At 48.5% G+C, this 112745-nt stretch overlaps 3 protein-coding genes and 1 pseudogene across 5 annotated transcripts in view; 3 read left to right on the forward strand and 1 right to left on the reverse strand.

Annotated features, from left to right (window-relative positions):
* BLACAT1 (BLACAT1 overlapping LEMD1 locus) overlaps positions 1-16473 on the forward strand; it is a 22379-nt gene extending 5906 nt beyond the window's left edge. The window contains exon 2 of the mRNA XM_070474602.1: positions 9969-16473. Coding sequence (XP_070330703.1) covers positions 10004-10105 — 102 coding nt within the window. The 5' untranslated portion in view covers positions 9969-10003 and the 3' untranslated portion in view covers positions 10106-16473. The remainder of the gene's footprint in view (positions 1-9968) is intronic.
* A 12347-nt stretch (positions 16474-28820) lies between these two features.
* On the forward strand, positions 28821-75440 carry LEMD1 (LEM domain containing 1). Of its 3 annotated transcripts, none has more exons than XM_070473772.1 (7): positions 28821-28897; positions 30258-30377; positions 30945-31067; positions 33871-33941; positions 38040-38110; positions 57938-58014; positions 75412-75440. In XM_070473772.1, the coding sequence occupies exons 2-6, from the start codon at positions 30296-30298 to the stop codon at positions 57972-57974; spliced, it is 384 nt and encodes a 127-aa protein (XP_070329873.1). In that variant the 5' UTR covers positions 28821-28897; positions 30258-30295; the 3' UTR covers positions 57975-58014; positions 75412-75440. The 3 variants fall into 3 exon arrangements, with proteins under 3 accessions (XP_070329873.1, XP_070329872.1, XP_020747366.2); XM_070473771.1 differs by lacking the exon at positions 75412-75440 and adding an exon at positions 58926-59013; XM_020891707.2 differs by lacking the exons at positions 38040-38110; positions 75412-75440 and adding an exon at positions 58926-59412.
* Positions 74665-74785, reverse strand: LOC139037608 (U2 spliceosomal RNA; annotated as a pseudogene).
* Positions 75441-92072: 16632 nt separating the features above from the next.
* On the forward strand, positions 92073-99120 carry KLHDC8A (kelch domain containing 8A). The gene is made up of 5 exons (XM_020891706.2): positions 92073-93289; positions 95919-96083; positions 96313-96528; positions 97111-97212; positions 98078-99120. The coding sequence occupies exons 1-5, from the start codon at positions 92914-92916 to the stop codon at positions 98269-98271; spliced, it is 1053 nt and encodes a 350-aa protein (XP_020747365.2). The 5' UTR covers positions 92073-92913; the 3' UTR covers positions 98272-99120.
* Positions 99121-112745: the final 13625 nt, after the last annotated feature.

Raw genomic sequence — 112745 nt, forward strand, 5'->3', positions numbered from 1 at the left:
AGTGGGAGCCTGCGGCAAGAAGGATGGAGCCTCTGTCCGGGCAGGAGAAGCTTTCCACATCCTCGGCTCGGCTGAATGGGAATACCGGGGGCCCGGAGGGGGGGAGGCCCCCCCCCCAACCCGGGTGTAGACATGGGGGACCTGCAGGGCTCCCCAGCGTTGCTAATGTCTGTTGGCGTTTCAGAGAGAGCTCAGACCTCAGAGGTGACTGTGTCTTTCCCTGGAGGGGCCTGTCCTGGGGAGCAGGACCAAGGAGGCCAGCGGCCTGTGCAGTGGTTTCTGTGTATCTCTCCTTGGGTTGCCTGGGCCCTACCCAGTCATCACCCCCCACAGAGCTTCAGATGGTTCAGAGGCAGCCACAAAGGAGACAGGAATAGAGGGGGTGTGGCCTTAGCTTGAGAGGGTGAATCCCTGGGGTTCTCAGCAAGTGGTGGTCTTTCAGCTGAAAGCAGGTTCTCAAGCCTGGAGGAAGCAGGAAAGGAGGTGAGGCCTGGTGACCTCTTTCCCTTCCTGCACATTCCAAGGAGCTCTGGACTGGCCAGTACCTGAGACTTGATACCTGTTCTTTCCCCTCCCCCTCCCTCCAATCCTCCTGGGCCCAGAAATGCCAGTGGAGAGGGGCTGCCTGCTTCCAGAGCTTACCAGGGGCTTCCCAGGTGGACTGGGGCTGGCAGGCCTGGGGCTGAGCCTGTCCCGTGCCCCAGAGTGGGCAAGCCAGCCCTGGGTCCCAGCTGTGGCTCAGGAACCCAAGGGCAGGACCCACCCTGAGGCGGTCTGAGGATCTCTGAGATAGAAGGCAGGTGGGCAGTGCCAGGCCGGAGGATGTGGAGGGCCCCGGGGCGGAGCGGTGAGCATGGAGAGAAGCTCCGCCGCAGAGACAAGGGAGGGGCAGGCAGGCGGGAGAGGGGGCCCCCAGGGAGCCGCCTCAGGTCTCCTGCCAAAAATTAAACCATAAAAAAGCTGGAGGGGAGCAGCGGGGGGAGGATGGAGAGAAAAGAGGTGGGGAGGGAGGGAGGAGACCAAACAGCCCCTCCACACCAATAGCCCGGCGGGGGGGTGGGGAATGTGAGTAATACATGGCTGGTTCAGAGGCAGTGAGATCAAAAGCCAGCAGATACAAGAGGTTTGTGCTTCACCGACCAGACAGCCAGAGGCTCAATGAGACCTTTGTTACCCAGGCCCGAGTCAGGGTTGAAGGAATACCTGACCTCCTGGTCCTGCCCCCATCCCGCCCCCAGCAGGGGTGGCCAGCCAGGTCCTCACTCACAAGTCAAGTTTAGCTGGGCACCGCTAGGCGGGCCGCGGTGGGCGGGCAGAGGAGCAGGCCTGCCCTGGGGGTTGGGCCTGGAGCTTCTGGGGGTAAGTGGAGACCGAGTGGCTGCCGGAAGGCAGGAAGTGGCTCTGCGGGATGTGAGGGAGACCTCGGGGAGACCTCGCGGACAAGGGGCCCCGCTGGGCCCACCAGGTGAGCAGCCCCTTGGACTCCAGCCCAGGGCCCAGAGTCCCTTGGGAGGGGACTGCGGGCATGACATTTGGTGCCCACAGGTGTTTACAGGTCCTGAGTCTGGGGTTTGGGGACCCATGGGAAAGGAAGGGCAGGGAAACCAAAGGCTTTTGGGGTTGGGGGTCGATGACCCAAGTTCAGGTGAGAGGTTGGCCCCAAGTTTGGGCAAGGCTGGGGTGCACTGTGTGGGGTTGCTGGGCATGTGGGTGGCCCAGCTGAAGGAGGCCTCGCTGCCAGGGTCCTGCAGAGAGAGCCAGGGAGCCGGCCCTGAGGCTGGGTGAGGGGCTGCTGCGGGGGTGCTGCTGCTCCCTGCAGACACAGGGCTGGATCTGGTCCTGAAGTCTCTGCCCGTCCTGTTGGGGGTCCCTGAACGAGGTCAAGGCCAGCTCAGGGATCTGAATCCCTTGGGGCTTCCCTGCAGTCATGCCCTCCAAGGCTGATGCAGGCCCACAACTGACCTATCACAGGAAAGGGAGTGAAGAGACAGTACTTGGACTTCGAGAGCATCTTTTCTGGGGTCCCGAGACCTTGGTTCATCTCAGCTGAGCTCTTCACCCTAGTTCTAGAGGTGCCTGGTCAACCACACATCCTTCCAGGGAGAGAGGCAGAGCACCAGGAGCCCTCTCCCCCAGCACCTCCCAGGGATGGCCCCAAAGCTAGCTGCCCTCGGCTGCAGTGATTTCGAGGTCAGGCCTTTTCCTGCCTCCACTGAGCTCTGAAGACAGATCCCTCTCCCCAACTCTGGGGCCACCCAAGAATGGATGCAGTTGCTAGCCACCTGCACTAGTCTAGGAAGTGTGGGCTGGCCCCCAGCCGTGGGGTTGCTAGAGAAACTTGCTCACCCCTGTAAACCCAGGCCCTCCTCTGTCTTCTCCGCTTCCCACGGCTGGACTAGAAAGGGTTAAGCTTTGTAAGGCGAGAGCCCAGTATGGGACTGGTCCTGAGCGCTGAGCAGTGGCGCTGAAAGATCCGGCCTTATTCTCCAGAGGAGGAGGTAGTTAAGGACCCTGGGCAGGGGGCTGGAGGCTCATTAAGGACATTTGAGGAGGCCCTTTATGGCCAGGAAGCCACCCCTCCTCATACCCCAGAGTGAGACCCATTGTGTGGGGCCTTTGTAGGGCGAGAACTGGAAACTCATTACTGGGATGGCTTTAAAGCCGCTGAGGCCCCGGCAGGTGGTGAGGGATGGTGAGAGAATGTAACTTGGGGGGCCCCTGTGCGTCCGGGGAGGCGGTGTGGGAGGGTCGGTGGGAAGATGAGTGAGCACTCCCTAGAAACCTCCATCTCCCTTTTGAGATTCCTGCCGCTGGACCGCCCCCTCCCCTCCAGCTCTGCTGTGGCCTATGGCTTTTCATTCCTATGTGATTACTGTTCCAAACTCATGTAGGGCTAAAAGCCATGGGCTACAGTGAGGGGCGCGCGCCTACTCCCACACCATCCGCATCCCCCCACCAGGACCAGGCTGGGGGGGGCAGCCACAAAGCAGGTACCGAGGGGGCTCCCCGAGGGGGCAGTGCATGTGGGGGTCTGGTAACCTGGGATCCGGAGGCTGTGTGACCTTGGCCAAGTCACTTCCCCTCTCTGGACCTGGTCTCTCACTCAGATAAGAAGAGGCTGGACGAGCGATTCCCCAGGGAGGCTACCTCAGCACAGAAGGAAATGTTCAGGGGTGCTGGGGTCTCTGGGCTGGTGCATCTCCCCTTGCCAAGTTCCAGAGGCCTGTCGTGTTCTCAGAGATCGGGCGGCTAGAGTCGGGGTGCTGGACCACATAGCACTCTGGCCTCTGCCTCCAGGCTTGGTGACGTCTCCTGTCAGCTTGGGATCCTAAGCCTTTTTCTGTGTGAGAGAGACCTCAGGACTTCTCAGGGGCTGAACTGGGAGAGCTTAGGCAACAGAATGAAGCTAGGAAGGCTTCGAGTTGGTGCAGAAGTTCCTGCCCATCCAGGCGCTTACAGCCCTCCTTCTGGGTCTCTGGATGGCGCCTGCTCTCCTTCTGCCCTCCTGCCTGTCACCCTTCTTGCCGGGCTCCCCAGAGCTCTTTCTCCTTTTGTGCTTAACCTGCCTGACTCCATCCTGGAAGACGCCAACACATGGAAATATGGCAGCCTGGCTAGAGAGCAGAGGAACCACCTTCTCCTCTGTCCCCCTTCCAGCCCCTGGTCTGTCTAAGACCACTGAAGGATCAGAGGGTACTCTATTTGGTATTGAGAATCAGAAGGCAAGCTACTTATAATGTCTCAGAGCCCTTAATTTCCCCGGCCAGCATTTACCTGCCATGTACCACGCGTGATTCTAGTTTACCTGGTCTAACTCATTTAATCTTGGAAACAACCCCATGAAAAGGATACTGTTACTATCCCATTTTACTTACGGGAAATCCAAGGCACAAGGGTGCTAAGGAACTGGCCCAAGTTCGTGTGGTGAGAAAGGGGCAGGCCTGCCTGGGATTCAAATGGATGCTCTCACCACATCACTCTGGGTGCTGGGAGAGCCTGCAGGCGAGGGCAAGGGAAAGTGCTGCCTCACACTGGGGCCTCTCCTCTCCAGGCCTCTGTAGGAGGTACTTCACAAGTGGCCCCGAGGTGCAGCTCTAATCACCCTTTGTCTATCCCGGGTTTTCCTTTTCCATCAGAAATGAGGGGGGAAATGAAAACAATGGGAGAAGCGAAGAGAAAGCCCGAGGCAGCTGGGTTTTTCCTGGGGCTCATCCAAGCCACTTCCCCTCTTGCCCCGGCTTAGATGGTGCAAGAACAGGGATGAGAATTTGCCAGAGTTTCCCACTTTCCCCCTGAGTTCCCTTGGCCAGAGATCAGAGGGGGGCTGGCATCTCCTTCCCTGCCTCCCTCCCGTGAGCCTGTGCTGTTTCTCTGGGACATCCAGGCACCTGATTCTCTCCCTCTAGCTCCCGTCTCCTAAATTAAGAGGGGTTGGAGCAGTGCCCCCTTCCTGCCTAAGGCTGTCTTTCCCAGGAATCCTGTTGCACAATTTGCCAGGAAGGCCCTGGACACAGGGCTGGGCCTGGGAAGAAGGGGACAGATAACCCCTTCAAGGATTATTATCCCTCTGTGATGCTCCAGCAAGGCAGACTCTCAGCAGGGTTTGCTGGGTAAATGTTTGCTGAATAAATCCTGAACCGGGAGAGCAGGAGGGAGGGGTCGAAGCCACTAACAGGGGCACAGGAGCAAGCCCACCTCTCACCTGAGAGTCCCCCCTTGCAGAGCCTGGGCCTGGGTGCTTCTGGGGTTACAAAACTGCAGCTCCTTTCTCTTCTTTGTCTCTTGGCCCCTGCCAGTGGGGCAGGCCTGGAAGAGATAGGCAGTTAAATATTTCACATAACCGTTGAACTGAACTGAATAGGCGAGATGGCCTCCTGCCCTCTCCCCAACGACGTGCAGATTGGAAGGCTGCGTCTGTCCTGTCCTCTGCCTGCAGTCTGCTGAAACCTAAAATACTCTGAGCATCTAAGCCTTTTTCACAGTCTTCAGAGCTACCCAGCATAAGGCCTCCCTGGGGAGAGTGGGCCCGTGCTTAACGCTGCTGAGTTTCAAGTGAATCTCTCTGGCCACATTCGTCCCGTTTTTAGTGGAAATGGAGTTGTACTTCTAAAACTCTGCTTTCTGAATGCAAAGACTATTGAAAAAAAATCTCTGCCCCATCTTTAGAAGGGGGTGGCATTAAAGTTTGACATTTGGGGGCCCATGCCACCATGTCGCGCTGATGACCCCAGTCACTCTTGTGATGACCCTGGGGGTGGGCCAGCCTCAGACAGGCAGGCCTGGAAGACCCTGGAAGCCAGGACATAAAGACATTTCAGGACTGTTAGTGTTTTGACCACTTGAGCTCCTAAGGCCCCCAAGTTCCCCAGAACTACTGGTAAATGAGGGGCTGCCCTGTAGTTTTGAAAGTTTCCCCACTTTCTCCGTAAGTGGGCGAGCAAGATACAAGGGCGGCTTTCTCCGTAAGTGGGCGAGCAAGATACAAGGGCGGGGGGCGGGGGGTGGCTGGCCTGGGCAAGCATCAGAGGCTTCAGATTCCAGGCGCTCAGTGAGCCAGAGTCTGGATGCGGTCTCTAGCAGGCCAAGAAGGAGTTAATCTCCAAGGAGACCTGGGCTTCTTGGAGACAGGAGGCCGGTGCCCAGCTCTGCTGCTGCCAACTCTGGGACGAAGGCCTGGGATCTGTAGTTTGTGCCACCACCCACCCCTGGCCTGCCTTGTTTATCAACACAGGCTGGAGACTACAGTTCCCAGAAACCTACAGAGGCCAGACTCTGGGGGAAGGGGTGGGGTGTGAGGCTCTGGGGTGGCAGGAGGGAGAGGCAGAGGGGAGGAGGTGGAGAGAAATCCCAGTTCACTCCCCTTTAATTCTCTCCTGGTGTGTCTGCTCCACGGCTGGATCTAATCCCCCAAATCCGGCCTGCTAAGCCGCAGCTGCTTCCCCGTGATGAATGGCACTGGGAGGGAAGGTGAATCCATATTTTAATTACAAAGGCACAGTGCTGAGGGGAACTGGGGAGGGGCGGCGGGGGCGGGGGTTTGGGGGGGTAGCTCTGCAATGCTCTGGAGGTTGAGGGCACCCCTCCTCTCAGGATCATTCCCCTTCTGCCCTTTACCTGGGGTGGGGCTGGAGCAGAGTGCAGACAAGAGTGCCTTGCTGGAAGCTACCCTGCTTCAGGAGGTGGGGGGTGTGAGGGGGTGGGAAGTTGTGGGGAGGGGTATATCCCTTTTTAGTCTGTCAGAGAATTCCAGGCTAGTCTCAACACTTGTAAATATGTTCCTGTCCTTCCAACCCCTACTCCCACCCACCTTGGTGAAGGACATTACCAAAATTTGAGACACCTAAGAATTTGTGGTCTGCAAGCTAGAACCCTGGCTTTCTCCTCGTCTTAGCCTCTGGTCAGCTCTGGCTCCCGTCTACCTCTTGGTTCTTCCACCATCTCTTCCAGCCATCTCTGACCCACTGCCCCATTTCTGCTGAAACTGCTGGAATTGGAAGACCCTGTCGGGTGTCTGCAGGGTCCTCTCGGAGTGAAGCGGGGGTGAGGGGTTGGGAAGGGTTGGCAGGGAGGTGGGGACACTCCTGGCAGCTGGAGATGATGCTCTGGGGGTGGGCAGCACTTGTGCTGAGTCCCCACAAAGCTGACTGGCAGAGAATCTTCTAGGGCCCCATACCCCAGACCATCTTGGACCTGAGCTGGGGTCCAGCCAGAGAGGAGGATGGGAAGGAAACCAAGGCCAACAGCTTGCAGTCAGATGCAGCCTAGCATGGGAGAGCAGGCATTTGTCCAGTGTTCACGTCCCTTTCCTTCCTATTCTGGGTTTTGGGAGATGTTTTTCAACTCCGTGCCCCCTCCTGGGCAGGGAAATTGAGGCTGGAGGTGAAAGCTGCAGAGTGGGAAGGGAAGTTTCCATCGCACACGTGAGCAGGGAGTGTCCCCATGCTGGTCCACTGGCTTCATTGAGACTCTCAGATTCCATTCATTTCAAACATTCTGACCCTTTTCCCCTGGAAACTGTAAGAGGAGGTTCTTCAAGGTCTGGCTTCTCTGGGGAGCCCTCCAGCTACTGTGAAGAGAAGGAAGGGGCACAGAGCCTGGGCACAGAGGGCACCCAGCTTCCTGCCGGTGGGGCAGAGGGACTCGGGGCGGGGGGAAGAAAGGGGCTCTTGGCAGGCCAGACACTGAGAGTGGGTGCAGGGGCTGCCCTGGGACTTGCTGCCGAGAGGGCTTGGAGTGAAGACCCTGCGTGCCCTGGGAGAGAACGGGCAGCCAGCCAGGCACTTCCCGTCAGAGCCCTGAGCAGAGTAACCAGTCTTTCCCAATACACCTTCCACCCTTAGAAACAGGGCTCCGGCCTCCCAGGGGGGCGGTCCCCAGATCCACACTAGGGGGTCAGGTCGCAGCCCCTCACCCAGCTCTGAGTGGCTTTTTCAGCCCTCCTTTGCTCTAACGTGTAGGTCCTGGCTCCTTCCCCCATCCCCCACCTTGCTGACAGTGGGCAGAAAATTCAGCTTGTTCCCCTCTTCCCCAAAGCACTCCTGGGAGTCACAGTCGCTGGCCTAGCTAGGAGGGGGTGGGGGTGGGGGCTGGTGTGGTTGTGTGCATTTTGCTGTTTTTAAGAAAGCAGGCACTGGAAGGGAAGTAGGGTGGGGATGGAAGAGGATCTCTGAACCCTGGGACCAGACTTGTTTTAGTTGTGAATTCCTTTCCCAGATCAAGTTTGTTGCGCCTGCTGATTCCTCCCCCGATACTTTCTCCTAAACTTTGTCGACAGTCGCCTTGATACACCCTACATCCTGCAGCAAAGAAACTGTGTGCGTTAACAATTAGTGGTTACAAGGACCCCCCCGACTCTCGCCCTCTTCCTGGTCAGGCGAGGATTCCCACTGCCCTTTCAGCCCCTTAGCTTTGGGGTCTAATTTGTTAAACCTTGATTAATCTCCTGGAGCACGGAAATGAGGAAGTGAAGGCCCAGAGAGGTACACTCACTTGCTTAGGGTGATACGCATACCAGCGTCATAGCCAAGAATAGAACCCAGGCCACCTAAGCCCCCATTAAGATCCCTGTCTCTCTCTAGGTTTGTCACGGGAGGGATCCGGAGATAGATATAGTAGTTGTGTCTCGGCTCTGTCTATATATATCCTGGAGATTGTGCTCTGCTCTCTATATATACTCCAGAAGAGTGGGTTGTGGCTGGTGCTGGAAAGTGGGTGATTAAATAACCAGTCTACCTACCCATGCTGACTCAAGCTGGGCTTCCTGCCCACCCAGCTGGCCATTGGAAATGTGCTGCACCTATTAATTACAGTCATTATCCGTATTACTGGGATCCTGAGAGCGGGAGGGAGGAGAGAATCCTGACAGGACCCAGTCCACGGTGGGTGCTGGGCTCAGTGAGGACCTGCCAGCCAGCTGGGCACTCTGCTCTGCCTGGAGAAGCGTGAAGGGAGTTTGTTCAGAGGAGCAAGGTTGGCAGGACCCGTGGAACTCTCCGGAGAGCCACACCTGGGCCCTGCCAGTTCCCTCAGAGACAATGGAGGCAGTCCGCCCGCGTGCCCAGCATCAGGGCTGGGGCCATCCCGTGCACTTCACTCCATCCCCTCCCAGGGCTGGAGGGGCCGGGGCAGGGACACCGGCATGCTTCCTTGTTCTCAGCCACTTCCTCGCAGTATCTGGGCTGTCCTTGGTATTCCTCCCAGAAAGAGAAATAATCGCAGCAGGCCCAGGGTGTGGGCCTGACCTCCAGGCAGGGGGCTTTCCTCTGTCCCTTCTGCTCCCTCCAGGGGCAGAGGAAAGGCAGGGAAGTGAGCTGCAAGCGTCTGCGGGTGGCCGCGGCCAGGGAAGCCTCGGTGTTTGAGTTACAGACTGAGAGCTGGCCTTCAGGAGCCTCGACCCCACCCATGGCCCAGCCCAAGTTCCTCAGACCCCAGAGGGGCCCCTGCCTCCCGTGATGAGCGTCGTGTCAGCCAGAACAGGGGTACAGTGCGCCCAGCTGGGGTAGATCCAGCCTCAGCCTCTACCTCAGGCTGAGACTTTTGCACCAGGGACACAGCCCCGTCCTGACCCATGTTCTTACCCCTCACCCCTCTGCCCTGCCTGCTACTGCTAAGTCACTTCATTTGTGTCCGACTCTGTGCGACCCCATAGACAGCAGCCCATCAGGCTCCCCCATCCCTGGGATTCTCCAAGAGTACTGGAGTGGGTTGCCATTGCCTTCTCCAATGCATGAAAGTGAAAAGTGAAAGTGAAGTCACTCAGTTGGGTCCAACTCTTAGCGACCCCATGGACCATAGCCCACCAGGCTCCTCCATCCCTGGGATTTTCCAGGCAAGAGTACTGGAGTGGGTGCCATTGCCTTCTCCGCTGCCCTGCCTAGTGCTCAATAAAATAACCCAGGGGCTGAAATAACCGCCTGCTCTCTCCTGAGGAGGGCGTCAGGGGAAGTACCTCTTGTTCCCCATAGGTTTCCTCAAGGGTCTCAGGCAAATCTGGGCTGTGAGGGGTGCGAGGAATCCGAGACTCAGTGCCAGGTGTCGGCGTTGAGGTGGTGCTGGCTGAGCAGCTGCAGTCAAGGCCCCCGAAGTCCGCCCTTGGATCGCTGGACTGTGTGGTCCCGAGGACCCAGTGGGGCCCCACGCCCGTGGTGGCCCAGCCAAGAGCTCACTCTGAGCTGGCGCGCTGCCTGCCCCCAGCCGCAGGTGCGGGGATGGGGAGGCCGAGGGCGGGCGGGGACGAGGCAGCCGCAGCCAAGGCCCCCTCTCCCCGGGCTCGCCTGGCTCCAGGCCAAGTTGGGATGTCAGTCCTCAGAGACCAGGATGCACGGAGCTCCCAGAGACCACCCTTCGATGACATGGCCCCTCCCTCAGCGCTGGGAGAGGGCTCATGGGGCCTCTGCGGCCTCGGGGGTCCCCTTGCTTATCTCTCCTGCCTTTCTCCCACCCCCTTCCTCCTCTGCCTTTCCCTGCAGATCTCTGGTGAGCAGCCCCCGGCCTGGCCCAGGGCATGCCCCAGTTCACTTTCGCTTGCTTCTGCGGCCTCCACGGTTTCTGCAAGATGAAGCGCAAGAAGGAGGAAGCTCACAGGCAGCGGGAAACAGCGGTGTGAGCCAAACCGGGGGCCATTTTTCAGCCCCCGCCACTGGCTGAGGCTCGGAGCAGGAAGCCTCCCTCTGAGCGGGGCTCTTCTCTGGTGACCTGACCCCCTGACCCCATCTCACCTGTAGACAGCAGCCTCCATGTGGCCTGGCCTCCTGCCCCTGAGTTTCCAGTCCCAAGACCTCCCTGAAGAGAGACCTGGTCATACCAGGGGAAGCCCAGGACCTGCTGTGGGCCTTCCAGAGTCAGAGAAGCCCCAGGGAGGCCCCAAGAGTGAAGCATCTTCTTGCCCTGGGGGCTTCTGCCCAGACAAACCACTCCCATGAGGGACATGCTGTGTGGGGCCGGGAGAGCTGCTGCAAAATAGGAAGCCGGCTGCTCTGCCAGAGAAGCTCCAAGCAGCCTTGACCCTGGGGGAAAGCCTCAAGCAGGTGGAAGTGTGAGGCAGACCCCTCCAAGCCCAGGATGGAGTCTGTCCTGGAATCCCAGGACCTAAGCCCGGAGCCTCTGCAGAGCCTGGAGCCTCCGCGGAGCCGGGAGCCACATCTGCGGGAGCGTGGCCAGGAGCTGAGTCCCCTGGCCTCCATCCCCTCCTGGTGTCCCGCTGGGCCCAGCCACAGGGAGGCCCCCTGCCGCTGAGGAGCGCGGTGGAGGGACAGGGACGAGGAGCAGACGTCTGTCCTCACCTCAGCAGACCGCGTGTTCCCTGCCCGACTCTCCACACCATGGAGAGCAGCCTTCCCTCCAGCCCGCCTCACCTCCGCCCAGCCTGACCTCACTCGCCTCTGCTGGGCCTCCTCAACAGCAGCTCAGATGTGGCGGGGCCCCCTCAGGGACTGCCCTCCGGGCCCAGACCGAGGGACCCCTTTCCTGAACTAAACCGAGCCCCTCCTTTGTTCTCACGTCTTCTCCCCCTTCCTTCTCTTCTCAGAAGCCATAGGAGGGAATGCTTGCATGTGGTGCCTTTAGGGGACACTCTGATACCCTCCTGGACGTGTCCCCTAATCCTATCTTCAGGGTCAGAACCTATCCCCATTCCCAGCCTGTTTCCAGGAGGTGGGAAGCAAACGAAAAACCGTTTCCTTCCTTCTCTGCCTCCCTTCCTCTGTCCTCTCATTTTGATGAAACCTGGCCTTCTGTCACTGTGCCTGGACCTCTCGGGTGCTAGAGGGTCACACACAGCGAAGTCAGTGGCTGAGACACAGTAAGCAAATTCTGCATCTTGAGCGAGTCTGCCATCTACTTTGTCACTGGAACAGTTCAGCCCAGGAACAGTCTGCATCCGGAGACAAAATAACCTTGCTGACACGTAACAAGTGACCTGGGTAGAGGAGGTCAGGGTCAGCACAGAAGGGGCTGTGCACCCTCTGCTTGGAATGTGCCATCTCTGGGTTGCGGGGGAGGGCAGGAGACTTCTGCTGTCTCCGCTGGAAGCAAGGGCATGTGCCATCCTGGCAGCCTTTGTCTGTCCTGCCCACCCCCACGCTCAGGGGCATTTCCTGGGCTTTGAGCAGGTTTGGTGGCTTCCAGGTCCTCTTTGCAAGGCCGGAGCGCAGCTTAAGATCTCTTTCCTCCCAGCCTCCAGCCCCCTCCTTTGCCCTCGCCGCCGAGCCCAAGCCCTCTACAATCTGTTATTTCCTTTTCTATCCAAAGAATTATAAACAGAAGTCCTTCCCTTGAGGAAGGAGCAATAATGGCCACTGGGGTCACAAGGGACAGAAGAAAACCTCCCTGGTTCTTCGGCCTCCTGCACAGTAGCGGCCTCAGATGAGGCAAAGAGATGGGCAGGAAAGCATCCCAGGGTCCTGGTATGAAGCCGCAGAGCCCGCCTGGTGGGCAGGGACAGCTCTGGCACTTGCCTGCGAGGCTGCAGCCCGAGAGGTCACTTCTGTGGCGGACGGTGAAATTGTATCCCTAGAGAGCGAGGTGTTGGGTGTCCTGTCCTGACCACACAGGTTGACCTGGAGGAAAGGTCAGGAGAATGGGGAACACAGGAGGGGTGGTGAACCAGAGCTTCTCTGCGCTCAGGCCCGGCAGGGATTTCAGCTGCAGGGGTTTGGCCCTGAGCCGGTTCGGGGAGAGTTGCTTCCCGCAGGGGATCTCCACTGGCTCTGGAGGGATACCGGATACCATGAGCCCCTGCTCTGGAAACATGGAGAGGTCCCAAGGTCACGGCCCAGCTGTGCCTGCAGACATTTGCTCTTGGCCTCGCCTCCAAGCTGTGGCCCCTTTTTCGTCCCGGGCTGAGGTTGAGGGCAACACGGCAGTTGGGTAGGAGGCAGCGGCAGCTTCCCGGCAGCCCACCCCATAGTCCCTTAGTTTCTGTCTCAGCGAAACGGGGATTTCGCTCCTCTCAGAGTCTCGAAGGTGAGCTCAGGGCAGAGATTTCACCCCAAAAGGCAGAAGCAGCCCCGGCATCCACACACCATGCTCCCCAGGCAGCGGGCTTGGAGTCCAGACTCTTCCTCCTGTTCCTTGTGGGGAGGGTGGGGTCTGGCCACCTTGCTTCCGGCCCTAAGTCTCACTCCTTCCCAGAGATCAGGTTGTACCATTGTGTCTTCCCTCCAGTCCAGCGTCCTCTCCCAGACCCCACCTTGAGGAGGGGCCAGGAGCCCGGGGGTGAGGCAGGGGCCCAGGAGTGATGGTTCTGAGGAGGGATCGGGCCTCCTGGTCTTGCCGCGTGGCGTGAATCCTTGCAGACACGTGGAGGCCATAGTTTCCCTCCCCAGGCGCACTTCCCCTCCATGGGGGCTGTTGAGTGGCAGGATAAAGAGGTGAAGCGTGCTCCAGGCTCCCATGACTGGACTGTTGTCTGGGACCCTGGCCGGAGGGCCCCCACGGCTCTTTTTTCTTGTCTCGGGTCTTTTTTTTAGAATGTCATTTCCTTCTCCGGAGCATATGAGTCAGTGGGACAATACAGGGAGATGATTATTTTTTGAGGAAAAAAAGCAACGATTTAGCTAAGTGCAGGATGCACGAGGTAGCAGAGTGGGATGCAAAGAGCATTGGGCTGGGAACCAGGACTCCTGGGTTCTGGCCCTGCTTGGTCACGGACAATGGTGTGGCCTTAGGCCAATTACCTTCTGTCACTGGGATTCCGTTTCCTCAACTGTAAAGAGAGAACGGCACAATGTCCTCTAAGCCCCCTGCAGAGTCCAGGGCTCTGTGGGTCTGGGAGGTCCGTGGGGCCGGGGCTGTGGAGCCAGAGCGCTTGCAGCCTTCCTGTGCCCCTGCCCGTGTGCTCTGTCCATGCAGCAAATTTGGGGAGGGCGGATGGGAGTGATAAGGTGGATCCAAGAAAAGGTGGGAGGACTGAGGAAAAGCCAAGGCACCCAGAGCCTCTGCTAGAATCCTGCCCGCCCCGCCCCGCCTGCTCAGAGCCAGGACACCCTGCAGTTGTCTTCTTCCTGTAGCCAGGACTCCAATTCCAGGCCCTGCCGGGCCATCCCAAGTGCCACTTTTGTGCACACTCTCATACACACACACACCTTGCAGATGGGTCTCTAGGGTCTGCTCCCTGCCGCACTTTATGTAACCCTTTGCACAGCTGCTGGTGAGCCCATCTCCAAGCTGACTGACCCGCCCCATATTATTACCTTGCCTTCTGCACGGGGAAGTGCCTCAGGCTGCAATCTGCTGTCTACAGACTTGGACGTGCTTTTTGCCCAGCGCTCTGGGATGTGGGATGGGCCTTTGACTGTCCTTGGATGGAGAGCTGTGGCCCGCATTTCCCCGCGCTCCGCCACGGCTGACTCCTGAGCTCCACAGCCTGCTTCCTCTCTCCCGGCCTCCAAGAAATGTGGTGACAAGACCCATTTCCTCTCTACCTCATAGGAAGGCGTACATTGTATCAGATGTGCCCAGGGGTGACTTGAACTTTTGCAGACAGACACTTGGTTCACAGCCATGAAGATGGGCTTTCACCAGAGAAGGAAATCTCAGGCTGCTGGATCTGGTGGATTCCTTGGCATGCTGGTCCAGAAAGCGTGGTGTTCACTGTGAAGGTGGCCGCTGTATCCAGCAGGTGATGAAGCTGACACCACCACGAGAACCAAGAACCAGAATCTTCACAAAGAGCGAATGCTGCATCCATCAGACACAGAAGCAAGAACAAGAGAGAGTGGTCCTGCCCTCACCCTGGTCCCGACACACAGCTCCCTAAGGCCAAGGCACTGATCAATGGAGGGACAGGGGAGTTAACCCTCCACCCCCAGGTCAGTGCTGGCTGGCTGCTGTGGCCAGTCCTGCCTGGGATCAGAACCACAGACTGTGAAGACCAAACAGTAACCTTGGTTCTTCACAGGGGAGCCCAGAAGGTCAGGACCGTCCACCAGGAGGGTGGAGTGTGGGGGCTACCCTGGACTTGTTATACTGAGGAAGAAATTAAAAAATCCAAGAGCCCCCAAGCTGGGCAGTCCAGGCTGTGGCAGAAACCTCAGGCTCTGGAGCTCAGGGGTTTCCTAGCGTGTGACTCTCCTGTCTCCTTCCCCTTGGGCAGCCTTCCCTTCTTCCTCTGCCCATCCCTGAGTTCCATGCGAGAGGTGGGAGGCAGACTGGAGGGGGAGATGGCAGGACCCAGAGATCCTCAGGACTCTCCCAGCCTTCGTTGCCATGGCAACGCTGCTATTTTTATCCCATTGTTCATGATGCTCAAAGCTCTGACTTTCTCTGTTCCAGAGAGAGGCCAGGCTGGCTTCTGCCCTCATCCTTCACTGCAGCACCTTCTCCCAGAGGCCTAGCAGGGGAAAGCGGAATGAAGGAAGCAAAAACCTGCTGGGTCACCCCTCAACCAGGGGACTGTCTGACAGCAGTTTGCCCCTGCACTTTCGAGCCTTTGGTTTTCTAGCTGGCTTAGGCACTCAGTTTTATGTTTTCAGTGAAATCAAAACTCCCCATGGTCTCCCTGAGAGGCTGCTCCAGAGAAAAAAGGAAGAGCTGCTGCTTGCAATGAGTTTTTCCCACAAAGCTATGACACTGGGGTTGCTGCCCTTCTTGGGAAAACCAGAGCTGGTTCTGAAGAATGTCCTGTTGGTACAAGCCAACCCCTGGCCCCTTGAAAGGGACTGGAGAGCTAAGTTTGGTTAATTGGCAATCAGATATACTGGACATCACTAGGGAACCTAACAGTTCCTCCCTTTCCTCTGCCCCTCCACCAAAGAACTGGGCCAACTGGGAGTCATACCTTTGTCCAGTTTTTATGCCCAAAGCCTGTTAGTACATATTCTCTAGTCTGGGTTTGTCGCCTTCCCTCCCCCTAATCCCTCAACAGCTGTCTCTCTCCAGAGGCTTGAAGTCTTAAACTTTGATGATGCTCTTGAAGGCTGGGTTTAATGAAAAGCTTTTTTAGCCTCTCTTCCCTGGCCCGGCTTCTGGTCCCCACCCTACGCCCCACCTACTCCAGTGGCAACTGAGAGCCAATGGTGCTAACCTTCCCCACTGATACGCTTTGAAGGCCAGTGAGATTTGAGCCCTTCAACTAGGGTAGTTGGGTTCAGAGGGAGCATTTCATGTATGTCCTTAAGATCATGATCCTGGAGACAGGTCCAGGTCTTAACCCAGTAAAGTACAATCATATTGTGTCAGACTCCTGCACTGAGGTGATCTGACTCCTAGATGGCTAATTTTTCTAGGGTGGCTGGGACCCATTCACCTAGCCTCTAATGGGTTTCATTTCGGCTCAAGATGCATGGTTTCCACAATCTATGCACCTGGAGTAAGCACTTTTCTGGTTGCCTCTGAGAAAGCATGCCAGCTAATGCTGCTCTGTTAACTGCTGTAATAAACAGACTTTTATTATATCCCTTTGCAGTAAATGAATTATGTTGTCAGGGTAGGTGGGGCATCTGTGTTTATTTCGCACTGTAATACACTGCAGCAGCAAAAGCTAAGCATTTATTTCCACCAGCTCTGTTGGGGAGAAGGGAGACTGGGAAAAAGAGGAGCATGAACATAAAGTGAAGTGATGGGTTCCAGGAGGAGGTTTTGGGAGATGCACAGAGCCCTGGGGCCATGGACCTCACTTGTGCGATCTAGAAATTAGAGGAAGGCAGGCCTTCTCCCTCCGAGCATCTCAGAGAAGTAGTGGGATAAAGCTGGCTGGAGGAGATGAAGCGGGGAATAGGAAGAATCCTTTGGGACTACAGTATGATCACACAGGTATGAAGGTGCTTTTATTTTTTACAAGAGAAATAAAGACCTTTAGGTGTACTATTGATGGGACAAATGGGAATTTTCAGACTTACAAGGACAGAAAGATGCCATATTAGGAAGAAGAATGATTATATCATATGGTATGTGAATTATATATCAATAAAACTGTCTTTTAAAATGATTATTATATCATAACTCCACTTTGATTAGAAGGCCAGCGATTTCAAATCATCAGTGAAGCAAGAGGCTCTGAGGGGGCCAGAGAGCTAGAGCCATCAGGTCTCACACAGAGCCAGCCTCCTGTGAGGCCCAGGGTGGCTGGGGCAAGGAGGAGCTGAAGTGTCTCGGGCTGCTGCGGCTTGGAGAGAGGACTGAATGCCTGGAGCGGCCCGCCCCTTCTCCTGGCACAGCCACCGCAGAGCTAGTAACAGGCACGCAACCTGGTTGCTGACTGTCTGGGATTAATAAATGCCCCACACCTCTCAGCCTTCAGGAGTCAGCTGGAGTGTCAGCTTCTGCTGTCAGAATCCCAGTCCTCACCCCTCATGTGGGGAAATGTGTGCAGCGCACTGCTGTCTGTTAATCTGTCCCATCAGACTTGAGTCCTGACTGTGCGAGGCCCTCGGGGAAGAGCCGTAGGAGAAACAAGGGGAAATCACACACTGTCCAGGCCCTTGAGGAACTCACAACTGAGTAAAACGGAAAGACTTGAAGGATGCAAGATGCAGGGTACAAGAAAAGTGCTTTGAGGCTTCAGGGGTCTGAGAGGGGCCTCCAAACACTCTCAACTGTTCAGAGAGTGGGGAGGGATCAGGCAAGGCTTCACAGTGGAGGTGGACTCCTAGCTGAGATTTGAAGGATGGAGAGGAAGGCATGCTCAAAGCACAGATCCCAGGACCCCTCTCTCTTTGCCAGCATCTAGGACATTTGCCCATGGTCGTATACACGTGCAGTGACCTTGCAAACAAGTGCCATACAGAGCCTCTCCTGTCGCAGGTGGGCCCTGTTGCTCCCAAATTCCTTTCCTTTCCAGGAGTCTGACATTGCTTCCTCTTCAAGCTTTGACTCCCTGGGCCTTGTCCTCCAGGAGGAAGGGGAACCCTGGGCAGTCATCAGGCGTTTGCCCCACAGCATCAGCAGATACATCAGGCTCTCTCACAGAGCAGGTTACACTCGGATGGGAGAGAAGCTTGAGAGCGTCAGTGCACATCTGGGTCCAGGGTGGCATGGCTTGGTGGTCGTGCAGGCACCTGGCGGGGAAGAGGGATGAAGCAAAGGGTGGCTGGGAGGTCTGACAGTGAGCTTCCCCCGCAGCACGGCTCTTCACCAAACTGTGCAGTCCATGCACACTTAAGCTCCTTCACCCTCTAGACCTCCTCTCTCCTTTCCCCTCCCTCTTGTGTTCTCTCTCCCAAGTTCTTTCCCCCCAGCTTCCTTCCAAAGGATGTCCCATCATGTCCCAGCACACTGCCAGGGTCCAGGAGATTGGGGAGAGAGCCAGGGGTTGCCTGTCCTAAAGCTGCTGTGTTTTTGTCCCGCCCTGCCCTAGTTAAGGTGCTTGTTGGTGGCCAGGAAGACGCATGACTTCATCTGTCTGAATTCCAGTTTCCCCCTTTATGGAACAGGTGGATCTCTGCCTCCACTTCCCTTCCACTCAGCGGGCTATGGGGGCAAGAACGTAAGTCTTGGGTTCTGATCTCAGTTCTCTTCACTAGCTGTGGCAGTCCAGAGATCTCAGTCACCGCACCCTGTTTTCCGTATGTAAAATGCGAATAGTAATGCCCACCGCATGTTTTTGCAGGATCAAACAGAAGATAGCATGTGCTAAAATGCTTACTTAGCTCAGTGCCTGACATAAAGCGATGAGTCCAATGAGTTAACTGAGAGGGTTAGCTAAGAATGGCTGGAGATTTTGCCCTTATCTCACATATGTACTGCCTTTAGCACAGTGGGGTGGTGTGCTGAAAAGTCAGCCGGGGTTCCTCTAACTTCTTATTCTCCCCTCCCCCTCCCCCTTCCCCACCCCTCCCCCTCCCCCTCCCCCACCCCTCCCCCTCCCCCAGGCTGGAGACCGAAGACCGGCGTTCCCCCCGCCGCACTTCGGGGAGCGTCCTGAAGGCGGCGCTCTCCGGTCGCTGGCGCGCCGGTGGAGTTGGGGCTGGGGCAGGGAGCGAGGGGTGAGGGGGAGTGCGCAGGGAAAACAGCCCCACGCGCAGCTCACATATTTACATCCGAACTGTCAAAATAGTTATTTTTAAGTCGAGCTCCGTCTGCTGCGGTTTAAAATCGAGCAGGGCGGGGGCGGGGCGCCCTGCAGGGGAGCGCGGGCGGCGGGCGCGGCGGGGCTGGCGCGGAGCGGCTCCGGCGCGGGGGCTCCGGGGGGCTGTGTGTGCCTGGGCCCGGCGCGTGTGGCCGCAGCCTCATCCTCCAGCCACCTTGCCCCGAGTTTCGGGAGGCGCGGACACCCAAACCGGCCACGCCTGCCTTCCCAGAGCTGACAGGGGAGACCGCGCGTCCCCCCCAGCCAGGATGGAGGTCTGTCCTGTGCGCACCGTCCGCTGGGAAGGAGAGTCCTCCTGCCCCAGCCCCTGATAACCTCAGCCCCCAGCTCAGCAACCATCATCCCTCCTAGCTGCATCTTGGACCCATCCGAGCTCTAAAGCAAGACCTCTGGGGCTCCAGATCCAGGTGTCATTTTGAGGACCACCCCCGCTACCCACTCGGGCATCCACAGCACAGCCACTCCAGGGAAGGAAGGTGCCTTCCAACGTTTGGACGGGCCTGAAGCTAAGGCCCCTTGGATCTGCAAGCAGTGGAGAGAGTGACTTCTCCTTAAATGTCAGCCATGGCAAGAATGAATTTTTTCTCGGTAAAGTGGGGAGCCTGCGGGTTTGACGCTTTTTTGCTGGCTCGCTCTCTCAGGGGCAGTGGGATTTGAGACAGACGCTGGCTGGCTCTGCTGCCATCAATATGTGTCCCAGCCCCGTCCAACGTCTGCTCTGTAATGAGTGCTGTTTGGGAATGTCACCTCTGCTGATGGGAAGGCGGCCCTGCGCACAGCCGGAGCCGCCTCTCCGTCTTCATTAGGCAGCCCGCAGCCTGGCTGCCCGCCGCACTCGCTGGGTGACGGATGAGGGCTACGAGGAGTCAGGGCAGCAGCCTCCTGCTGTCCAGGATTCATTCCCAGACGATGACCCCACCGCCGTCCCTGCCGACCCCCCTCCCCTGATAGACAGCTGGAAAGAAAGGCCCTTCTAGGACAAGGCGCTGCAAGGACAGAGAATAGCCAGAAATCCGCTCGGGAGAGTGGGGTCATTGCCGAGAACAGACACGTGCCTTAACCACTGTGGTCTCCCGTCTGGATTGCTTTTTCGGGTCTTCTCCTCCCCTGCCCAGCTGTCTTCAGAGGCCACCTTTTATGTCCTTTCTAATAAATCTGTTCATCATGCACAAGTCATCAGATAAGGGTATAACTGTGTTCTAATTCCAGACTTCCCTCTAGCCAGGCGTGTATACTGCCTCCCAGCAAAATCCTGCTCCTTTTAAATCTCAGCCCTCATATTTGCCTGAGACAAGGGACGCTGAGATGAGTGAAGCCTCAAGGTGGCATGAGACAATGACATGGCTTCAGAGGACCCCTGCTATTGCGATAAAAACAGCTCCACGGATACCGGATATCGCAGGTGTCTTGGTGCTCTCAGCGCTCCCCTTCCCGAAGGCTGTGTTACATCACTGTGGCATCTCCTTAGTCTTCTCTATGGGCCAGGCAAGTTAAGCTGGACTCAGAAGTGTCCTTCTGTACTTGTCAGTGGTTGGGGGTGAAGGCGGGTTGGTACTACTTTGGAGGGTTAAGAGTGGAGGGTATGATCACTCAGAATTGCCTGAGGAACTGTCTCATCCAAAAGCTACATGGATAGTTGATTTCTTGACTGGGTCTAGTGGTGGAAGGGGCTTCACTTTACCAGACCCTCATTTTGAAATCAAGGCTCTGAAGGGGCCACCTGGACTTTTTCCATCACTCTTCCACGATCCCGTAATGGGCACCCTTGTCCACCCAGGTGTTCGAGCCAGAACTCTTCCTTCAACTCAAGCCAGAATGTCATCTTGACGTTCACCCACTCTCCACCCCCGCCCCCACATTCGATCTATCACCTTGCCTGTAGGCTCTTCCTAAATCTCCCTCGAAACTACCTATTTCCATCTCTGTGGCCGGCAACTTAGCCCAGGCCGACATCTCTTCTCACCTTGCCCTCTGATCTTGTCTCTACCACCCTTTCACTCACACTTCTCCAGCCACCCTGACTTTCTTGATGTCCCAGGTGCACATGGGCATCCCTGGCCACCCATTCTAGAAATTAGGCCCTTCCCTCCCAAGTCCTTCTCTGTCACATGTCAGTCTCATTATCACACTCTTAAATCCTCTCCTTCAGTCCATTTGATTGTTTGTCTGCTTTCTCCTCCAGGGGCACAAGCTCTAGCAGGACAGGAACCCCATCTGCTTTATTTACCTTTAAATCCACAGCACCAAGAACAGTGCCAGGCGTGTGGTGGAACTCAGGAAATGTTAGCTGAAGGAATGAATGAATCAGTGAGTGACTAGTTTGCCACCACCTCATGGTAGCCCAGCCCTGCCCCGATCTTCTCTTTCCTTCACATTTAGAGGCATCTTCCTCCAACACTGGGGTCACCATGTCCTTCCTCTGCTCAGAACCCTCTGGTGACAGGCAAAATGTTGGCAACTGTTGAAGCAGAGTGAAGGGTATGTGTGGATTTTATCATACTTCCACTTTATTTGCTTGTCACTTATTACTGTTTGAGACCATTTAAATTAAATTGAATTTGAAAACTGTGGAAGCAAAAAAAAAAAAGATCAAACCTTCAGTGGCTCCCACTGTCCTCAGGGCAAAGCCTTGGTGCTCCTTCTCACGCCCTTCACTCTCCAGCCCCTGCCAGGCCTCCAGCCTCACCCTCAGCGGTCACCTCATTGCTTTGCACATTGAGAGGATCCCCGTGGAACAGCCACACTTGTTAGCATCAGGAAGACTCAGAGTTCGCTGGAACAGTTTTCTGTTTCCATTTTACGAGTATAGAATTGTAGATCTGTGGGGGGGGGGCGGTGGGGGGCTGCTGGAAAGTAGGCTCAGCTTGGAGCGTCTCCTGCAAGGACTGTAAAAGTATATGTAGGCCATTAGGGTTTCCATCTCTCTTAGCCTTGCTCTTGATTCCATTTTATGCTCCTGCTTGTTCTTTTTTTCCTTTGCTTCTACCTTGATTATCTTTCTATGCCTGTCTTCAAACCCTCGCTGATACAGAGTCTCCTTTAAGCTGTGGGAATTCACCTCTCCTTGGTTTAAGGGGCAGGAATGGATGTCCCACCATGCCCCCTTCATCTTGGTTTGTCTCATCTTTTATTAAATTTGGTCTCTGTTTGGCAAGTTGTTCCTTCCGCTGAACAACACTCTCTCCCTGTGATGTGAGCCCATTCCCTCCAGCGCATTCTCTCTCTCTCAGATGTCCCTCACAGTAAAAGCAGATCCCTGACTGGCCTTTTTCTTTAAATTCATTATCATCCGTAGGCATACAAATCCCCTCCTTGAACCTCTGTCCCACCTCCCGCCTCATCCCACTCCTAAGTTGTCACAGAGCACCCTACACCATACAGCAGATTCTCACTGTCTGTTTTACACACAGTGATGCATGTGTTTCTGTGCTACTCTCAATTCATCCCATCCTCCCCTTCCCCCACTGTGTCCTCAAGTCTGCTGTCTATGTTGACATTTCCATTGCTGCCCTGCAAATACATACATCAGTACCATCTTTCTAGATTCCATATACATGTGTTAGTATATGATATTTTTTCTCTTTCTGACTTACTTCACTCTATATAATAGGCTCTAGGTTCATCAACCTCATCAGAACTGACTCAAGTGTGTCCTGTTTATGGCTGAGTAACATGCTGTAGTGTATATGTACCACCGCTTCTTTAGCCAGTCGTCTGTCCATGGACATCTAGGTTGCATCCATGTCCTGGCTGTTGCAAAGAGTGCTGCGATGAACACTGGGGTACATGTGTCTTTTTCAGTTATGGTTTTCTTAGGGTATATGCCCATTAGTGGGATTGTTGGGTCATATAGTAGTTTTACTCCTCATTTCTTAAGGAATCTCCATATTGTTCTCCATAGTGGCTGTATCAATTTACACCCCCCACCAACAGTGCAAGAGGGTTAAGACTATACTACAAAGTTACAGTCATCAAGACAACATGATACTGGCACAAAAACAGAAATATAGACCAATGGAATAAGACAGAAAGCCCAGAGATAAGCCCATGCACTCATGGGCACCTTGTCTTTGACAAAGGAGGCGAGAATATATAATGCAGAAAAGATAGTCTCTTCAATAAGTAGTGCCGGGAAAACTGGACAGCTATGTGTAAAAGAATGAAATTAGAACATTTCCTAACACAATACACACAGACAAACTCAAAATGGATTAGAGACATAAATGTAAGACCAAAAAATATAAAACTTTTAGAGGAAAACATAGGCAGAATACTCAATGACATAAATCACAGCAAGATCCTCTATGACCCACCCTCTAGAGGAGTGGAAACAAAAATAAAAGAGTGGGACCTAATTCAAAGCTTTGCACAGCAAAGGAAACTGGAAACATGAAAAGACAACCCTCAGAATGGGAAAAGATAAGAAGTGAAACAACAGATAAAGGATTAATCTCCAAAATACACAAGCAACCTGATGGGCCATTATAGGAGGACAGGCTCTCTTCAGTCTCCCCTGATTCGCAGGGAGAGGTGGGCTGTGACAGTGAGGTCGGCAGGCACCTATCACACCGTGTCCCCACCCCACCAAGAGCCCTGCCCCGCAGAGCAAGGGGGCTTCGCTCACAGCCCACACTTTTGAGTCCTTACTGTGGACACTACTGAAAACAGTGCATTAAGCACTTGAAGTGCATTACCTCGGTCCTGGGGCATTCTGTGGAGAAGGTAACTTTATTGCGTTTCCATTTCACAGATGTGAAAGCCAGGGCCCAGGATCCCAGAGCTTAGAGTAGGAGGCGGGTCCAGGATAGAAGCAGAGGCAGCCTGGCCCCCGAGTCTGCTCCTGATCGCTCTGCGTCTGCCTCCAAGTTCCTCCGGAGGGTCCCGAGCTCCCGGCTGAGACTGGCAGTCTGCAGCCTCCCTCCATTGCCTTTGCTACTGTTTATTATCGGTTCACGGGGAGACTGGGGTGAAGGACCCCCACGCCTCCCTCCCTATGGCCGCTCTCCCCCTGCGCTGCTTCTTGTCCTGCACTGTCAGATTAGCCTTTCTGACAGTCAGGGACCTCCAAGACAACCCACCATTGTCATCAGAGAGCCCCAGAACGGGAGGATCCTGGAGGCAGAAGGGACCTGGGGCGCTACACCTTTGTAGGAAATCCTAGGACTCTCTTGTCCAACCGTGTCCATCCCCATGTAAAGCAAATCCTTTGCTGAAGCTGGTCTGCTCTAATCCCCATTCCTACTCTAAGTCTTTGCTCGTAATGTGTCTGTCCTTGCCTGGAATGCCCAACCTTTTGCTTAACCCGCTCCAGTATTCTTGCCTGGAGAATCTCTTGGACAGAGGAGCCTGGTGGGCTGCAGTCCATGGGGTTGCAGAGTTGGACACAACTGAGTGACTCACACACTCACACACACACACACACTCACACCCGCCCACTCACACACATACACACTCACACACACTCATATACATACCCACCTACACACACACTCACACACACACACACACACACACTCACATCCGCCCACTCACACACACATACACACTCACACACACACACACACACTCACACCCGCCCACTCGCACACACATACACACACACACACACACACACTCACTCACACACACACTCACATACACATGCACACACAGAGTCAGAGTTTCACCTTCTCCAGGAAGCTCTCCCTGGACACCTGCCACCCCTAACCAGGGGTGATTCTTTCTCCTCTGCTCTGGACTTCTGCAACATTATTGGGTACTATGTTGGTATCCAATTATAAACTTTGACTTCTTACTATTTATCTTATGTGTTTGGAGTTTGTTTCTTCATGGAGACATAATCTCTTTGAAGACAAAAATCACATTTTAGATCTCTTTCTATTGTCCACAGATTATCCAAAATCTTTTGCATATGAGTTATGCACAATAAATCCATATATAAGACCTACTGGATACCAGAAAGAGAGTGCTTAAGATAATAACTTGTCAGCATCTAAGGGCTGGTTTGCTTTCATAAGAGAACTGGAGGATAGATTCACTTCAGTTTTAAGAAGCAGTACAGGGATCAGGGTGGATGGGTAGCTTCCTAACTTTGCATAGCAGTGAAATCCTGCCTTTAAAAGCAATCTTCATAGGCGCCCAACACGCGAAGCTGGCAGAGGCAGACTAGTTCTGACTGCCCTGGAGTGTGGCTGCTCTCTGCTCACCACCCCCCTCCACGGCAGCTTGGAGGAAATCTTGGGGATGGAGTATTATATCTTGAAAACCACAGGGAACGATCCATCTTGTCTTACTTCACATAAGCAGCATTTACTAACTTGGGTGCTGAAAGAAGAGACTGTATGCACTCAATCTTACTGAAAACATATTTGCTTTGTGTTTATAAAATGGCAATTAAGCAACTTTCTTCTCTTTGTTTCACACAAATTTGGTTTTGTTTTTTTCCGTTAGCCTTGTTCATGCCTTATTCTCCTGAGAAGATGCTTCTGCCAGAGCCCTCACTGCGTTTGGTTAAACAATTGTCCATTCCTCTGTTGTCCCCATTAAAGAGGCAGCTCCTTGAGAGTAGACACTGCCTTATCCATCTTCTCATCTTCAGTCTTAACAGGGTATCTGGTGTGCAGTAGGTGTTCAGTAACTGATCTCCCAAGGGACCGGAGTCTCTAGCTACTCAGCCCTCTCTCAGTGAGCCAGGCCCAGCTTGTGGCCTCTGTGGCTGATCCACGTGGACTCTAGGTGTGGCCTGTCTTTCTCCTGCTTCACAGCCTAAGGCTGAGCACTTACCCTGCCCTCCCCTCCCCTGCTCCCCTCTTCCCCTGCCTGACTGTCACGGGCTCCAGGAATATTAGTTAATTTTAATATTAGCCTAAGAAAGATTAATTAGGAAGGCAAATTTGCTCTTAAAAGTGTAATTAATTCCAAAGCCAAATAGAGGAGAGTTATGGATTATCTGCTTTGCTGCTGCCTTCAAGCAGTGTGGAGAATCAAGAGTTGACTAGATGAGCAAAGAATAATCATTTAAGTGTCAGTGCTGTGTAGACCAAACTCCAGATGGCTCCTTGTGAAGTAGGCTCATGGCTGAGACAAAAGATTTAGGCTGAAGTAACACTCTCATACACTTGCAAGCCACATGTCTTTCTCTCTAGTCCTCCCGCAAACTGGCTTGGTCCAGTCTGAATCAACTCTTTTCTGGACTATTGTAATAACTTCCCCAAGAGGCCTCCAGACTCTGCCCTACCAACTCATTCTCTACTCAGACTCAAACTGAAATTGTATCAAATGCATAAATGCATTGTCCTCAACCCAGTGTCAAACATAGTCATGCCATGTGCTGCTTGAGAACTTCCAAATGTGCGTAGAGGTGAAGGGTTAACTCCTTGGCATGGGCCACAGAGATCTTCACAAATTGGCCCAACCTCTCCACCAGGCTCATTTCCTTCTTGCTCACCACATCCCAGAATGATGGTCCCCAGCTCTCTTTTTATAGGGCAAACCATGGCTTATTCTCTGGTGGCTCAGACAGTAAAGCATCTGTCTACAATGCTGGAGACCTGGTTTTGATCCTTGGGTCGGGAAGATTCCCTGGAGAAGGAAATGGCAACCCACTCCAGGACTCTTGCCTAGAAAATCCCATGGATGGAGGAGCCTGCTGCAGGCTACTGTCCATGGGGTCACAAAGAGTTGGACACGACTGAGCGACTTCACTTTCACTATGGCTTATTCTAGAAGCCTCAGCCCAGATAAAACTTTCAGCCCTTAGAAACTTCCAATTCTGGGCTCCTGGAGCACTCTGTTAACAGTTTATCTTATTTTCTTGCAATTATTTGCTTTCTTTTCTCTTTAAGGGAATGAGCTCCTTAAAAGAAGGACTGTGGGTTTTGCATCTTTGTATTTTCTCTTCTCTGTCTCCCTAATTTAGGCCAAACATAAAGTTTATCCCATAGGAGATGACCAATAAATATTTGTTGAGAGAAATTGGTCAGTTCATAATTTCAATAGTGATGCCAACCAGATTAGCTCACTGAAACAAACTTCCTCCTTTGTCCCTGAGTCAATCGTAAGTGCAGCTTGAAATATCTGAGAAAATGCCTCAGTTCTCCACTTCCTTGTACCTGCCTAGCTGAGGCTCAGAGGCAGGTGGCTTTGGGAGGAAAGTTGGGAGAGAATGGCAAGTGATGCAGACTTCAGCCTGACAGCTGCTGATCCTTGCTTTAGTTGATTTCCCCCTTTGCAAATGGTTATTGGCAATTGAAACTGCATATCTACTCTCTGCTCCCCTATGTAAATTGCATTTACATTTAAATTGTGCATTCTTCCAAAGGATGGGGTTAGTAAATAACATCAGATTAAGCTTGAGGAGAGGAAATTGTGCCCCATGTCAAACCTGAGACTGAAGTGACATCTGGCTTTTACTATTTCCGTTATTTCAGTTTAGTAACAGCATGTGGCATTAAGGGAAAAGAAATTGGATCTACATTTTAATGAAAGGAGGAAGCTCTCAGGGTTTAGATACCTTATCATGTTGAATACCTAGTCGATTGGCAATTAAAACTTGTTTCCCTGGAGAAATGGAATAAAACATCTTTGCAGCCATGGAGAGAATAAAACAAAAAACAAGCTAATGACCAGGACTTCACAGATAAAACCAAGGGAAATGGGTGATGTAAACATCAAAATCAAATATTTCAGGATGTCGCAGAATACAGGAATTTTTAAACAGAATAACACTGAGAATAGAATCATGCATATGCTTCAGACAGAATGGTTTGTGAATAATAGGGGTATTAACCCAATCATATCATCTCAGTAAATTCTTTGTCAACCTAACTTGTTTTAAGTTCCAGAGGTCTTACCAAGAAAATATTTTAGAAATGCTAGTTTCATCCCAAGAGTCTAACTGTTTAAATGGAAGCAGTTCCACCTGCTGGCTGCTTTCTTTGTTTAAAGCAATTCTGGGAAATGTAAATAAAATGATTGTGCATCCTAATAACCCAAGCCTATCATTTATTTGCTTTGATGTGAAACAAATGTGTCAATTTTCAAAGTCTTTGTTTGGTAAACCCAGTGTTCAGATGTTGGCAAATGTTTGCACTGCATGTTTGTTTGGAAACTGATGCTTTATTCACAGACTCGGAAGCCAGAGCCCTTGGAACCGCAGTCTGGGATCCCGCAGTGAGACTCCCTGACCATGCACACAGAGATGTTCAGTCCTTTCCCAGAATCTGCAAAGTGTTGACGTGACAGAATCCCATGGGCAAGTGTAAGTGGGATGGAGACTTCTAAGAAAGACACTGGTCGTAGAAACTTTCTGAGCATAGGGCTCATGAAAAATCAAAACAACAGAAAACATCTGTATACTACTTACTATGTGCCAAGCACTTCGTATGCCAAGCACTCAGTGAATCCACGTAACAGCCCTGTGAGGTAGGTACCACTGTCATCTGCATTACAGATGAAGGAATGGAGACACAGTGAGGTTAGTAACTTACCCCACCCAGGGTCACTCGGCTGGTAAGACGCAGAACTGGAATTTTACTCTGGCCAGGCTGGCTCCACTGTTCTCTTAAGCTCTCCCAGTGGTTTCCTCCTACCCCTGGTATTTAATGAAGGCATTGTGTTTTCACGAAGTTATATTTTGTCTTGCATAATTATTTTTAAAGTCTCAGCAGTATTTTTTGAAATACTTGAGCTAATAGTCTGAGGGTTCTTTCTTAAACAAAATTAAGCAACAACAACAAAAACTAGCTGCTGCAATATGGATAATAAATAATATCTGTGCCAGAGGTCTTTCAGGAGTGTGCAGAGGATGGAATGAGATGATATGAGAGTGCTTTGCAAGGCCAAAACCATCAAAGTTCTGAAACATTGTTTATTAAAATACTGACTCTTTTTCCTACATGAGCAGTTCCTTAACAAGTTAATATGAGTTCCTTCTACCTTCCTATTTTCCCTAGAGTATATAACCAAATTACCTATCCACTACTGTGAGTCTTTTGATGATGGCCTGGACACTCGAGTCTATTTGATCTCTCCTTTATCTTCCCGATTTCTTAGCACTATTTGGTTTGGTAACAGATCCTTCTCACTTCCTATGCGTGATAGTCTCTCTGCATCCCTTGACATTTTACCATGGCAGTTGGCCTATGAAGTTGACCAGTGCCTCCTTCTGTTTGAACTCAAGTTAAATTCATCATCTGACTTTCACATCAGTCTGTTGCCAGGGGGATTTCTGATGTCACATGTCAGTTTTATGATTACCATAATACTTAACAGGCAAAAAGTGATTGGTTGCTAGTGGAAATCCTTGGGTGAAACTCACCCAGCTTTAGTAACCATCCCAACTGCATAGACTTTAGATAACCATGTAAACAGGTAAGTGAATTAATCATTCAACTGGATTCTATTTGAATTTTTCTTCCATATGTGTGTTCCCTTTAAGCAATTGTCTACTGTCACTTGAAATTGATGAGGGCTCTTTTGGAGGTTATTTTTGGGAAGGTGGTGAAACGACAGACAGCTGTTCTTGGGAACAAGTGTCATAGGATCTGCCCAAGCTAGCTTCCAGTTTAAAAAATATCTGAGGTGCATCATTCTTTTCCTTCATAACATTAGGTCATTTACTAGTGGCCTTTAAAGTGTCAATTCAGCTTTCCAAATACATAGGAAAGAAGGAAACTTACATTTACCAAGTACCTACTATGTGCCAGAATGTGACTCTGGCCAAAGTATAGCTTTAAGGTGGAGAACTGGTAAATGAGGAATTATTGAACAATCCTGTTATACTTGACAATTCACAGCTTTTTCTAGCTTATATACAATGTTCTTCCTAATTGGACATTGATTGATCACCAATAAAGTTCAAAGTCATTACTTAAAATTGGTCCAGATCCTGATATGCTGAGTAATAGACAACTTCAAGACATGAAGTTGTTTTCACTGCAATATTAAGAAGAACATAATAGAAATGAGGTATAATAAATAAAGATTTGACAAATGCATCTGTCTTTTCAGAGTTTTATTAAGTAGGTGGAAGGTCAGTTTTAGGGGATACAGGGATCAACGAAATAAAACTGATTGAACCTGAGGTTGTGCAGATTTGGAAAGCCATATCAAGACTTGCCTAAATCTATATAAATCAATTTGTGTGCCAGAGAGTGAATAGCTGACTTTTTTTCAAATGCCAATTCAGCAATTACAAAGTCTGCTGGCGGTTAATTAAAAACTACCGTCTCATTATGTTCAGAGTTAAATTACAAGTGTGAAAAGAGGACTGTCTGCAATAACTGAATGCTCTGTACTCTCTATGCTCTCGTCAGGAGGAGGGCAGGGATAAATAACTTTTATTTAACGCACTAAAAAATCTCTCTCAGCTCTTTCATATTTAATTAACTTGTCTTCTCAGAGCTTGTGTCTTACTCAGAGCTCCTAAGCAGTAATCGAAATATTTGTTCATTTTGTGTAGAAGATTTTTCTTACATTAGTTGAGTAGAAAAGTTAGAAATAATTGAACCCTGAAGACTGGGGGAAGTGACAACCTACCAAAGCTTTGCATTGAGGCCACTAAACCCAGAAGAGATTGGTGACAGAAAAACAGCAGAAAATGGTGGGTTTTGCTTTATTGACTATGCATCTCCACAACTGGGGAGCTGGGACTGTAAACACTTTTTGGACTGGTAAAGTTTTAGTTCTCATTTATAGGTCTCATTTATAACTTAAGTTTTGCTATCTTAAGGATTCAACTGTCAGAAAAGAGGCCAAACTTTTGTCACCATGGTGGAGGTGAAGTGTCTGAGTGATGACCAATTGCAGAATGAACTCGACAAACTCGGATTTTCACCTGGCCCAATACTACGTATGTATGTGGCAATTATTAGAGACCGCTCAATGATTACTTGTGAGCTAACTCCAAAGGCTGAAAATTATTTGTAGTGGAAGGAACATATGCAATAAAAAAGATTAAAACAGAAATAGGAAAAAATTTAAAAACCCAGAAAACCATATAGAAGGAAGAGACCAGTTCTTATTCACAGACTAGTGAAGGGAAAGTATTGGTATTTTACAATCATGAGAAGCTAGTTACTCTTGATTATATCACCCTGGGCTCTTTTTACATTTCTAGTGCGTGCACCATGTTAACTGTTTATGTACTTTCCCATATTTCCCATAAATAGGATGTACAACTTTGTCAGTCTTGTTCTCCAATGTCCACAATACCTAACTCTGTGGCCAGTCCACAGAAGCCCCACCTTAAGTGTTGGTGGAAGGAAAGGAGTGAGTTCAGTAGGTATGGGGTCCACCTTATTGTAAAAGTCACAATTTCCCAATAATGTAAGAATAAAAATCTAAGTTGTGTAATATTTTGAATACAGTGAGATCACATACACAGAGTGACTAAACTGCTCTCCACATTCTTTCTCAGCTTCCACCAGAAAAGTGTATGAAAAGAAGCTAGCGCAATTGTTGGTCTCAACTTCCTGTGCACCACCCAAGAAGAATGGACCCAGAGAACTGGACAGAGCTCAGAACAATGATGACAGTGAAGGTACCATCAGAAGCTGAGCTGTAGATAACAGCTATGCGCTTATTCACACCTTGTACGGTACGATTTATGCAGCCTTAAATGATATGCCAGGTGACCTGTGAAATATCCCTGTGGCCTGTTTGCACACAGAGCCAAAAAATAGGCCCCTCGGCTGCAAAAGGAATCTATTAACTCCATATCTACATTCAGGCCAGTGACTCAGTGAGTGGACTGTTGGAGAAAGGACTGGTCAGTTTGCACATCCTGTTACTAGTCAGAGCCAACTCTGTATTTGATTTCTAAAACCAGAAGTTCCGACAGGTAATTTCCTAGTCTCCTTTGAGGTCTCAACCTCTGCTTTGCCTCAAGCAATAAATTTGATGATTATTTTCTTCAGACTAAATGATTACACGCCCATTCAGACGTAGGAACCAGATTCACCACCCCAAAGTCCTCCTGTGCCTACTGCTTTCCTGACTCCATGCGGGTTGACCACAGCTGGTCTCTTCCAGGCCCCAGGGCGGGCAGGGAGTGGTGAACTCTGGGATCCGTGGTTTTCCTTTTCAGGGCCCCGCCCCGTGTGTACAGTTCTCTTGAGGGAGTGTCCAGTTCAGGCTCTGACGGGGTGGGCTTTAAGATTCCCACAGCATTCGGAGGCTTTTTTTGTTCAATAGACATTTATTAGGAGTCCTATGTGAGCCACAGTAAAATGACAGGAACTATCATTTATTGAAGGCCATCAGTGCATTTCTGGCCTAATATACATTATCTCATTTATCCTTCACAATACTTAGGTGAAGTTCAGAGAGGCCAAGTAACTGGCTTAACATATAGCTAGGAAGTGGCCCCAGAAAACCAGCTCCCAGTATAATGTGCCACGAAGAGCAAGGCCCATCTGTCTTCATTATCACTACATGTCCAGGTCCTGGAACAATACTGCACACACAGCAGGAAGTCACTCGACACTTTTCTCATACTTTCCATTATGAGGATGAACATATGACATTTTTGTCCATGTCTGACATACCAAAAATGGCTATTTCATATAGTTCAGATTAAGAACTTGACAAACAACGCAAATACCTGGGGCCCTGAAGAATCCCCTGGGATGCCCGGTGTTAATGGTGGGGCAGACCCTGAGGCTTTCCTGAGCCTGGCGTGACCTCATCTGGAAATGGCAGTGGAGTTTGGGGACAGACCTCACTGGCCCCTGAGCAGAGCCGTTAGCATGGGGGTCCCTCAGGACAAATGGCAGAGTATTTCTGGAGCTGGGATGTGTTCAGACTCTTGACCCAGATCTGGGGCTGCCTCTGTTCCCTGCCAGAGACAGGAGCTGAAGGGACCTGACCAGCCCTCTGATAAATGCAGCGGCAGCCTGGAAGATTCCAGAGAGGAAGGCTTGTACGCTCACTGCTCATGACTGCCCAGGACTGCAGGTCAGAGCTACACAACCAAGCTGTTGTGGTCTCAAGCCAAGCCGTGCTGGTTCTCAGCAGGCAGGTTCTCCCCAGAGCTGCATTTATGTGAGGTCTAGGAGGGAGCTGGACCTTCGGTTTGCGAGCTCTTCTATTGCTTTACTGTCCACCCAACACTAGCCAGCTGCAGGCCATCAGGTCAGAGTAAAAGCTCTGGTTCAGTCCTACACTTGTAATGCAAGAGTCAATGGCCGGTGGGTAGGACAAGTAGCAAACCTGCTTCTCAAGGTCAGGTCTGAATTAGACACTTGAATCTGCCCACTGGAGGAGTTTCATAGACCCTGGTGGCGTTAGAATGCAGGAGTTGTCATGGAATTCGTGAGGTCTTGTGGACATTCGGCCTTGGGCGTTTCACAGAAACACGCAGTCCTGGGGTGGGGTTGTAGTGGAGGGGGGAGGGCCGCACCAGACCCGAGGCTGAGCTTTAGGTCGTCCAAACAATGAGTGGGTTCGGTTCTTCTCCTTCTCACTCACTGTGCTGGCATTCGGGATCTAACCTCTTCAGGGGCCTCCCTGGTGGCTCAGAGGGTGAAGCATCTGCCTGCAGTGCAGGAGACCCGTGTTCCATTCCTGGGTGGGGAGATCCCCTGGAGAAGGAAGTGGCAACCCACTCCAGTACTCTTACCTGGAAAACCCCACGGACAGGGAAGTCTAGTGGGCTACAGTCCGTGGCGTCGCAAAGAATGAGATACAACTGAGTGATTTCATTTTCACTTTCACTTTCACTTTCCACAACCTTTTCAAACTTCCCGGATATTTTTGACTAGGGGGACTCGTGTAAAATCCTCTGCAAGAAAACTTCTGCTTCATGTCCAACAGCACACAGTTGCTCCAAGTTGATCAAAACAATTCTCCGCCAACTGAAGCCGAGAGTTGATTAACAACCACCTTTTCTGCTCATGGCGGTTCCCCTGATTTTAAAGCCTTTTTAGCACAGATCGGGCCTTCCCTCCCCTGGGTGCTCCTTTGAATATGGGACAAATTCTGCCCTGTCTTGAGGATCAGAGGATGCATGAGGCTTACAGCCACTTTGAAGTGGCAAAGACGAGACCAAAAACATGCCCAGATGAGCAGCCAGCTCCGGCTTAGCAACGTGTTTCTCTGAGAGGCACACAAAGACGACCGCAGCCTCCCAGGGAGGAGCCCGCACCGTGCTCCCAGGGGAAGGCTGGTGTGTTCCACAAAGGCCAATGCAGAATCTGCCCTCAGAAGGCAAAATGAATTTTCTTCCCCTCACAAGAGTCTTTTGCCCTGTGATTGAGAGGATTCACTCCTGTGATTGGTGTGTATTCCCTTTGCTAGCTTGTATATTCTCATGGCTGATTTTCCTTTTGTTTCCCATGATTCAGAGTTTAATGCCACTATCGTTTTGAAACGAAATATCACACCCTCATCAGAAAAAAACAAGGCACCCAAAAATGTATGTACAATTCTAATGCATAAATACTTTTACACATATATTAAATATAGGAAAGAGCACTTTTCATGTGTCTTAGGAAAGGAAATAGCTAGTCTGCTATACTTGGTTATAATGGTAAAATCCTAGTTTTTTTAAAAGCTCATGTTAATGCAGGTTTCTGTTTTGTGACACTATTTCCACATCCCAGCACAGGACCCAGAGTAACAGTGTCCTCCCCCCTTCCTGAATAGCCACCCTCGCCCCCTCCAGCTGTCGTCCCCTGTCTCTCCTCTCGCCCATGGTCACACACGCGCCCACAGTGAGTGTGGGGTAAGTGTGAGTTCCCGTGCCCTTCTCTCTCTCTGTCTCCTGGACGCCGAGGTCTGCCCTCCACCCTCATCACCACTGAGGCAAGCAGCCGGTTGTGTGGGAGTCACAGGCTTGGGGAAGCCCCGCTGGTTTGGCAGCCTTGCCTTTCCACTTGCTGGTTGTGAGACTCTAACACTCCCCGAGTGCAGCTTGGTCGCTGTGCGGGTCACACTGGGTGACTGGGAAGGGAAAGGCTCTTAGCCTTGGACCTGGAGCACCGTTAGACCACGTAATGAACTCCAGGTCATCAACTCTAGAGACACTTTCTCAGCCTTCTGACCACTGCCCCTCCTTATTTAGAGACATCTGTTTCCTTTAGTTCAGTTCAGTTCAGTCGCTCAGTCGTGTCCAACTCTTTGCGACCCCATGTATCACAGCATGCCAGGACTCCCTGCCTATCACCAACTCCCAGAGTTTACCCGAACTCATGTCCTTTGAGTTTTTCATGCCATCCAACCACCTCATCCTCTGTTGTCCCCTTTTCCTGCCCTCAATCTTTCCCAGCATCAGGGTCTTTTCAAATGGGTCAGCTCTTTGCATTAGGTGGCCAAACTATTAGAGTTTCTGTTTCAATATCAGTCCTTCCAATGAACACCTAGGACTGATCTCCTTTAGGATGGACTGGTTGGATTTCCTTGCAGTCCAAGGGACTCTCAAGAGTCTTCTCCAACACCACAGTTCAAAAGCATCAATTCTTCTGTGCTCAGCATTCTTTATAGTCCAAAGCTCATATCCATCCATGACTACTGGAATAAACCATAGCCGTTACTAGAAGGACCTCTGTTGACAAAGTAATGTCCCTGCTTTTCAATATGCTATCTAGGTTGGTCATAACTTTCCTTCCAGGGAGCAAGCGCCTTTTAATTTCATGGCTGCAATCACCATCTGCAGTGATTTTGGAGCCCAGAAAAATAAAGTCAGCCACTGTTTCCACTGTTTCCCCATCTATTTGCCATGAAGTGATGGGACCAGATGCCATGATCTTAGTTTTCTGAATGTTGAGCCTTAAGCCAACTTTTTCACTCTCCTCTTTCACTTTCAGCAAGAGGGTCTTTAGTTCTTTGCTTTCTGCCATCAGGGTGGTGTCATCTGCATATCTGAGGTTATTGATATTTCTCCTGGCAATCTTGAGTCCAGCTTGTGCTTCTTCCAGCCCAGCGTTTCTCATTATATACTCTGCATATAAGTTAAATAAGCAGGGTGACAATATACAGCCTTTACGTACTCCTTTTCCTATTTGGAACCAGTCTGTTGTTCCATATCCAATTCTAACTGTTGCTTCCTGACCTGAATAGAGATTTCTCAAGAAGCAGGTCAGATGATCTGGTATTCCCATCTCTTTCAGAATTTTCCACAGTTTATTGTGATCCACACAGTCAAAGGCTTTGGCATAGCCAATAAAGCAGAAATAGATATTTTTCTGGAACTCTCTTGCTTTTTTGATAATCCAGCAGATGTTGGCAATTTAATCTCTGGTTCCTCTGCCTTTTCTAAAACAGTTTGAACACCTGGGAGTTCACTGTTCACGTATTGCTGAAGCCTAGCTTGGAGAATTTTGAGCATTACTTTACTAGCGTGTGAGATGAGTGCAATTGTGTGGTAGTTGAGCATTCTTTGGGATTTCCTTTCTTTGGGATTGGAATGAAAATTGACCTTTTCCAGTCCCGTGACCACTGCTGAGTTTCCCAAATTTGCTGACATATTAAGTGCAGCACTTTCACAGCATCATCTGTTAGGATTTGAAAGAACTCAACTGGAATTCCATCACCTCCACTAGCTTTGTTCGTAGTGATGCTTCCTAAGGCCCACTTGATTTCACATTCCAGGATGTCTGGCTCTAGGTGAGTGATCACATCATTGTGATTATCTGGGTTGTGAAGATCTTTTTTGTAGTTCTTCTGTGTATTCTTGCCACCTCTTCTTAATATCTTCTGCTTCTGTTAGGTCCATACCATTTCCCTTTATTGAGCCCATCTTTGCATGAAATGTTCCCTTGGTATCTCTAATTTTCTTGAAGAGATCTCTAGTCTTTCCCATTCTGTTGTTTTCCTCTATTTCTCTGCATTGATCACTGAGGAAGGTTTTCTTGTCTCTCCTTGCTATTCTTTGGAACTCTGCATTCAGATAGGAATCTTTCCTTTTCTCCTTTGCTTTTTCCTTCTCTTCTTTTCACAGCTGTTTGTAAGGCCTCCTCAGACAGCCATCTTGCTTTTTTGCATTTCTTTTTCTTGGGGATGGTTTTGATCCCTGTCTCCTGTACAATGTCACGAACCTCCACCCATAGTTCATCAGGCATTCTGTCTATCAGATCTAGTCCCTTAAATCTATTTCTCACTTCCACTTTATAATCATAAGGGATTTGACTTAGGTCATACCTGAATGGTCTACTGGTTTTCCCAATTTCTTAAATTTCTATCTGAATTTGGCAATAAAGAGTTCACGATCTGAGCCACAGTCAGCTCCCAGTCTTGTTTTTGCTGGCTGTATAGAGCTTCTCCATCTTTGGCTGCAAAGAATATAATCAGTCTGATTTTGGTGTTGACCATCTGGTGATGTCCATGTGTAGAGTCTTCTCTTGTGTTGTTGGAAGAGGGTGTTTGCTATGACCAGTGCATTCTCTTGGCAAAACTCTTTATTAGCCTTTGCCCTGCCTCATTCTGTACTCCAAGGCCAAATTGCCTGTCTGTTTCCTTAGATTTTGGCAGCTCTGTGCTCTCTGGGTTCTTGGTTCTGCCCTCTTCCTTTTCCGAGCTGGGTCTTTGCCTGTTGGCCCCTACAGGCGCTGGTGCCGAGGTCTGTCTTAAGCCGCTTCCCTCTCACTCCACGTCTTAGTGTGTGTGCTGCTGAAGCGAGCACCCACTCCGTGTCTTTTCCCTTTCTGTCTCTTCCCCTCCCGTCTCTTTCTAGGGTGTCTCTACATGGCCTGTACAGAGAACCCTCTCCTAGGCTTGGTCTGCCTATCCAGCTGCCTCCTATCCTGGAGAGCTCCTTCCTTCTCCTTCTCCTCCCCTTCCTTCCTTCCCCATTTCTCGCATTCACCCAACAAATGTTTGTCATCTTGGACATTTCACAGTTTAGACAGATGTGTTTATACTTCCCCCTTCAGCTCATTCTCACTCACCCCAACCTCCATCTGTGGCCTCTGCTTATTCTGATCGCTTCACTGCCTTCCCACTGTTCAGGCTCAAAACCTCTGAGTTATCATGGGATGTTCACAGTCCTCAGCTTCCTACATACACATCATTGCCAAGTCCCATGGATTAGAACTATGAGTTTTGTTTTGTTTTGTTTTTAATTATCCCTCCTTCTCTCTCCACTGCTGTTATGTTGGTTTGCATTCATCTCCTTTTTAAAAAATTTTGAACAATTGCAAAATCTTCCTAACTGGCCTCTTCCTCCAACTTTACCCAAGTCAGGTTCAAATCTACCGGTAGAGATTAAATCATACTACTGATTTGCCTGGATACTTTAGAACAAGATGCAGGCTTACTCTACGCTATGAGGAGACACCAGTGTCTCCAGTAACCTTATCTCCCTCATCATCAGACTCAACCATAATTCCTTGTTTCTGCACCTCTCACACTTTCTTTCCATAGGCCTTTGCCTCAACTGTTCTTTTTGCGTGAATTCCTTTCATTTTCCCACCTGCTCCCCATTTTTATTCCTGTTAAAATCCTGTGATGACTTAAGGAACATCTCAAAGGCCAATGCAACGTATTTCTTCACAGTTGTGCCTTGTGTCCCCTTCAGGGGCTGTCACAGGCTCTTGGAGCACAAAGCTCACCTCATCAAATCTACCAAACAGTTCTGTTGACAAATCGGTAAGTTTACCAATGTGATCTAGTATGCAAACTACTTGCTGAGTTTAAATACCAAGTGAAAAGGAGCCCCCATGTAAACACTCCTGCAGTACACTGTAGCTTTAACTTCCCATTGAAACATAATTCAAATTTGATGAAGGAATTCTGATATCTTACAAATTTTCTAAAAGGATTTTTAAATTCTTCTAAATGGCTCATTAAAGGAATCCTTTCCATTCAGTAAACCTTATTTCCACAGAAAAGCCTTTTATATAGTTCCTGCAAAGACATTTACAGGAAAAATAGCAGCCTGAGTATTTAAAATGCATCAGGTGGGACCAATGTCCTTCAGGCTTTGCTCTACGGAAACCCAAAATAAAACACATCAATATTTTGAATTAGCAATAGAATTTAATAGAAAGTTTGTGATGGCATAAGATGTTTTGATCTGAAGGATTTATATAATCCATTTTGATTCTCAGAAGTGCCCCAAGACATCTTTTCAACTTTAAGTCTGAAAGTAAATGTAAATAAGCACTTCAATTTCCATGTAAAAGGTGGTAGAAAGTGTATTTATTGAGACACTTGTCGAACACCATAGACTTTAATTACTTAAAAGCAGTGGTCTGTACCTAACATTCCTCTAAGTACCTGCAAGGGTAGTGTTTACATTTCTCTGAAACACCAGTGAACACACATTTCCCTCTTATTTTAGTAGATTTCTAGTGGAATACAAACCACTTTGAGATTTGATTGTGTCATTTTCTGGACACTTTTTAATACTATATGTGTATGTGTTTTATCAAGTCACATATATGGCCCATTTGATTTGGTAATTAAGACTACCAACAAAGTCAGGTGAACATTTTTAATTGAGTTTTTTCCATCAGATAGACTCCAGACACAGGTTATTCTTCCACTGATGAAGGAAGGAGTTAAGCCAATCTGTATAACTCAGGCTCTAAGTCCCCTTCTCCCAAAGAGGGAAAAATAGTGTTTGGGTGGAAGTAGGGAGGCAGATGTTCAAGCTGGTTTTAGAAAAGGCAGAGGAACCAGAGATCAAATTGCCAATATCTGCTGGATCGTCGAAAAAGCAAGAGAGTTCCAGAAAAACATCTATTTCTGCTTTACTGACTATGCCAAAGCCTTTGACTGTATGGATCACAATAAACTGTGGAAAATTCTGAAAGAGATGGGAATACCAGACCATCTGACCTGCCTCTTGAGAAACCTGTATGCAGGTCAGGAAGCAACAGTTAGAACTGGACATGGAACAACAGACTGGTTCCAAATAGGAAAAGGAGTACGTCAAGGCTGTATATTGTCACCCTGCTTAACTTATATGCAGAGTACATCATGAGAAATGCTGGGCTGAAAGAAGCACAAGCTGGAATCAAGATTGCCGGGAGAAATATCAATAACCTCAGATATGCAGATGACACCACCCTGATGGCAGAGAGTAAAGAGGAACTAAAGACCTTCTTGATGAAAGTGAAAGAGGAGAGTTAAAAAGCTGGCTTAAAGCTCAACATTCAGAAAACTAAGATCGTGGCATCTGGTCCCATCACCTCATGGGAAACAGATGGGGAAACCGTGGAAACAGTGGCTGACTTTATTTTTTCTGGACTCCAAAATCACTGCATATGGTGGCTGCAGCCATGAAATTAAAAGATGCTTAGTCCTTGGAAGGAAAGTTATGACCAACCTAGATAGCGTATTAAAAAGCAGAGACATTACTTTGCCAACAAAGGTCCGTCTGGTCAAGGCTGTGGTTTTTCCAGTGGTCATGTATGGATGTGAGCGTTAGACTGTGAAGAAAGCTGAGCGCCAAAGAATTGATGCTTTTGAACTGTGGTGTTGGAGAAGACTCTTGAGAGTCCCTTGGACTGCAAGGAGATCCAACCAGTCCATGCTGAAGGAGATCAGTCCTGGGTGTTCATTGGAAGGACTGATGCTGAAGCTGAAACTCCAATACTTTGGCCACATCATGCAAAGAGTTGACTCATTGGAAAAGCCTCTGATGCTGGGAGGGATTGGGGGCAGGAGGAGAAGGGGACGACAGAGGATGAGATGGCTGGATGGCATCACTGACTCAATGGGCATGAGTTTGAGTAAACTCCAGGAGTTGGTGATAGACAGGGAGGCCTGGCGTGCTGTGATTCACAGGGTCGCAAAGAGTCGGACACGACTGAGCGACTGAATTGAACTGAACTGAACTGAACTGAACTGAGGGAGGCACTGAGATTGTATAAAGTGGGGTTTGAGTAGGGTGACCATAAAATTTATTATCCCTAACAGGATGCTTTTGAGAATAAAACCAGAAGGGATGCTGAAATAGCAGGAGTAAAAACAGGGCTGTTCTGGCAAAACAGGGCATATGGTCACCCTTGGGTTTGGGAGTGGTTCCAAAGGGTGACGTGTTTGTGCATGCACGCGTCTGGCGGGTGGGAGGGCTGCCGTGTGCAACACCCAGAAGGCAGCTGGCCCTGGAAGTTGTGTGCTCCTGGTCCCATCTGGGTGTCTCCTTATTCTCTCCCAGACAGAGTGCACTCTTTTCGGCCAGAATCCCCGTTCATTCTGCTCTCCCAGCCTGGAATGCCTTCTCCTCATCTTGCCGCCTATCCTGTACGACATTCCACCACAAGTTTCTCCTCTTGTGTTCTGTGGGTCTGGTTCTAGGAATCTGCCTTTTCGATCAACCCCTACTGCCACCCTCTGCCCAGGAGTGTTCCGCCGTCAGCTTTTGAGGGTGAAAAACTGTATCTGAGTCCTCCGTTTAATTCAACACCAGGCATGTGTGGGTTGGGGCAGTTACTCAGTCCCTGTGGCTGAACAGAAGGGAAGCTTCGCCCTGCACTAATAACGATAATCTGGCTTTCTGACTTCCTCGTCTGTGCCATCTCCTGGACATACCTTAATGCAGTCTCTTGAGAGACAATGCTTAGGTCAGAGCAAATTAATGACCATCTGGGAAATGGTGACAACAGAGCGTCCACCAGCTCTCAGCGTGTGAGTTAGTGACTATTTATGGTTCTTAACTGTATACAGGATTCATACACCCTGAATATAGGGTGTTGTGCTAGACATTCTTCAGGAAGAAAATAGGTGCAAAAGGAGCCATAGTTTCTGTCTTGCAGAAATTTAAATAGAGCTCCGGAAACAAAGAACATGTATATAAAAATATGGGCTCTACCACCCGGGTTCCTATCCCAGTTCTGCCACTAACGTGGACAAGACACTTGGCTTTTCTGTGTCTTCATTCTTTTATCCATAAATATGGATGATAATAATCTCAACTTCATAGAATTTTGTGAGGATTAAGTTGGAGTGGGTAAAATAGAGAAGTGATGGCATATAATGAGTTATATAAGTACATAAAAATAGTATTCTTATCATTGATATTATATAAAAAGCATGATATTTCATTATCTGCAGTACAAAGCAATATACTTAGTGAAAAATAATATAATGGAAATGGAATCTTCAGTATTGAACTCCCAAGTGCCATAGAATGTGATTTACAGTAGCCTACAGGTGATGCTAGTGGTAAAGAACCTGCCTGCCAATGCAGGAGGCTCAGGTTGGATCCCTGGGTCCACAAGATCCCTTGGAGAAGAACAAGGCAACTCACTCCAGTACTCCTGCCTGGAGAATCCCATGGACAGAGGAGCCTGGCAGACTACAGTCCACAGGGTCGCAAAGAACAGGCATGACTGAAGCGACTTATCACATCACACACAAATGTATTTATATAGTTAAATATACAGATATAATTAAATATTGCTCTCTGTGAGTGCTGTGTGTTGAATGAGGCAGATCAAACTTTTAAAAAAAATGTTATATGTGCTCTCAGTACATAGGATTCTCAATCTTAGGTTTAAATCTATCCCCTGCCTCTTTAAACATTTTTTGAATAATTTATTTTGAGATAAGTTGAAACTTGGGGAAAGTTGCAAGAATAGTATTGGGTTAGCCAAAAAGTTCATCTGGATTTTTCCATTACCTCTTACAGAAAGACCCAAAAGAACTTTTTGACCAACTCAATAGAATTCCCATATCCCAGAAAATCCAATTTTTTTACCACGTTTAAAAAAATTGAACTAAAAAAAAAACATTAAACTATAGTTGATTTACAATGTTGGTTAGTTTTAGTGATTTAGTTTTTGTATATATATATTCCTTCTCCTTATAGGTTATTACAAAATATTGAGTATAGTTCCCTATGCTATATATTAGGCCCTCATTTTTTGTGTGTGTGCACATACGTGCATGCGTGTGCATGCGTGTATCCCACCATTATGTCTTTCTGAACCACTAGGAGCAAACAGCAGTCATATAGCCCCTCAGTTCTCCAGCATGTATTCTGCCTACCCCCAAGGGATTCTTTCCCACATAACCATTGTGTAACACTCCAAGTAAGGAAATGCACATTAATTCAATGCTACCATCCAATGTTCAGACCCCATTCAGATTTCACCAACTGTTCCCATTATGTCTTTTAGTTTCTGGCCCAAGGCCAATCCAGGAACACGTGTTGCCTGTAGTTGTCAAGTCTTTTCAGCTTCCTTCAGCCTGAAACAACAGTACCTCGGTCTTTCCCTATCAAACGTCCCTGACTGTTTTAAGGAGGACAGGCCTTTCATTTTTCAGGGTGAATTTTCTTTTGACTTTCATTCGGGCCGTGTATCCCGGCAGGAATCCCTCAGAAATGGTGTGCTCTTGTCATTCTGTCCCACTGCTGGTAAATGCTAACCTTAATCACCTGGAAAAGTTGGTGTCTGTCAGGTCCCTCTATGAAGCTATCATTTCTCTCTTTGGAATTGAACAAAGTTTTGAGGGAAAATATTCTGAAATGATACCTCATCAAACCCAGTATTCATTAGCCCAGTACTCAGAAATGACTGCCTAATTCAACTTCCATCATCGGGATGGCCCATTGAAAGTTTCTATTTCTATTATTTCTTCCACGTTTATTAGTTGGTATTTTACTATAAGGAAGACTTTCCCTTCACCCTCATTTGTTTATTTGTTGGTTGGTTTGGTTTCCCTGGTGGCTCCGACGGTAAAGAATCTGCCTGCCATTGCAGGAAACGTGGATTCAATCCCTGGGTTGGGAAGGTCCCTTGGAGAAGGAAATGTCAACCCACTCCAGTATTCTTGTCTGGGAAATCCCGTGGACAGAGGAGTCCAGTGGGCTACAGCCCATGGAGTTGCAAAGGGTCAGACATGACTTAGCGACTAAATAACAATAAGTGGTGACTAATATCCCACATGCAGTGCAGTGAAAACAGTACAAAACAAAAACAGAAAGACATGGATACTGTGTCTTTCTGACATGTGCTCATCATTCCTTGAGCGTGTCCTTAACTTCTGAAACATAACAAGGTGTTTCAGACCCATCTTGTGCTTTTCTGCCCCAGGAATGCTGGCTTCTTTGACTGCAGAATGATATTCAGAAACCAAAATCTTCGCTGAGTTCGCTGATACTGGGAAGTCATTGCTTCTAGGCCCTCTCAGTGGACAGAGTTAGAAAATGTTTGTTTCTATGTACACATAGGCATATGTATCTATCACTATTTTTACATCTCTATATACGTACATTTTTAAAGTATGAGTCCATATTGGCTTTCCCCTTTCCCCTTTCTGTGTTTGTAAGTCACTGCTCTGACAGGGAGAAACCTGCCTTCCGTTATCCTCAGTGTATTTACATTTTTGTTCAATTTTCTAATTCTCTCAGCATGAGCAATTTCACAGTCGTAATAGCCAGCTCCTTGTCTGCACAGCCCCCATCACTACTTCCTTGACCCCTGGACATGCCAACACCTCCATGGGGCCCTCCCCTCACTGCCTTTCTGTCCTGGGACAGAGGCACACAGAGCCTCCAGGCTGTTCTCTCCCCTTCGCTCCTGTCCTCCACCCATCAGGTACCCCCAGAGCGCTGCGTGTGACAGCCCCCTGCTCCATGTCCTTGACCTTCAGGCAGGCCCTCACTCTGAGTCCTTGTCCCCCCTTCCTGTCTTCCAGTGCAGAACACACCGGCAATCCCGGGAAGGAAAAGGAAAGGAGAGAAAGCTTCATGTCTTTTCCACTTCTGATTCTGAGATCGGTTTCAGTGTCTTTGTGCCAGGACTTTCATAGGATTTTTTACTCTGTGTCTCAATTGCTATTGTTGCTGATAATATGCCTTGTAGGCCTGTAATTATCATGTACAGAGCCTACCCCAAGCTCTGCAAACAGAAGACCCTGTATACTGAGGGAATATACTACTCTTAAGAGTGCCATTATGTGTGTGGTTTGAGTTGCATGTAAAGATTTTAGGAGACCTGATGTTAAACATCTCTATAGTAGTTTCTTAATTAATTGAGAAACATCCTTATTCCCAATAATAGTCGTATATTCAGTTGAGTCAAAGTGAAGAGTAAATTGCATATTCTATAACTACTTAATAAGCCCTTTGTTCTTACCTATGACATGTGCTAATGGGAGCTAAATGCCATCTTTACAAGGAATGTAATTTAACATTGTTCTGCTAAAAATACTGACCTCCCGGTAGATAAGCTTAATAATCAATGTGCCTTTATTGTATTTTTTTTGTCTTTATCTTATTGGTTACATGCTGGTTCTTTCTATGTAGTAAAACTCAGGTTTTGAAATACAAGAGCAGCAGGAAGAGATTGTGAAACCAAACTCTGATTATAGTGATTCTAAGCTGATAATAAAAATAAGCATTTACTTTCATAAAACAGAATTATGAGCAGTGGTGGTCTTTTTCTATAGGAAAAATATGTATTTGTTTAGGATGTACATCTTTCCATTCCCTTTCATCTAAGAATATAACCACACTGACCTTAACTAATTTATAATTTGCCTTATGAGTTTAGGTATATGTATCCATTTGGGGGATAGGAATTTCTCACAGGAGGACCCGTGAGTTATTTTAATTTCTTGGGACTTGGTAGGGCTTTGTGAGCACCAGGAACTATTCATCACAATTCATGAGTCTAAGCATGATTTACTAGAGATAATTATTGATTATGGAATTTCCTATCTGAAAGGCTTCTTGGAGGAGGCTATATGGTTCATCTTATAGATGAAGTAACAAGCAGAGAGGAGATATGACTTGCCCAAACCACACAGCGTTAGAAGAAAAGTTGGAATAGAATTTGCAGCCTCCCAATTTCCATTCTATTGCCCTTTCCAGTATATCAAGCTTTCAAAGGGGCGGAAAAACAACCAGGCACCTGAGTGGCGAAACAGCTCCCCCCAGTGTCTCTTTTGTTTGTATTGCAGAAGGACTCCATGTTCACCCATGGAAGCAAAGGCTTTCTTTATAAAGAGAGGCGCTTGTCATCCATCTTTCCATTCACTCGTTTAACCATGCTACAGAAATCAGGAGAGTTAAAATGGGCTGATGCATATGCATATGGGTACCCAGAACTTTCCCAAGTGGACAAAAAAATTCAAACCTGAAAAACCTTTTTTGACATTTTATTATAACGTATCTTATGCATCTAAAAAGGTATAGAGAATCACATGAGTAGTTAGTCCCACTCCAGAGATTAAAAAATAATCGTTTGCAATTCAGTGGAAGACCCCAGTGTATCCCTCCCTGACTGTATTCCCTTCCTGCCTTTCCCCAAGGTAGTCACTACCCTGAATTTTCTACCTTTCATTCTTCTCTTTTTCTTTACAGTATCCACAAACTTCAGTTTCTCATAATCTTGGATTTTATTTAGGTTATATCAAATGAAAGTATTCTGTGGTGGTGGTGATTTAGTCCCTGAGTCGTGTGCAACTCTTTGTGACCCCACGGGCTGTAGCCCACCAGGCTCCTGTCCATGAGATCTCCTAGGCAAGAATACTGGAGTGGGTTGCCATTTCCTTCTCCAGGGGATCTTCCTGACCCAGGGGTTGAAAGCATGTCTCCTTCATTGCAGGTGGATTCTTTACCCTTGAGCCACCTGGGAAGCCCAAGTATTCTTCTGCAACTTTCCTTTATCATTCCGTATTATGCTGTGAGCTTCACTCAATATCTGTTGCTCTAGTTCATTTTTACTGCTATATAGTTATTATGAAAATATATCTATTCATTCTTTATTTATTGGACTTTTCAGATCATTTCCAAGCTTTTCTAATACAATCAGTGCTGCCACAGACACTGTGGCACATGACCCATTGTGTACGTGCACATGAAATTTTTTCTGATTGAATGAATATACCGAGAAGTGGACCTGATCCACTAGTACTGGAATTGAAGGAAATATCTCTCTTCAACTTAAGAGACTATGCTAAGTTGTTCTATAAAGTAGCTGCAACATTTTACACTACCAGCTGTATGTTAAGAGCTCCATTCTTCTAAATCTTCTTCAAAGTGCAGTATTGACAAATTTAATTTTTGTCAATGTAGTGGGTGGAAGATGGTATTTCATTACAACTGTGATTTGTATTTTTCTTATTGCAAGTTGAGCATCTTTACGCATGTGTAATGAGTCATTTGTGTTTTCTCGTCTGTGAGATGCCTGTTCATGTCTCTTGCCCATTTTTTTCTATTAGATTGTTTACCTTTTTCTTGTTGCTTTGTAAGAAATCTTTGTATATTTTAGATACTAAACCTTTGTCAGTCATTAAGTGTAGAATGTATCTTCTAGTAGTTTGAGATTCTTCTCTCTTTTTTTGTGAGACAAGTATTTTTGCAGTAGTTTTAGGTTCATGGCAAAATTGAGAGGAAGATAGAGATTTCCCATGTAACTCCTGCCCTTTGACATGCATGGCCTCTCCCATTACTAACATTCCCCATTGGTAGGCTTGTCTTCTTACTGTTTTCTTGGTGTCTTTTTAAGAAATGATTTCAAACTTAACATAAAGTTTCCAACAAAGAGTTCCTGTCTGGAGTTCCAGTTTGTTGGTGAGTTCCTTCACCTAGAAATACCAAGTCTCAATGTTTTACCACATTTGTTTTATAATTTTATCTGTTCAGTTCAGTTCATTTAGTTCAGTCACTCAGTCTTGTCCAACTCTTTGTGATCCCATGAACCTCAGCACGCCAGGCCTCCCCGTCCATCACCAACTCCCGGAGTTCACCCAAACCCATGACCATCAAGTCGGTGATGCCATCCAACCATCTCATCCTCTGTTGTTCCCTTCTCCTCCCACCTTCAATCTTTCCCAGCATCAGGGTCTTTTCAAATGAGTCAGCTCTTCGCATCAGGTGGCCAAAGTATTGGAGTTTCAGCTTCAGCATCAGTCCTTCCAATGAACACCCAGGAATGCTCTCCTTTAGGATGGACTGGTTGGATCTCCTTGCAGCCCAAGGGACTCTCAAGAGTCTTCGCCAACACCACAGTTCAAAAGTATCAATTCTTCGGCACTGAGCTTTCTTTATAGTCCACCTCTCATACCCATACATGACTACTGGAAAAACCATAGCCTTGACTAGATGGTCCTTTGTTGGCAAAGTAATGTCTCTGCTTTTTAATATACTGTCTAGGTTGGTCATAAATTGCCTTCCAAGGAGTAAGTGTCTTTTAATTTCATGGCTGCAATCACCATATGCAGTGATTTTGGAGCCCAAAAAAATAAAGTCAGCCACTATTTCCACTGTTTCCCCATCTATTTGCCATGAAGTGATGGGACCAGATGCCATGATCTTAGTTTCCTGAATGTTGAGCTTTAAGCCAACTTTTTCACTCTCCTCTTTCACTTTCATCATGAAGCTCTTTAGTTCTTTACTTTCTGCCATCAGGGTGGTGTCATCTGCATATCTGGGGTTATTGATATTTCTCCCGGCAATCTTGATTCCAGCTTGTGCTTCATCCAGCCCAGCGTTTCTCATGATGTACTCTGCATATAAGTTAAATAAGCAGGGTGACAATATACAGCCTTGACTTACACCTTTTCCTATTTGGAACCAGTCTGTTTTTCCATGTCCAGTTCTAACTGTTGCTTCCTGACCTGCACACAGGTTTCTCAAGAGGCAGGTCAGATGGTCTGGTATTTCCATGTCTTTCAGAATTTTCCACAGTTTATTGTGATCCACACAGTCAAAGGCTTTGGAATAGTCAACAAAGCAGAAATAGATATTTTTCTGGAACTCTCTTGCTTTTTCGATGATCCGGCAGATGTTAGCAATTTGATCTCTGGTTCCTCTGCCTTTTCTAAAACCAGCTTGAACATCTGGAAGTTCATGGTTCACATATTGCTGAAGCCTGGCTTGGAGAATTTTGAGCATTACTTTACTACCCTGTGAGATGGGTGCAATTGTGTGGTAGTTTGAGCATTCTTTGGCATTGCCTTTCTTTGGTATTGGAATGAAAACTGACCTTTCCCAGTCCTGTGGCCACTGCTGAGTTTTTCAGATTTGCTGGCATATTGAGTGCAGCACTTTCACAGCAGCATCTTTTAGGATTTGAAATAGCTCAACTGGAATTCCATCACCTCCACTAGCTTTGTTCATATATTACTGTTTCTCAGGCTAAACTGTAGACATTATGACTTTTTACTCCGTCCCCAAAACTTTATTATGTATTTTCTTAGACGAAAGACATAAAGGCAGGAGTCCCCAGCCTCCTGTTAGCAACCAGCCTTACAGTAAAGCTGAGTGGTGGGCAGCTGAAGAATCTTCATCTGCATTTACAGTCACTCCCACTGCTCTCCTACCACGCCGGGATGGGGCCGGCTAGCTGCAGGAACACAAGCTCAGGGCTCCTACTGCTTCTGCTTTATGGTGAGCTGTCTAATTATCCCATTACATATCGCAGTGTGATAATAATAGAAATAAAGCACTTCCCTCCCTCCCCAGTCTTCTACAAAGTGGTCCCTGGTGCCAAAAAGACTGGGGACCACAGCATAGAGACATTCACAGTACAATGACAGGAGTCAGACGTTTTTAAAAATTGAGGTTAAATTCACACAATACAAAATTTGCTCTTTTAAAATGAACAATGGCATTTAGAACATTCATAATGCTGTGAAACCACTACCTCTATCTAATTTCAAAATATTTTCATCAGCACAAAATAAAACTCAGTACCCAGTGGCCAGTTATTCCCCACCCTGTTCCTAACAATGATTTATATGCTTTCTGTTTCAATGAATTTACTTCCGGATTTTTCATATGGATGGGGTCACTTAGTATGTGATGTTTTGTGACTGACTTCTTTGACTTAGCATAATGTTTTCAAGGTTCATCCATGTTGTACTGGTATCTGTATCGTTTATGACTGAATACTAGTCCATTGTATGTGAGCGAAGCGAAAGTCACTCAGTCATGCGACTCTTTGCGACCCCATGGCCTATACAGTCCACAGAATTTTCCAGGCCAGAATACTGGAGTGGGTAGCCTTTCCCTTCTCCAGGGGATCTTCCCAACCCAGGGATCGAACCCAGGTCTCTCGCTTTGCAGGTGGATTCTTTACCACCTGAGCTACCAGGGAAGCTCATTGTATAGATATACCACAATGTTTTTATTCATTCATTCATTGAAGGACATTTGGATAGTGCTACCTTGAATATTCAGATACAAATAGTTGAGGGCCTGTTTTCAGTTCTTTTGGGTACATAACTAGGAGTGAAATTGCTGGGTCATATGGTAATGGCTGCAGCATTTTCCTACTACCTATGTATGAGAGTTCCTATTTCTCATATCCTTGTCAACTCTCCTTATTCCAATCCAAGTTTTTTAACAGCCATCTGGTGGTTGTAGAATCTCATTGCGGTCTTGATTTGCATTTTTACTTAATGATTAGTGATGCTAAACCATCTTTTCAAGTGTCTATTTCCCTTTTGTGTATCTTCTTTCGAGAAATGTCTACTCATAACCAGATAATTTGTTGTTTTTTTTTGTTATAAGACTTTATATATTCTGAATACTAGACTGTTATCAGACATATGATTTGCCAATATTTTTTCCCCATTCTGTAAGGTTGCCTTTTCACTTTCTTTATGATACTCTTCAACATCATAAAAGTTTCCAGAAAGTTGATTATGACATATCTTGGCATGGCTTTCTTTAGGTTTATTCTGTTTGGGATTCATTCAGCTTCTTAAATCTATAGATTAGTTGCTATTGTTTTTCAGTCGCTAAGTAGTGTTTCAACTCTTTGCAACCCTATGGACTGCAGCACTGCCAGGCTTCCCTGTCCTTCACCGTCTCCCAGAGTTTACTCAAATTCATGTCCATTGAGTCAGTGATGCTTTCTAACCATCTTTTCCTCTGCCGCCCTCTTCTCCTTTTGCCTTCAATCCTTCCCAGCATCAGGATCTTTTTTAATGAGTTGGCTCTTCACATCAGGTAGCTAAAATATTGGAGCTTCAGCTTCAGCATCAGTCCTTTCAGTGAATATTCAGGGTCGATTTCCTTTAGGATGGACTAGTTTGATTTCCTTACTGTCTAAGAGAGTCTCAAGAGTCTTCTCCAGCACCACAGCTCAGAAGCATCAGTTCTCTGGCGCTCAGCCTTCCTTAGGGTCCAGCTCTTGCATCCATCCACGACTACTGGAAAAAACCACAGCTTTGACTGTACAGACCTTTGTCAGCAAAATGATGTCTTTCCTTTTGAATAAGCTGTCTATGTTTGTCATAGCTTTCCTTCCAAGGAGCAACAGTCTTAATTTCATGGTCACAGTCACTGTCCAAGGTGGTTTTGGAACTCAAGAATGTAAAATCTGTCACTGTTTCCACTTTTTCCCCTTCTATTTGCCATGAAGTGATGGGACCAGATGGCATGATCTGTTTTTTTGAATGTTGAGTTTTAACCAGCTTTTTCACCTTCTTGTTTCACCCTCATCAAAAGGCTCTTTAGTTCCTCTTCCCTTTCTTCCATTAGAGCAGTATCATCTGCATACCTGAGGTTGTTGATGTTTCTCCCACCAGTCGTGATCCCAGCTTGCGATTCATCCAGTCTGGCATTTAGCATGATGTAATTTGCATATAAGTTAAATAAACAGGTTGACAATATACAGCCCTGTCATACTCCTTTCCCAATTTTGAACTAGTCAGTTGTTCCATGTCTGGTTTTAACCACTGCTTCTTGACCCTCATACAGGTTCCTCAGGAGACAAGAAAGGTGATCTGGTATTCCCATCTCTTTAAGAATTTTCCAGTTTGTTAAGATCCACACAGTCAAAGGCTTTTGCTTCGTCAATGAAGCAGAAATAGATGTTTTTCTAGAATTCCCTTGCTTTCTATATGATCCAGTGAATGTTGGCAATTTGATCTCTGGTTCCTTTGTCTTTTCTTAAGCCCAGCTTGTACATCTGAAAGTTCTTGGTTCACGTACTGCTAAAGCTTAGCTTGAAAGATTTTGAGCATAACCTTACTAGCATGTGAAATGAATGCAATTGTCCAGTAGTTTGAACATTCTTTTGCACTGCCCTTCTTTAAGATTGGAATGAAAATTGACTTTTCTAGTCCTGTAGATTAGTGCCTTTTGTCAAATTTGGGACGTTGTCAGTCATTATTTCTCCAAATACCTTTTTTAGCCTGACTTCATCTTTCTCTGCTTTAGGGACTCTAATTACATACATGTTAGACATTATAATCCATTAAGACTGAGACTTTTTTTTTATTCTGTTTTCTCTGTATTGTTTGTTTTGGATGATTTATATACTTCTATCTCCAAGGACATCGACTCTTTCCTCTGTCTTCTTCATTCTGCTGTCAAGCCCATCTAAATAAATTTTGGTTGTTGAATTTTTTCAATTCCAAAATTTACACTAGATTTTCCTGTACCATTTCTGTAGAGAATTAAAATTTTTTCATTTGTTTCAAACATGTCTCATTGTTCCTTGAAGCACTTTGTGAAATTTACTCTAAAATCCTAGTCAGATGATTTTAGTATTTGTGTCAACTTGGAGTTGACCTGTTAGTTTTTTCTCGCCTGAGTTATGAGGCATACCTTCCCCCACCTTGTTGTTTTTAAATGGTGTCTTTACTTGTCTCTTTGTTCTTCTATATAAATTTTAGAATAAGTTTATCAAGTTCCATAAAAAATGTAGACTGGAATTTTGATTGAAATTGTATTGACTTAATAAATTAATTTGGACAAAGCTGGATCTTCACTCGGCTGAGTCTTCCTGTTTGTGTTCTTCACATTTATTGAAATTTTCTTTAATGTCCTTCAGTAAGATTGTATTATTTTCTCAGTGAAGGTCAGGCTCATCTTTTGTTAGCTTTATTAGGTGCTGTGCGGTGCTGTGCTTAGTCATTCAGTTGTGTCTGACTTTTTGTGATTACTGTTGGGAATAGTATCTTCTTAAAATTATGTTTTAAATGGTTAGTTGCTTGGAGATAGAAATGCAGTTGACTTTGGTATATTGATTTTCTAACAATGAACTCTTTGCAATCATAATCATTTTTCTGTAAATCTCTTTAGTTCGTTTTGATTACCTTTAATTTCTTTTTGTTTTACAGTGCTGCCTAAGACCTCTTTATTACAATATTAAGTCAGAGGGATAATAGTAAGAATTCTTACTTGGTTCTGATCAAAAGAAAATGTTTATGACATTTTCCTTTTGAGTATGATTTTTGATGTAGGTGTTGGAAGAAATCTTTTAACAAGTTAAGGAAATTCCCATTCTATTCCTGGTTTGCTGAGAATTGTTTTAAAAATTGAGAATGCAAATGATCACAAGGTTTTTAACCTTTCTTTTGTTAATGTGATGCAGATTATTAAATTAATTCAAAATCATTACTTGGGTTAAAAGAACACAATGTTTTAGATGAGAGCTTTATTTAATCAAAGGAGGTGAAAACAATAAAGAGTCTGAGATTATTGTAAAATCTTTTATTAACTTAATCATTTTAGTCAATAAAGGGATTTGGGCTAACTCAATTTTAAAGAGTTCTAAATCAAAAGGTTTTTTTTTCTGCCTTTAAGCAGGGTCACAAACTGCCAGTTTGCCAAGTCTTTGGTAAAAAGTCTGGTTCTACATATAGGCCTTTTCCAAAAATTGCTTTAGTGAGTTAGCGACTAATTGCATTAGTGATTAGGAGAGAATTTCGTCCCCACCCCCAGGAGCTTCATTGCCTCTAGATTCCCCAGAGTCCAACAGTTAGAAGTCATGGGAGGATAAGAGGAAAAAAGGGTGGGAAACCCAGCGTGCGGCACCGCTTTGATTGCCTATAATTGTGGGTATCAACCTATGACATTTCTGTCTAGATTTGGGTCTACATTGTAAAATACACTTCTTGTGGAAATGCAAACAAACTTGCATTTCTTTATGGGCAAGTATGAATGGCTTTAGTCAAGGTAGATTATTTTTCAAGAGCAAATACATTTTTGGATGAGTAATGATTTAATGAGGATACAAAATGATTATTGTTCTTTCTGGCTCTAGATAATAGCCCAGTGTTTTATAGTTAGCCATAACAGAGTATGACATAATATCTCATGCACAATCCACTTTCACATTCAATATGACACATACACACGCACACACATATATAAGTAGCATCACCGACTCAATGGGCATGAGTTTGAGTAAGTTCTGGGAGTCGGTGATGGACAGGGAAGCCTGATGTGCTGCAGTCCATGGGGTCGCAGAGAGTCAGACACGACTGAGTGACTGAACTGAACTGATATATAAGTAGGCCAGAATTAGCACAAAATACTCTACCTGGAAAAAGCTTATAAAAAGACAATTTATCTGAAATATTGAAGAAGAGATCTGATGGTTACAAGTGTTACTTCTTCAGGAAATTAATTGATGATTGGATAATTTATGAACTAACGATATCAGTTTTCAGAAATATGTTTTGATATATTCATAATGATGAATTTCCCCAACAGAATGATTCCAAAACTAAAAACCAGAAAGCATAGGCATTGAAGCCAGAATATCTGAATTTAAATTACAGCTATTCCTTTCACTAATTGTGTAATCTGGGGTAAATAATTTAGCCTATAAGTCTCTATTTCTTCACCTATAAAATGGTGACAATTAGCTCTTAGAGTTGTTAGAAAGATTAAATGAACTGAGGCATGTTCAATGCTGAAGATATTAAACATTCGGGCACAGTATTTCTAATTCCCTTCCAGTGAAGCAGCACCGTCATTACGCAGTACAGCCTGCTGTGAGGAGGAGGGACTCCGAGGCTGCACCGCCTAGATTGGCCGCTGGCTCCCCCATCTCGCCAGCTGTGTGACCATGGGCACACTACTTAAACCAGCCATACTTCAGTTTTCTCATCTGCAAAATGGGCATTATAAAAGCATCTTCCTCATAGGGTGGTAGGATTAAATGAGTTTATTTCTGTAAAATGCTTAGAACAGGGACTGGCACACAGGAAATGCTATGTAAGCGTTAGCTGGTATTGTAGTGAGACACTCACGGTTTATTGTACTGGTATATCTCAGAACTACTACATTTACATCTACAGTTGATCGGTAATATGTGGATGAGCGTATTTTTCTGATTTCAGTGCTAGGGGTGTACTGAAGGGGGTGGAGCAGCAGAGATCACGCATTTCCTCAGTATCAGCTGCAAATGCTCTGCAAAAGCCGCTGCCTTTGCAGAATCTAGCTCCGGGCATAGGGAGAAAGGAGCAGAGATATTCCATTTCCCCATGGGTGCCATTTACCCTCACTAAGCCATGGCTTTAATGAGCACCAATATTTTTTAGTTCCCTTGTAAATGGTGTTTACAGTGAAAATCGTATTACAGCAACATTAAAGAATTGTTCAAAGATAAAAAATAAATCAACTACAAACATGCAAAAACTGATTTAATTCTTTCAATTTCCCTCCAGTTTTTGTTTATGTGCACATGCAGTATGTGTTTACACAGCTGTCGTCAATGTGCACATAGCATTTTGTACTTTACTGTGTTTAACATTAGCTGATAACTCTTTCCCTGTTATATAGTCTTTATTATTATTATTGATGGCTGCAGAGTCATGTGACAAGCATAATTACTCTTTTTTTGAAAATCAAAACATTCACCTTTTACATACTGTAGGAGAACTCTAAGAATACAAGTAAGGGCAATAAATTATAGAAGAAAAGGAAATCAAAGACCTACACCTCCTATGACAGGAGGAAAGATAGGAGGGGAGTATGTGATTGCCTAAGAACTGTGAAATCCTATAATTTGATTTTGCAACAGATTTCTACCCCAATGCTTTACTTAACATATCTATTTTTAAATGTAAGAGAATTAAAAAGAAACTGCATGTGATGGGTACACAGAGGTTCATTATACTATTGTCTACTTTTGTATATGTTTGAAACTTCTGTAATTAAAAAAGGTTTAAAGAAAAGAATGTGCTTATAAAAGATTTTTCCAACCCCCTTGGAAATAGTTTGAGTGTCTCTTGGTGAGCACACCCCCGAAGCCCACACATGTGGGAGTTTTCAAAGTCCTTCTACCTCCAGAGCCTTGCGTTCTTCCTCCAGGAAACTGATGGAGTGCAGGTGCGGTGACGTCCTCGCTGGGAACAGTGCTCCCTCAGACGTGGTGCTCTTGTGCCAGGCACAGCTCCTACCATCTGCAGAGACCCTGCAGTTGGTAAACCACTGCTGAGAACATCTTGTTTAAGAAGGTGGGGTAGTGGGTAGGGGGGAATGGTGGAGGCCACAACTGACTCACCACTGGTGGTCTCTGCCGGAGTGGGTGACCCCCAGTAGATGGTCACGGAGCAGGCCAGGCCCTTCCCGCCCCACACTGGGCTGAGCCAATCACACCTGCTGGCACAGCAGCCTCTGAAGGTGGGTGCCCAGACTCACTAAGTTGTGTGTTCTCTTGGGGTGTCCTAACAACACACTTGCTCTCCTCAACACACACAGGGCTGTCCTTCCTCCTGAGAATTCTGTGGCTCACACGAGTGCCCAGCGGCCTCCCTCTCCTGCCCCGCCCTCCATCACCCCCGGGTCAGTCTATCTCAGTCCTGCTGTCAGAACTCCTCCTTTGGTCTTTCCTTCTGGGTCTTGTTCTGTTTGTTCTGTGAACGTGGGGGTCAGTCCTCTCCTGTGAGGCAAGTCCCATCTTGCTCTTGACGCCTGACTCCCTCACCCTCAGCCAACAGCCTCCTGAGGACTCTGGAGGCGTGGCAGCTGTCAGAGGCTCCTGTTGTGTTCAGGGGTGCTGGGCCCCTGGGAGGGGGACAAATATCTACCCCCAGTGATAGATAATATGGCTTGATTAAAGAGAAATAGAAAATCAAGCCATCCTGCCGTACACTTTAAATCTATACAGCAATGTATGTCAATTATTTCAATAAAACTGGGAGTGGGGAGTGGAGAGAAATAGAAGACAGCTCTGTGAGATCCAACAGATGGTCTGATTAGGGAGAAGGAAGTCAGTGCAGAATACACACAAACTCCCCACACTCAGTGATCAGCTGTTTAGGACAAGGATAGTGTGGTGGTCTCTTTGAAAATCCTCACTGCCAGCATGGGGACTGGTACTCAGCAGCACAGTACAAGTGTTTACTGAACAAATAAATAAAACTTCAGGTCAACAAAGTCAGGTATAGAATATGTATATGAGGGTCAAAGAAATATAGACCAGATGAGTGATCTGAGTGGATAAGAGCAGTGAAGAAGACTTCTTGTAGGAGGGAAATTATTTTTTTAGAAGCTGGAGGGTAGAGAGGAGTCTAGTGTAGAGTTCCATTGATAATACTGAGTGACCTTAGGCAACTTATGAACCTTTCTGTGCCTCAAACATACGCTCTCTAACATGGAGCCATGAGTGTCTACCAGATGAGGGCAGGGTGGTCGAGGAGGCTCAGTGCATTCGTGGGAAATGGGACCTAGAACTTCGTAAATGGCAGTCAGTGACACCATCTGACACCACATCTTCACCTTCCTAGGGGTCACCCCCTGGACACTGCAGACATTTGAGGATGATGAGGCCTGAATCTTAACTATAAATGGACAGTCAAGGGAAACCAGACATATGAGGAGAAACAACATGAGATTAATAACAGTTATCATTATCACAATCATTATGACTAATGTTTATTGAATGCTTACCATGTGCCAGATGTTTTCATCACTTCATACAGTTTAAATCATTTAATCTTTACAACTCTATTTCACAGAGAGGGAACAAAGGCCTAAAGAGCTATACCTTTTGACTTTATTGAAAAATATACCAGTATGAAAGAAATTTGGGGGGAAAGGAAAAAACAGAAATGCCGTGATTATCTCTCCTTCTACTCCTGTTACAGAACATTTTCATTTTCCTAAATTACTTTCTAATCCATGTTCATTGCCAACTTGTCTTCTAAAATAATTTTATTCTTTATATAAAAATGATGCAGGCTCATTATAAAAAGTTTCAAGCAATAAAGAAGTACAAATAAGAGAGAAAAGAAAGAGCTGATATTTAAGAACAAAACGCTGCTGGCATCACGTGACCCTCATCACCGGCGTGTCTGCTGTTCGTGTTGAGTCACTGAAGTAAAATATTACTCTACAGAACTTGGATGTTTTTACTAATTATTGAATAAAGGAAGGCTAACTTAAAGTTTGTGTTATGAAGTACTAAACTACCCAATGGGCTTCCCAGGTGGCACAGGGGTAAAGAATCTACCTGCCAATGCAGGGGATGCAAGAAGCGTGGATTCAATCCTTGGGTCAGGAAGATCCCCTGGAATAGGAAATGGCAACCTGCTCCAGTATTCTTGCCTGGAAAGTTTCATGTACAGAGGAGCCTGGCAGGCTACAGTCCATGGTGTCACAGAGTCAGACATGACCGAGCACACACACACACACACACAGACTACCTGATACACCAGAACTTGTCAGTTCTCAGATTATATGACTTTTCCTAGAAAAAAAAAAAAGATTCTTTGTATAAAATATTGGAAGGTATACATTCTTGATATTTTTTTTCTGTTCGTTAGAGATGCAAGACTTCCACCAGTAAACCAAAAGCCGTAGAAAACTTCTGCTCGGATTCTAAGCATACTGAGGGAAGAAGGTAATGCTTTTCTTAACATATGAGAAGATATGTATGTACATAAGATATGAGTCTTATGCAACTCCTGGAAAAAAACTCATTATTCAGATTTCTGTGAAGGGTTTGAGTCTGAAAAGAATGTGTTGCGAAAGGAGAAAGACTGGTGATCTCTCACAATTTCGAAGTCTAAGGGGCCTTACAGACTCTGTACTTCACTACTCATATTTAGAGATAAGGAAATGGGCCAGAGAAGCTGAGGAGGATAGCATAAATCACAGTAAACTGAGATCAGAACCCAAGTCATTTAGAAACATTAGTACTCATAGAGAAACCTTTATTCCTATTGGTGAGAAAGGAAAAAGAAAAGAAAAAAAAGAGCAAGGGGTTGAAATAAGAGCTCAAAATGGATGTTTTATGGGTCAAAACAGTAAAGCCTTCTGGTATACTTCCTAACTTCTGAGTCAATTTTGGCCGATTGCCAGGATTTGACTAGCAGATCAGAAATTCCCCTTTCCTTTGGCAATGTAAAATAAGCAGATTTCAGAAGAAGTTCCCATCTCCTCCCTGAAAAATCAGTGCTTATACCTGTGGAGAAAAGGGAGAGGGCCAACGTACAGATGCCCCCATCAGCGAGTACCCATCCCCAACGGGCACCAGGGGACTGTGAGGCCCTGAGCCCGGCCTTGCACCACCATTGGAAGATATCACACACACGGTGATAAATACACGTTCTGTGGGATTTTAGAGACCTCACATCTTGGTGATATGCTGTTAATATTACTCTTTGAAATTAGCTTAGGTTTTAAATGAGCCGAGGGTTGCTTTCAGAAGTCCCACCATGGTTGCTCCCTTGGGACTGAAGCCCCACGCATTTCAAGGGGTCCTCAAGTAGCAGTTGTACACAACCCTAAAGGCCACTACTGTTTTCACAGATGTGCTGCAAGAGCACCAAATATCAGATACAAAGCCCTGAGGAACCTCAAAGAGAAAGCCTGCTGCAGACTGAACAGGAGAGCTGGAAACGGGAACCTAGAAATGTTTCCAATGCGCTTGACACTTGCTGTGTTCGGCATCTTCATTATTGTGATATTTGTCTACATAACCATGGAAAGCAAGTAACTCTTTGGTTAAGTGCTTTGGAAGCAGAGTGAGGAACAAGTGCCTGAGTATTGCTCCAAGCCCTCCTGCTTCAGGAGGGAACAGAGGCTACTCTCAAGGTGGAGACCCAGCCCCACAACTGGGGGGTCTTCCCTTGCCCAGTGCTGAGATGAAGGGTCTGTGACCAGGCTCCAGACAGGTGGAAGGGATGAGGGAGCGAGCCAGGCATTTGTGTCAAAGAGCTTGATAGTAGGAAGTTCCCCGAGTCAGGTTGGCCATCATTAAAAGTACTTTCACGTTCGTGCAGCCCTCTAAGAAGGAGACTGTGCCTGGAGTTGTTCTTTTTCACTATGGTGATAAGCTGTGGATCACATTTTATTCACTCTTCAAACTGGGTAGTCAACTATGGGCAAGACCACAACAGGTGATGAACAAAAAGGGAGCGTATCTGCTTTGGCAAACCCAAAAAATAGCCAACATCACCAGTAATGAAAAGAAAATCACTCAGAACAAGATTATATTTTCACCATTGAACTTAGAAAGGTTTGAAAAGATTAAGACCTGGTAAGGAGTGCAATGATCACGGCCCTGGGAGTGGGCAGGGCTGGACAAGCACCTGAGCTCCTCTGTTTCTTGGCTTTGTGAGCTTGGGGGAGGTAGCTATCTTCTCTGAGCTTCAGTTCAACTTCTAAAAACAGGGATAAAATAGACGCTTAGGGTGACAGAGGATGAGATGGTTGGATGGCATCACCGACTCAGTCGACATGAGTATGAGCAAGTTCCAGGAGTTGGTGATGGATAGGGAAGCCTGGCATGCCGCAGTCCATGGGGGTCACAAAGAGTCGAACCCAACTAGCGACTGAACTGAACTGAACTGAACTGAACTTAAATTCTTAGGGGGTGAAGAATTTAAAGAAATTGCACATATAAAGTACTGATATAATACTTAAGTGTTGTCCACAGCTAACTGGTAGAAGCCCTCACTAATGTTCAACAAATGCTTAAGCTTTGTTACACTTTGGCATAATATTTCAGCTCTTCTGGGAAGAGCTACTTCTAGACAGAGAGAAGTCTTAAGTACCAAGAAGTTAGCTGCAGTGATTTTCATGGCAGTCAAAAGGTAGAGCCAACTCAAATATCCAACAATAGGGGAAAGGCTTAATAAGTTGAGGTCTAGCCTCTTGACAGATGACTGTGTAAGAATTTAAAATATTAAAAAGTTTATCATAATAGAAAATGCTTATTTAAAAAATTTTAAGCAGCTTTATTGAGATATAATTTACATGCCATACACAATAGTTCACCCAATGTGTAAAAGTCAATGATTTTTAGAGTGTGTGTAGTTGAACAACCGTCACCTATTTATGTTTTAGAATATGTACAGGTATACAACCATTACCACAATCGATTTTAGAATGTTTTCATCACCCCTAAAATGCTTTTTTTAAAATAGTAAACAAAAATTATGCAGATTCGTTACTATTGTATTATCACAACTAAACAAACAACACTGGAAGAAATATGTAAAAATGTTAATAGTACTTCAAAAATGGGACTCTGATTTTCTTTATTTCTACTTTTCCATGTTTTTAAAGATTTCTATAAGCATAGTGTGTTGATTTGTGTTAATTCAGGAAATGTGTTAATTCAGGAAAGTTTTAATTTTAAAAAATGTATACTGCATTACAGTTTGGCTATAAGGAACATACAACTCAGTAAAGCTGGCTTAAACAAACAAGGATTTATTTTTATCTCTTAAAAAGAAATTTGGAGCTTAAAGCATATAATGCTATTAAAAATAACCAAATGTAATATGCTCCTGCTCAAATAAACCAACTGTAGAAAAAATTATGATCATGAAAATTTGAAACTGACTAGATATTTGGTGATATTTAGAGATGCTTGATCTTATTGAGCTTCAGCAGCTATTCTGTGACTACGAGTTAAAAAGCATAAGAGGAAAGCTAAGATAATCACAAAGATATTGACCTGCTGTCTTTAAACCCCTGAAATTAGTTCTGAAACTCAATCCATTGCATTAGTATTTTAAGGCAGAACTTAGGAACTCACCACCTCCTATCCCCAGCTCGTGTTATGAATTTTATTCAGAACAGTAAGGCTTCCCAGGTGGCTCAGTGGTAAAGAATCCACCTGCCAATACAGGAGACCCAGAAGACACAGGTTCGATCTCTGGGTCAGGAAGATCCCCTGGAGGAGGGCCACCCACTCCAGTATTCCTGCCTGGCGAATCCAATGGACAGAGGAGCCTGGCCGGCTATGGTCCATAAGGTCTCAAAGAGTTAGACATGACTGAAGTGACTTAGCAAGCACAACAGTAAGGGAGGCTAGGAGGGTGGGCATTTGAAATTTAGCAGCCTCTGTTAGACAAGGGATAGAGGATTGAGCATAAGAAGAGGAGAAAGCAACCTATAGTGAGGGCCACATGTTCAGTTGTCACTAAGATAAAGCATAAAAAATAAATAAATCTCTCCTAGAAAGCCTTCATCAGTCCTTGAATCTTTGCCGTTTACTTCTTGTAAATTAGAATCCTGGAATCAGTCTCAGGAGACTGAACAAGTCCTCTAATTAATGCCTCAGCACTCAAAGTGCGGTCTCCAAACAGCAGCCTTAGCAGCTCAGGCCCTACCCCAACCTACTAAGCTGGAATTTGCATTTTAACAGGATCCCAGGATTCCGGTACACATTACAGTTTGAGAAGCACTGCTGTGGTTCATGTCCATCAGATGCTTATGTGGGAGGAATCCTAGCTCAAGCCGAAGCCAGGCTGACCTTAGGCGTCAGGCCAGAAAACCAGCAGGCTGGGTCCATCAGGGGTCTGTGCACACCGGGGACTGGTTACCTCTTCGAGAAAAATGTGTCTTAAAGGAAGAGACTCGGGGGTACGAGTTTGATCTCAGGAAATGTTCCACTATTCATCCATCCGATAATTTATCATCTCCTGCATCCTCTCAATAGAAAGGCAAAGAAAATCAGTGTAAGATACAGTCCCTACTCTTAAGGGACTGGTAGGGGAGAAGGAGATGCCAACAGACAGTGCAATGTTAAGTGACCTCCTTTTGATGGTAGGACAGGGATTATAGAAGAGGGCAACTTTCTCCAGTGTTGGGAGTAGACATGGGTAGCTTCCTGGAGCAAGTGGTATCATAGTTGAACCCAGCAGGAGGAGTAGGATTTGATCAACAGAAGTGGGAGGAAAGTGGGTGAGGCTAAAGGTGAAAGGACCGTCTCCAGGCCGAGGGCATATTGCTTCTAGAGATGGGTAAGGGAGAAGCACTATGAAACTGAACAGGGTGGTGAGGAATGGGGCTGGCAAGGAGGGCAGAGTTCGGATCACAGCAAGTCTCGGGGACCATATCAAGGTCTTTAATCCCGGGGCTAACGCAGAAGAGGACCTCTTCTAAGAACGAACCATCCCTGCCTCCCTGGCTGTCTTCCTTGACAGTTTCCATAGCTTCCATGGCTTCCCCTGAAAACTGGGTAGAGAAAGCCTTCTAAAGAGGCATCAGACTGAAGGAGCATTTTGCCCAGGCCCCTGAAAGACTCTGGGCACACAGGGCAGTTACCAGGGTGCTGGGCCTGGCAGCAACAGGAGCAGGAAGCCCTGCATCAGTGAGGGAGGGGGAGCACTCTGACACGGACTTCCTCTGCCGCCCTCATCGAGGGCACCGCGTCCCGCAAGCCCGCAGGAGCAGGGGCAGGAGCGGGAGGTCAGGGGGTGCAGACACACCTGGTGCTGGTGTGCAGACACGAGGCACCTTCATGGAACTCCCTGGAGGCAAGGAAGGAGCTGCTGCAACTGACCCAGCAAAAAGGGTAGGGGTGATGGGGGGGGGGGGCATGGAAACCCCTCTGCGTAGAGAACTCAAACCACTGCCATGGTCTGTGAATCTTCATCCTGTGACCCAGGTGTTTCACCATTGTCTCTGTAAGGCTCCCCTTGCCCTGGAGATCCGGGGAGAGTGTGTATACGGAGGGGAGCTGTGTCCTCCCAGGACCGCTGTCCTCGGTCTCCAGGAAACTGTTGCCACCAAACTAACCTCACGGAGCTGGAGCAGGGAAGGCTGTGTGCGTAGTGGGCTTTTCTGAAACTGGAGACGTGATGAGGAAACTGAAATGTGGAGAGGAAAGAACTGGGCCTACTTTGGTGCCTTTCCCAGCTCCGAGTCATCTACCCGCCGCACTCCACCCTCAGCTATACACCCCCGCAGCAGAAGCCGGGACACTGAGACTGTCTTGACTTTGGGCCAAATTGAATTCTCAGGCAGGATTCCCTCCCCCCACTAGTCTCACTGATAGGGAAGGAATTGGTGTAGAGATTTATTCTCTCATCAAGGGCAAACTCCAAGACATCAGGGTGTTTTATTTTTCCAGTTCCAACTACTTGTCTGCCTCTCCTACAAGTCTTGTAACTCTTTGGGTTGGGGACTGTATCTTAACTGTCTCTGGATCTCTTCTTAAAAGTCCTGACTCATCCAGAACAAGCCCACTTCCTTTTCAAGCCGTTTCCAACCCAAACAGACATTTGAAATGACAAAACCAATACCCTAGATTTCACCTCCTACTTATCCCTGTGAGAAGTTCCTAAAATGAGCAAACTGCTGCTGAAAGGCATCATTATGCGTGTTTATTCCTGAACAGTCTGTCCTTCCTGGGCATGGATATTGCTCATGGGTAGTGACATGGATTAAATGTCACTTACCTCTGGGTAAGTGTTCTTACCTCTGATAGCCAAGCAGTTAAGGGGGGGGTACTGGCTGGCGACAGGATTCAGCTAATTTCATGTCCCAAGGGGCGCTGGATTTCGTGGGCCTGTGTTCTGCATGTGGGGCAACAGGTCCTATTCTATCACGTGTGCTGTTGAAATCTCTATGCAGCCAACGTTCAGGCTGGCAGATGGAAGAAATTCTTAAAGGTTCTATTTCTGGCTTTCAACATTCAAAGAAATACTGTGCTCCTACCTCTTAAAAATAATTGGTTAAGCACCAAGTTATATTCATTGCCACAGTCATAAATAAAAAAGTGCTAGACCACATTATTCACATCTAGGGTATTGATAATAATTTTTATGTGCAAGGAAAAGGATTATTGATGTTTGGGAGGTCTTCCTTCTTGCTCCCCCACCCCCACTTTCCTTCTGTCCTCAAACCCCACCACTACCCCCCAACCAAGAAAAGTCTTGCTGATTAGAGTAGCATGAAGAGGCTGATCTCTGAAGTAAAATTAAATGTTACTCTTTTCCAAATCAAGAAATAATCTCAAGACTAAAATAAGAAAGTGCCAAACCAATTTAGCATTTGATTCTGAGGAAGATTTCCCCTAGAATCTTGGATGGCAGAACATGAAAGGGAAGCCAATTAGCTTGTGTGAAGCCACACTAACTTTGAGCAAGCTTGCTCCAGAAGAAATGCACCCAGTAAGAAGGTGCGTGGAAGCCAGAGCGACTGCCATCAAGGCTTCTTCCCGTTGGTGCACACAGACAGCTTCCTGCCCGTTCCCTGCTGGCAAAGCAGGTGAGTGCAGAGAAGCAGGAAATATGCCGAGGTGTTGCAGACACACACCACCCAGCACTGGTTCACGTTCACTGAAAAACGATGGCTCATGTGTGGGTGTAACCTGAACACAACCCTGCCTAATGAATCACTCCCTGGAGAGCCAGAAGGGGCTATTCTAGGTACGCTGCAGGCGTGGACGAGGGTGCTGTTTCCTGACAACGGGAGAACGCTGTGACAACTCCAGTTCCTAGAGAGCCATTGTTAAATTCTCTTCGGAGCTGAGGGATTAGCTAAGAATATGCTGAGGGGACAGGATGAATTTGCTTTGTTGTGGTTGCAACTAGGGTTCGTTGGCCTCTCGGGGAATATGGGTCACTGACGTCTACTACTCCTCCGATCAGAGCGCAGCTCTTCTGCTTTTCCCAAGACTGGCGTGGGACAAGCAAGAAGGGCACGTCCACGGCCAGCCTGAGTCAGGGGCAGTCTGCTGTCAGGGGAGCACGTCTTTCTTCCTGATGCCGCTGGGGCGTTGAAACTGGCCCGAGGGGCATGACACGGGGACAGTGCTGAGACGGAGCTCAGGGGATCCAGGTTCCAATCTCACCTCTGCCTCCACTGCGTGTGGGCATGGAAGGCTTGCCTGGAGCCTCAGTTGCCTCCTCTGTAAAATGAGCAATAGATTTCTGAGTTGGGAACTACATTGATGAACCTTAAAGACAGTGTGCTAAGTGATGTAATCCAACCACAAAAGGGCCAGTGCTGTATGATTCCACTTTTATGGTTACCTAGAATAGTCAGACTCATAGAGACTGAGTGCAGAATGGTGGTTGCCAGTTTCTGAGGGGTGGGGGAGTGGAGAGCTGTTGGTTGGTGGGTTCCAAGTTTCAGTTTGGAAGGATGAAGAAGTTTCAGAAATGGATGGTAGGGATGGTCGCACAACAGTATTTAGGATCACTGAACTGCATAGCTAAAAATGGTTAAAGTGGTACATTTTGTGTTGTGTATGAAAGTGTTAATCACTCAGTCATGTCTGACTTTTCGATCCCACACACTGTAGCCTGCCAAGCTCCTCTGTCCATGGGATTCTCCAGGCTACAGTACTGGAGTGAGTTGCCATTCACTTCTCCAGGGAATCATCCCAACCCATGGATCGAACCTGGGTCTCCTGCATTGCTGACAGATTCTTTACTGTCTGAGCAACCTGGGAAACTATGTGTTATATATATTTGCCACAGTATTAAAGAATAAAAAAGAAATGAAGCAATTACTCACAGCATTTGCTCACAACATCAGGGGTCTCAAACTCAAACATCCATAGAAAGAAAGAAAGAAAGTGAAGTTGCTCAGTCGTGTCCGACTCTGTGACCCCATGGACTGTAGCCCAACAGGGTCCTCTGTCTATGGGATTTTCCAGGAACGAATACTGCAGTGGGTTGCCATTTCCTTCTCCAGGGGATCTTCCCAACCCAGGGATCGAACCCAGGTCTCCCACACTGCAGGCAGACGCTTTACCATCTGAGCCACCAGGGAAACCCAAACATCTGTGGGTCCAGGCAAACTGTGCAAGTGAATGAGAGCCCTGTGACTTGCTGGAGGCACATCGTCCTGGAGCGGGCAACAGCTCCCCAGCCCTGCCAGGACTCACCAAGCAGGAAGGTGGGGCAGTTTGTCAAGAAGAGTGAAAATTCTGGATATTTAGGTGAAATCTCTGAACTCTTCAAATTGGCAACTAATCTAAGAAATTTCTTAAACCCTCAAAACTGTGAGCCAAACAAAATACATCTACAGGTCCGATTCCGCTTGCAGACTCTCTCTCCCCCTGTGTAGATGACCCCTATGTATCATCTAGATTCCTTTCTCCTGTGCACCCCAGCCCCACTACCCCCTCAATAACACACTGTGGCCACGACAAGCTGTCTCGGGGTAAATCTCTTGACTTTCCACACCGTGTGCCCGTGGAAACCCAACCAGAATATGCCAGGACAGGCAGGATATACTTCACCGATAAGAAGCAGGTAGGCTGGAATCAACACCGCGGTGGTCCTAACAGAGTCCATCAGAGACGTGGGGGTGCTTATATGCATTTTCTAGCCCCAAACCCCACTAACTCTTATGATTTTTTTTTCACTTTCCTTAGTGGAAGCCTACTTTTTCACTCTCCTCTTCTACTTTCATCAAGAGCCTCTTTAGTGCTTCTTCACTTTCTACCATAAGGGTGGTGTCATCTGCATATCTGAGCTTATTGATATTTCTCCTGGCAATCTTGATTCCAGCTTGTGCTTCTTCCAGCCCAGAGTTTCTCATGATGTATTCTGCATATAAGTTAAATAAGCAGGGTGACAATATACAACCTTGACGTACTCCTTTTCCTATTTGGAACCAGTCTGTTGTTCCATGTCCAGTTCTAACTGTTGCTTCCTGATCCGCACACAGGTTTCTCAAGAGGCAAGTCAGGTGGTCTGGTATTCTCATCTCTTCGAGAATTTTCCACAGCTTATTGTGATCCACACATTCAAAGGCTTTGGCATAAAGCTCAACATTCAGAAAACTAAGATCATGGCATCTGGTCCCATTACTTCATGGGAAATAGATGGGGAAACAGTGGAAACAGTGTCAGACTTTATTTTGGGGGGCTCCAAAATCACTGCAGATGGTGACTGCAGCCATGAAATTAAAAGATGCTTAGTCCTTGGAAGGAAAGTTATGACCAACCTAGATAGCGTATTAAAAAGCAGAGACATTACTTTGCCAACAAAGGTCCGTCTAGTCAAGGCTATGGTTTTTCCAGTGGTCATGTATGGATGTGAGAGTTAGACTGTGAAGAAAGCTGAGCGCCAAAGAATTGATGCTTTTGAACTGTGGTGTTGGAGAAGACTCTTGAGAGTCCCTTGGACTGCAAGGAGATCTAACCAGTCCATCCTAAAGGAGATCAGTCCTGGGTGTTCATTGGAAGGACTGGTGTTGAAGCTGAAACTCCAATACTTTGGCCACATCATGCAAAAAGTTGACTCATTGGAAAAGACTCTGATGCTGGGAGGGATTGGGGGCAGGAGGAGAAGGGGATGTCAGAGGATGAGATGGCTGGATGGCATCACCGACTCGATGGGCATGAGTCTGAGTAAACTCCGGGAGTTGGTGATGGACAGGGAGGCCTGGCATGCTACAATTCATGGGGTCGCAAAGAGTCGGACACGACTGAGCGATTGAACTGAACTGAATGGAGGCCTAGTGAAATAGACCCTGACTCTCCCATCACACTTGATGCCTTCCATCTCTTGATTTCTGCTTTGAAACTAATCAACTCCCTTGCTATATCTGGTGTCCATTCTCATTACCATATTTAGAGGTCAGATGATATCATGTATCTTTGTTAAATTTTGATGAGTGTGGAAAATACATCCCAGTATATGAGACCCCAGGGTAAAGGGATTTTATGTTATCAGAGTAGTAACAGCTATGTAGACGCTGGAGGCTGCCTTACTATATTTCACTTACAAGCCCAATACTGCAACTTGGCAAAGAACACAGGCAGTTTTCTGCATTTGCTAGCAGCTTTATTTAAAGGTGGGATATTGCTTGCAAAAGTAGGCCATTTGGAGACGTGCAAGGAATATGCCACTGATCACCCGCCAGTATCTGTCTTGCTTATACCAAATCTGGTAGCAGAAAGGAAAAATCGGGGCATTTCCTTAGGCCAGGCTTTCTACAATTAATTCTCAATGACAGCACATACTTCCACATGTGAGAAACTATCAAAAGGTTCTTTTTGAGGTGATATGCTCTCCCAAAGTGGGGAGGCAGAAGTAATGCTTAGAGGGACAGATCTGCATTCTCGGCAAACCCTGCTGGTGATGGGAAGGTCGTGGCTCTGTATTCAATGAGTCTTTCTGCCTGCCTGCGTCTGTGAGTCAGGGTGACCTTACGCTCAGTGATTCTTCATGCAGCTGGAAACTTTTTTCAGATAACTTCAATTTGCCTCTTTGAGAGGTAGCAACTTCCTTCCTAACAGTGTGCCATTGAGTTGGCATTTATAAAGGGCTTGCTGTGTGCCAGGCCCTGCACTGGGAACTGAACTACAAGGATGCTCTCGCAGGGAAGGCAGAGGACTTGCCCAGAGTCTGTGCGAACGAACGCTCCCTGGTGCTCTGCCCAGATCTCCTTCCCTGCTGCGTGGGTTCCTGTCAAAGACTCACGGGTACCACTCTTTTCCTGAGAGCTGCCTTCAGTTGATGGGGCTGCTTCCCCTGATCAGTGAGACCTACCTGGGTAGCCCAGAGCCAGAGACTGATCTGGAAAAACAAAAGGCCAGTCCCTGGGCACCAAGGAGGGGAAGGGACACCTCTGTGGTACTGACTGTGTTCCAGAGGTCTCCACGTCCCACCCATCCACCCGGAATCAGGCCAAGGCTTAGCTTTAGCTGGGATCACAGTTTTGTGTGGCTGTTTCCCCTTTATCCTGCTTCAGACCCATACAGGTTTTCTGAAGAGCACTTGTACAATAAACCACAGGCCTCAGACTCATTCTAGGGATCCCAACATGTGACAGGGTTATGAAGATGGTATTTAATAGAAATTGTCATGAAATGTTATACCTTTCTTTTGCCTTTTGAAGCAAAGAATCTGAGTATATAATTTTTCAAGAGAAAATATTTGCAAATCACATATCTGATAAGGGCTTAATATCCAAAATATATAAATAACTCACAGAACTCAGTAGCAAAAAAACAAAACCAACATGCCTAAAAAATGGGCAGAGGGTCTGAATAGACATTTTTCTAAAGAAGATATACAGATGGCCAATAAACACATAAAAAGATCTCAGCATCACTGATCATCAGTGAAAATACAAACCAATGAAATATACATCACACCTGTTAAAGTGGTTATAAAAAAGACAAGCAATAACAAGAGTTGGTGAGGAGATGGAGAAAAGGGAATCCTTGTGCCCTATTGGTAGGAATGTAAATAAGTGCAGCCACTCTGGAAAACGATGTGGAGATTCTTAAAAAAATTACTGATAAAATAGAACTACCATGTGATCCAGCAATCTACCTCTAGGTATTTATCTGAAGGAAACAAAAACATAAATTTGGAATTATACATGAAACCACCATGTTCACTGAAGCATATTTTTACAATTACCAAGATATGGAAATAACCTATGTGTCCACTGGTGGATGACTGGATAAAGAAAGAAAAAAATGTGTATACACAACACAGTGGAGTACTATTTGACCATAAGAAAGAATGGATCTTAGCATTTGCAACAACGTGGATGGTGCTAGAAAGCTTATGTTAAGTGAAATGTCAGACAGGGAAAGAGAGATACAGTATTATGTCACTTATATGTAGAATTTTGAAAACAAAAAACCCGCCCAAGTTCGTAGATACAGAGAATAGATTGGTCATTACCAGAGGTAGAGGTGCATAGTGGGCAAAATGGGTGAAGACGGTCAAAACATACAAATTTCAGAAATAAATGTCATGCAGATGTAATGTATGGCATGGTGACAATAGTTAATAATACAATACTGCATTCTTAAAAGTTGCTAAGAGAGTAGCTCTTAAAATTGCTAATCACAGGAAAAAACTGTGGTTGTCATTTTGTGATATATACAAATATTGAATCATTATATTGTACAATGAAATTAATATGTTAAATTATACCTCAATAAAATATATAGAAATATAATTTTCATATTTTTGAATGACTTCCTCTTTTGCTTCCTCCTCAATGAAATAAGGACATTGAATGAGACATTTTCCCTGCCAAATCTTATGTCTTTGACTTTGTAACCATGAGCATCACTTTGGGGATGGAATGGAAACAGACAGACCTGGGTTCAAATTCTGACTCCACATCTATCAGCTGAGGGTCCTTGCAAGCTGTTTGGTCTTGCTGAGCTGCAGTTCCTTTATCTGCTGGTTGGGAAGTGGTGTCTAGCTCAGCAATGTAGTGAGGACTAACAAAATAATCTATACTGAAGTACATAGTGCAGTACCTAGCAATAAATCATAGGTATTAATATTAATTTCTTACTTGTTAAAATAAGGACACCTCTACAGGCTTATAAGACAGTTTGCCCTGTCCTACATGGTCCCAGACCACTGTGCTCTTTGAGTCGCTGAATTTTTCCTCTGCTTCAGGTTTTCAACTATCTGGAACAATTCTTCCCCGCACTTGAATTTTCTGACTCGTCTGCTACAGATTGTAGAAACCCTGTAATCAGACTTATTCGCTCTGACTGGGTTTATTACTAATAATACTGACATCATTATCAGATTTCTTGGCCTGTCTGAGTTGTCTTGTGGCAAGTTGTAGTTGGGCAGCTTTCAGCTAGACCGTGGCTTCGTAGAGCTTGTAGATGATGTGACCATCAGTCAGTCTCTGACAGCTAGTCGAGGGCCAGCAGCTAGTAGGGATCCAATAAATGCTAGCTAAAATATGCTCTTAAGGATTGAAAATAAAATGTAACTAAAGAGGCTCAAAAAGGGGGCCTAAACCTCTGCCTCAAAATCAAGTCCACATTTTGTTGTTGTTCTGGATGGTTGAGGCTTCTGGTTAAAAGATTTTGTGATCAAAAAAGGTTTTATTACAGAAGTGGACGCTGAAAGGGGAAAGGAGAAAGTGAATTTTATCTCCCAATTAATGTTGATACAAGGACTAATATTCTGAATGCTAAAATTCTGCTTTTCTTTTCCACAGTCCCCACGATGAGCAGAGTGTCTTAATGTTACGGGCTTTGCAAACAATAGAGAAACCCAAGGGGACAGCCACATGGTGTTTGCTCCCTGTGGCTCCTAATCACCCTCCTGCCATTCTCCTTTGATGTCTTCCTTGTCTGTTTCCCTAATTGACACAGATCCTCCTGGCCTGCTCTTGGGCAGAGTTGTCCCTTGCTTTTGGAAAGTCAGACAAGAGCCAGATGAGAGAAAGCAAGGATGCTTAATCAGCTGTCTTTACTGCTCAGGCCATCAGGCAGGGATGGGAGGGGAAATGGCCCCTCTGAGATCAAACTCTACAAAGTGCTGCCGTGGTACATTTTGTTCACACAACAATTAAACTGGTTAAACACTGCCTGACCCTAGGATTGCTGGCTGGGAGCCCGGGTTTGGTCTTCTTATCTGTCTAACAGGAGCCTCCAGTGCAAGAGTCCTTCTGGGCTGCCTTTAAGCCTAGTAGGGAAATATATTTCTTCCTTATCTTAAAGGTCCAGCAACTTCTGTACACTACTCTGGTCGAAGCTCAGTGGAAATGGAGGCATCTCCTTTCAGAATCATTACAACACAGGTTCCCCAAATTCGGTGGCCCTCAGCCTGGTAGCCCATCAGAATAATCCTGGGTCTGGTGCCCAGGCTGTCCCCCAGACCAGTTAGCTCAGAATCTCGGGGAAGGACACAAGCGGCCAATGTTGGAAATGAATCGCCTTGGATGAAGGTCCCCGAAGAGAAGATTAAAAGATTTCCAAAGACTGAGCTCAGAGAGGAGCAGAGAGTGTGACCTTAAGATTTCTGCAGGACTTCCCTGGTGGTCCAGTGGTTAAAGGTCTGCCTACCAACGCAGGAGACATGGGTTTGATCCCTGGTCGAGGAAGATTCCACATGCCTCAGGGCAGCAAAGCCCCCGCGTCACAACTCCTGACCCCACATGGCAACTCCTGAAGCCCATGCACCTTAGAGCCAGCTCTGCAATAAGAGAAGCACCGCGAAGAAACCTGCGCACTGCGGCTAGAGTGGCTGCCACTCCTGCAACTGGAGAGCCCGCGCGCAGCCACGGAGATCCAGAGTAGCCAAAAATAAAAACAAATAAGCAGAGAGATTTCTGGAGGCCCCATTGACGGAGAAGAAGAGACAGTAGTAGTTATTAGACTCACAGACTTAGAAAACAAACTTATGGTTACCAAAGAGGAAAGGTGTGGAAGGGGAGAGAGAAATGAGGAGTCCGGGGTTAACATACACACGCTACTGTATGTAAAGCAGATATCTACAAGGACCGATGGTGTAACACTTGGAACTGTACTCAATATTCTGTGATAACCTGTATGGGGAAAGAATCTGAAAAAAAAGGATATTACATATGTGCCGGAGCCTGCCGGCAAACGAACTGGTCGAGAACGCAATTACCAGAGTACCTGAGAAAAATAAGACTTAGACAGAAAGACTTAGACAGACTTAGACAGACTTAGAAAGATGGGGTTGAGAGGGACAGAGTCAGCTTGCGTCTGACTCTGCCAACTTTATTGAAGAATACCACACCTATATATATGCTAACAGGAGTTACTAATAGATTAAAGGTTTGCATATGTGCAGAGCTACAGGCACAGATGTTTTAAATTCCTCCACTTAAGATCAATAAAGCATCACCCTAGCACCCAACATGACTGAGATCAATAGAACATTAACTAGATAGAAAACAGGCTTCAATCATGACGAGTTTATCAGCACCAGGAAAACAGGTGAAAGATCGCTACAGCAATTTCCTTGAGGGAGGTGAGAAAGGCCAACCTGTGCTTTAATAAATCAGGGGTGGCGGGACAGAGAGGGACCTCTTGATCTCTCTCAGAGCCAAGAAGGAGCCTGAGCAGTCAGGCTGGCTCCCCGCACATATGTATAACGGAATCACATTGCTATACACCTAAAACTAACACAACATTGTAAATCAACACTATTCCAATATAAAATAAAAATTGAATTAAATAAAAAGAGGGTTAATAAGAGGCTATATATATGTGTATATTTATATGTAGTACTTTTAACACAGGAAATGCTTCTTTAGCCAGATTGAGATCTTTCTTTTTTTTTTTTTTAAACAGGAAGCTAATAGCAGTTTCATTTAAAATAATTCACACAGGAAAAAAAAATCAATAAAACAAAATTCCATCAAAAGGAGAATGGGCCATCAAAAGGAGAATGAACTGGCGGGCCACTGCCCATGTCCCTCTGGGAATGGCCGGCGAGCGTGGCGCACCCTGACACCCATGGGAATGGAGTCCAGCGCTGAAAATTCTTCCTCCTGAGACATCAGGTGCTGCTAGGGAAAGGCAGCCGCCCCCTCGCAGGTCAGGCACCTCATGTTTGTGGGGAACCTGGTGCTGAACCATTCACGGGTGACCTGCTTCTGGGTCGAGGTTTGGAGCTCCCTTGCTGCGATCTATTGAAAGTTTGTAAGGAAGTAATAAAGATATGATAAATATCTTTTAAACAATATATAGAAAGGAAATAAATACAAAAAAGACCCAAAAAATAGAATTTAAAAAATAAAAATAAAAAGGAGAGTAAACAATTCAATTTTGATTCCACACAATGGAATGCCACAAATAAAAGATTAAACTACTTCCCTGGAAAGGTTACCCACTCCAGCATTCTGGCCTGGAGAATTCCATGGACTGTATAGCCGTGGAGTCACAGAGAGTCAGACACAACTGAACGACTTTCACATGGAGTTCTCAAGGCAAGAATACTGAAGCGGTTTGCCATTCCCTTCTCCAGTGGATAATGTTTCGTCAATCGGAAAGGAAATCAGTCCTGAAGGACTGATGCTGAAGCTGAAACTCCAATCCTTTGGCCACCTAATGCGAAGAACTGACCCATTGGAAAAGACCCTGATACTGGGAAAGATTGAAGGCAGGAGGAGAAGGGGATGATGGAGGATGAGATAGTTGGATGGCATCACCGACTCGATTGATATGAGTTTGACCAAGCTCTGGGAGTTGGTGATGGACAGGGAAACCTGGCATGCTGCAGTCCATGGGGTCACAAAGAGTCAGACACAACTGAGTGACTGAACTGAACCCATGGAGTGGGGAGGTTACAGACTAAGAGAATCATGAGAGGAATATACATAATGCTTGAAGAGACCCCTTTTCCTTCTCTTTTCTACACTCTCAAGCCTTTCTCCATTTAAATTGGAAAGGAAGATTAGGAAAAATTGAAACTGTTAAAGCTGATACCCTAGATACTCTAGACTTTCTTTTTTGCTATATACTTTTTTACATTATTTTCCAGTCGAACTAGTTAACAGTCTTTTCATATGTTCATAGGCAGTTATGATTTCATGGCATGATAGGTAATTACTTTTCACAGTTCATTTAAGTGACAAAAAAATAAAACTGTGTGGAGGCTACAGAAATTGTGGTAGAACTTTTCCTACACTTGATCTTAGCCAAAAGGCCAAGAAGCGATAGAGCTTTTCCTTACTCTTCTAGGTATAACTAGGGTTATACCCTCTCTTAGTCAATCATATACCCATCAAAATTACCTTCATAGAGTTCCACTCAAAGGATATGAAGTTAGCATAAATACTCCCAGTATTTATACTGTTAGTATACATTTAGTTTACTAAATTTACAGTTAGTATAAATTTCACAGCTAAGTTTGCTGTGAAATCTTTAAACAAAATTAGTTTAACTCTTTGTCTTCTGGGTTTATTAATTGTGAAGATTGTGTTTCAACAATTGAGAGGAATATTTCCTAATTTTGTCATGCTATCTGGAATTGCACAGTTGTAACTTCCTCAGATGTATAAACAGTCCCATGAAGTTTTCAGAGAACACTTAATATGCTAGAATTAAGGATGGTCTGGGGTCACCCACAAAAGCTGGTACTCATCTAAACTTGGTTGCATAAGTAACATTAATTAAAAGCTTATTATATGCTTGGAACTGTGCTAGGTATTTTACTTGCATTACTTCATTTAACTCTCTCAGCAACTGTGACATAATACTATTATAATATTATCGTAAAGTAACTATATTCCAATAAAAACTGATTAAAAATAATATGATATTATAACAATTCTGATTTGACAGCTGAAGACATTGAGACCCAGAAAGTTGATTTATTCAAGATTAAGTGGAGAACTGGGATACAAATCCACACCCATCTGATGCTAAAGTCTGATTTCAAAATTTCACTCTTAAAAAAAAAAAGGCTTTATTGAGACATGATTAACATACCATATAATTCAACCACATAAAGCATGCAATTCAATGACTTTTATAAAACAGAGTTGCCTAATCCTCACTACAATCAATTCTATAACATTCTTGAAAGTGAAAAGTGAAAGTGTTAGTTGCTCAGTTGTGTCCAACTCTTTGTGACCCCATGGACTGCAGCCCACCAGGCTCCTCTGTCCATGAGATTCTCCAGGCAAGAATACTGGAGTGGGTAGCCATTCCCTTTCTCCAGGGGATCCCTCCCGACCCAGGAATTGAACCCAGGTCTCCTACACTGTAGGTGGATTCTTTAATGCCTGAGCCATCAGGAAAGTCCAAAAAGAAACTCTGTCTATCAATTAATGAATGGATAAAAAAATGTCATTCATATAAAGAAGGTTATGAGGGAAAAAAGAAACAAAGTTCTGAGGTAAAAGATGTGTTTCTTTTTAATGCTCCTACTTTTGATATCATATCTAAGAGTTAACGATACTGTCGTGTGTATTATACACTTGTGTATTATACACTTGACAGTTGATAGACGAGTATATTTTAAATGCTATTACCACACATGCTCACAAAAAGAAAGGCAATTAGTGTGAGGTGATAGAGTCTTAATTAACCTTATTGTGCTCATCATTTTGCAATTTATACGTGTATCAGCTCACCTGTACACTTTAAACTTACATAGGTTATATATCGATTATATCTCAACACCTTCCCTTCACCTGAACTTTCAGTACTCCAAGGTATCATCGGTGTTAGTCAGACCTAGGGTGAATCCTGTCATTGTCGTGGGTTAACTGCTCGGCTAGAGCCGCAAGTTGTTTAAACTCTAGAAGGCTTAGTTTTCTCACCCGTGAAATGGGCATACTGCTACTCACTTTACAGAGGTAGTTTCAGTGGGTTACAAATAACACTTCTAAGCGCCTGGAATATTGCAGGGACTTGATGGATGAGACTAGACATTGGCTCCTGCCATAAGGTTACCAGATTTCGTAAATATAAACACAGGATACCACTTAAATCAGAATTTCAGATAAATGACCAAGTTTTCTAGTTTACCTAAATATTCTAATTTAGCTGAGTGTTCTGTATCTTACCTGTCAACCCCCGATGGTGGTTTTTTCAACCACACCCCAGTCTGCACAAACCTGGATCTATTCCTTTGTCTCTGCTTGAATGCCTTCCACTCTGCTTTGCTGAAATCTGCCACCTGTTTGAAGGACTGGTTCTCTCTGGAGGTCTTCTCTGGCACCCTCAGAACATTGCTTTCTTCTTCCTCTCCACTCTCAAAATACAGAGCAGACTGATCCTGTGTCACTTACCTGCTTCTACTCTGGACATGTATATCCTGTGCCTTATTTCCCCTGGAGCTAGAAGCTTCCTGAACCCACAAACCAGACCTGAAATGCCACCTCGTGCTTTGCATGCAAGAGGTGCCCCATAGCTATTTGTTAAATGAAAAAATGAGACTCAATTGTCCTAAATCAGAGTTGCTTTCTGTTTTCATTTTCAGAGTAGATTTCCCCCTTTAATTCCAGAATCTGGGCACCTCTGCCATATGGGGCTTTTAAGAGACTTAACTGAAATCTTTCAATTTAGGATAAAGGGAAGAAACATTAATCTTTTTCTTCTCTGGACAAGGAAATGAGAGTTTGGCTAGTGGGGGCGGGGGCGGGGGGATGGGGGTAGGGGGTGGGGAAGACTCTGGATAAGGAAGCAAGAGTTTTGGGGGGAAAGACTGAGCATTGGCAAACCACTGGTTACAAAATGAAATAAATACAGCATTAAATGAAAATGTCTCTATGTGAACAGAGTTCTCTTTTCTTGCGTGCACAGGCAGACTGATGTATTCCAGCATCTGTCTGAGTAGGTTTGTACTGAAAAGCAGAAAAATGAACTCTCCAGGGCGCTATTTGCCAAGGGATTTGCTCCCCTTCTTTGTCTGTTCTGACTAATCCCATAGTGGCTGAGAGCTGCCTATTTTGTTTCTGGGTTCAAGCAGAAGGGAGAAATATTTTCCAAAATCGCCCATGAGATGGCTGGGCTCCCTGAGACAGGATTTGAGAAAGGACAAAGGCATCGTGTGGGCATTTTGTGAAGGGTGTCTGGACGGGGGCTGCCGTTGGTTGGTAGGCGTCTGCGCCTGCCATTTGCACATCTTACGGTAATCCTCCATTGACCGCCGCCGCGCTCCTTCCTGCCCACTTAGACTGTCCCTCCCTGCCGGGCCTTGATGTCAGGCCCCTATTTTACTGCTCTAATTCAATGGCTGCTAATTGGATGCTCTGCCGGCCTAATGGCTTCTTCCCGACTGCAGAGCTGACATTTACTCACCTGATTTCCACCCCTCCCTGCTCTCTGGCCTCCTTTGTGAGCAGAGCTTAAATTAGGCAGGATTTCAGATCCAGCACCTTTTTATATTCCAGCTTGGGCCTCTTTTTCGGGAGGAGGGGATGGCTAAGCTGAGAAGAACCCTGGAAATAGACCCTAAGCTGGTCAACCCTGACACCTGCAGATAAACCCGGCTTTGTGACTTATCTGTATCCCAGAACCCCAGCTGACTCTGGGCCACCTTCCTTTGTTTGCTCTTTAACCTGGACCCAGCCTGCTAATTTCAACTGGAACTTGCTTTATTTCATCACCTAACATCAGACCACTGCCAAAAGACCCAGTGCTCATTTTCATCATTGGGAAGGTTTGGGGTTGAACACTAGACCCTCTCATCACTAGGGTTTCACATTCAGAACTGCAGTTTAGGGCTATGACCTTAATGGCTATCTTGGTTGTCACGATCCCAACTTGTTCCCTTCTCTTCCCTGTCCCTAGACATAAGCATCTTTGGAGAGATGAAGGAAGTAGTCCTGAAAGGATTTCACGTTTGAAACATCTTCAGCATATCATCATCTTTGCATTTGTCTTTTATTCAGTCTTATATCCCCAAACAGTACAGAGAAGCAAGAAGAGCCAGTGCCCCCAAACATTTGCTTAGAATGGATAGTCACAGACCGAGTTTAAAATCATTCTCAGATTATGGATTAGGGATATGTTTATTTATAAGCACCAATCCATAGGACAAACAAGGGAGATTCTGGGGCCATTTGGCAGCACGGAGTCTGTCTTCAGCGTCACCCAAGCAGCTATCCTTCAGGCAAGCTGTTTGCTTGTGGCCTATAATCTGTCTCCAGGGATCAGTTTTATTTGATTCTTAATTGTATGCTATTTTCACCACCTCCAGTCCCTTCACACATGTGCTCATGCATACACACACGCACACACACACACAATTCCTCTTTAATTGGGTTGCAGCAACCTCTCTCAGGCATTTCTAATGTGGCACACAGTTTCTTCCTGGGCTGCTCTGATGGACAGCTGTCTCCCCAGGCCGATGCTTCATTAGGTGTGACAGCGGGCAGCCACCCTGCTCGGGGGCCAAAGTGCAGCTCCGGGGAGTCTGGGCGACAAAGGGCAGAGGCAGTGGTGGGGGGTGGTCCCTGGAGCAGAGGGTGAAGCAAGCTGCAGTGCAGCTCACTGTCTTGTACCAGATTATGACATTAGGAGCTGGGTTAATAAAGGAAACTCAGTTACCCAGGTGTTGCCTCTGTAACTGAGAGATTGATGTTCAAGCCTCAGGAAATATCCAGAATAACTGAGTCTCCACAGGTGGTCCATTAACTCCAAAATCAATGTGGCCGGTGTATGAACGCCCCCTCCCTACGCAGCCCTCCTCTCCCAGTATTCGCTGTCTGTCCTCCTCTGTCTTCACAGAGAAAGATCAGGGGAGAGAGAATATTTCCTATGTTCTAGACACTCGTGACTGATGCATTTGTTTATACAAACTCATATAAAAATAAAAGTGTCATTTACACACAATAAAATCCACAGTTTGATGGGTTTTGACAAACGTATACCCTGTGATAATCACCATGCCATCGAGTACAATCTCGTAATCCTCCCATTTAACCCCCATGAGAGATATTGGTGTTACTGGCTCACTTTTATAGCTGCGGAAACAAGACTAGAAAAATCACTAACAGCAACAATAGCAGTGGTAAACACTGCGGGTCAGGCACTGTTCTAAGTACTTTACTCACATATTACCTCACTTAATCCTCCCCACAACCCCATTAGTCCCATTTCACAGATGGATAAACTTGTCTATTAGGGCTTCCCTAATAGTTCAGTTGGTAAAGAATCTGCCTGCAGTGCAGGAGACCCCAGTTCAATTCCTGGGTTGGGAAGATCCACTGGAGAAGGGAGAGGCGGCCCACTCTGATATTCTTGGACTTCCCTTGTGGCTCAGCTGGTAAAGAATCTGCCTGCAATGCAGGAAACTTGGGTTTGATCCCTTGGTTGGAAAGATCCCTTGGAGAAGGGAAAGGCTACCCACTCTGGTATTCTGGCCTGGAGAATTCCATGGACTGTAAAGTCATGGGGTCACAAAGAGTAGGACATGACTGAGCAACTTTCACTTTCACACTTGTCTAAAGTTCCACAGCTGAATAACTGGAGCGGGATCTCTGGTGCTCAGTTGATGGTCTTAACCCAGTAGTACCTTCTCCTCAGAGGAAAAAAAAAATGCTACCCTAGTTAGATTTTCTTTTGCCCAGAGAGACAATCTTCCCAAAATAGAAGAGCCATAGAATGGAGAAGCCACGTGTACCACATTTCTGCAATTGCCCCCGCTGTCTGTCTTCAAGCTCTGGACAGTCTGCTGTACCAGCATAGACAGGAGATGGGGCTTAAAATGCAGCCTTATCTGGCTACCCCTTGGGACACTGCACTTTTCATCATTTCTGTGAGCCATCTCCTCAAGCAAAGTGATCCAAACTGCCCTGAAAGGTCGGCAGCCTGTGTCTAACTTTCCCAGCGGTGCTGGGTGTTTTGAGGGATCTGCTCTCCCTCTCTGAACGCTGATGCCCACTCTGTGTGCAGAAGGACAAAGGTGTAGGGTGGCCTTGGGGCTCTGAAACCAAAAGGTCAACTCACGCCTCTGCCTTTTACCCACAGCCCGGAACAGGGAACCTGGCCATCACTGGATCAGGGCTGAAGAGGACATGTCATTTTTGCATAAAGGTCCTGCCACAAAAGGCAGCCGCTTTCTCTCTTCCCTCCTTCTTCCCCATCTGGCAGAGGAGCCCAGGTCCCTCAATCCTCTTGCTGGTTAGTTTCCATGGCAGTCATTGTCTGTGTGTGCAAGCGTGTCCGCTCCCACCCTCTCTCATCAGAGGTCAGGCCCTGGCAGCTGAGGCTCACAGAGGGAGAGGCAGGCAAAGCTGCCAGCTCCACCAGGGGCCGAGGCTGTCGCGGCAGGGGGATCACACCTCCTGAGTGGAGGACCCCCTCCCAAGCCCTGGAGGCAGCCCTCTGCGTAGGACCTGATCCTAGCTCATCAGCCAGAGGCAGCAGCAGGGGACTCGAGTCCCGGAGGAAGCCCCGGGATCCTGGGGCCCCTGCCGTCCCTGCTCCCAACCTGCTCCTCGGAGGCGCCCCGGGCCGATGCCAGCCCAGGCCTCTCCAGCCCGTCCCCGCCTTTGTGTTTGGCAGATGATCACTGATATCCCTTTCCCGGGCCAGGCGAGTTCTGTTTCAGTCCGTCTCTGCGCCGTCAGCGTGACATTCCCAGCGCCTCTGCCGGGTAGGCAGGCTGGCGGGAGACTGGGAAGGGTGGGCGTCTCTAAGTGCCTTTCTTCCTCAGCTGGGCCATTCTAGCTTTGCAGTTAAAGCTTTCTTCCCAGATTGGACAACACATAACCAATATCCAGAACTTCTAGCTTCTGCTCTGAATTCAGCTCAACTTACTGAACATCACCTATGTACAAGTGGCTGTGCTCGGTTTTGACGGGATGGCAAGAATGATGCACGACACTGGCTCCCACCTTCAAACTGCTAACCATCTGGGAAGTCAGATAGAACCTCTACCCAAATGGTATGTGGACTCTGAGGTTAACCAGTCTGGATTTCACTCCCTATTCTGGCTCTCTGACCTTCAGCAGGTCACTTAACCTAAATCGGTTTCCTCATCTGCAAAGTGGGGATAATACTGACTACCTTATAGGCTAAATTATACACATGCATATAGATAGAACTATAGTCACTATAATAGTAACTATCTCACAGGCTAAATTTTACACACAGAGATATATAACACTGTTCACAGCACTAATAATCACCATATACTTGTTAACTATTATTAAGTTCATACAAAATTTGAATGATATGAAATATGTAGAGTTTGGAATAGCATTCTGAATATCAGTGGTGGTTATTATCACGCAAGGCAATTGTTGCAAGTCACAGATAAAATTCTACAGAAACATGGGAAGATTGCTCTTGCCTGCCAGGATCATGAACGGCTCCTGGAAGATGTGACACTGAACGTGAGCACTGGAGAAGGAACAGGACTTCAACGAGCAAGAATGCATAGACGCAGCAGCAGAGAGCAGCAAGCCACGATGCGGCACTAAGAAGTGAGGGGCCTGCTGCGCCTCTGGCTCCAGGGCAGTCTGGCTGGACACCAGGCCCTGAGTCCGGCCGAGAGGCTGAGCTGGACTTTGGGCCCCAGCATCCTGAGGACAAGGGCCAAGTTTGGGGTGTGACACTGTGAATTCTGGAGTAACCAGCCCAGCCCGGAGAGGAGAGGAGTGTGACACTTGAAAGAGGTCCAGGCTGAGAGCCCCAAGACTAAGGTTCAGGTTCTGACTGAGCTTCCAGTTGAACTGGATGCTCTGAGGCTCTTGTCTTCACCTCCCCTGGGTTTGTTTTCTCACCTGTGAAATGGGAATAATAAAACTTGGTGCACCTCTCAATTTTGCTATAAACATTAACCGTGGCATAGAAATGTGAACTGATAAATCAATATGTAAAACACAAAGTACAATTCTTCAAGACAAAGAAGAATTAGTGTAGCATCTGTAGGGCTCTGGGGGCAATGCAGAGGAATCAACTATTTAACAAGGGACTTATAAAAATCATCTGGTGCAGCACCTGAGTCATAATGGTAGTTGAATGAATGATCTCTCTCATAACTGACCGGCTAACTTACTCATTCATTAAATCAGTAAAGCATTCCTGGAGTATCCACTGCACACTAGGCATTAGGTTTGGTGATGGGAGAGAGTGATGAATAAGCAACTCAGGGAACTGGCAACCTGAAGACATCCCTCTGACAGATGCTAGCAGCTTCATCCTGCTGGCCCTCTTCTCCTTGCTTTCAAGAATGATTGCTGCTGGTGGTTTATTTTTGGGTGGTTTTAAGTGCCCAAGACACACATCCTTCCATGGGTCTTGAGAACGCCTCCTCTCTGCCCTCTGCTGGTGGGGAGTTGTAAGGGCTTTGCAGTAAATAGCAATAAACACCATGCAATCCTGCTGCCTTCCATCACCCCAGAGAGGTACTAAATGCTTTAATATTTAAAGAGGAATGAATTTGTAATTAACACCTTAACTGTTATATCAGAGCCATTCTGGAGGTTTCTATTTAAATGCAAATTGAGCCTTCCCGAAGGAAGCCTAATAAGTGATGAAAGTAGATGGCGAGAGGTGAGGAAAGAGGAGGGAGGCGCTGACTGCAGCTGTCCGCGGTGCTGCTGACCTGCTACCTGCACCCACACTCCCCTCACCCAGAGACCAGGCTCTGATGCTGAGGGAGCCTGAGGGGGGTCTGGGTCCCTCAGGCCAGGGTCTCAACACCCCGATTCATGGGGAGGCCCAAGACAGCAGCCAAGTGGGTGGGTCCTCACTGGGCCATTGGAGTCATCTTAGCATCACGCTGGCCTGCAGAAGATCCCGGCTTTGGAAGAAAGTATTCTCAGACAGAATTGGGTTTGAATCTACAATCCTCTTCTGATCAGCCATAAGATCGTGGGTGGACTTCTGAAGCCCTCTGAGCCTCCAGGCCTTTGTAATGTAAGCAGCTGTTGGTGCTTGCCCCCCTCAAGACTGCTGTAAAGAGGATGTGATAAACAGAGGGAATGTGCCTGCTAGACGGTAGGTGCCCAGCAAAGGCTAGTTTCCTTCCACTGTCACGAGATATTCTGTGTCAGCTAAACATGTCAAGCTAAGCGAGAAGCAGGTTGTCAAGAAAAAGGTGGTATCCCTCAGTTCCCCTTTAAAGGGGCCTAAATGGGGGGCAGTGCACAGACGCTTCCTGTAAGGGACCAGATAGTAAACATTTCACACTTTTCGGGCCATGTGCTCCCTGTTGCAACTATTCCACTCCCCATTGTAGTGGGAAAGCAGCCACCGACAACACATAAACGAGTGAGTGATGAGCATGGCTGTATTCCAATCTAACCTTATTTATAGACGATGAAATGTGAATTTCACATAATTTTCATGTATCACAAAACATTTTCCTTTGGATTTTTTCCCCAACCATGTAAAAATGTAAAAACTGTTCTTAGATCACATGCCATACAAGAACAGGTGGCACGCTGGGCGTGGCCCAGGAGTCATGTTTGCTCAACGCCCCCCACACACAACCCCGGAGCGTCACGAGAGACCTTCACCTGTGACTTGGGGGAGTCTGCACCGAGAAACCCCTCTGAACATAACTCCCACGGCTGGGAAACAGGAGATCAGTGTCACCCAAGGGAGAAAACAGCCCTTTGGGCCAGGACCATCAAACACAAAAGGACACACAGGACCTGCTGATGGTCTCTGCTGGGGTGTCCACCCTGAGTCAGGGAGCAAGTAGGGGTGTCACTCTACTTCCCTGGTGGTGTCCAGGGAGGTCTGAGGACTTGTGGGGGCTGAGCAGGCGGCCTTCCTCGGCGACAGGCTAAGGATGAGTGCTCACGTGTGTTCTCGCCTCAACTGGGTCAGCGGTGCAAGCTCCCCTGGCTCCTCAGCCCTCCCGGGGGCACACCTAATGAGGACAGGCAGACGGTCTGATTCAGCCGGACTCGGCCTGCGTCTCCCCTCGGCTGGGCGCTCATGTCTGTTCCCAAGCATGCACACGCACAAGGCCCACTTGCAGCCAGCCTGTCACGCTCCCTCTTCTCTCTGTCTCCAGCACAGAGAACACAGGTCACCACGCCAGATGGCAACCTCGCTTCTGCAGCAGATTGCTGGTCTCCCGTGGGAGGGAGGGTTAAAGCAGGGCGCTGGGTGATGCCAGCTCTGCCATGCCCACCCCGCCCCCAATGTGCCTCCGCCTGGTCCCTTCTCCAGAACCTCTGGGGAGGAGGGCGTGTGCATGTGCGTGTGTGTGTGCACGCGCTCGTGTGACGTGGAGCACAGAGGACAAGGGGAGGAGGTGAGGACAGACAGTGCCGGGGGAAGCCACCCTCTTCCTCCATAAAGGTCCCAATGTGGGTGGACAGACACTCTTTCCAGCTGGAGGATGAGCCAGTGGGAGATGGTGGGCTCCTGGAGGTGGAGGTGAGAGCCACAGGCTGGAGAATGTGGCTGCTCTGCTAATAATAGGAGCTGCCCAAGGTCTGGCAAAAAGGGAGAGGCAAAAACGGCCAGGACCTCTGACGGTAGCTGCTCCCATCTCCCAGCCCTCTAGAGGCCCTGAACTGAGTCTCCTTCCAGTCCAACTTGTAGGTCCCCGACCTCATCCTCCCAGCTCCAAAAACAGCCCCAGAGCCTTGGACCCCGTTGTACATCAGGTTCAGACAAAATCTGGGGCTCCTAGGGAGCCAGGGAAGGAGAGTCAGGCCGTGGGAAGCCCTCCTCCTAATGTAAGCAGCAATGCTCAACAGAAAAGCAGTAAGTGTGATTTGCTAGGTGAGCCATACTCACCTCTGGGCAGGGGGCCTGGCCGAAGACAAGACAACAGCCTTGCAGCCTGAGCATTTGTCCTCTCTGTGAGACAGTTTTGCTGGGAAGTGGGGGCCCCTGCAGGAGGTGAGCAGGCGAGCCTTTTGTCTGAGGAAGGCCTTATTCCTGGGACCCGATTGCGTGTCCACTGCCCTGCTCACTGAGAACCTGCCAGCCGGAGAGCCAGCATCCCCCCACTGGGGCCCCAGCACACACACACACACACACACACACACACACACACACGTGCACGCAGGCGCCCGCCCTGACAGGCAGGCTGGCCCATCTGCCAATCAATCTTCCTCGCCCATCTCCCAGCTGGAGCAGCGGGACTGGTGTGTAAATCATTCAGAGCCCTCTCTCAGCTCTGCCAGGACATGGAGCTCTTTTTAATTAAGAAGAATGGAGGACGCGGCTGGCTCTGGAAATGGCGATATTAACTTACTAATGGGCATTTAAAGAGCTGTGTTTGAGTGCTCCGCAGCTGCCTCCCCCAGCCGGCAGCCCCCAGCCAGCAGCCCCCAGCCGGCATCCCCCAGCTCCTCTGCAGAGCCGCCCGGACCCCTGCGAAGGCCTAGCTATCCTCCATGTCAGCAAGGGTGTAGGATACGGCCCGCCCCAGCCCACCCCCAAAGCCCATCCAGGTCCCTGCCTGGTGACCTGGGATAAACGGGCCCATTTTTTTACTTTTAGAGGATGCGCCAGAATCGGTGTGTCTTGAGCCCTGAGTCCTCCGCCTCCTGTTCCTGCAGCCTGTGGAAAGGCAAGAGGCACCCTGGAAATGTCAGGGTCCAAGAGGACAGGCTTCTGGGTGGGTGCCCAAGTCTACCAGGAGTCAGCCCCTTAGCAGCAGCGGCAGCTCGCCCAGGTCCCCGGGTCCCTGGCTGAGCTGGGGAAACGAGGCTGGTGGCCACAACAGTGCCAGGGGAAGGCCCCTAGTACGGTCCCTTCTGGTGACAGAACCGTGGGGAGCGGGGAGCGCCCACGAGAGCCAGAGAGACCAGAACTCTGTACGGTTGCCCCACCCGTCCATTCTGGAATGTCCTGCTTTGTCGCCACGGTTTAAAGATTACTTCTCTAGGGCTTCCCACCCTGCATGCCCACTGCGGAAGGACGCTCCAGCCGGGAGAGACCTCAGGCCGCTGTCTTCTCCCTTCCTCTCTCATTTTACAGACACCAGAAGGGATATGCTTGGCCCGGAGGCGCACAGCCCAGTTATGACAGATGTGAGCGGGAACAGAGATCTCTTGACGTCCAGCCCTGTGTCTTTCCTATTTCCAGTGCCTCCCAGGGGAGGTGACACCACCGTCTCTCACCTCACCTCATGCTGGTATTTTAATTTTCTGATGCTCCCAGGGCAGGAAATTCTTCCTTTTTATAACCCAGATCTCAGGCTTTATTACAAGCCCCATTTCCTCTCACAATTTCCTCAGTAAACACAGGGAAGTCGCCAAGGTCTTTCAGAGAAGGCTCCTCTTCCCGCTGTCCTTACCATCTGATGCATTAAGGAGCAGAGGAGTTTGTGCTCCCCAGCTCTTCCTTCTACATCGTGTATCTTGTCAGTCTGAAAATCAAGATGACCACCCTGCCAAGGTCTTATCTGTGATCCACTTTCCAATGTCCCTGTTTTACCTAAATGGGCAGAAGTTGCTCCCAGGCAGACAGATGCCTTTATAGCGGCCCCCGTCTCGTCCCTCTAGGCTCCAGGCTCTAGGCTCTGTGCTGTGTGCACGCTCCACGCAGTGCGCTCCCTGCCATGCTCAGCGGGGCAGGTAGCGGAAGGAATGTGGCTAACTCAGCCCTCCCGTTGAGGCTGCATGGTCAGGAGGTGAGGCCCCCTCGTTCGAGGCCATCCTGAGGGGCCCCAGATTGCCACCCCAGAGGCTGGCGGTGCTCTGTGAGCAGATGCAGATGATGGTTGTGACTGCTGCCCCGGTGCCGCCCAGCTCCACTCAGGTCCACTAGAGCCCTGAATCCTTCCTGTGGCTGAGCAGGAGGGGGCCCTAATGAGGCTTTTCCAAGTTGGGGAGGGATCTACCCTCCCCTTAGTCTGCTGGTGGCCTCTGTCCTAGTTGGATGAGTCATCCTCACCCCCGGCTCCCTGAATCCAGCCCAAGCCTTAGATGAGGAATAAGAAGGTGATTATCTAAAGGAACAGCACTAGCTGTTCTCCTGATCAGAACACTGTTCCGGCTGCAGTGGAAGAGATTCCAGTTAGCTGGGAGGAAATATCCTGTTCAAGACACAGACCCAGAAATGGCTGAATTTCTGGACAGGTGTGGGCTCTGGTAAGGTGCCTCCCTTGTGAGATTGGCGCCTGCTATTCAGGCTCTCTGGCCAGAATTATGGAAACCTGCCATCACGGAGAAGAAAGCACGCTACTCTTTACAGAGGGCCTACTGCCTGCCCCACGCCACGCCTGGCATCTCGTTCCCCCCATCATGCTGGAAAGTAGCTTCCTTCTTCCCTTTTCCACAGACGAGGAGCTGAGATTCAGGACGTCAGGGATTTATTCAAGGTCACACAGCAGGGGCGGGGGTCAGGGGTGGCCGAGCTAGGATTCAGCCCTGTCTGTCTGACTCCAAAGTGCACACACCTTCCCAACACCGCCTGCCTGTGGAGACAGAACTACACCGGGATGGTGACCTGGCCCCAGGGGGATGCAGGGTGCCGTCCCCCAGCATTGCACCCACTGATGGGAGGGTAAACTGTGTTTCTGAAGATGGAGAAGAAGCTACTGTAGCACTTAAGAGCTACACAACTCCCCTTTCCCACCCCCACCACAACTGCGTTCTACACTTGGCATTCCATCAATCCCTTGAGGCCCTGCACACAGATGTGTCACCCACACTATGCCACGCTGGAACTCTGCCTACTTTCCTGGGCAGAGACTGTCCCCTCACCAACATCCTCAGCTTCCCCACTACCTAACACAGAGTTCAGTGAAGGCCAGCCCCTGAATATCTGATAAACTCTATTGATGCTGAGTCAGACTGTGCAGTTTCTTGTATGGAAATTAGGCCTTAATAAACCCAAAATATGGAGAAGGAAATGGCAACCCACTGCAGTATTCTTGCCTGGGCAATCCCATGGACAGAGGAGCCTAGGAAATCCCATGGATGACCCCCACAGTCCATGGGGTTGCAAAAAAGTCAGACATGACTCAGCAACTAAACAACACCCGAAAAGAGATTTCTTTAAAAATATACTTAATAAGTATTTCTGGGGCTAAATACCCCTTCAACCAATTTGACTGATGCATCAATATCACACTAATAAAGGCCTCATGTTTAGAGACTTTCATGAACTTGCCTCTCCCCACTTTCTTACCTTTACAGTGCCACCTTATAACCAAGACAAAAACTCAAACAGTATTTAAAAAAGAAGAGAAATCGAGACCAATGCAACACAAAGTCTGAAAGCAAGAAGGATTTAGGCTTCTAAATCCTTCCTCTAAAGAGGAAGACCTTCCTTACAGGTAATGTGGTTGCACTGGAATGAGCTGGTGGGTAACCAAAGAGGATCACTGGACCCCCCACCTCTGCTTGGCACTCCCAAGTCTGGTGCACTCAGCCCAGGCATGGGAACGGCAGGTGACTCAGGGAATCCTAAGTGGCGGTTGCTAGGTTACAAGCTTCCTCAGTGTGCACTGGGTCTAAGGACTAAAGGATGTCACCTGGCCGGGAGGCAGAGCTGTGGGGGAAGGAGTCGGGGCGATACAGAGAGGCCAGGACTTCCAGAACAAGCAACGAGGCCGTGGCCTGGAAGGCATCCTGTCCGAGTACCTTTCCAAGGGTCTGACTCCCTGGATCCCACAGTCTTCAAAGAGCGTGATGCTTGCAGGACACAAACGTTAGTTTAGAACTGTCCTATTCTGGGGGCTGATTCTGGTCCTCTCCCAGCTAAGCTGCCTGGCCCAGACAGCATGGCAACGGGGAGAGGGTAGTCCCTGAAACCTCTGAGGGGCCCTGCTCCTTCCTTCACTGTAACTGGGCCGAAAGTCAACTGAGAGGAGAGAGGTTTGACGTCCTTAGCAATGCGCAGTTCTTTCATTTGTGATTTAACTGGAATACAGTGAGAGGCGCTGGATTTGGAATTCAGCAACTAGACCCACCCTGAGTGGCTCACACGGTCATCAGTCAATTACTTCATTTCACGAAGGCTCAGAGCCCTCCTCTTAAAAAGCAGATACTCATACCTGACTGACAACGCTTCCTAGGGTTGTTTTCAAGATTATGGGAAAGCGGATGTGCAAGTTCATTTCAAGTTAGGCAAACATAAAGTAGTATGAGCTTTATATACCTGCTCACTGAGCTGTCCCAGCTGGGGTGGGTGTGGCCACAAGAAGCCTTACCTCGCTGCTTTGGTAGAAGGCTCATCGGGCAAAAGAGGTGAAGGCAGACCCACCCAACAAACCCCTTTGAAGAATATGTATGGCTTTTAATACTCCTGATCACCGTGTCCAGATTTTGTGAAGACAGTTTAAGTTGATGGTTGAGGGTGTGTCCCCAGTTCCTCTGGGCAGATTGTGACCTCCATGAAAGAGAAAAACGTTTGCTGCTTCCAGTGAAACTTCATTAATGCACATCACATTTTTTTTTAATTTATACATTATTTTTAAATAAACAGAACATTACTTTCAGGGAAGGGGAAATTTTTCCCTTCCCAATCTTGAGTTCTTTCGGCTGGTCTAATAATTAAAAGGACACAAGATTATCAGCAGGGATAAAAAATTTAACTCACACATCCAAAGGTCCCATAGAAATGGGACCCCCAAAGTGACCAGGGCAGGTTGTTTATACATCATGTTTAGACAAAGAAACAACTATTTGTGAAATTTTAACAAAGGAACTCATGCCTGGGGTAGCAGACTAATAATCAAAATTTGTTTATACAAATTTCTCAGCCTTGAATTCCCTACCTCCGGTGATGAGATTGCTTTCTCTCCTCTTGGTTTGGGTAGGGTACTTTGACATGGAAGATTTATTTCCCACTTTCAGGGGTAAAGAAGGGGTTCAGAGTGTTTTTCAACATCAATTTTTTCCCGCCGCCTATTTCTTAAAGAACTAACTTAAAACAGTCAATATGCCATTGTGGTATATCTCAGGGTGGCCTGCTCTGAGCCCCAGCACAACCATCCTCTGTGAGGTTCTAGAGGTGCTTAATATGTAAGTACAGAGAACTCAAACTAAAAAGCAGTGGAATTTCTAAGCCAAGAACTCAAGATGTTAAGATGGGCCTATTGGGAGCTGTGAGTTCTCTTTCTCACAGGAAGTCATTTCTCAGTGAGGGGCAAATTTCCTTTTTCTTGGTTTTATTGACAGTAGTTGTAATAGTTACGGCATTAATGGTGATTTGCCAGGCCCTTGCTGTGTGTCAGAAGCTGAACTGAACAGTTTACCAATGTCATCTCTTTTAATCTTTGCAAAAATCTATAATGATGTATCTATACCATGGAATGCTACACAGAAACAGAAAGTAGTGAACTGGTGATATATGCAGTGACTTGGATGAATCTCCTCAGAATTATGCTGAGAGCAAAAAAAAAGCCAATCCCAATAGTATTCTTTTTTTGGGGGGGGGCCTCACTGCATGGCTTGTGGGATCTTAGTTCCCCAACCAAAGACTGAACCCCAGGAGCCAGCAGTGAAGGTGCCAAGTCCTAACCACGGGACTGCCAGAGAATTCTCTACATAACATTCTTGAAATGACAAAACTATGGAAACGGAGAATACATTAGTGGTTGCCAGGGGTTGGAGAGATAGAGGCAAGAGGGAAGAATGTGTGGGTATAAGAAGGCAACATGTACACCTGAAACTAACATAGTGTAAATCAATTATGCCTCAACTTTTTTTTAAAAAAAAGGCAACATGAAGGGTTCCCGTGGTGATGGAAATTTTCTGTATCTTGACTGATAACTTCCATATTCTGGTTAGGATATTATTATCCTATACATTTTGCAAGATGTTACCATTGAGGGAAGTTGGATAAAAGGAGTAATTTCTTACAACTGCGAAGGAATCCACAATTTATCTCAAAATACAAAGCTTAACCTAAACAAAATAAGGAAACTGAAGTTCAGAGTAAGTAGTTAAATTCTTTGAAAGCCTGAATTTAAATCCAGGTCTGTCAGATTCCCAGGCCTGAATGTTTCAAGACTTGGCTCTGTTCAGAACTGCATACTGGGACCCAAGAAGCCTGCGGTTCCTCACACCGGCCTCAGGGGCACCTCTGTTACTGAGGACTGCTGTCCTGATAAAGCCATGGCAGGTCTTGAAAGAATTATTTGGCAAGCCCTGTGGGTTGAGGGCTTGAGGGCCCAGATTTGATAACCAGGTTTTCCCTTCCTAAGGTGTGTAAAGAAGGATGATGTAGAAGGGACCACTCACGTGTTTGCCTTCCCACTTTTGTCTCTGGCTGGCTGTGTGTCCGCCAAACTCTGCATTCGTCAGTTTCTCTACGGATATGACCATTTCCGGGTGGAGGGTGTGGTGGCGATGTGTAAATTATGCATGTGTGCACAGGTCAGCGTGTACACTGTTTGGATGACACCCACATAACTCGTTCCTATTAGGTTAAACCATCTGATAATACGTCCCCCAAAGCAGAGCCCACTGTTGAGCCAGTCTGTCACGAACTGGGTCTGTGTACTGCAGATAAACTGGGTAATTGGACTCGCCGCCTCCTCACCACCCAAAACAAACACTCACAAACCGCCCACCCCGCCCTGGAGCGAGTCCCGGCCCGTCATCCGGATACTTGGCTCTAGGGCCCCGCTTTCCCTGAACAGTAAGCAAGGGGGTGCGCGCCTCCCGGGCCCTCTCCCTCCCCCCGCGGCCGGAGCACCGAGGCTTATGTAAAGGGGCCGCGGGGCGCACGCGACTGCCCGCGCAGGTGTGGCGGCCGCAGGAGGCTGTGCGCGGGGCCGCCCCCACCCCCGGCGGCCGCTCGGCTTCCCTCGCGCTGCTCACTTGTTCTCCGCATCCGCCTGGGTGACGGCGGCGCGCGCCAGGCAGGACGGCGCGCCCCCTCCCCTGCGCCCCGCGCCGCTCTCGCGTAATGCGCTTTCCGCGCCCCGCCGCCCGCCGCACCCTCCGGCCTGGCTGTGTGAGCGGCGCGGGGCGGGGGCGGGAGTCGGCGCGCGGGGAGAGCCGAGGGGGACGGGCGGCGGCGCCCGGAGGTGTCAGCTCCTCGCTTTGCCGGGAGGCCGCCCGGCGCCCAGCGCGCAGGGGCCCTCCCGGTCCTCCGCGCGCCCCCAGGGTCTCGGACCCGCGGAAGACAGAGCGGTGCTGGGGAGACGCCGCCGCGTCTTCCCTTGAAAGTTGGCCGGGGCGGGGGGCTGGGAGGCCAGGAGGCCGCCCGCGGGGCCCCCGCCGCCCTTGATTCGCACCGCTCATCCCGCGGGGCCGGGCGCGGACGCCGCCGGGCCGCCGAGTCTTGAGAGACCGAGAAGCGCTGGCCGGCGTCGGGGCCCTCGCCAGCGGGCGGGCGGCGGCGGACCCCAGCGAGATGGAGACGGCGAGGGGCGGCGCGGAGTAGCTGACGGACCCCCGGGCTCGCTCCGCGCTCCTCGGGGGCGCGGAGGGCGGGGCCCCCGGGACTGCCATGGAGGTGCCCACCGTCAAGGACTTCCAGTGGAAGCGCCTGGCACCGCTGCCGAGCCGCCGGGTGTACTGCTCCCTGCTGGAAACCGGGGGACAGGTCTATGCCATCGGGGGCTGTGACGACAACGGCGTCCCCATGGACTGCTTCGAGGTCTACTCCCCCGAGGCCGACCAGTGGACCGCCCTGCCCCCGCTGCCCACGGCCCGGGCCGGCGTGGCCGTCACCGCCCTGGGGAAGCGGATCATGGTGATCGGGGGTGTGGGCGCCAGTCAGCTGCCCCTGAAGGTCGTGGAGATGTACAACATCGACGAGGGCAAGTGGAAGAAGAGGAGCGCGCTGCGCGAGGCCGCCATGGGCATTTCGGTCACCGCCAAAGGCGAGTGGGGCCAGGGCCGAGGGCGGGCGGAGGAGGGGTGGGAGGCCCGGGGAAAGGGGTGGAAGCCAGCCCTGGACTGGAGGCCACTGTCACATTACATGGACACTAAAACTAAAGACCCGCTGGCCTGGTTTTATAGGTGGGAAAATTGAGTCAGGCAAGTGAAGTGCGTAGTAAATCCACATGATGCCAGAGCTCCACTCCACCCGAGCAGCCTCCTCCCAGCAAGGTGGGCAGGCGTGGCCAGAGGGGAGAGCCACAGAGGTAGATGTCCCTGTGGATACCTTCATTCAACAGAATGGGTGGGCCTCCCACCCACAGCACCAAATCCCTTGAAATTTGCCTTGCAGGTGCCACCACCTCCAGACACATATTTGGGGTCCTGGGTATGTTCATGCCATCTTCATACCATCCCCAGGCTCCAGGGGGTGGGACTTGGGACCTGATTCCAGGACCTGCTCCCTACAGTCTGCCTCCTAATCTCAGAGGTACTGATGAGTGGAGACCAGAACGTTCCTAGGGTTCATGCTCCCGCGGCTTCTTGCCCAGGTTCACTAGGTTCTCAGGACATGCGGGTGCTCACCACATAGCTTTATGCTTCTTATCTCAGTTTCTCCAAGCCCATCCTGTCTTTCTTTTCAGGCCTTGTATAGCCCAGAGTAGATAGAGGCTCTGAAAACTATTTTTCTAAAACACAGTTTTATGGGAAATGGCCCAGTAGGAGTTAGAAGATCCCAAGTACAGATCAGACAGGCTTAGCGGCTTGCAACCTTACCTCCTTCTTTTGCAGAATTATTTCAGCTGCCTGTCAGGTCTCCTGTAGGTCAGAAATCAGTATTTCTTGAGCACCTGCTCTGTTCCTGACACAGTTCTAGGTCCCAGGGAGGAAGGAAAGAGGCAGAAGATCTGATCCCTGCCTTGAGGAGCCCAGGTCTTACCAGTGAAGATCAGACAGAGAAATTCAGAAGCCCACAGGGCAGAGTAGCCAACTCCTGAACTCCCAGTAAGAAAGATGGAAGGCCTGGAGGCCCGTGGGGAAATGGAGAGGGAAAGGGGAGCCCTTTATCCTCAGGCCGCAAGAAGTGGTGCTGAAAGATTAAGAACTAACATTTATTGAGTCCTTACCATAAGTGCTTAATAGGTATTAACCCCTTTGACCCTCAGAACTTGTCTGATGAGGCAAGTAGTATCACTATCCTCATTTTGGAGAGAAGCAATGTGGGGCCCAGAGAGGTTGAGTAACTTGCCCAAGTAACAGCTTGCAGATGATGGTCAAGTCTGTGCTCTTAACTCTGGCGTCGAATGGGTTCAGCAGTTAGTTTACTAAAAATTTACATGCTCATGTGCCAGGCTTTATACCAGATGCTGGGGCCACAGATTAACAAATTTCCAGGACCTAACAATCTATTGAAAGAAACATAACAAAGGTTATCTCAGTAACAGTGTAGCAAGCAGGGTGATGGCCACAGGAGCCACCACTTTCAGCCCAGCCTTGCAGTTCAGGGACACCAAGGTGATTCTGAAAGGGTGAGCAAGAATCGAGCGCAGGGTCAGTGGTTGCAGTGGAGGGGAGGGTTCTCAGCTTCAGAGGTGTAGGTGAGAGCAGGGATGGGAGACGCAGTGTGTTGAGGTCTCTTTAGCAGGCCCCATCTCCTAGCTAGGGTTGGGATTTCTTTGTTTCTCTCTTTAGTAAGATTGGAAAGTAGAAAGAAGGACTCATTCCTGCAATTCCCTTGAAAAATAAAAACCTCTTCGAGCCAGAAGTGATGAGGACTGGCCTCTAGTAGACAGAACGCTGAGCAGGGATGGGTCCCTGGGAGAAGAGGGCCCTGGGGGTAGGGCTGTGTCCTGAACAGGCTGCCTGAGGCCCTGGGGTGAGGGCAACTTGGAGGCTGTGCGCATCCTCCCTGGTGTGCTGTGTCACCTGCCCCCACAAGCAGTAGAGAAGCTCTCCTGTCCTCAGAGTGCCCAGCTCGCTGCCTGCTCAGAGCTTCTTTCATCCAAAGCCTCTCCCTCTTTCACCCCCAGCCCTATCCTATTCAGTGCAAGCTGCCTCCTGGAGCCCACAAGCTTTCCTGTGTGTCCAGGAGGATGGCCTTCCCCTACCTGGGAAAGAAAGGAAGAGCAGCAGGCCAGTGTCCCCCAAGGCCATTGGCAGCAGGGCTGACCTCATCTCCAAAGGCTCCCTCTGAATCTCGACTTCTGGTCTGGGAGTGCCCAGCAGCAGGCTGCTCCTGGAGGACGTCAGGAGAATACTGTTCCTCTTTGGCATCCCTCTGGCTCCCAGGAAGGAGGAGAATGGGGGGGGACAAGACCTGCAAAGGGTTGTCCAGGCCTGGACTCCACCGCAGTCCACCTGTGGGCAAGGCTTGGCATCTTGGGCTTAACCAAGGGCCAAGCAGCAAGGAAGGTAAGGCACGTAGGCCTGACGTGGCTTCAGGGAGACCCAGGCTTGACTGTGGCAGGAGCTTTTAATGGTGCCACCAACCCATTCTCTGGCAGAGCAGTGGTTGGGAACATGGCCCGGCTTCAGTGCTGGCATTCAAGGGGTTGACAGAGCCTGGCCAAGGTAGCAGCTGAGCGCCATGGGCCTGTCTCACGGTGTCTGTCATGTGGCCTGTCTCCCTAGATTACCGCGTGTACGCAGCGGGCGGGATGGGCCTGGACCTCCGTCCACACAATCACCTCCAACACTATGACATGCTCAAGGATATGTGGGTGTCTCTGGCACACATGCCCACCCCTAGATATGCTGCCACCTCCTTCCTCCGAGGCTCCAAGATCTACGTGCTGGGTAAGGACAGACTGCCTGGAGCATGTCTGTCTCTCCTTCCCTCCCGGATCAGTTCCTGTTGGAAGTAGTGCTTGTGTGCACAGCATCTCCTGGGCACTGGGGGTTAACCATACTGCCCCCCACCCTCAGGGAGCTTCCTATGTGATCGAATAACAGTGAGAAGGGGGAACCCAGCCCCAGTCCCCAGGTTGACTCTCCCGCCCAACCTTTGCCCTGCCCTGGCCTCCAGGAGGACGGCAATCCAAGTATGCGGTCAACGCCTTCGAGGTCTTTGACATTGAGACTCGCTCCTGGACGAAGTTCCCCAACATCCCCTGCAAACGGGCCTTCTCCAGCTTTGTGACCCTGGACGACCGCTTGTATAGCCTGGGGGGCCTGCGGCAGGGCCGGCTCTACCGGCAGCCCAAGTTCCTCCGGACAATGGACGTGTTCGACATGGAGCAAGGTAAGCTGGACACCAGGCCCTAGCGACCCACCTCCCTTCTGCCCACCCCGCACCTTACCGCCACCCCACCCATCTGCCCTGGGCCCATTCACCAAGTGGCCTGAGCCTTGCAGAAGTCTGAATGCTCCTCTCCATTCAGGGCTATTCTTGGGATCAAATTCTTTCATCTGTCCAGGGCTCCCTCTGATTGGCTGGCTGTTTTTATCAAAGCCTTTCCCAGCTGTTGTTCCTTCTTACAACATCCAGCCAGGGCCAGGTGAGGGAGGGCTTTGAAACAGAAGGATGCTGACTCGGACACTGCCTCAAGTCTGCCTCCTTTCCAGCTTAAAGTCCATGGAGACAGAGGTGGGACATGGTGATTCTTGGTAAGAGGTTATGGTTCCTTGGCCTGCAGCAGGCATATAGAGGGTAGGTTGAGTGCCATTTCACACAGCAGGAGGCATTGTACATGCCCTGAACATACAGGGTAGATGGAATCGAGGTGCCACCCGGGGCGAGAGCAGTTTGGCACCCATGTGCATTTGGCAGGGCGGTCAGCATCTCATTCTGTCTGTTTCTCCTGACATCGCCCACGGCCTACAGGGGGATGGCTGAAGATGGAGCGTTCCTTCTTCCTCAAGAAGCGGCGGGCAGACTTTGTGGCCGGCTCTCTGAGTGGTCGGGTCATCGTGGCTGGAGGACTTGGTAAGGATAGAGTTTCCAGGCTGCGGCCTGGTGCTGCGTGGACTCTGGATGTGCATGAGCAGAAGAGGGTGCTGGCTCCTGCCACACTGCCTGCCTACCACCTGATGCCAAAGCACTCTCTTCCTCCCAGCCTCGACGTCCTTCCTCCGTGGGTGGGCCTCAGATATGGTCCCTCTGTCCTCTTACACGGGGGAAACTGAGGCTCAGAGAACATAAGGGACATGCTGAGAACCACGTGACACAGGCTGGCTGAGCCCAGGTCCCCCGGGGCCCTGTCCAGGAAGGGCTGGAGGTAGAAGGGATTGGCCTTGGTCCTCTTTATCTTCTCCCTGGACACTCAGCTCTGTCAGGGAATAGGAAAGCAGTCTGATCAAATCAGCTATTCTGGTGGACTCAAGATTTGCTGGATGAGCCCTCCCAGAGATTAGGGTCTTTAACGGTGGGACTCCACTGTCAACTAGGGAGAGATAAGTGGGCAGTGGGGCTCCTGGGAACCCAGAGTTTACTCAGTGTGGACAGATTCCCCGACTTTACCACTCAGGAAAGGAACTTGACATGAGCTAGACCGTGTGAGCAGCTTGCTTCGTTACGGGCAGGAGAGGCAATAGTGTCTAGAAACTTGTGGTTAAATCAGGCAGTGGGGGATGAAAGCTGAATCTTTCCTCTTGAGGAGATGGAAGGACTGAGAAGGCAGGAAGGGCGAAGTGGCTGTTTGACAGAAGGGTGGGGAAGACCTGCGGCCCAGGGAGTACAGGGCGCTGCGCTTCTTCTGCCTGTGGTTCCTGAGGGAGGTGGGAGGTGGGTCCCTTCCCCCAGGGACGGGTGGCTGGACCACTTGGTGAGGCCCGGCCCCTCGCACTTTCAGGGAACCAGCCCACGGTCCTGGAGACGGCTGAGGCGTTCCACCCGGGGAAGAGCCGCTGGGAGGCCCTCCCCGCCATGCCCACGCCCCGCTGCGCCTGCTCTAGCCTTGTCCTCAGGAACTGCCTACTGGCCGTGGGCGGCGTCAACCAGGGTCTGAGCGACGCGGTGGAGGCCTTGTGTGTCTCGGACTCCTAGCTGGCTCTCGGCCCAGCCACGGCGTCCCAGACCAGACCGCCCACTCTGGACAAGAGTTGGGGCCGCTTCCCCGGGTACCAGCTCCTGTCTGCAGCCAGTGGGGTCAGGCCCTGGGGCTGTAAGTGACCTCTCCACCTCCAAACCCTACCAACCTGAGGAACCTGGAAGACGTGTCAGTGACGCGGCCACCCCTCCTCCCCCACTGGAGCCGAGGTGACCAAGGCGGGGAGTCCTCGCTGCTCAGGCAGAGAAAGGTACGGGAGCGCCTGCCGCCTCCCTGCAGTGGGCTCACCTCTGCCATCTCCTGGGTTCTGACCCAGAGGCTGGCTGCTCACCGCTGTCCTTTCCCTGGCTCTGCACCCGTCCCAGGGTCTCCTGAGATGAAAAATGGACAAGGGCTGTCCCAAAGCCCTCTTGCCTCCCTTGGCCTCCGTCTCTTCCCCGCGGGTGGCTGACTGTGGGCCTGCCCTGAACCTCATCTGCCCAGCAAGAACTGGCCCTTGAGCTGGAGGCGGCAGGATGGGGAGGGAAGTAGGGTTCCTGGGGGCCGGCCCAGCCTAGCCGCCCTGGCCGGAAAGGACCAGTCCCGCTTGGGGTCTTGGTGGGAATGTAATGATGTGGCAGGGGCAGACTGCTAGCCCAGGGTCTGCTCCCCACCCTTCTCCTCACCCCGTTTCTCCTTCGGGCACCCCTCCCCACCAGAGGCCTGGCCCTTGGTCACCAGTGGCCCCAGAGCACTTCCGTGTGAAACTTGCTCGTTTACACTGTGGCATCCACATCCATGAAGGGTGGATTCGCTACACTCTGGTTAACAGCAGCAGCACAATGATTAAAACCTACATTCCTGTCTTGCGTGGCACCCTCATGCGGGGCTGGGTGGACAGGGTCTGGACACGAGAAGGGGACCCCGCAGAGCAGCCCCTCTGACGTTCTCAGGCCACGCAGGACCCTGCGGGGCCATTCGTTCTTGGCTGCTCACTCTGAGAAGGCTCTTCCTCCAAACCACCTCGCCCCGAGCAGTCGCCTCACCCCCAGGAAAACAGCGCGCTTTCTGTCTCTGGAGCGTTGACGCGCCGTGGGTGTGTTAGGAAAAGGTTGCGCTTGTTAGTTGACCTCTTCGTCAGGTTACTCTCGACCCGACCTTTGTCAGGTCTAGCCTCATTTCATTCAGCTCATGCTCATTTCTGTTTTGCTCAGAGTAGAAAGGGAATGGCTCACTGATGTAAAAACGTAAAGTATGTGCCTCCTTTTAGCTGGTACAGCGCCTTTTCCCATTTCCAAGTTGTTTTCAAAAGCTGTGCTAACACCGGGACTACAAAGATGAAAAAAATCTGTGCCCTGGAGGGGCTGTGGGGGTCAGTTAGCACTCACTACGCAAGGGTATTGTTATGTCTCTCAAGGCAGGAACACCTGTCCAAGGGGCCGGAGAAGCCTCCTGGAGGAGGTAACCCCTCCACCAAACCTTCACAGACAAGGGGAGCCAGGTTCTGGACAGGATGCGGTTTTCCTTCCCTTTCTCTGGGCACCTGCTCTTCTCTCCTGGGCCCTGGAAGGACACTGCCACCTGCTGACCGAGCCGTTCCTTCCCACCCTGGCATTGCGTGGCAGCGGGCGCCCCCTGGTGAGCAGACTCAGGAGGCCTTCCCCACTCCATCCAGACCCCCGCCCCATTTAGTTTAGCCCATTTTAGTTTAGTTTAGGAAAGGGGGCTGCAGAAGCCAACACTGTGAGGAATGGATGGCAAGTTAGGGGGAGCATTGCCAAACGCACCCCTTTCTGCCTCCTGGCTCTGCCTCCTTCCCTCTCAGCCCCTGCCCAAGAAAGACATTTACAACTGGGGCCCCTCCGCCTTTTCTGATAGGAAGCCTAGCCTATGTGTAGGGGGCTTTCCAAGCACACAAAATGGCACCAGACGTGTAGATTGGACTGAGGCATTTCAAATAGTCGGGGTTCCTTAGGGGTACAGCCAGCCCCAAAAGTTCTTCCCATCATGAGAATAGGGGACTGACCGCTGGAATGTGAGGGCCGTCGGACTCAAGCTGGCATCTGCCAGGACTCGCCTGCCGGAGTCCATGCTGGGAGGACTCTGGGGGAGCTCACTGCAGAGCGAGGGAAATAGGGGGTGTCGGGAGCACACGCTGCAGCGTGCCCCGTGCGGCTGTGGAGTGTGCTCAGCGTCAGGTCTAGTGGCCCCTGACACCGGGGGCCTTCTCATCCCTGTGCCTCTCAGGGTCCCTCCACTTTCTTGTCTTCATTTCCCAGTCTGTAAAACAACAGCAAGGACAATGCCATCTCACAGGGTGCTTCAGTCCTCGGGTTAACCCTGGAGTAGGCAGTATCCTTGTATTTTGCACTTGAGACTACTAAGGCTCCAAGAGGTTATATAACTTGTCCAAGGTCACAAGCTAGTGACTGGACCAAGTCTGACTCCCAAACCTGTGACCACAGCACTGCATTGCCTCAAATGGAATAACACATAGAAAAAGGAAGACAGTCAGCTGCGCTGCACCGTGTAAGGGGTTCAAAATGGCAAACCTAAAAAGATGAAGACTGTTTCCTGAGGAATGAATGTCTTCTGTTGTTGAGGGAGAGACAGGGTGTTCTCAAGCCCACTGGGGGACAGCACACACACACAGAAAATCCAGGGAAATGCAGGCAGTGCCGATCTAGGGGCCTTGCTTGCCTTGCTAAGGACTCTGGACTCGATCCACATGGGAAACTGGGAGCAAATTAAGGATTTTGACTGGAGAAGCATCATGGGGTCTTCTTCTGAGAAAAATGAAGTGAGGAAAATCACCAGGACACATCTAAGATCACAAAGGACCCCAGTGGATTTCCCTGGTGGTCCAGTGGTAAAGAATCTGCCTGACAATACAGGGGACACGTGCCGGAGCCTGCCGGCAAAGCAAACGAACCGGTCTCGACGCAATCAACGAAATACCTGAGAAATAAGACTCAGAAAGAATGGGGTTGAGAGGGAGGGAGCCAGCTCTTGGCTGAAGCTGACCACAGACGACTTTATTGAGGGGTAACATACATATATATGCTAACAGGACTCACTAAATTTAGTTCAAAGACATGCATACATGCAGAATCGCAGACATTCGCTCAGGAATTTTATCTCAACTCTTTAAGATGAGCAAAGCATGGCACTGGCATCTTAGTGTAAATTAAATCATCCACAGGAGCCTGACAATCTTGTTAGAGTCAGGAAAATCCGGCAAAAGGTTGCTGCAGCATTTCCTTTGATGGAGGTGTGAAAGGCCAATTTGCACTTTAACAAATCAGGGGTGGCGGGACAGAGAGGGACCTTTTGATCCCTCTCAGGGCCAAGAAGGGGCCTGAGCAGTCGAGCCGGCTCCCCGCAGACACAGGTTCAATCCTTGGCCTGGAAAGATTCCACGTGCCAAGAGCAATTAAACCTGCGAGCCACAACTACTGAAGCCCGTGCTGCTCACAGCAACTGGAGAAAGTCTGTGCATAGCAGTGAAGACCCAGCACAGCGAAATAGGAATAATAATAATAACAATAATTAAAAAAAAAAAAAACAAGTCCAGTTGGTGTTGCAATACTCAGAAAAACATGTGGGCCAAACCTTTCAGGCCCCCTCTGGAGGGAGGTCCACCTGCTGTGCAATCCAAGTGGCAGGAGGGTTTGGGACCACAGAGGGTGGACTAGTCCTCCTTTCCATTGCTTCTTCTCCCCCAGAGTTTCTTTCTAATGATCTCTTGCATTTGATTGAGCTTTCTGGCCCATGGAGACCCTCATGGGAGATGGGGTGCCGTCGGCCTTTTCCAACCCCCATCTTGTAGAAGAGACTAAATCAGCAACCCTGTGTTAAACCGAGCAGCACAGCTAGCGAGTGACGGGAAGGAGATTCGAATTCAGCTTGTGGTGGAGGGGAGTGCAAACCTCCGCCCCCACCGTTCTGAGCTCTACAGGAAGGGATGGCACCCCTACCCCACCCCCACTCCCAGTGTCTGCAGAGCAGGACCAGTGCTCAGGTCAAAGGCTTCCAGCTCCAGAGAGCTGGAGAAATCTGCTTGGTGAGATCAAAGAGTTGTGTGGGCAGGTGCTTCTTTTTGGAATTGAACAGCTGCAGAAGGGAAGGCAAGAGGCGGGGCGGGCAGGAGCTGAAGAGACGGCACACAAAGCATGCAGACGGTCGGGCAGGTGAGTTTCCTAGGTCCGCAGAGCACAGCAGACTGGCGGCTTCAGAAACGACAGAAATGTGCTATCCCGCAGTGCTAGCGGACTGGGGGTGGGGGGGTGGGGAGGTCCCCTTACCTCTTCCCAGACCAGAGAACTGCGCTGCCCTGGGAAGGCTTCCTGGCAATCCTGCTGTAATAACTGGGCCTCAGGGGAAGCAGGGATTTGGTGCCAAGAGTGCACACAGGAGTGGGGGGTGATGTGAAAAAAGACTGGAAGGCAAGTTGGAGCCTATGCAGACCTTGAACGGCGGATCAGCGCCTCCAGAAGGGTTTGGGGAAGTGGGCCAGCCGAAGTATTCATATGATGATGGTTCAGCCTCTCCAAGCGCGCCCCTCCCCACCCAAGGTGCAGGGAGTGTCGGGTTGGGGAGGGCCCAGGGGGAGAAGCTGATTTCTGGGCGGGGCTCCAAAATCACTGCAGATGGTGCCTGGAGCCTTGAAATTAAAAGACGCTTGCTCCTTGAAAGAAAATCTATGACCAACATAGACAGCATATTAAAAAGCAGAGACATTACTTGGCTGACAAAAGTCCGCATAGTTAGAGGTATGGCTTTTCCAGTAGTCACGTATGGATGTGAGAGTTGAACCGTAAAGAAAGCTGAGCATCGAATAATTGATGCTTCTGAACTGTGGTGTTGGAGAAGACTCTTGAGAGTCCCTTGGACAGCAAGGAAATCCGACCAGTCCATCCTAAAGGAAATCAAGACTGAATATTCACTGGGGGGACTGATGACTGAAGCTGTAACTTCAATACTTTGTCCACCTGATGTAGCCAAAGAGCTGAGTCGTTAGAAAAGACCCTGATGCTGGGAAAGATTGAGGGCAGGAGGAGAAGGGGACGACAGAGGATAAGATGGTTGGATGGCATCACCGACTCGATGTACATGGGTTTGAGGAAACTTCAGGAGTTGGTGATGGATGGGGAGGCCTGGCGTGCTGCAGTCTGTGGGGTCGCAGAGTCGGACACGACTGAGTGAACTGAACGAGGTCTTTGCTGCTTACCTTCGCACGCTCAGCACAGGGACTGAGCAAGTGCATGGGAAGACCTAACGCCCCAGTCCCAGTTCCTAGTCTGGCCAGACCAGATGCTTCTGGCTCCTGAGACCTTTATGTTTTTTTTTCATGCAAAACCTCCCAGACACCTACCTCCTCTGAAGAGGAAATACCTGACAGATGACTCAGAAGGTCACTGGGGTGAGGGGCTGGAGGCCAGAAATGTCTTGATGCCTAAGGCAACACTTTAGAAGTGATGGGCTTTCTAGGTGGTTTCAGGAGAGCATGTCTCTCTCAGGCTAGGGGGTCGCTCTCCCTTCCCTGCGCCCTCCACGTTGCTGCCCCGAGGTGACAGGTGGACGGGAGCTCCAGACTTGCGGCTGGTGGCCTTCTCACCTGCTGGGGCCCTGACTGGGCCGACCAGACTCCACCCTGGGTTGGCCACGGAAGGGAGGGTGTGGCTGTCCCAGGAGGGCAGGGCCCCGGGCCCATCCACTATCTCCAAGACTTATCTGCATTATCTGGAGGGCCCGAGGGAGCGCTGGGGGCCCTGGCCTCCCGCTCGACAGAAAGTTGAGTCTGACTCTCGGAGGTCTCAACTCAGGTTAGCAATTCACATACTTAAAAACACGTGTTCATCAGGGAAGAACAATTTCCAAAGCCTTTCCCAGCCTCCCCACTCTGGATCACCACCCCATCTGTAGAAGCAGGGACTGGATTGGAGCTCGCCTTCCAAACTGGTCTTATCCCAGACCTCAAGCCCCAGCGCCTCAGGAAAGTCGACTCGGCTCTGGATGGAAAACGACCACCTCACTGCTCTCTTCCAACCTCCCTCACCCGCAACAGATCGTGGCTGGATTCCCCTGCCCTTTGGGAAATCGCTCCCATCTACAAGTTCACCGACACGGTTACAGAGCTTAGACACCGTCCCCCAGAACCCCTGGTCCTCCAGGTGATTCCCAGGCCCAGCTCCTAAAGCCCTGCCCTTCCAGCCATCCCTCCGCACCTCTGCCTCGGGCGGCCCCTGGGAGACCACTGGGAGCAGGCAGCTCCCTGGACCACCCCTGCCACTCACCTCCCCTCCCCGCCCCAGCCCAGTCACCCCCAGAATGTAGAATGCTCCCTCTTTTGTGTACACCCACCTCACCCCCTACACACAGGTTCCCCTCAGGACATGGCGATATCACTAACCCTTGTGGGCCCACAATACTCTGTGCCTAACCCTCGCTAGGCACCCAGAGCCTAAATGTGTAACTGAATGGAATAAATGCAACCAGTGACTGAACTGAATGAACGTCAGACATCCAAGAGTGCAGAGAGCACCAGGTTTGGGAATAACCTTTACAAAGCCCCCCATCCTCTAAGCACAGATATCTGACTGATGCAAGGAGCCAGAGCCAGGAAATCAGAGGATTTCAAATCCTCCTGCTTAGGGGTGGGTTCCCTCTCCCCTTTGCCTCAGGCTCTGACTGGAGTGATCCTTAAGAACTGGGCTTTTCAAAAGCTGTGGGTGAGGGGCCAGTCTGGTAATCCAGGCTGGAGGTAACGGCCCACGCCAGACTGTGCAAGGGCCACTCAGGGCCAAGGAAATGCTAGCTCGTGCTTTCCCTTCCCGAGGGCTAGGAGCCAGTGACCTGGCCAAAGAATGTGCTTGGCCAGGGGTGTACACTCCAGGATCAGCTTGGGTGGCAAAGGGCGCAAGCCATGGGTGGGAGCCGAGCACGGGCAGATCCTCCTCCTGGGCACCCTCCCATCCCTGCATGTGTGGACCTCCCCAGACCTCCCCGAGTGCAGCTGTGGCAGAGGCCAGGAGGAGGAGAGCCTTCAGTCCCTGCAAGGGAACAGCATTTCAGTGGAGTCTGAAGTACCGAGTGCTGAGCCACAGTAGGCACAGCCGTAAATCCCCGGCTACTGGGGAGCCTTTTCCGGCTGACAAAGAGCATCTGAGTTCAGGATCTCCTCTGATGGACAGGAACTGAGCCTCAAGGGGACTGAGTCAACTGCCCCAGGTCACGTGGCCAGCAAGGGGTGGGGCTCCTTAGTATGGAAACCCATTCTCTGGCTGCCATCCTGAGTCTCACGACCCCCCTGCTTCATCTGAATCAGCAGCCCCAGGATCTAACCCAAGGCTCTGACTTCACAGGGTCAGTGATGGATCAGTCAAATATGGGGTGTGGAAACATGGACCCCTGTCAAGGTAGGAGTTTACTTTTATTTTCTTATTCTCCATCTCAGTCCATCAAGCATCTCAGTAACACACTAGGGTTGTTTGGTGGAAAGGACTCAAACTTGGTGACTGGATACCCAGCGGATGAATCCCATGAGAGCTTTTGACCCAGTCATAAGCATCAGTGCCCGCCCCCCCTGTCCCCCCACTTCCCAACCCCACAGCAATGCGAGTTACACCTCAGAGACTGAGAAAAGAATACAGAAGTGAGGGGCAGAAAAAGATCTTTTTATTTAGCCGTTAACAAATGAGGTAAGGAGACCCCTTTCCAAAATACTGACTAGAAGTTCTAGACCTAAATCAACACAAATACCTACCCACCCCACCTCCCAGCTCTCAGAAAGAGCCCTTGTCTGCATTAAAAATCAGCAGTGAGAGTAATCCAAAGGCCCTCGTTTCCCCCACCCCCGGAAAGGCTGCTCTCTCCTTCCCCCAGCACAGAGCTCCGCCTCGGGCGGCTTCCAGGACCACTTGCCAGCACTGGGCTTATCTGACAGTTCTTTGTCCCAGATCAGATCAGCTGTAGCTCGGGAAGCCTGATAAGCTCCGCACTGCCCCAGCTCCCATCCACACACACACATGCTTGGGTGTCTGCCACATGGGGGTGGGGAGGAAGGAGACTTGGGAGGACCAGAGTCCAGCAGAACCCAGAGCAGAGTGAAGAAACACCCGTCTGACAGCTTCATGTCTTGTTCCATCTGACAGCCAGCCCATGAGGTCGTGAGATGCATTTCAGGTTGAATGAGTGATGACTTAGTTTAGGCTACTGGAGACTTGAGCCAATCAAGAATCCTCTCTGGGCTTCCCTGGTGGCTCAGCGGTTAGGAATCCACCTGCCAAAGCAGGAGACGCGGGTTCAATCCCTGGTCTGGGAAGATCCCATGTGCCGCGACAGAAGGAGCCGCCGCAGTGAGAAGCCCACGCGCCCCAGAGAGAGCAGCTCCCGCTCGCTGCAGCTAGAGAAGAGCCCGAGCAGCACCCAAGACCCAGCACAGCCAAGAAACAATCACTGAATCATCTCCGAGCCAAGGCATGCTGGCTGAGAGTGCTGTTCTTGGAGCCAGACTGCCTGGGCTCCAGTCTGGCTCTGCCACTAGCCAGCTCTGTAACCCCACAAGGGCAGTTACTTCATTTCTCTGTGTCTCAGTTTCTTCATCTGTGCAGTGGGGATAATCATATGTTAGAATCTACTTCATAGAACTGTGATCAGGAGTGAATGCATTCACACAGTGACTAGTGCACAGTAAGTGTTCGCTGTACAAAGGAGAATAATTCTCTTTCTATATAATTTTATTTATTTTTGGTCAGGCCAGGTCCTTGCCTTCTCACTGAGGTGGCTTCTCCTGTGCCGAGCACTCCCTAGGGCGCACAGGCTTCAGTGGTGGTAGTGGGCTTAGCAGTTGCGGTTCCCAGGCTCCGGAGCACAGGCTCAGTATTGTGACGCATGGCCTTAGTTGCTTCGAGGCGTGTGGGATCTTCCCGGATCAGGGATGGAATCTGTGTCTCCTGCATTGGCAGACAGTTTCTTTAGTACTGAGCCACCAGGGAAGTCCAAAAGAGAATAATTCTTATCCAGAGAGGTGCCAAGACATAGGCTATTAGTGGCAGAGTGGAGCTTGGGGCGCAGGGTGTCAGACTCCTGAGCCAAAACATTGCATCAGGGGTAGCAGAAGGAATGGGGCTCCTGAGTGTCCTGTAGGGAGGCATCAGTTGCCAGATGGGCAAAAAAAAAAAAAAAACGGTGTGACTGAGATTTGTAATATGTTGCTAAATACCATGGGACAAGTTACAGCAGTGTCGAAATGGAACTGTTTTTTTAATCCAAATATGTTGCTATAGATGAAGAGACTGCCCTCCAGAGAGAAAGTCCTCAACCATGATCACACATGGATAGTGGTAAAAGAGGAGCTGGAATTCAGGACTCCTCCAGTATCCTTGCCTGGAAAATCTCATGGACACAGGAGCCTGGTGAGCTGCAGTCCATGGGGTCACAAAGAGTCAGGCACGACTGAGCGACTAACACTTTTTTTTTTGCCCATGCCTCACAGCTTGCAAGATTCCCCAACCAGGGATTGAACCTGGGCCTTGGCAATGAAAGTGTGGAGTCCTAACCACTGGACTGCCAGGGAGTTCCCTGGAACCCGGTGTGGAGTCTGCACCAAGGCCACAGGTGCAGGACCTTTCACCAAGGCCACAGACACGGAGCCCAGAACCAAGATCACCTCCAAAGCTGACTGAGCACCTTCATAACAGTTGCCAAAAGGGCCTCTGATTATCACCCGCAAGCTTCCTGACCCCAAACTCGGCAAAAGTGCCCACACCAGTACTCACCCTCTAGCACCCTAACCAATCACCTATGCCAACTTTCCAGCTGGAATTATCTTTGTCTTGAGGCTATAAAAATTGACTACTAACCCACGAAGTGTCAGCTCTCTCTTGAGCCAGCTTGCTGTTCTAACTTGTGTCCTGTCGACTTCCCTGGGCTGTTAGGAGGTCAGCTCACTGTGCTCACAGCCCTCGAATTATCTCTGCTCTTTGTTCTTAATAAACCTACTCCTTTCTGCAATACCCACATTCGGACTGCCACGACACCCAGAACTTCTGTTCATCTGTGTGTATTTTCCCTGCTGCTGCAGGTGGGGGACAGTGCAAGTTGTCTGGCTTGCAGAGAAGAGCTAGCTTCTTGATCACATCCTTCCTAAGCCTGGCCTGTGAATAACATTAAATTTCCCATTTTAATGGATAGCTTGGGGACTGTTTTCAGAGTTGGAAGCCCAAAATTTCCCAAACTCCTGCTAAGGCTTACTAGAATTTAGATTATAAGTATCTCATCAGTTCCATCTTGTATTTCCAGAGCCCATTTGGGTACCACAAGACAGCATGATTCTTAGGGACTTGAGCTGTGATGTCAGACTAGGCAGGGTTTGCCTCCCAGCTCTGTTACTTCTAGCTAGGGCTGGGTGGTCTTGGACATGATGCTATATTGAAGATGCTTAGAACCAGGACTGCCTCAATAAATGTTATATAGAAAGGAAAGTGAAAGTGAAAGTCACTCAGTCATTTCTGACTCCTTGCAACATCATGGCCTATACAGTCCATGGAATTCTCCTGGCCAGAACACAGGAGTGGGTAGCCTTTCCCTTCTCTAGGGGATCTTCCCAACCCAGGGATCAAATCTAGGTCTCCTACATTTATCAGCTGAGCCACAAGGGAAGCATAATATTATACCTATTATTGTAGTTGTTCAGTACATATTTGTTGAACAAAGCAATGCATGAATGAGTGAACGACTGGCTCATTAAATGAACAAATTGCCTAAGCAGACATATACGTGTGGTCACAGCTTTCAGTTCAGTTGCTCGGTCATTTCCAACTCTTTGCGACCTCAGAGACTGCAGCATGCCAGACTTCCCTGTCCACCACCAACTCCTGGAGCTTGCTCAAACTCAGGTCCATCGCATCGGTGATGCCATCCAACCATCTCATCCTCTGTCGTCCCCTTCTCCTCCTACTTTCCCAGCACCAGGGTCTTTTCCAAGGAGTCAGTTCTTCGCATCAGGTAGCCAAAGTATTGGAGTTTCAGCTTCAACATCAGTCCTTCCAATGAATATTCAGGATTGGTTAGATCTCCTTGCAGTCCAAGGGACTCTCAAGAGTCTTCTCCAACACCACACAGTTCAAAAGCATCAATTCTTCTGCACTCAGCTTTCTTTATAGTCCAACTTTCACATCCATACATAACTCCTGGAAAAGCCATAGCCTTGACTAGATGGATCTTTGTCGGCAAAGTAATGTCTCTGCCTTTTAATATGCTGTCTAGGTTGATCATAACTTTTCTTCCAAGGACCAAGCATCATTTAATTTTATGGCTACAGTCACCATCTGCAGTGATTTTGGAGCCCCCAAAATAAAGTCTCTCACCATTTCCATTGTTTCTCCATCTATTTGCCATTAGGTGATGGGACCGGATGCCATGACCTTAGTTTTCTGAATGTTGAATTTTAAACCAACTTCTTCACTCTCCTCTTGTACTTTCATCAAGAGGCTCTTTAGTTCTTCACTTTCTGCCATAAGGGTGGTGTCATCTGCATATCTGAGGTTATTGATATTTCTCCCGGCAATCTTGACTCCAGCTTATGCTTCATCCAGCCCAGCGTTTCTCATCATGTACTCTGCATACAAGTTAAATAAGCAGGGTGACAATATACAGCCTTGATGTACTCCTTTTCCTATTTGGAACCAGTCTGTTGTTCCATGTCCAGTTCTAACTGTTGCTTCCTGACTTGCATACAGATTTCTCAGGAGGCAGGTCAGGTGGTCTGGTATTCCCATGTCTTGAAGAATTTTCCACAGTTTGTTGTGATCCACACAGTCGAAGTCTTTGGTGTAGTCAATACAACAGAAGTAGATGTTTTTCAAGAACTCTCTTGCTTTGTCTATGATGGTCACAGCTTTGGGCATTCCATAAAACATGCTATACTTAGTTTTGTCAGCAGAGAGCAGCATTGAGTCAAACATTTCAAATTTGTCAGCGACTTGAACAATTCAGTCACAGTCCTCTTTTTGGAGCCCACCTCCCAGTCTTGGAAGGCCGCTTCTAATGAGCAGGAGCAGTTCCACTAGCCCCTGAAAAAGAAAGGGTCATACTGTTCACCACCGAAGAGTGACGGTTACAGAGGGCTGTAACTCAGAGCTCTGAGGAAGGGAAATATAATGATTGTGGTCTCAGGCAAAGCAGTGGTAGGCTGAGCCCTCCAGCCTGCAGCAGCCCCTTTGCCAAAGAAAAGGAAAGAGGGTCCAGGCACATATACTCAGATAAACCCCAAGGCAGGAGATGCTCCAGGGCCTGGGAGCCCCCCTAAAGCTCAGCAGACCCAGAGAGCGCCCAGCTGGCCCTCGTCTCCTTCTCTCCCCCACTACTCTCTTGGTACCTCCCCTCACTCTCACCCCGCTACCCCATCCCTGAACGTCTTTCATCAGTTTACTCTTGCTTTGATCCAACTGGCCTCCTGTGAAGCCCTTCCTCGAACCCCTGAGCCAGAATAAGACCCATCCTTTTAACTATACATGGCATTTTGTGCCTGTCTCTTAAAAACAACACATACATAGTTTAAATTTATTAGTTTGTTTTCATCTGTCCAAGAGAATGACAGAATTAACACTATAGATACAGGGATGTGAAATCTGTGATATGAGATGAGGCATAGGGCAGTTGGTTGCAAGAAGCTGCTTATTTTTTGGTTAACACATAAAAGTTTTTCCTTCATACTTTCTTCAAGCATCTAAGTGCTCCTCTTGTGCCCTAAATTTGTGCTACTGGCGAAACCACCTATCTAGTTTTCTTCTTATTTTTTATTTTACCTTTCGAAATTTTTATTGGAGTATAGTTGATTTACAACGTCGTGTTATACGCTGATCTTGAGAGCCTTCCCACTGTCTGCTTTGGATTAGATGGTAAATTGCTTACTTATATCCCTTGCCAAACTGTAAACTTCCTGAGACCAGGGAGCTAATTGTCAATCATCCCTCAAGAGTCACCTGAGATGTATTTCTTTTCCAGGAGAACTGCTTTCCCACCACTCCCCACCTCACCCCCAAAGCAGGCCTTGGTGTCCCTCTCCGGCCCTCCCACGGGCACCCTGCGCTTCACCCATCACTGCAGTCCTTACTCTGAGCCGTCTTAACATCCGCTTCCGCTGGTCTGGACCCACCCAGACACAGGCACAGATTGTGAAGTGTGTCAGAGCTGGGACGGATGCTTGTTTTTAATTGTCTTCCCAGCGAAGCATCTAGCAGGCTCAGTAAACCATTAATCCCAGAGCCCCTCACACCATGATCACCAAGGGTAAGCTCCTGCGCGCCCACGTTCAACCGCACGACTCAGCTCAGCCCAGACTCCTAGGCACATCCGCGCACATGACCCAGGAATTCCCCGACGTCTGCCGGCAGCCAGCAGCCGGCAGCCGAGCTCCCTGACGTAACATGCATTCTCGCTCTGTGTCAGACCAGCTCTTCCTTTCGGGAGTCCGAGCACTGAGTTTCAGCAGTTAGGATCATTTCCGAGTCTCATGCTCTTCCGGCTCTATGTCTGTCTGCCCCTAGCCTGTCTGCTGCAGACAGACAGCAGCTACATCTATTCATGACCAAAGCCCAGCCCACACCAGGTCTGGAACTGAGGAGGTCTCTTTTCTCTGAAGACTTGGGCTGTCTCCACTTGCCCCCTAAAAGGAGATTCACATTCTGATCAAAGGAAGCTTAAGTAGGGGTGGGGAAAGTCCAAGAGGTACAAGGGATCTCCACACCCCCCGACCCCCACCTCATCCCCCAGCCCTGCAATAGGCAGTTTAGATGGGAACAGAGGGAAATCCCTCAAGTCTTTGAATTCCACTGCATATGCATTCTTTAAGTTCATAAAAGATTACTGAGTGCATTTTTGTGCCTAGCAATGGGCTATGTATTAGGGATACCTGGAGTCTAGATTAGGTCTAGATTAGTCTAGACTTCATAGGGGTCTAGATCAAGCTTGAAAGGAAATTTTAAATTCATCTGTACAATTCTTTCACCTTATTTATGAGAAAATATTGATTCATCTGGCTAACTGTCTCACATCTTTCAGGTCTCAGCCTAAAAGGCTCTGTCTGCAGGAAGCTGCCCCAGACCAGCCTCTTCCAGAGAGGGCTAGAGGCGCCCTCCAGAAATACACCCCAAGGGCATTCTGTTCGCCCCCATCATGGATACATCTGCCTCTGTCTAGGATTTGCTTGTTTATTTTTCACTAGATTGAGAACTCTCTGAGGGCAGAAGCCACCCTGTCACCTTCGGATCCATAGGTAGTACCTAGTAGGCACCAGTGTTTGCAGAATGACTAAATGATGGGGTCAAAGGCCACAGACGCAGCAGGTATCAGTCAGAACTAGAACTCGGGGGTCCTAACACTCAGCCCTGTGGCTGCTCTTGTATTACCCATGCTTCCTCTTGAGAGCCTTTATCTATCTAAATGGCCCCAGCTAGCTAGATCCCAGGAATGGATGCTAATCTCATTG

This window comes from Odocoileus virginianus, chromosome 11, assembly GCF_023699985.2.
Source record: "Odocoileus virginianus isolate 20LAN1187 ecotype Illinois chromosome 11, Ovbor_1.2, whole genome shotgun sequence".
NCBI lineage: Eukaryota > Metazoa > Chordata > Mammalia > Artiodactyla > Cervidae > Odocoileus > Odocoileus virginianus.

Excerpts from the sequence above, each read along its gene's own strand:
- LEMD1 (XM_020891707.2), top strand. The coding sequence starts at position 30,296 with ATGGTGGAGGTGAAGTGTCTGAGTGATGACCAATTGCAGAATGAACTC. Across the intron at positions 30,378-30,944 it reads TTCACCTGGCCCAATACTAC|CTTCCACCAGAAAAGTGTAT; the intron begins GTATGTATGTGG and ends ATTCTTTCTCAG. Across the intron at positions 31,068-33,870 it reads GAACAATGATGACAGTGAAG|AGTTTAATGCCACTATCGTT; the intron begins GTACCATCAGAA and ends CCCATGATTCAG.
- KLHDC8A (XM_020891706.2), top strand. The coding sequence starts at position 92,914 with ATGGAGGTGCCCACCGTCAAGGACTTCCAGTGGAAGCGCCTGGCACCG. Across the intron at positions 96,529-97,110 it reads CGTGTTCGACATGGAGCAAG|GGGGATGGCTGAAGATGGAG; the intron begins GTAAGCTGGACA and ends CACGGCCTACAG. Across the intron at positions 97,213-98,077 it reads CATCGTGGCTGGAGGACTTG|GGAACCAGCCCACGGTCCTG; the intron begins GTAAGGATAGAG and ends TCGCACTTTCAG.